The sequence below is a fragment of the Corvus kubaryi genome, unplaced genomic scaffold (genome assembly GCF_017639235.1).
Source record: "Corvus kubaryi isolate FWS band 111438036 unplaced genomic scaffold, C.kubaryi_AGA036_p1.0 37394, whole genome shotgun sequence".
NCBI classification, from domain to species: Eukaryota; Metazoa; Chordata; class Aves; order Passeriformes; family Corvidae; genus Corvus; species Corvus kubaryi.
This window is the reverse complement of record NW_024581133.1, coordinates 9,357,469-9,501,647: the sequence shown is the minus strand read 5'-3', so window position 1 is coordinate 9,501,647 and position 144,179 is coordinate 9,357,469. Positions and strand designations below refer to the sequence as shown.

The following is a 144,179-nucleotide window of genomic DNA, read 5'->3' as shown; positions in this document are numbered from 1 at the left end:
AAAAAACAAAATGCCCAAGAGTATTTAGAAATACTATTTCATGAAATTTAAAATCAAATCAACACTTACACAGTATGATGTCCACTGGTCTAAAGGATATGCACTAAACATTGTCTATAAAGCAAAACACTTGAAAACATGCATCAACATTGCATTACTTTTGTTTTCTTCACGAAAAATAATTTCTTCCAAGGTGCTGCTAAGAAGGTAATTAACAGCCAGTGAAGACCAGATGAACTAGCCTCTATACAACCAACAGCACACAGCAAATATCTTCCACAGAAGCAACAGCTGAGTTATAGATTTATCCCATTGTTGCTCAAAAAAAAAAAAATCTCAGCTCATGTGATGATCACACATTAAATTTAGTTCTGGAAAAATCTGGTCGCATCCCTTGAACATACCTAATCAAAGATCTCTAACCAGCTCTTAAAATTTGTTTTCTCCTTCATGCGTGGCTTCATTTTTTTAAACCTACCATGTACTATTGAAACTGTTCTCTGCATATGGAATTACCAGAGTCCTTCCTCTGCTTTTAAAAGCGCACCCCGCCCCCATCAACACTAGTACACAGAGGTGACCACCACACAAGACCAGAGATCCATCTGGGCCAGTATTTTATCTGTGGCTACTAGCAGATATCACTAGGATGGTCAAGGAAGAACCTAGGAATAGAATAATAAAAATGTAAACCACATATTAAGTGATTTTGGGATCAGGAACTTCTGGAGTCATTCTGCCTCCTGCAAGACATATTGAAAAGCAAGTCTATGCAGTGAATAAAATAAGGAACTCGAGGGAGAAGAGGGAGAGAGGAAGATAAATACAATGTGAGATTATGCAATATATATACTTAAGGATACAAAATAAGAGAGGCACAAATGTTTTGTATGAGCTAATGGAAGGCACAGTAGCAGGAAAACACTCTTATCTGCTCTATGTACCATCACACAAAGGGAAATGGGAAACAGTAATTTTCACCATCATTTTGTTACAGCTTTGGGGTGTTGTTTCAGGTCTTTTACAGTGTGTATGATCTATTAAGCATACATGCTTCAAGCTATTTCCCATTTATGACAATTCACTGTTTCCGCTCATCTCAGGTCTGACTTTCTTCAGCCTTAAACACTTGTATCACTTAGAAACTCCCAATTCCTATTTGCATGCGTGTCCAGCCCGGGTCCAGGCTGTCCTCCCTCTCCCACAGGTTGCTATGGAATCGCATTTGCCAAAGGTGGCCCTGCTCCGAGATGCGGCATCTCTGTCATTCTGAAGTCACACACAAGGTGATTTTCAAGGCTAAGAATTGAAACAGAAGTTTGGCTTGAGCTCAGGGCAGAAAGGACCCTTACACAGCTGCAAATCAGAGAAAACTGTTCAGTAAAAAGGGACTTCTCATGCATGCTCAGAACATCCCAATGGGAAGTTATTGCCAGTGACAAAGGCATGATACATTTCTCATGGGAAGAACGACTTTTCCTTTTACTCATCCTTGATCACATTACAGTTGTGGTTTTATTTTCTATCCTGACTAGCAACAAAGTTATGCAAGATAAGATATAAGACTGGGTCCACTACAGGGTTATATCAGAAATGTAACTAGCAAAGTTTTCATTTTGCTAAATCATAGTTGCACTGCAAACACACATCAGGCAAAACTCTTAATTCACAAAGCCATTTCATCTAGATTATCAACACACTTTTGCCCAAATAAAGGAAAACTTGCAGATATACATATGAAGATCAACCCACATTTATATCTGAGAGTAAATATGAAACTAACATGAAGTAACCTTGATGAAGGTAAAGTTCCACTTCCTTAAGTTACAGAATCCAATCACAGCCACCAAAGCTGCTTCGCACTAGTTGCATGGGCACACAGAAGCAAAAGCTAGTCTGTCTTAAAGAAGGATTTCAGGCATCTATTAAACAAAATAATTAGAGAAAGAAGAGAAAAAGAAGGAATAAATCCCACATGCTTCATGGTGAACTTCAAACAGAAAATAATGTCAGCTTGCAATAAAAGCAAGAAAAATTACATTTGCAGTTGTCCAAGTAATAGCCTCTCTTACTGTTTAAAAGTAAACAATTCCAAATTTTCTGGATTTATTCCCTTCCCCAAAACATGTGAAAACAGCACACTAATTACTGACAGACAACAGAACCACATGCAGAAACATACCCTCACAACTGCACATCTTCAGGAGCTCATCTGAGTTTGTTGTCAAGAATGCTTTCAGTTTCACAGATTGTTGGGAGAGATGTAACGTTAAAGCAAGGAAACTGTATTTGACCTATTTAAAAAGATTCTTTCAAGGGTTCAGTGGAAACACATTATATCTGTGCAAAACTGCACAAGGTCTGGAAGCCTCCTGGCAGAACAGGTTAGGAAAAACTGTGTCAGAATCATACTCCTTCCATTTAATTTCCTTTTCTTTCCCTCTGACTGTTTTCTTGAAACTTCCATTTCACCACCATGGTTACAGGTTACATCTGACAGTCCCCGTCTCCTCACGGCTCATTTACTGCAATGCACACAAAGGAATGAGCTTCCTGACGTCAGATAATTTGCATGAAAACACAGATCTGCAGAGATGCATCTTACACAAGCCTTGGCTATGGCTTACCAAATAGCAGAGAGTAATTTTTACTAAACCAAGATTAATAGGTCTTCTTCTAGTCTTGAAGGAGCCTGTGCAGATATTTTTGTAGATTTGGCCCCTAAGCATGAGCTGATGGGCACAGACTGATCACGGCTGAACTGCACAGTTGCTGGTTATTCTGCCACTTTGCACTCTCAGGAGCAGAATATAAAAATTCCCATTCACAGCAACATGGAGATGAGCCCCACCACATGTCAGCTGTTGTACACCAACAAGGCAGATACCACAGAGTATCTCACTTTTTCACAGCACTAATAATGGACATATGTCAGTGTCCTCTCTCCCTGCCCCACAACGCTAAGTAGAAGTAGCTACAAAAAAAAAAAAAAAAAAAAAAAGGAGTCAAAAAATGTCTTCACCAAAATAATTCATCTAAAGGTTAAAGGGCTGTGTGGAGCAAGGTCAAACATGATTCTCAGACTCCATTTTACTGCCCAAGAGAGAAAGATGATTTTCTTCTTCAGAACCTCAAAGAGATGCAAACCCATATAAAGTATACAACTGAAAACACCTTTTTTTCTAAGTCTCAAACTAATTATACAAAAAATACATTCACTCAGATATGATTGCACTGACACATGTTGAGATCCATGAGATGTCATCACTGTGCTCCAAGACATTCCACCAGCCCTGCTCCAGAACTCGTTGCTACCACTTGTAACCTAAATTAGAAAATTAAAATTTCCAGCAAAGGGATTTTACATATCTTTATGTCTGCACTTAACAGAAACCACACTCAGATCCTTGCTGGGGTTTTTGCAGAGGTGCACAAAACCAGTAACAAAGCAGTTTCCTCCGGCCACATTTCTATAGCCCTGTCACCATACATTGCTGTAAGTAATGTCAGATATAATTGTTAAACGATCACACGGCTCTCCTTCCAAAACAAGGGTACATGCTGTCATTTCTCTCTCCCTACTTGCTGCACCATAATCTTAGGAAATAAATCTTTTTTCCATCCTCAGTTTAGAAGCTATTCTTCTGTATCCAAGCAGAGCCTCACAGTAAATGAGAGTGCCCTCACAGCTTCAAGGTCCTCAGCCACCAACTGATACACAAGCATTGTTATAAAACAATAATACAACTCTTAGCCAAAATTTTTTTTTTTTTTTTTTAAAGTGGGACAACGTAAAAAACAGGAAGCCATAAACAATTCTTTATTGATATTCTGGTTTTATGCATCATAAAACACTTGTTTCTTTCAGCTGGGAAGAACAACGCACATCTTTGGTACAAGACAATTTGAATAAACTGTACTTTTAAGATTTGTGGAGTTTTGCAACCAAACATGGTCCTCAGTTTCCACACTAACATCAAACCTATTTTTGAGCTTCTAGTTTGTAAGTAACAGAGCTTTTCAAATTATGTTTTAAAGGCATATTAGAAAAGATCACAAAGTGTATTTGAAAAATATCCTTACTGAAGAACTACACCTTCCAAGTGCTACTTAAATCTACTGTTGCACAAAAAGGCCTTTTCTGCCATTCTCCTCCATGTACTCAGTCCTGCCTAAGATGAAGTGAAAGAACTCCATTTTCTTTCACACAGAACTACAGAAATCTTAGTTCGTTTTTCATACAGTTCAGATTCAAATGCCTGTTTTAAAACCAAGTTTTATTACTCCTAGACTGCACTTTTCTAAGTTACATTTTCCTGAGCTGACGAACCAGTTTTCCAGAACTATCAGCATCAACTATGACAGCGCATGCACTCCTACATAACGTGGCAAATGTGGCCTTGCTCAGGATCAGGGACAGCCAGGGATTCTGCTCTGGTTAGTTACTTTCAATTAAATGGGTTAAATTTTTAATAATACTCAATACTCTAACTATAAATTTTTCTTTCAGTCCAAAAAAATCTGTATCATCCTATTCTGAGCATTTATAATTTATACTCCCTAGAACTGAAACAGCCATTATCAAGCTGTTTAAGCATACACATTTACTACATATTTTCAAGTAACATAAAATTCTATTTTATTATTCCCATCCATAAATTTGATGCTTTCTAAAATAGTTTTCCTTGCATTCTCAAACCATGTAAGAACACAGAAAGCAACATCTGGAAACTGCTGAGCTAACAGTGGAGAAAGGCCACAGAAAGAGAACTTAACTTTCAATATTGGATTAAAATTCAATTTTAGATACAAGCAGAATATAAAACACTAAGTAATCACAAGAATCCTGCTGCCAGACTTCTACAAACAGATTAAGAAAATAACTGCATGACTGAATAGCTGTCTGGAAAACATGCTCCAGAGAGTTTCTCAAGAAACTTGTTCCTAATTTATCATGTAATTTGTTGAAAGAAGTGACTTCTCCATGGTATACAAAAATAGCCACAAACAAAGATGATTCGGGACACTGTTAACAAAATAAAACCCAGTATTTAAAAGCTGAGGCCAACAGGACTGATTTCCTAGTGAATGAACCAGAGCTTTTTAAAACAATGTCAGTTTGATCACAATTTTAAAACTTTTGATCAGATAAATTCTCCCTTTTTTTTTTCATTTACATCTATTGAAAATTAATGAATAAATGCAGAAATCTAAACTGAAGTTTGGATATGATTGCTCCATAACCAAATAAAAGAGCATTTGCAGGTATTTAATTAGTGTAAAACTGATGTTTCACAACTTTCACAATGACAAGCTCAAAGTGCAACTAAAAGCATTTAAACCCAGGTTTTAACACCATAGACATCTGTGCATTATAAGCTACAGAAAGAAGGTTTCTTTCCTGAAGCAAAATATACATATAAAACACATTAAATGTTTTTCAAGATTAAAAGCATTTGCCTCATTCTTATCACGAATTTGTAATGGCTGGGGAACTTAACTACCACACGGCCAAGAAACGGCACAGAGCCACGCTTGTTTTACTACACCTCCTCTCAGGCTCAAATGAAGGGAGCCACCAGACGAACCTTCCAAAATGCTGATAAGAACACGTCTGCCAGAGATGGCTTTAAATTATACACCATTGGACCTACAACAAAAAGCTGCCACAAAACAGCTCTCCTTTGTTACCGGAGACAAAACCCTGTGAAATGTATTTTTTATATTCACCTTGGGATGGGGATCACCAAAACCTTGCTGCTGTTCTCAGCAGGGAAAATAAATTCCTTTCTTTAAAGGCAGCCTAATAACAACTGGGTAAGAGTCAGCTGAACAGACATCTTCATATGCACTGGTGATAAACTAAACAACAAACAACTAATAGTGTGATCAATTAAAAGGTTCATTTTCATATTTTGCTTCATCTTACAATAAGAGAGCATAAAATACATATGCAGGACTGTTCAGTTTCCTATTAATATATTTACCAATCAGAATGGAACTTTCTGGTTTTGCAACATCTTAATACTTCATTCATCTTCTTCAGGCTCACTGATGCATCTTTAGATAACACTTAACATACCGTTAAAGTCATGGCTTTAAGAAAAAATATTATCATTGCAAAATCTTTTTCCAGAAGTCTTCGTATTTCATCAGTTACAACAGTGACACTCAAGCTTTAATTACTGCTACCTTGGCTCATTACTTCTCCCATCTCAACTTAACTTTATCAATAGATCAGAGAATACAGATAATCTTATTTTGCATAGCAACATGCAATTGGCAAAGGTGTAGCTCATTATCGCAGAGTTCTCACAATAGCTCTGCCTAACTTGTCACATCTCTGTTTATCTCTATGGAAATCAGTAGAGCACATGGAGCATTTGCCATCCCCAGACCACAGACAGAAGATATTTCACAGTTACCAGAACAGAATTCAGCTGGAAAGTCCTAAATTCACCTGGTGAGATTTCTGTGAAATTCTAGACAAGAAATTCTGATGCCAAGCAGCATCACTTTTTTTTTTGTATATGTGGTCACTCATAGTTTTCATCCCTTTATAGATAATTAAGTTTAAAGGCTTTCTCAGTTCCTTTTTTTTAACATGGTGATGCCAGGCTGAGTTCAGGGGGAGAAGCATTTTAAACACAAACAACAATATGTCAAAGTAAACTTAAATTCAGGTTCCTGGCATTTCTATATGGACATCCTTATCCATACAGAGCACTGTTCTTCTTTTTGTCTCTGAGAACATAATTTAAGTAGATTATCCTTTCTGAGGAGTACTGAAGCTTTTTGTGTGCATGTTTTGGAGAGGGAACACTATTTTACAATCACTTAGAATCTCAATCAGTAACCTACATGTAAAGAACAGAACATTCATAAACCAAAACTAGACAAAAATATCCATCTGTATAAGTTTTGACTTACCATAACTATATCTTACAGCTAGATTATTTTGCAGAAAATATAAACACCCAAAAGCAACATCAGAAAAGCACAAATACAACGTACTACTTTTACACACAGTTCAAAATTAAACAAGGTGCCAACTGAGCTAAATCAAGGAGCATCCTGACATTAGATTTAAAATGTATAGAAATGAAGAGACAGGTAGAAAAAAATACTCAGAACACAGCACATACTGTAGGGTGCTGTTCTGGGATCTATTAATCTTATCCTTCAAATAGCCTCTTTAGAACTATGTTCAAATTCTGCAGGCCGCACTTCGCTTTCCTTGCAGCAAATGCCAAAGCAGCAATTCTACAGTCAGGTAAAGCAGTGCCTGTGCTCAATATATTCAAACTGACTGGTGTATAACTGGTACAGTTTCCCAAGCTGAGAACAGAAAACCACAGCAGATTTCTCCCTAGGAGAGACGTAGATAAAAGGCATTTGCGTCTGTCTTTTACTTTCTCCTACGGAAAAAAAAACCGAGAACATAAATTATGAGGTAATCTTACTTAACACAGTTTACCTAACGTAGAAAATTGTACCACTATGGTACTTCAGCAAACTGATTTTTTGGATTTGCAGCAAGAGTTCTAAAACTCCATGAAGTTCTGCACACTTACTAGTGAGTAAACTTCTAGTAATTCTTTACTTTTTACAAAGAGGGACGCTGTCCCCTGTGCCTTTGAAGCGCAAACTGTTGAGGTAATACAACAAACAGCCGCAGGACAGCAACTTCAACGCATGTTCCTGAACAAACATTACAGCAATCAAAAACATTTACAGCTGACTTCAGGAATGTAATGGGATACAAAGGCAGCCACAGTGTTCTACGGTTTTGCTTATACCTTACCCTACAGAGAGCTTCCTCAAGTCAGGCTTCAAACCTAACAATGCCAGATTTTAATGAAGTTCTCAGCAAGGGACAAATGTGAGGGGATGAGAGAATGGAAAATAGAAGGACTATAAACAAGATTCTTCCTTGCACATTGTGCCCTTGCAAGATGGGTTCTGGCTTCCAAGTTTGGCTTCAGTCAACAGTCGCTTTGTGATGCAGAGCACTGTATGCTCCCGTTTTGTACTTGGGAAACATCTTCCCAAGGTTTGGCTCATCCTCAGTTATCTGCCTCTTCCTGATGTCATAGATCAGCTTTTCTTCATGCTCTGCACAAGCCACAGGCTCCAAGCTTCTTGCACAACTCACATATGTGTTGGGTTTTTGTTACGGTTTTTTTTACCTACTGTGACAGGCAGTCCCTACACCATTTCTCAACAACTACACACTTCCAGTCTTCCAGAGGATTCCATGTGACACCACCACCCCCCCCCCCACCTTAAAGGGAATAGGACAGGAAACCCAAGAACAAATACAAGAGAACACACATCAATGATCTATAAGAAGCTTTAAATCACTGAACAATTATCCAGAAAGCTTTCTTGATAATTTATTCGATGTCTGATTAAATGACAGCATGCAGTCATATTGTTGAAGTGCAACAATTATAAACCAGACAGACACGACAACATAATGCTTCAAGCAGCCTGCATGCCTCAGAAAGACACTCAGCAAACCATAAAGACGCCTACGTGTTTCTAACAAAGATTAGTGGCAAGTTTCTTACTCTGTGGCTGCCACAGCCTTTGTTCAAACTCAAATCTCTGCTTTTAAAATTCAGATACACCACCAGTTCAAACTCTTAAATAAAAATTTTTAAAGCTATACCAAGTATACACTATATACTTAGTATTTCTAAGCTATTAAAACCACATTTCAAAGGATTATTCCCATCTCTGCATTGTTTTAAGCAAAGTCCTATCATATTTAAATAAAATAAACCACAATTGCTGTTGGTGGGGGAGCTACAGCAGATCACAGAGCAGGTCCTCTCCAGACATGCATGGAGACAGTTTCTTTGTAATCTAAACATTTCAGAATCCAAGGCAGACAGGTAGCAAATAATAAAATAACATGTAAGTGAGATGAATCCACTCAGCTATGCCTCAGCTGTGACAATCTGCAGAAGGAGTACATGCAGGCAGAACTTAGGCAACATCAAAGAACTGAGGAAAATGGTGCTGGGCACCACAGTCAAGAAACTGTCTGACTCCCACGACCTCTCCAATGTCAGCAGCCACTTTTAAAAGCAACCTAGAATGAAATTCCTTACAGTCCAAAATATTTTATCGATCCAGGTACAAGTACTTCATCTTAACGGTGTTACTGCCCTCCATCTGGATGTCCATATTTTTAAAATCAATCACAAGCTAAGACTGTCCAAATCAAGTACAGGGCAAGCCATTAAAACTAGAAGTTTAGTACATTAGGATCCATACTCCAATACCTAAACTTACTGTGGTAAATTCTGTTTTTATCAAGAAAAGCAGCAAGAATATTATTCAAAATTATTCTGCTTCTGCATATAAATATTTTTCTTTTTCGGCAGGTGATGCCCGAGAGTCTGGGCACTCATATGTCATTAACATTAACCCAGCCACCCGGATTCTCTTGTAAAAATGTCACCTAAACTACACCGATAATAGAACATTGACTCTTCAGGTAAAACCGAGTCTCTAAATATAAGCTGTTCTCTGAATAGAAATGTAATTCTAAAACTAACTTTGAAACTATCATTGCCTCAGCAAGAAACTAGCACACACAGTTAATATGGTTTAGTTGATAAGTTGAAATTCAGGATGCTACAGTAACCCTATTACTTGTTATACCTGCAAGACAGGTGAAATAATTAAGTTTTACCATTTGCTCTTTCTTGCAGATTGCTGCAAATGGAAAAACTAAGTTGTTTGACCCTAAGTAACATTACTGCTTCACAGCAAAGCTATGTGATTCAAGTGGTAGATAGCAACATGTATTCAAATATCTGATTCAACAGCTCCTGGAGTGAAATATTCCACGACTAGAAACAGAAGAGAAAATTCTCATCCATTTCTTCCCATTATTCTATTAAAAATAGAAATCGTCAAAACTTAAAAAATATCTCAATTTCTCTCTGTCAACAAACCCTTGACAAACATCTTACATGAAGAGAGCCACTAAAAAGGTGAATTAGAAGATTCAGCAGACAAAAGTTTAAGTGAATGGCCAGAAAAACTTTAATCAAGGTCCCAAGCAAGAACCGGTTAAGTGATCCACACAAATACACAAAGTCCTTCTGATAAACTACTACACAAGTAATGTATTACATCACTGAGGAGCTCAACAAGAGCAAGGAATATTGATAAAACAAAGGTATCAAAGAAATTGGATCTTAATGTATTTGAAAGGCAGCTGGGCTATTTTCACAACTGCATTAAGTAGCCACAAATCTGAAGCAGAAGCTCAGGCAGTTTCAGATTATTGTAGACTCCCCTTACTGAAAACCTCTTACATTTAAACAATTATATTCATTTACCTTTGACATGAAACATCAGATGCAAACATGAGCTGTTTGAAACTGTAAGAGAGACATCTTCATCTTCACCACTTAGTTGGCCAGTGACCTGATGCAATGACTGCCTAGACCTGACAGTAACCAGGGTCCATCAGGAATCAGACTATAAATATAGCTGGCCATTCAGACCTGCAATTATGCATTAAAAATGAGAAACCAGAAACTGCCAGAAACACCAAGAAGCAGCCCTGAAACCATGTCAGAAGAGAAGACTGCATGATCTCTTGCACTATTAGACGGTCAGAGTGGACATCTCAGCATTTAATTAGTGCATCAATGATTTAAACCTGCTTGGAAAATACACAAAACAGTGCATATTTCACACACACTGCTGGATCCTTTCCATCCATGCTGTCTTCTTCATCTCCAACAAAATCCTAGCTAAGAGCCCTTAGGAGCCATATTTGAGTTGTAAAGCAAATACAAAGCAGTTAGTTGTGAATGACTTCTTGAAGGTGTATTGTGGTAAGAGCAGTTGTGTTCCACCATAAAACTTGGATACTGCCTGTAGCCCTGGTAGCTGAAAGTGTGCAATGTATAAGTTCAGACACCTCAGTCAACCAATGAGCTGGGAGAGGTGAGTTAAAGTTGGTGTTGAACTCCTTGTGTGAAGTGATAGACTTATTTAGACACAGAAACCATTTTTATTTACCTACCAGTATCACTAGAGTACACATGAAAGAATCTGCAATCTTTTCTTTTCCTTTCTCGTATGATAAGGAGTTTTGTCTTTCTGAAAATACACTTCTTTATCTAGGAAAAAAATCACTCAGGTATTAGACATTAAATGTATTTACTGAAGTGGATTCTGTATGCTAGAATCAGATGCTAACTTAATTATTTTACATTATCTCGTTTTACTCATTCTACATCAATAACCTGTGAACATGATTATATGGAGTTATATGAACAAAAAGTGAACCACAATAAATTGGCACACAGTTTATACACCGCTTTCAAGAACCTGCTGAGAAGCATTCTTGCACCTGCAAGAAATCTTAACTCCTCTTAAAAAAAACGTCATTGTTGAGTACTCTGTGCCTTCAGGACATTAAAGCATTTCTCTCTCACATGCTGACTGGAAGCCTTGCAGCAGCTGAAGCAATAAATATTGACAGCAAGCTGGCAAACAGCAGATAGCAGTGCTCTGCTCTCCAATTTCACCTGCCTCAGCGAAGACAGCCTAGAAGGGACAGCACACCCAGGGCCTCTTCAGCTCTATTATTGCTGCTCTGGCCTGTACTGAAAATATGTTGTCCCCTCCAATACTGGTGTACCTTTGAACATACCTGCTTTTCTATACCACCCTGACAACCTGAATTGCCTCATTGCAACACAGATACACAGCAACAAAGCTCTAATTCTGGCTACAAATCATGCTGCAAGAAACCTTCAGCATTCAGTTCCATCCTGTCATGCTCTTTCGTGATGCTTTGCAAATCTTGCACATGAGGCCACACATTGCTTAATAAGACCTAAACAGCCAACTCAGAGCAAACACTGGAACAGCTGTATGCCAAAATACAAGATACTCCTGACAGCCCATGAGAATTGGAATTAGTGAAGTGGGTTTTATTTAGGAAACTGTATTGATGACTGAGTTCTACTTTTCCCTCAATTCTCACCTCATATCCTCTACTTTGAGGTAGGATTACAGAAGTTGTAAGGAAATGCATTCAGACTTGCTTCAAGAAAATTGAAAACAAAACACTGTGACTACAAAAATTCTGTCTTCCCACTGGGAGAAAGGGATCTTTCCAGCAATTCACTCCCTGCATTCAGATGAACTACAGATTGCTAGTTGGTTTTTTAGCAGACTGCATCCTGCTGCCAAGTTAACAGATTTTTAAACTGAGATTTGAAACAAAGACTTCTTAGTATAACCCAGAATGTTGAGCACTGAGTCGGATCTAGTTCTTAAAACTTGATCTTATGATTTCATCTGGAGCTCATGCACTTTTACCCCTGCACAGACACACCTATGATTATGGGCTATGTTTAGATTTGTAAGAATTCACCAACATCCAGTATCATCATTTTCTCCAGCTAACAGCTTCACTGAGGATGGGGTGGAGACATCCTCCACACTACAAACATTTGCCTGCTTTCAAAGGAAGATAGGAATCAAAACAAGCTTACCCTGTACTTCTAGCAGACACCACTCTTAACATGTTACATCAACACACTTGTGGAGATTCTTCTAGCTTCTGGTAGGTTTCCTTCCTCTTTGTCTACCACTGAATGTACTTCATTTTGATGGTAATATCTGATTAACAACCTCAGCAAGCCTTTAGAGGTGGCAGGCACTCCCCTTTGTAAGCTTCACTTACCCAAAATAACACAAACCCTTTAGTATTCCACAACAGAAACAGCACCACATAAAATCTTAAGGCCACCATCACTGCACAGTTCCGGAAGAGATCTGCATGCATGAACCAGATCCCTTGCACAGGAATAACAACATTTAAAGCAGCACTGAGCTTTAGTTTAAACAGGGTAAACCAAGACTTCTGCTCTCACACCCTACTGCTGCCAAATCTTTCCATCTGTATTAGCTGCAAGATGTCAGCTTGGGCATGGAAAGGAAGACCTATTTAGCCTATTTAGTGAATCCTCTGATTCAAAAATCTCATTTCAGTCAAATGGGTGCCGTTGTCTAGGTGGAACAGAAGCCAAAATATCCTGAACGGGATAGTAACAGCCCCTTAAAATTCCCATATAGAGGTGTGATGCTCTCAAGTCTCAGTGCTTTGTTCTTTCTTGAATGGGTGCAGTTCCTTCAGAGAAAATGCTCACCATGCACAGCTGAAGAAAGAAGAGCAAGTCCTCAAAATCAGAAGTCTGGCAGAGTACAGCAGCAGAAGTAGTTAACAGTAAGTTTATCTGTAGGAAGTTTTATCTGTGACACTTTATCCAATTTGATGCCAGAACAAAGACACAGACCCGGCTTTTTAAATTTAGTAAATTCAAACAGGCATTAAAAAGAAACTGATTTTCATTCACTTTTGAGGATTTCACCTTAAGGGAAGGTCTTTCAAGGATGCAAATGATATTCTTTGGCCTTCTCAAAATTAAATCAATTAAGCACAAGACTCAGTTCTTGCAAAAAAATTATTCAGAACAGCCACGAAGAAAGAAAAGTAAATCATGAAACTGAAGTTAAGAAACATTTTTCAGTAGCACTGACTAACCCACTACAAACAGGCTGCAGCTTTTGCTAGAGGTCTGAGTTTCCACTGGTGGTTCTGCAGTGTCTCAGCTCCAGGCTGCTATGGAAAAACAAAATGGGAACTCTAAAGGGAACTTGTTGTTTTCAAAAGTCATTAACTCAGGAGCTTGTGCAAGAAGATTATTGATATTTTGAAACACTTAAAAAGACCAACCATAGCTTCCAACACAACTACACCCTGTAGGGCTAGAAACAGGACCAGTACATATGCTAAGGTACATAACTGATGCTTTATGGAATAAACTTCAGTTCTCACTTTTGTTTAAGACATTTTAATGCTACTTTACTATGTGCATCCTTAAAGTACACAAAATCTACTGTGCTTCCTCACAATTTTTCTGCAAACGCAGTATCTACCAAAACTACAGAAATCAACAGAAAGTATCTTCAATCTTTAAAAGAGTTCACTGGTCCATAATGACAATGCATCTAGAATACAAAAAAACCCCCAAATCCAACCACCCATTATTCAGAAGAAAGTGCCTACACAGACTTCTCAACAGGAATAGATGGAAAAAGTTGATAGCTGGAAGAGGTACATGTTAAAATCACAGCTGGGGAAAGGTGGAAGCCTTCATTCCTCTCCTTTCACTCAAGTCTCACTGGCAGGACATGGCGCCACCCGACCTGGAAGAGCAAGGAACTCCCAAAGCATTCAGAACCCACTTGAATCTTCCAGCTTAAGGAATGCAATCATGCAAGCTTGAGACTAAGGAAATGCTTTAGCAATGTCTCGTTAGAAACATCATGTCCCACATTCAGTATTAAAGCTGCACTTTGCTGTGTAGATACAGCCCAGGACATTTCTACTCACCTGGGCCCACAGCTGCCATGCAAGAACCACACTGCTACCACACGGAAAATGGGATTGTGCAACAAAAAAGGAGACAATGAGCAAATCACCTGCCTCTGCTCAGTACAAGACATCAACCCCCCCTAAATTGTAAACCAACATCAACATCACACTTTCTGCAACAAATCAGCAGGGAAAATACTAAATTTTATTAGGATTTTGCAAAAGCAAGATTATATTCCATTAAAGAGATTATCCACTTTTTAACATTGTCTTGATAGAGGACTTACGTGTGCCACTCTTCCCTGCTTATCATCTCCCAAATGGTGTCCTGTTAAATCTGCAGAAGGCACGTAAGTGACGCTTTAGCTTTTAAGCACAGATGATACCAAGACATTCTGACAATATCACAGAACTGCCAAAATTTACATTTGTGGCTTTTCTTAAAGATTAAGTACCTGAGGATCAGATTGCTATTTTCAGATTTCATTTAAAATTTAATCTTTAGTCATCGCAGCAGCAGGAAACTGAACCGTAACAGCTAAAAAAACCAAAATGGAACACTCCCAAAATTATGGCGGATTAAAAAATCCAACCACTTTTGAATTCTCTCTCTTAAACTGATATGCAGAGACATTGCTACAGCATTCCAAATTCTGAGTTGGTTACAACCCAATTACAAACTGAGTTTCTTTAAATAGTTTGGTAACATTTTATTAAACTAACAGAACTCTCAAAACATTCAGAGAAATGTTAACTTTTGAGAGCTTCCCTGTTTTATTCACTTGTGTAAGATCACATGGTTACTAGATACATGCATGCTAAATATACTACATGCTACCATGGCAGCAGGTCAGTTCTGCACAAGCTGCTTGTATTAAATTTCTCCTGTAAGTGACATTAGAGTTTAGCTCTGCTCCAGCACATATAGGAAGAGGCTTTACATTCCAAACTACCATCTGAAGGGGAAAACTATGCCAACACAGTACTAAGTATGCCTGTGCTACTTTAACCCATTTACTATTTTAACACACACATGCAAGCCTTGCGTTTATGTTATCTATATTATGAATTTTTCAGATTCAAAACTCCAAAGCTAATAGCTTTGTCATAGTCTTTTGCTATGAAAATTTAATGAAAAGGTCACACAACTATAATCTATAAAATGTGACATGTTATGATTGATGAAATTCCAAACAGTAAGTGTCATTAACTGGGTAGGGTATTCAACTACATTTGAAATCTTTTACTGATTTATTAAACTGCCTGGGTACACAGTAACTACTAGAACACATTTTAAATAAGCATCATTGCATATTGTTCTAACAATTTCAGAGCAGATGTTCTCCATAAAAGACAGTGACATATTAAAAAATCCCACACATTGTCTCTACATATACATTGACATATCTAGAAATACACACACTGGCATAAAAAAAGCACAAACAAATCCGGGTTGTCAAAATTAATGGAATACACACTAAAAATATTTCATCATCCTCTGTCACAATGCCTTCCTATGTCATACTACAAGAGGACACCCCTGCAGAGAATGCCAGCTTAACAGGGAAAGGAAGGCATGCTCTCCTAAAAGCTGCCTCTAGACCAGTACACGGGGACATTTCAGATCATGTGTTTCACGGCTTCAGATTGGTGCCTTGGAGAATGCTAAGATAAAAGGGGAATAGACTTGATCACCAGGGTCAAGAGGGGTTATCTGTGTTCTGCTGGAAGAATAGGCATTAATCCTTTTCTTTTCCTAAGCACAGAGGAAAGCCTAACTCAAACACCTACCAGTAAGGGTGTAATCACAATAAGCTTCACCACTGATGTTGCAGGCAGAGGAAATCATACAGACCTTTGGTAAATATTTAGGCAGCTAGCCCATATAAAAATCTCAGACTGTTGCTACTCTAGTGCAACCATATCCACAGGCAGTAGGTGAAAGTTCTCTTATACCTACTTTAGCTGGAATTGTATGTTTGCTGCAACCCAGAAGTACCTCCTGACACTGTTCCTCTTAAATAGAAATTTTGTGAGATGGTTTATATATCACTGGTCTTCCCTTTCACTGGCTGGGGACACCTGGAAACCAGACAGAACTACCAACAGGTAACCAGCTTATCCACAATAAGGATCTGCTATGGGCATACCAAGAAAATAAGCAGAGGCAAAGCTAGAGAAACGCCTGGATTTTGAGCAGATGATACTCTAAACTAGCTCATTATTCAGTCATCCCTTAATTACTCTGCAGAGCACACCAGCATTTATCAAATAATATCCTGACAGAAAGATACAGAATACCACATTTTTACACAAGAAAAGTATTGTAACACTTCTAATTTTAGTCACCCAAAGGTTAAGCACCAAACTATAAAATGTCTGCAGTATGGTCCTGATATATTGACCAGGTTTCATTTTGGCATTAAAACTTCTGCAGTAAGGGACCATGTTAGAGGCACACAATCATCTCTAATATAGGAGAGACTTTTTTTTAATAGGAGAAACACTTCTATTAGCTACACAAAGAATATGTATTCATTTAGTGTCACACATTAGCACATGACTGAGATCCCTTATGTGGTCAAACAGCATCACATGGACCAAGTGCTAACATACAGCAGAGCTCTGCCTGAAGCTCCAGCATCGAATCTGGGCCATCCTTACACTTGCAGGTTTCTGTGCAGCTGCTGGGAAGAGCTCCCCACCCCCCGACCCAGGGGAGCACAGCAGCTGTCACTGCGAAGAAGAAACAAAAAAATCCTCCTCAAGAACCATTTCTTCACCTCTGCAGAGCTGTCACAAACGTGAGCCTGGCTGAATTATCATGTTCCAAAATTGGCATTTGACTTGTTACTGCGATTATTTAAGCCATCGCTTTCTTATCAGAGCTGAACCCATTTTTTTCATTACATCTTATTTGATATTTTTTCCATATTGACGACTTAAGAGGTGGAAACCATTCTGACCTGTTATTAGCAAAGTCCCAGCATATCAGGATTATTCAATAACTCACACATACATCGGATTCCTTTTGCAAAAAGAACTCACACAGAGCTACAACCAAGAGCTGCACTGATAAAAAAATCCCACAGAAAAGTCATTAAATAACTGAACCAGTAAACTTCCATATGAAGACAAAACTAGGAAGTGGAATCTACAAATGCAACTTGTCTATAGAAAACATGTTTTTCATCTTTTTAAAGAACATGTTTCTGACTTCACAATTAAAAAGCAGCTTCCAAGTTTTATCAATACAGTAAAAACTAAATAAACAGTGCTTCTTCTGTAAGCAAACCATATTAAGGTGCCACAGAGAAGAGTTACAGTCTTATGTATCACATGAAACAAGTTTTGACTAACAAATGCTCAATATTATACAAAGCACAAAAAAATCCCACTGACCTTGAAGGACTTGGAATAAAATTATCTGCAGCTGTGATGTGCTACAGGTTACTCTTACTTCAGATGCAAACAAAAACCATCAACAACAGGCAGAAATCAAAACCTACCCAACATAATTATCAATTAAAGTAGAGCTTGCATAATGTAAAACTATGCAAATGCTCTGACTTTTAGATCAGATAATAATTGTTCTGTTTCTCCAAAAGTGCTGGTACCTAATCAGTCAGCTTTGGAGCATCTGCTTTTCAAGACCCCAGGTGAAAAGAAGAAACAAAAATCTGTTAATGCAACATACCCAGCTGACAGGAACTGTATTCATGAAAACACTAGAAGACAAACCAAAGATGGAAGGGAAGATATTAAGGTAAGTAAAAGAAGATATACTTGCCAAGAGTAGAATCCACAATACTTGCTTCCTCAGGAGAAAATGCACGAGCACTTTAATTGATAAATCTGACCAAAAACTCACCATCTACCTACCAGGAAGTGAAATGAAAGAAAGCTCAAAAAAAAAGCAGAGAAAGACAGAAGGGGGTTGGTGGAAATACTTCTTGTTTACTTGCAACTATCTAAAAAAATAGTTTTTTCAGACAGCTGAAATCTGATATATTCACTCATCCACATCATCACACCAAAAATCACAGGCAACACAACTTCAGCTGCTTACAGCACTTGCTTTTAGGCAAGTCACACATCACACCACACCTCCTCTACACAACACTGTGCTGCCCTGTCACACTGACAGAGGACAGCACACGAGATTGTTAAACTGCACCAGGCAGGGAGATTAAGATTAAGGCATTTGCACAGGGTCAGCAAGGAATCGACTATTTCAAAGGCAAAGCTCCAATCTTGAATTTCCAACAGCAAAAATACTCAAAATGAGGCAAGGTCTACCAATAAAATAATGTGCTGCTAATCTAACAGATAAGCAGCCAAGTTTGAGGCACAATTTGCACTTCTAATTTAACCTACAGGTATCAACTAGAGAACTGAAAACAAATGCAAAAACACAGCATCTGCACTAGAAAATTATTCCTAATTTTTTATCTTCCATATTTATAAATAACAAGAGCTGATGGAAATAATACTTGGCAGAATACACTCAGTTAAAGCTGAGGTTTCTCAGAGTCAGGCATCCATTTGGTCAGGTCAAATTACAACAGGTAGAAATTACCACCATCATCATCCAACCTTTATCACACCCCAATACCCATATGCTGGGCACTTCAGAAGCATCTGTCACACACACACAGACCAAAATTAAGTAAAATTATTACCTCCCCTAGTTTTCCCAATTTGTTAAAAGCCATTGGAGCCAAGTCTTTCTTAGAACAGAGACATCAATCTAGACCACAGACAAGTTTTGGAATTGCAAGTTTTACTGAAAGCCACAAACTTCATTGTAGTTTAATCACCTAAATTAAATACATAAACAAGATTTCGATTTTTTAAAGGATGACTGATTTAAATTTGCCACATTAGTCTACTTTTGAAGGCATTTCATGCAGCAACACTTGCTAAATCAAAAAACATTAGTATGTTCTCACAACACAGAAAAAATGACCAAAACACATCTAATAAAGAGACAAATGGAAAAAGAATAAAAGTTGGTGGGGGCTGTCATTTGCTTTACTGGAACACATCAAATAATTTCAGCACTGTTCCGCTAAAGACGCAAAGAGGAGCTGAGACAGGAATTCACAGCTACAAACCACACGAGACCATGTGAGAAGACGTATCCACCTCAAAATGCAGGTGCACATCTTGCTAGTGCATAATCACAACTGAACATATTAACCCAATTTCCCAAAGCCTTAATGATGACAAATACGACACTGAAAACATGTTCTTCATTAAGAAACAGGTTTGCCCCATTTAGGTGCTACAACTAAAGAGCATTTTGTGAAATGATGGATTTTCAGGCAGTAGGGATAATAAACTAAATGCTTTCTGTGTGCTATCCTAACATGCCACTGACTGGCACAGCTACATTAAATGAGTTTAAAGGTGCCTGTATACATCTACCTACATACATTTATCAAAACAGAGTTTTACTGTCAATCTAAGAGGGGATCTGAGGAATTCTAGTTAAACAGACAAACAGACTATTTTCCCAAATTTGCATTAATCCAGAAAACAGATCTAATGAACAATATTTTTCCTATTGTATTGCTCTTCAGTATAGTGCCCTAACAAATCTTTCAAATGACAGTGCTATTAAGATAAGCCTAGGAAGGTACCGTACAGGAAAAATAGGCAAGGCCTACCTATGGGATACACAGACCTAAGATCTGGGTGAAAGATCTTCTGGTTTAGGAGATTTCACACATAAATTGCTTGAGACTAGCAAAAGAGCACTAGAACTCAGAAATACCTTTTTAAAAAAATGATTAAAACAATACGGATATTATCATTCTTCATTATCCAAATGACTCTGAGCATCTCCAGATCCAGTGCATCTCCCCACAGGCAGAGTATGAACTCCCGGCAGCAGGAAGGCTGAAACCAGGAATTGCAGAACAGCATCTCAACCCACTGGAGCACTCTGGAAGTTGAGAGTGGCAATCAAAGCACAGATCTAAAGCTATGTTCATTAGATTGAACAGTGAGACTTCAATATTTATTGTAGCTCTAAAAGAGAAATGTACAGATTCTCAAAGAATGACTGCAGATATGTTATCTAAACAATGAAAATCCAATTAGGTATCACTCATTTAGACAGCTACATTGCTTTAATTATGCTCAAATTGTCTCCTATTGCTAAAATAAAAGTTAAATAATTTAATTTTGTATGGGAATACAGCAGAGGAGAAGGAGACAAAGACTTGGATTCAAAAGTTCATGTGATTGCCAAAAGGGGAAAAAGACTGTTCCCTACACACTCAGGAACCATTAAACCCTTCAGCATTTTTTGCCAAACATGGTTTCACGTATTTTTTTACAGTGCTTCAAAAGGTTTTGCTAAGGCAACTTGTGTATTGACAATAATACAGCCATCACGCTGTATTATAAAGAAGACAATAGCAAGATCTGAGTAATGTGTACTAAAGAAAACACATTCACTACCATGGGAACCCTGTCAGAATTCACCACTACTGCAAGTCATCCACAGGAAGCTTTTCTGTGCTAGACTTCCCCTCCTAATAATCTCTCTACTAATACCTCAAAGACATAAACATTAATAGAGCAGGGAACAAGCACACAGGCATTGCCTTTCGCCTACAGCATTTTCATCTAAATAGGTCTAACACAGACACAAGGAGACAGTAGAAAGAATTCCCGAATAAGATCTCCACCACTTACATCATCAGTACAGCCAAGGATTTCACTGGAACATTGACACTAATTCACTGAAAACTCATTGTAAGCATAGTTAATGAATGTGGGAGAAACCAGGAAAAAAAGAAAAGAAAAAAACCCCACAACTCCACACACACAACACAAAGAACCAAGCATTACAAGGAATGTCCTAAATCCCACTGAAAGCTGACTTTAGATAAAGTAGCCTAGGAAGTTTCACCAGAATAAATTTTTAGTAACAAACTGCACCATACTAAAATCAAGCCTTGATCAAGCTTTTGGGATCTACAGCTTTAGAAGGAAGACAGGCAAGTTCCCCCTCCGAGCCTCAGTTACAGTGCAACTCTATCTGCATGCACCATGTAACAGCACCAACAATACCAGCAGAATAAAACCAAAGTTAAACATTAAACTACACATAGGACTTGCCTGGCCACAGCCATTTCCCAGAAAAGCTCAAGGAATCTTGCAGCATATGCAAGACATTAATGTATAGTTAAAATTCCTTTTCTCGCTTTCTGCATGGAGGTAGGACATAAAATCCACCTGGAAGCAGAGCTCAAACATTACCAGGAGAATTTAGTTTTAACTACATCTTGCAGAGTACAAATTAGTTTTGCAATGAAGGTCTGCACACCCAAATGCTCTGAAACAAAAGCATCTAAGATTTTTTTGCAGGGTTTGAGAGATGAAAATACAGAACCTAAAGGAATAAATGTAGAAGTTTCACTGGACTCCAGAATGAAAAGTTATCAATTCAAAAAGAGAACAAACTTTCCCTAAAAAGCATTTTACACACTGAAATAACAGAACTACATTTTCTCCTCAAAGTCAAGAGCAGCCAGTATTGGAGTGCCCCAGCATGAGCCACTATTTCAGCAGTGAGTTGTAAACTAAATGCTGAAATCCATTTTTAATCAACAAAAAAAGCATGGTAACAGCATGTAACTTTAGGGTTTATGAATTTCAGAAAAAGTACTCTTCTACAAAAATCCAAACAACAGGACATCTTTCAGAAAATACAGAATAAATCACATCACAAGCAACATCCCAAATGTAATGTATATGAAGCTCCTTTCCCTGCATAGTAACAAGAAACAAAAAGTATTCTAATCCTTTGTTCAAGATTGTAGGAACTACAATAGCAACTGCAGCAGCAGCTTTTCCAAGAAAGGCATTTTAAATGCAGTTTACCTCTCAGAACTGGTGTACCTACAACAACCTTCATTAATACATGCAACTGTGCCCCTGTCCAAATTTGTATTTGTGTAAAGAGATGGAAATGGACAAAGAAGACAAGACAATTATAGAAATTATGAAATCCAGATATATAGTTTCAAGGAAGTATAAACAATAATGGTCAGACACTTCAAGGTTTAAAGGTCTCAGACCTGAAACACTGGTAAGTTTGAAACAAGGTGTTTGAGGTAAGATGAGGCTGACTCTCTCTCTGAAGCATAAGGGTTGATTAACAGAGCCAGACACACTAAAGCTACAAATATAAAAAACAACCCAAGGAAAGGAACACCCTTGGAACTGAATTTTTTGTGTCCATTCCACTTCTATCTTGGTTGAAACCAAGGAGAAGCTGCTTTCTAGTTACTTTATCTGGCTGTTGTCAAATTCCTGAAGGAAAACATCTGTAAATCCTAGTACAGGTGAGCTGAATCATTCATGTTCAAGGTCCGCTCATATCTTCAAAATATTTTCATGTACTCCTCCCTTCCTGCTCAGTGGCCCAAACACTGACACATCTCTGTGGTTCACTGCATGAAACCCAGGGACTGGGCTGGCTGTCCCATGACTGTCCCAATACTACCACCAGATCAGACTATTTTAAGATAAGCTAATTATGCCACTGAAAAATCTTATAAGCCACTAAGACTAAGCAGAAGAGACCATGAAGAATTAAAAGCAGAGAAGCATAGGTAAGACAGAAGCAAGAATTATGATCTCAACTCTTCCAGATAAGAAGCCTGGAGGATTCCTTGTCAGATAGCAACTCTGAATTTTAGTCTGTGCTTACGTTCTCCTGCTTCTAACAATTGTAACAAGCACAAAAGGAACTTCACATGAAAGGCTGTTGTCTCTTAAACCTTCAGAAAATTAGTCATTCAAGCCTTAGAAAAACAACACACCAAAATCTTTGTGGCTTGCTTGCAGGCATTATCTACATGCATGCAAGACAGCTACAGAAACCAACTTAGGTGCCTTAAAAAAAAGGGATCTGAAGGAAAATCCTCAACTATGAGTTTGTTGCACAGAAAGTTTTCAAGAAGTTTACCAGATTGTCTTCTCATTAACATTTCATTAAAGCACTGAATGATTGAAAAACAGGTAAAAACTTCTGAGAACTACTCAGCCAGTGCCCAGCATTATTGTCGTAGGTTTTATTACAGAACAATTCAGCCCTTAAAAAAACATGATTAAAAACACTGGATCCAGAATATACTGCATAACGCACCAATATGAGCGTCACATGGGGGAGGAGGTGAGGAGGGGGCCTTAAATAAATTTATTAATATATCTTAAAAACAACACAAGGAAGAAATTCCAACTATCTTCCCATACACTTACAAACAGGCCTCATCAAAATGAAGATATATTTATTTTGGTGAATGAATGAATTCCAGCCTAACATGACATTTAGATCAAATCAAATACATTAAAAGCAAAGCAAATTAGGAAACAATGCAGAGTTTTAAATCACCCTAACTTTAAGTTTTATTTTAATAAAATTAAATAAAAACACTTAAGAAAATAAGAATTTGCTGCTATTAGATTAGAGCATTATCAATGATGGCATTAAAATCCTGAAGACAGAACTGTCTATTCCCACAGGTTTCTAAACTTACTTTTTTAATAAAATGAGGTTTACTTGACCACAGTCTATTCTCCTTCATTAACACCTTCTGATTATATTGGCCAGTTTCAACCACGTGCCATAGCAAATATATCAATTTTTTTTGATATTTTCTAGACGTGCTGCAGAAATTTTGACCTGGCAGTTGCAGAGAACCCCTGGGCAGAGCAGTGCCCTGCAGTGACCAGAAGCAGCAGGTCCTGTGGGATGCTCAGACAGTCAGCAGGCACCTGTGCTCAGCCTGGCCATAGCTGGAAGAGCGTTTAAGATACTTGGAGAACTGAAGAGAAATACACTGTAAAGAGGAGATACTCTAAAAGATCAGGGAATAACAGAAGAGTCAAAAAATAAGGGAAATGGAAATTCTCCAGGTTTTATTACTTGCAAAACCACTTCTTTACTATTACTGTTCAGACTATTTTTAAATTTACTTCCACCATTTCTCCAACCCATACTTTAATATCATAAATAAAATGGGCTACAGAATAAAAATTTTCACATACACACTGTCTTTGTTCTTCCCTCTTGCCCATACCATGTTTCACTTGCTCCTCAGCAACCCAGGCATTGAACTGGAATCCTTTTATCTCATGCAATCACACTGGTTATGCTTGCCTAGAGCCAGTGTTAACAGGACAGTCTACAGATCCTTTAATGACTCCCATCTCCTCCAAGACAAAAATTAGATGGTGAAAAGAATAAAAGAAAAAGGCAGCAAACCCCAGTAGCACCCAAGAGTAACACCAGGCTGGCTGCAGCCTCGGCTTGTTCTGCAGTGTTTCTTCAGTCCTGCGGCCAGACCTGGAAATGGTTTCGCTCATTCGAGGCTCAGCCAAGCCCCCAGTGCTGCACGGGCACGCCGGGATCACCAGAGGGAGCTGCGGGGGCTCCGAACGGGGCTGCACGGGGGATCTGGGCTCGGATCACAACCTCCTCGCTCGGGGCAAGTCCCTTCCTCAGCTTTTAAAAAAAAAGCAGTTTTCACTTGAGTCTCTTCGTAGTCGGAACCTTTCGATCCCCTCTCCCATCGCAGCCTCTCAAGGGAATGACTCTGTCACTTCCTGGTAGAGTCTGGTGCAAGTTTTATATAAGCACCTTCTGCTAGCACACTAGTTGTAAATAGGTGTGTACAACAACAGGGTGCACGGACTAATTCCAGGGCACCGTCAGGAGAGAGCTATAAAAACAAGGATGTCACCACTAGGCTTAACTTGACAGGACAGGAGTCCAACTCCTCAGCAAAAACACAAGGGGACTCTACAAATAGAGGCACAAGAGACTGCAACCCAGGGAACAAGAGCCGCCTCCCAGCGAGGGCAGGCTGAGGGTATCTGCAGGAAGATTTACTGCAAAGCAGCTTGGTAACTGTGGGATATCAGGTTACATACATTTCATCCCACTGGGAATCCAAGTCTCCTCTGTAGATAAGCCTAGGAAAAAATTGAACCAGGAGTCACTAGGAGCATCAAAATGCCATGACAGTAACAGCAGCTGAAATTTTCAACTCTCCCATAACCCTGTTTCACCTCCTGAACAAACCATTAGACTTTTAACGTCCTTTCCTCCTATTTTGCATATGGCACCTAAATGACTCCAATATTCACGAAAATTACGTTTTCAAATCCAGAACTTCCAATCATTTGAACACCACATTTTACTAGTTTCTTTTATATACGGAATTAGCAGTAATAAATAGAAACACTGACCATTAGCTTTTTTCCTTTTTTTACGGAAAAAATAATTTAACCATTATCTTGTGATAACTCTTGCTGTTTCTGCCCTTCTCTCGAATTTCATCTCATATTAAACCCTGACAAAGCCTGGGGGGGTCTTCCTAAATTTCCCTGTCCTTCGCTGAGAACAAGTGCTTTCTGCACGATTCTGTAATACAGGTTTGCTAAAATAAAATACTTGTTAAATTTCAGTTGATTTGATTGATCGTTTCCCATTACTTTTTTGACAGCTATTCAGGTTAGCAGTTTTCATAACTGTGACAAAGAAAACAACAAGCACCTAGTTAAAACTCAGTATTGTTCTATGACATCCAAATCCCTACATACTCCTCAGGAATTTTCAGGGCATTTGTGTTAATAATTACAACTTCTGCAAATACACCCATATTATGTATCTAAAATAATCAGTAAATTCTTGCTTCCATCTGCTGACCAAATCTCTCTTCAGCCGTCCACTATTTTGTCTCCTTCCCCTGAAGGAAGAGTTCTAATTTAGTGCTTCCTAATGGAAACCATTAGTACTTTTACTGTTGGCACTTTTTTCATAGCCCAACATCTCTCAAAGCAAAGATCTTCACATGCGTTTCAGTGACAAAAAGTTAAGACACCACCATTTGGAATGTTATGACCAAAGATAAGAACAACAAGAAGACAAAACATAAAAAACCCCAACACTCAAAAGAAACACAGGAGGATATTAAGGAAGTCTCTCGGAGGAAATCCTTCTTCTGCACTCAAAAGCTTCAAATCCCTGAAGCCAACTATACAAGTAAATATGTGTATTATTAAACTAACAAACATCATTTGACAGCCTATAGGCTCAGAAATCTTAACAGAAAGTACTTTTCCTTTTTGTAGGCATCAAGTGAAACAAATTATCTTGTGCTGTACCTTTGACTTTCCCCTCTTTTATCCTGAAACCAAGGGAATTCTGAATATAAATTTAAAACACCTGACTTAATTAAAACCTCATACTATTACACAACAATTTTAACAGCTTCAAGGAAAAATAAAAATTCTGAAAAATTCAGTTTATTACCCTCAGTGCCTGACAAGATAGTAAAAGAACAATGATGATGGAACACCCCCTTTTCTCAAACACTCTCAGAAGACTCATTGCTTTGAAAGCTCACACTGAAGAAGCAACAGTTATTAATTGCTCTATACACCGAATTATTAGCAGTCATTCTTGTCAGCTTACAGCTTTTAAAACAGGATGCATGCAGTCATATCAGGAAGAGACAGTTGCTGTGAAAGAATGATACCAAAACCAAGATGTCCCCGATGCTGATAATGTCACACCATGCTTCTGAGCTATACCATACAAGTTTTCCACATGATGGTCAATTAAATACAAATCAAAACATCTGGAGAAAGATGCCCGCTTAAAAACACTGTCGCTTTTTTTGGTATCTGAGGGGAAAAAAACCATTTCAACTTTTTTCTCAGCTCTTGGATTCAATTATTGCAGATTTTGTGTAATACAGGGGGTAAAGTCACATTATCCTGACACCTTTCAAAGTTTCTTTAATGAACACTGCCAAGGCAAGTCTGTTGTGCCCTTTATGACCCCTCATCTTTAGGACGTGTATATCTGAGGCTCTGAAGGTTCAACCTCTTTCTTACTCTCTTCTCTTACAATGATTTGTAATTCTTCCATATCATAAGGGACAGTAAAATAATCTCCTCTGAATTCAATTTCTCAACCCTGTATGCCACAATCTTCAAGAAACAAACGTGTAACAGCACAGCCACAGCACAGCTCATTTACAGACATGCTTACACAACTATATAGCTGAAAGTTTAATAATTTAACCTCCTTGACCTTCCAAACACTAAGTGATCACAGACAATGAAAAGATCAGGTTTGTGTATATTGCTACAAAACTTAACACTGATCCTGACCACAGCCTGAAAGTGTTACTACAGGTAACAGATGACACATCTGCCTTATATTCTCACAGGTCTATGGTCAGCTTTCAAACAATAAAAATAACACCAGTCCAGTCCATGAAATCCTAAATTACAGGGTCAGAAGCAATCTGGTTTTTAAATGAAACTGAGTTACACAAACACTCAAAGGGATTTGAAATAAATGCCAAAGAAATCCTTCTTCTCCTCTGCTACCATCATAAAAGCATCAGGAACACAAGCCTATCCATTCTACACTCCCACTCTTAGGTGATCTCTGACCATGACACATTTTTCTCCGAGTCAATTAGCTCTTGATTAGAAAAAAAGCAAAAGATGCTTTGTCATCAGTGCCTGGTACACAGACACTTAGAGCAAGCACCTTTCCACAACTCTGCTTGGCTGGTAATTCCTAGCACCTACTTTTTATCTTACTATACTTAAAATAGGCATGCAACAATTCTCAGCAACTCCTAGTGAAATCACAAAGCAATACAAAATCTGTTTTCAAGTTTCCAGGTTGGCCCATAAGCACTTTGCCAGAATTCAAAAGCTCTCCAGGGACAGAGACAAATATAACTGGAAGACCTAGCTAATTAAGCATCACTAACATTTTGAATATAAAGTAGTTAATTCCCTGAAAAATAATTCAATTAATCACACTCTTATTAAGAGCAATGTATTTTCTTCTGATCATAGAGGCACACTTGTACTGCTACAACACACAGGGAACAAAAAGCAGAGTGCTCTCCATAGAAAAGGTTCTGTATTCCCCTGCACTGAAATTTTGAAAAAGACTGGTCACAAAATTTAGCCTGCCTTATTCTAATAAAATTACTTCCTAATTCTTCACTGTAGACTTGGATTAAGAATAAAAGAGAATGAGAAAGATATATATATATATCACACACATAATTTAAAATATACCAACTAGGTGACTGTCGTGGAGACACAGGGGTGAAATCAGGAACAGAGTGGTCTTGCAAGATACTAGTTCCTCTTTGGTGTCAAATGGAAATGAGAGTATACAGCACAGGAGTTTATGTTCCTAAAGAAAGTTATACATTAAATATAAAGAAATCTAGAAAAACTCTTGCAGAACCATTAAACAGAAACCAAACCAATACAGTTGATTAAAAAAAAAAAAATTAGTCCCTTAATATGGAGGAAAAATGTCTTCTTTTCTACTCCCTAAGCAGTAACTTGAAAGATCAAATGTTAAGGTAAGAATGCACCATATGAGGGGAGTGGTCAGAGGTAGCAATCTAGATCAGATGCTGACTTTCAAATAAATAAGGCAACAGATATTACTGCAGACTACAAGCTCATTATTTATTAGCTGGTGCTCTACCACAGAACACATGCTGGGGGGGAGGGTAGCTGTCATACTACACAGCTGAAGGGTGGTTTGAACTCTCAGTAATACTATTTTGTTCTGTTACACTGGATATTGCATCAATGACCTAAAATGTATTTTGATCAGCTGTTCAAAAAAATTCCTCTAATTTTTTTACTGGAAGGTCAACAAAGCTAATTTGGGGGAGGGGGGAAGTGAAAGAATGTCTTGTGTCATCTCACAAACTTCCTAAGACACCCAAATCACCTTGCAAACATCCAGGGGAAAAACCAGCTACCTTTACTTATTTCAGACCTGACAGCACCTTAAACCAAGGGGATTGATTCTAAGTGTACATTTCAGACACCTAAATTAAAACTACAAAGCATTACACACCTTCAAAGTCTTTATTTATTTCACTGACAGGAGCAAGAGTTAAACTAACTGCACGTTGGCACCACCTCAGTAACAGTGACAAGTCCATTCAGGTAATCCCTGCATGGGCCTTTCAGGGCACAGGAAGGCACACAAGAAAAAAGGGAGGGCTGTATTTATTTTCCCTGGTTACTTCACCAGAACTGAAGGAATCAAATCTGAACACAAAGCACCAAATTCACCCATATTATCACAGACAGAGATTTTGACTTTTGTTCCATTTGATCCATTGAAGAACACATTATTACACATGTGAAATAATGTCTTTCCAATATAATAAATGTGAAACCTTAAAGTGATTTGTGCATTAAGAAGCACATATGTTGCCACATGATGTTCCAATTAATTCAAAGGAAGATTTGTTGCAATGAGAAGGAAAAGCAGATCCCAGTGCTTTGCACACATTACCAGGCTGCTGTCAGGACTGAGGAGGTCCAAAGCACAAGTTTTACACAGAATATTCAATCCTTTAAAAATAAAAAATTAAGAGTTCGGTGAGGCAAGTAAAATGTGCTAATGGTAACTTTTAGAAAACATATACTTTTAAAAATTCAACTAAACCCCACAGACCTCTATCAAGCAAGGCACAACAAACCACAGTTATTACTAATTCAAGATATTCTTTATTTAGGAAAAAAAGCTGCCAAACTAATACAGGTTTGCTCATTACACAGCATTAGACTACACTACTTTCAGTACTGTTGGAGAATTCATCAGCTGTGTTTTGTTAGGAGGGCATGGCTGAGGCAGGCAAGGTAGCACGGCATTGTTCACAAAGCAGAGTGGTGCCTCCAGGCCCTCTGAAGCAGCACTTGGGCCCAGAATACACAGAATGACATCAACAAGTTATCTGAGAAACTTGGCCAACATTCTAAAATAAACCCATAAAATCTCTGCTGCCCACATTAACCAGTTTAAGGTGAACCACACACACTTCAGCTCAAAGGTTTCTAAATAAGATGAGTCTTCTACCATAATAAGCCATTTTACTCTCCAGAATTATTTCCAGTTTGAATTCAGCCATGTCCTCCTCATCGTGCTAGTCCAACATGACTCAACTTCTCTAACTTCATAAAATTCAATGTTCACTTTCTTCTCCGTCTGTGGTTTCACAGAGAAAGAAACTCATGTTGTATTATAGGGATCTAAATCCAGGGGTCTGCACATATGCAAAGCATTCCATGGGCCCACTCACTCAGAGGGGAGCAGTGACCACATCATTTTAAACACACACTGAAAAAATGGAGCCAGACAAGCAAACAGCAAGCTAAAGCTGATGTATTTCCACCATTTCCACCATCATCTGTAAATGTCTGCTCACAAATAAATCAGAAATGCTGCAATGTTAAAACTGATTTAGATGAACTCCAGGGGCAGAGAGAAAGAGTTTCATGTACACTAAAGCTGTCCCGAGGTAGAGCCTGTCCCTGACATTGAGGGATTCTTCCCACTTACCGAAGATCCTCCTCTGCTACTACTGGTGGACCACGTCAACTACAGATGTAGGAAAGAATTATGAAGGAGAAAAATAACTGACCAGGGCACTGGGTTATTTTCTTTATGAAATTCCAAACTGAATGCCCTCAGTCAAAAAAGGCTCATCTGCAGCTGCCCAGCACCATTATAATCCCTTAATATTATGACAGTTTGTTCCATTCTCTTATTTTTGATCTGCTGGCTTAACAAGTATAGAATTTTAAAATATCATTTAATAATGATACCCTTTAGTGAACAAAAGCACCGACATTATATTCTTTACTGGAATTTATTATAATCCTTCTAAATTATGTAATTGAATAATATGTCATTTTGCACATATTCTAGCACCTCAATGAAAAAAAAAAATAGTTTAAATGAGGAACTTCACACTTCTCCCCCAAATGCAAATCACTTGTGAGATAGGAGGAAAAAACCCTAAATATTACAGTCTTACATGCAAAAGGCATTTTAAATTATTTTAAATATGGACAGAATAGACGACAGGAATGTTGCCCTGACATCTTTTGCACGGGTTATTTAAATACTAGATAGCAATAAGAAGACACCAGAATTATCTAACAAAATATAGCTGGCTAGTTCCTAAAAGAAAAAAAAGAAAAAAAACAAACTTGCATAAGGAACAATTGTGTATAGACAGTTCACATAATTAAGCTTGAAAGCTCATAGCCTTCCTCACGCTATATAAAAATTTCCCAGACTGTGAAAAAGGTTTAAAATAAATACATCTACATTACCAATTCCATACCAAACCACTTTTTTTCCTTACTACTGTTTACAAATTATTCCTTTTCTTTCCTCCTTTGTACTTCCCAGAACCCCTTTCCCCCACTGCTCATAATAAATTTAGTCGTTGTATGTATGTATGTGTATGGGACACAATGTTTTTACACTAAACAATAAAAAAACCCCTCTTCCTAAATTATCCTTTTTTTCCTCCACGAAACTCCAGTTTCTCAACTCTGAAATTAATCACCTGTCAAACAAGGCACTATGGTCAGTTTTTCTGAACAATTCCACTCTCCTTGCCGCTTAGCATCTCAAAAGCAGGTAAAAGATTTATTGCAAAATACAGCTCCATAAACTTAAAAAAATTAAGTCTTTCCAGCCACAAACGAAGCAGTCTTTTTTCCTCATGACTTCTGCCGCTTAACACAAAATCCTGCTGGCAGCACAACCCCGCTGTACCTTCAGCCTTCTCCCTCTGGACAAAACACCCTCCAGTTCACCCATCAGGAGCAGTTCTCCCCTGCCATTCCCAGCACACCTTCCTGCGGCGCACAACTCCTTGAGCCATTCCCACCTCCCCCTGCCCGACCCCCGGCCGCTCCCGCCGGCGCATTCCACGGACAGGCTCCTGGGGAGGCTTTTCCTGTTGGTTCGTTGTTCGCTGCGATGTCGCCTTCCCCAACGACACCCAGCACAAAGGGTCCTTTCCCCGCACCCCGGGCGCTCCAGGGCCGCGTACCCCACCCTCCTTCGCCCCCTCCCGCCCGGTCCCCGGGGCAGATCTGCCGGCCTGGCCCATAAATGTCCATCCCCTCCCGCAGGAAGTTCTGGGGAGGCCCCGGGAACTCGCCCAGCCCGGGACCCCACCGGCTCCCCCCGCTCCGCTCTCTCAGAGCGGGATGGGGCCGGCGGGGGGGGACCCTCCTTCCTTCCCCCCTTCCTCCTCCCGCCACTCCTTCGGCCGCTGCCCCCGACCCTCGGGCTGAGGGAACAACCCCCTCACGGCCGCGCAGAGCCAGGACCCCTCGCTCACCGCCGCTCCCCCGCTCGCTCCGCTCCCGCCGCGGCTCCTCAGGAGACACTGACACCGGCGCACGGATACCGCGCCGCGCTATTTTTGGGAAACAAGGCCCGACCGCGGCCGGAACTACAGTCGTGTCACACTCTCCCCTCGGTATCCTTCCGCAGTTTTCTCCGCGCAGCTCCGGCGGGGCCGAAGGCGCTCAGCGGGGCCGGGCAGGGGCGGAACGGGGTGGGGATGGCGGGGAGGGGCGCGGTGCTCCCGCGGCGGGCGGTGGGGCGGGCACGGCTGCGCTCCGCACTCGAGGCATCGCCGGATTACTTTGTTGGGCCGGGGAGCGGCTGGGCCTACATTCCTGCCCGCCGACCCGCTCCAGAGTGACGGCATGCACAGCCAATTGCAGCTCCCGCACGGACAGCTCGCCAATCAGGGCGCAGTTGGTGGGCGGGGCGTAGAGAAACGTGGAGGCCTTGAGTGACAGCGGAGCACTCAATCAGAAAGCAGGGAATGGAAGCGACAGCCAATCAGAACCGAGAGAGGGCGGGGTCGTTGCGAAGGGAACGCCCCGCCGCCCCGAGCACGGCGGGCGCGCACGCGCAGAGCGCTGAGCCGGGTGCGCCGGCGGTGACGCAGCGGGCATGGCCCGCCCCGAGCGGCGCCTGCGCCAACGCGGGGCCTTTGGGGCCAAAGCAGGGCTTTGGGTTGATTAAAACAACTCCCGGTAAGTGGTCCCGCGTCCGCTTGTAAACCCCCCATCCTGAGCGTGCAGCAGGGGACTACAGCAGTTACCCCCACAAACAGCTCAGCTGCCCGTGTGTGTCACCCTCAGAAACCACCACCGCCTCCCCAACACACACACACACACATATATATGTGTAGTATGTGTAAATATATAAATATACACGCTATACTATGTAGATACCTTTTTATATATAGTGTATATACAAACACAGTGTATGTCTAGTATATACAATATATATACTATATAAAATGTACTATGTATATATACACTATATTGTATAATTGTGAGATATAGGCAATGATAAAATTGAATGAGGACAAAGTCATCGAAGCAAAACTATTTATTAATATAAACCAGTTACACTATTAAATATATGTACAAAATATATAATGTTTTCCATAGTATATATACTATATACTATATGCTATATAGTATAAACATTATAAATACATGTATATAGTACGCTATATCAATTATATTATTGAAATTATAGATACAGACATATATATATATATATATATAGTATATATATTTAATCGTATGTATAGGGAATATGTATATACTATATAGATATATAAAATGACTATTTTTCTGATTGGCTTTCTCTCCAGCTCTGAGGACATGAGCTCTGTCTCCACGTTCAGACAAAGGTGACAGTCCACCTCAGTTCCACCTCCATCCATCCATCCATCCATCCATCCATCCATGCCCACCTCAACATTATCTCTGCCAGAGCTCCCATTAATTTTGCTCTAAGTAGAAAAGACTACTCGGGAATACATAATAAAAGACATAAAATGGGCGTCTTTCTCCTTCACAGAAGGCGGCAGCTGAAGAGCGACCCAAAAATAAAATTTTGATGATAAAATGATACTTGCCAAAAATCATCTGCGCTCTACAGCTCTTCCAGATTTATCCTGTGAGATACCCGCAGCCTCAGAGCGGAGTGACAGGAGCCGTTTCACAGCACTACATCACTGAAAGGGCACATCTCTAATCAGGACACCAGAACCAAGGGTGCTGTCTCCGAAAAACAGAGATCAGAGGGTGTTCTTTGTATTTGAAAATGGTATGATTAACTGAGCACAAAAGAAGTAGCTCCACAAAAGATTAGGAAATAGGATGCAAGAAATGATGACAGAAACTCCCATCTGACAGTGTGATGACCATGCCATGGGATGAAAAAAGGTAGATGCTCCATGATCATTCCCAAAATGTTAATGTAAATTTCTGTTGTCTGTTTCCAGAAGTTTAGCTCAAATGGAAGCAGTAATTCACAGCTCTCAGAAGTGCTAAAGTTCAGGGTTTATAATGTACAGATTAGTTTAGATTAAAAAGTGCAGCCAGTAAAGAAGTTTCTGAAACATCCACATTTTGATCAGAACAAGTGCAAGAGTAGACACTTCTTGTGGATCTACGAAAAAGCTTGTAAGTGAGAAAGACAACAAAATATAAATATTTGCCATCTACAATCATATTTCCAAACTGATTGTTGCTGATCTATAATAATCAGGAAGATATTTAAATACATACAGTTTTCTTACAAGTCTCAACATGAACAGTCCAAATGTCATTGATTTTTATATGAATATGATTTATTCTCTTTGTCCTCACTGTACCTATCATCCATAATATCTGTAAGATCTATTACTAGAGTCTAATGATTAATACCATGAAATCCTCTCATGACAGCAATATGCTGAGAAGATGTTAAGATAAAATACTGAATATTTAAGTTATAAAAGTCTGTGGGAATCTGAGTAAGACACTGAAGCAAGGCCTGAGCAAGGACTTCTTGATATACTCATTAATTATTTTCAGTACATATTATTCCAAGCTGGCAAAAAATAGAGCAGGAAGCCAAAGAGATAAATAATTGGTTCTTATCTGTCCTTTTCAGTGGCACTACAAGAATAAGCAGAGCATGTGTTGCTCAAGGGATTTCTCTGTGAGCCTTGCAAACAATACTTCAGGGGTACAGAGCAGCCTCCTTCCCACTGAAATGCATTCCTCCCCTGATGGAAACACCGCCCTGTGCAACAATCGAGAAAAGGAAGTGCAAAATTCAGGTTCCAGTTGAAATTCCAGATGTTGTTTTCCACGTGTGACAATGTGCTGCCACATCTGCTCCTGCAGGCCCCTCATGGGAGTGGTGGGGAACAAGGCTGGGTGGTGGAGAGGTCACAGATGTTCTCATGTGTCACAATGGCATGAGTGAAAAATATCACCCCTCAGGCTAACACAAATAAAGTCACAGAAGACTTGGTGCATCAAAATCACTGAAATCACTACCTGACCTGATGGTTCTGCATTTGGTTTAATTTCCAGGACAACTGCAAAGGCTAAATTCACCTGGATAATACAAAGGGTGCAAAGCTGTAGGTGATAGAGAAAAATCTGCAGAGAAAAAATTGCAGTCTTTCTAAGATGCAGCAAGATAACAAAGCCCCAGAGAACATCATACTGGAGTGTCAATATGACAAGGGAAAAATTACCACAAGCATCTGCCAGGATCACTCCTGAGAGAAAAGGAAACAACCACTGAATGCATTTCTGCCCATCTTACGTACAACCCAGAGACTAAAAAGAGCCCCCTGAAATCTCTTCCCTTGGCCAAATAGCAGGCACTGCAATTTCCATGATATCCAAAGAAAAATAAACTCAGAGCAATAGCAAATATAAAGAAAGATATGGAAAAAATATACCAGTGTACCAGTGAAAAAAGATACTAAATAGCCTCAGAGTTGAATAGAGTCATCATCTAGCAGTTGTTATGGCAATAAAGCTTTCCCTTGCATCTCTATTCCAGTGCATTTCCACCCACCCATTCAAGGTATTTTGGAGGCACTACCACCAAAATCATATCTCTACTAACTTTCAACTTACATTTTAGGACCTTCTTACAAACCACTCCAGAGATGTACCATGGCTTTTCCTCTTTTCAAATGCTCCTGATATTCCAGAAATCAGTTTTTCATCTCGTGTCCTGGAGAAGAGAATCTGAGCCTCATGCTTCTAGAGGTGAATGTTGTATAAAACCAAAATGCAGGACTTTTAAAATCATAGCTAAGAAGAGTAGGGGATATTATGTAGCTTTTGCATGTTTGCCAAACAATTAAGTTACCCTTCAAAGGGAAGGGGGAGGGGGGCGTCTAAGAACAAGGTTTACAGAACAAGGTTCCTACAAATTGCAGGCCAGATTAATTCTTAACATTGTTCCACTTACAATGGGGGAAATACTCTGTGAATTAAGATTTTGTAAAAGACTACTGATTGCAACAAAACCGAATTGTACTCACAGCATTTCAGGATGGGAACTCACATTAGAAACAAAGGGTAGGGGCAGGGGGGACTCCCACCTAGGGAGCAGGAAATCAGAGAGGAGCAGATAATGGTTCCTGGCCATTAACGCTTTGGGTAACCCTGTTAACCCCGTGGTCACCTCAGCACAGACACTGCCTGTCCTCTCAGGGAGCTGGCTGGGAACAAACTCCCTGGGCTCCCTGTCTGTGCTCAGGAGTGCTGCTGTTACACTCTTTGGCTCTGGTGTTCCACTGCACACAGATAAAAACAAGATTTCCTTATTTTACTGAAGTCCAAGTTGCCTGACAATGCGTGAATTAAATTCACTCAATCCATTCCATAAACTGCCTTCTGTAAACCACTAGTATTTCCACATCATTATATGGTATATTCAGTAATCTGATTGCCCTGGGAATATTTGTTTTTCCAAAACTTGTGGCCAAGGTACATAAGATTAGATCAGACACAGCTTGTATAAGAATGCTGTTATGGGGGTGTACAGTATATATGCTAGTTTTGAGTTACAGGTAAAAGTTCTCCTTCAAACTCTTCCAGCCAGGGGTGCAAGCTCAGTTCCCTGAAGTTTTCTGCTGCAGCACTTGGAACCTTTTGTTTTGCTTTGCTCTTGGTGTTCTAATACTGGAGGATCAACAGGGAAAATGCTGGTATTGCCTCACTGAGGCTACGCCCAGCCCGTACCTCAGCAAAACTTGTGATATTTTATAGGTCCCCACAAGTCTCTCTGGGATTCACGCTCTTCTGCCGGGATTTTCTCACCATTCTGCGTGTTAACATGAACCAACAGCTGGGTTTAGGAGATCTGATATAAATAGCAACATCATGCTGCGAGCAAGCTTCTTGGAAAGTAAAGAAAATATGTTATTTAATGCACTCTGGCATTTGCCTTTCCTCCCCTCATTCCTAAGATGCACTTCTGTAAACACCCATAATGACAAATGCAAAGAAGTTGACTTGTTCACATCGACGTAACAAGTGCTGCCTTGAGCGCAGGAGATGATATCCAGAGCATTTTACCTCTCCCCTCAGCTGGCAAACCCTGCACAGCGGCGAAAAGAGGCAGAGTGTGGATGGAAATTCCTGCTTCCAACAGCATTCAAGATTACAACCTTTGGTGTTTTATTTTCATGGTCGCTCCATGTTGCTTCAGAAACTTCCTGCTTTTGCCATATCTTTCCATTCATTAAAGTTGCAGCTTGCAATTAAACATTCTGACATAACATAGCTGAGATTTTTTGGCAGCAGCCTTAACCAGAGGTTTTCAGAGTTTCCTGCAGACGGCTTTAAATTTTCATATCCTCATGAACGCTTGCCACCTTCTTTTAATAACTTGAAAAAATAAGCCTCTCTTAGGAACTTCATTGTTGCTGTATTTCCCCAGCACTCGGTTGCTGCTGTTAGCAATGTGTCGTGCACATGTATATTTATAGAGGGAGCAAAGTGTTCATATGCACTCTATAGTTTGACATCTCATAGGGAACACACAGATTGCTTAGCAGATCTAAAGAAAAATAGTTATGTTCAATATTTTCATTATTAAAATGTAATTTTCTCTTTTGACAGCATTGTGTTATTTCACCCCTCAAAAATAATCATATTTACTGCATTATTCAAAACTTACAGGCCCTCATCTGTTAATAATTTTGTAGCTTTATACATATTATGACTCTTACATATTGCAACACTAAACTATTTGTATTATTTTTATGCAACAAAATATTTCTTAGGATAAATCTTGACCTTTTTCCAAGGAGCTGGAAATCACTTAAAAGGACTTTAAAGCTATTTGCATTTTTAAGGTGTAGAATATCTTTTATAATTTGGAGAGCTGTTCAAATACTGCTTGCCATTATCTCCAATATAGATTTGGAATTTATTTTAAAGGGGGTCTTTTTAAGGTTCAGACTGACCTTAAAGTCTTTTTTCTTCTAACATTACCTGGCAAATAAATTCTTAAAGGGATATTATCAACTTAAGACCTATGCTTTAGTCTGGAAAAATTTCCAAGAGATTAAAGAGAAAATGGCTCCTTTTTTCTATACGTTTAATTTCTATATTGGAGAGCAGTATGTGTGGTCAGTATCTCATGCTGTTAGGAAACAAAAGGGACAGAAATAGATATAGGAGACCATAATACCTGAAACGTTTTTGAACTACTTTTTTAAAGCAGATTTGAAGTTGATGGGGCCTCTTCAAGTGACAAAAGACTTGTGGAACTCTTGAAAGCCAGATAAGTTGCGCCTGACTTGTGCAGAGCACCCTCAGCTCCCTCTGCAATCAGCTAAAGCTGCTCTTAAAATGCAAGTTTAAGTGTTATTTTTCCTGCATTTTGTCTGCTTCACTGTCAACTCACTGACCAAACTGCAATACAAAAAGGCACCATTTTTACCCTGATCTGGTAGCCTTCATATCCAGAGCCTACAGTGGTTCTGCAGGATCTGTTAGCGTGTACAAGGCACAACAAAGAAACTTTTAAAGGAGTTAACTTATGGAATAAAGTTTAATTCTTAAACTTGGGCAGTTTACAAGGTGAATTTTGGGTTTTTGTAATGGTGAACAGACTCCTCAGTACAAATATGTCCTTGGTGCATATCCCATTGATTTATTTGGGGGCACATGTAGGATGGTTGGTCCGTGTTCCACAAGATAAAGAGCACCCAGCAGCTTCCCTGCTCCCCCTGGCCCTTCCAGGTAAAGGCAAAAAAGCCATGGATCCTCTGCTGGAGTTTGGAAAACAAGCTCAAAAATTTCCCTGGAGCGTTAACGTGGATCAACTGGTGTGCATTTCCGAGTTCTGAATCCGAACAGGCATTTGTTACGGGGTTTGTGGTTTTCTTGGCTGTGATTTAGGATTATTGCATACTTTCTCAACCCTTTACTAAAAATATGCTCGGTTCTTACCATGAAATGCGGCAGCACATTTGTTGCAATCTCTGAGGATGGTTTCTTATCTGTCAAACAGTTTAGAAGACAAACTGGCACAGAGACAGCTCACCTGTTTTCTGTGGGTACTCGATGATAAACTGCATCTCAGACCCCATTGTGGCACCGAGGACAAGTGTTCTGAGACAAAGCTCATGTAAACAGGTCACCTCTCACTAAAATGCCATTTCATTCTCAAGCCAAGCCAGCTGGCTTTGGACATAAAGTTCTTTTCTCCTTGCGTGGGCAAACTTTATCGCCTTCCCATCCTTTTTCTCTTGCTGTCACATTACTGCAGAGGTGGCGGTGGCTGATAGCAGAGTGAGAAGCAGTGTTCAAAATGTGTCCAAGATAATAGTGCCTGGTCCTGCAGCCATGTGTTGAATCCATCCACATGATCTCATATAACCTAATCAAATGTCTCCCCTTTCATTATATGAAAGTAAAGATGAACTGAGATTGAGTTCAAGTTTTTGAGTTAAAAGGAAAAGTGCCCAAAGTTCTGGTGTTTGATCCTGCGTTTCATTGGTCTCAGTCACAGTTTCAAAGGGTCCAAGCACATCCTGTGTTTGCAGCTTTGGAAACTTTAATTTCAATTTTGCAAATCCTGTTGCGTTCCTTGCTGGAACGAAGCAAATTTCTTCGTAGAAAGCATGACCCTCTCCCACAGGGCAGAGTAAGAAAAATAGTGTTATTTGGGAGGAAAGATGAAACTTTGGGATTGTGGGGTTTCTCTTTGTTGTCTTGTGGTTTGTTTGTTTCTTAAGATGCAGGTCCATCTTTAGATTCTAAAATGAAAGGCCTTCAAACTTCTCCATAAAACACTGCTCTAGAAAGTCAATGGTAAGTCTCTTAATTGATTCAAAGATCTGACCTGCACAGCTGCACCATTTGAGCACAATAGGTACAGTTTAACTGGCATAGAAGCGGCTTAAATCTGTTTTACTACAGTTTAGCCAAGCTGAACTGTTCTAAACTAGGTTAAACCCATCACTGGCGAGGAAGCCAGGCTCTGAATTTGCCATGCCTTAGCTATATCTTCCCCTTGGGTAAAGAGGATGAGGCTACCTCAGATCACCCGGCGTTTCAGGCAGGTATGCATATGGGAACAGCTGACACATAAAGACTCCTTATCCCCGCACTAATTTGTCCGCTTGTCCACAGCCATAGTTACACTTGTTTATATAACAGCAGTTTAAAAGGATACTTTCAGGGGCTGAATCCATGAATGAGTGATCTCATTCAGGTCCTGACGTGCCTGACAACTCACCGCGCATCAGCTGAACCTCGCTAATTGACCGTGTGTGTTTGCTCTTAGCCCATGGCGATCGGCGATGGAAGAAACCCGTTTAGACTTCTCTTTTTCTTGGCCTGAGGTCACGCTGACACATCGAGGCTCACGTTTGCTGCAGGCTAAGGACAGGAATGCTGCCCTTCCCGGGCCACCACTGATATGCAGTGACTCCTTACGGTGCTGACACCAACAGCATCCCCGAGCTCTTGGTTAAATGGGATAACTGAGAGCATAAATCAGGTGTTAGCTCAGGTCAGTGGAAGTCAGCTAGGGATGGATTTAAAGCAAATTGACCCAAATCACTCCTAGTCCAGAATAAGAGTTGCTACCCAGCACTACTTTAACTAAATCAAGTACAGTTGAACCTAACATATACGGGAAGACTTTCAACTAACCATAAAAACCCAAAAATCTTATGTTCCTTGCCCTAGGGCATGTGCATTCACTTCAAACAAGAAATACAACTGGATGCATAAAGCAAGTGAATCAAATTCACAGCTATCCCTGCAGACAACGATCAGAGGGAGCTGTGGAAGCAGCAGAACCTTCTCTGGCTCTCCTGGCAGGTTTGGGACACTCATTTTGCGTTGTAACCTGAAGGTGAGGGTGAACATTCTGTCTTGTCTCAGAAGTGTGTGCTCTGCCATCACTCAATCACAAGTATGTAACGACCCTAACTCAGCGCTGGTAAAAGTCAATTGTGAACAAACATGAAACAGCTGAGTTTGTTTTCATTTCTTGAGCTTGCTGAAAAGTATTAAGGATCAGAAGATGATACAGAGGCTGAAAAGTAAATCTAGGTTTCATAAATTTTAATAACCAAAGTGTTATTAGTAATTCGATCTAGCAGAAAATTCTCTAATTAATAAAAAGCAAATAAAGCTTGGTTTCCTCAATGGCTTTACCCTTCATCTCCAGAAACTGTTGCTTTCCTAGAAACTAGGGAAGCATAGCTGTGATTAGTCATATAGGGACAATTTTTTAAATCCTTTACCAAAGGGAGATGGACTTGGATGAAGGAATTTGGCCCCCTAGTTCCCATTTCCTGGCTGAGTTATCTCTTCTAAGAAATTCTTTCATGGAGAGCGTCCGTGGGAAACTAGTCTGGATTCTTTTTGTTGTGTGAGATTTTAGAAGACTCTGTTATGGATCAGCATCCCACTAGGGAGGATACAAGATGCATGTGCACTATAAAATGATAGTCTTGCCCCTACAACACGCTACGTAGTCCTGGCAGCAGGCTGTGCTCCAGATTTATTCCTCTGTGGCTGTTGAGAACCAAGGAGTTGTCCTGCAGCCTGTGGGAAAGAAAGCAGTCCTTTCTCATGGTGGTTGCTCAGCCCGTTCAAGGTAAAAATACATTGTCCTCCACACTATGGTACTGTGTTGTCAGTGCCCTTTGCCGTGGCACCAGTTTTGTTCCCTGATTTTTCCCCCTCCATACAGCACTGTACTCACACTGCACAGTTGCAGCAGACCACACATTTTGAACACAGGGAAAAAATAAGCATATTATTATCAGGATAATTGAGTGTTGGAAAGAAAGTTGCCTCCAGCACTCTGTCCAGATTAAAATCTCAATCAGCACCATTATCTGGGAAGTATCTGCAGTGACACGTGCATGCTCTGCATCTCAGTCAGCAATCTGGCCCAAGCATTTGCAGAAGCTTTAGCAATTTCTTTAATGACCCTTACAAGTCCTCCATCTATTCAAAAGCTGAAATGCCAGTCTATGCAAGACAAAAACTCCTAAAACAGCAGATTGAAGTACTCCATGTAAATTGAGCAATTTCTGTTAACACATGTCGACTAAACCAGAGCTGCCAATCAGCCAAGCTGCTCCTCTGTGACAACAAACATCTGAGGTACTGGAGCTTGAAGTTAATCGAAGTTATTTATTTTATCATGCAGAACTAAGCCATCAGCCATTGCTCTCACAGACATGGTTTTCATCTTCCCCCTCAACCGAGGTACACATGCTTTCTTCAGAAGAAGATAAATGTTATATACTTAGCCTCAATTTTAACCTTAAAAATTCAGCTATTAGAGTTGATGTTTATTCTGCCTCTAGTACCGAACTATGCAGGCAGGCATAATTTGGGGATCACTGAAAGAAGCAAACCTAAACCACAGCTATTGTTAATTCAAGACCAAGCACTTTTGTGTGTATCAACATGAAGCAACCACGAATACAACGACTGTAGCTAATACTGGTTTTCTCTCACCATGTCAGTGATCTGAAAGGTTCCTTCAGAGGATTATTGTTTGAGAACTGGTCCAATGGAAGAATAAATACCTACAGCAAGCAAAGCCAAGCCATTTTCATAGCACCATTTCTATACCCTACCATCACTTTCTTTCTTTTCTTCTGGTGCACAGTTTTGTTCCTTCATCATCAAGAGTGAAATTATCATTCAGTAACATTTCTCTGACTTTGGACTGATTCCACTGACTGTTGATAGTGGTTGCCTCCAAAGGCCCTGGGGATGCATGTTATCCTGCATGCTCTGTGAGGCTCCTTCTGAACAATGCAGAGCTGATCCCTCTCTCCGTGCCAGCTCCCTCGTGAGCCATGCGCTGGGGTAACAGTTCCAACTTCCTTCTGTGTCCTGGAGGTTTTGGCTCCAGCCTTGCTTGTTTGCCATAAGAAGGTTCCAAAATAAGAAGCACATTCATTCCTGCTCCCTTCTCTTCATATGGTTACATTTAGCCTTTCTTTTAGTGCTTTCCTCCCATCACAAGGCTGGGAGTATGCGCTGTCTTACTGCTTATGGAAATCATAATTTATGTACTGTCCCAATGATTTACTCGTATTTGAGCTGCTCTCAACCAATCTGACTTTATAGCCTATAGCTTTAGGTGCATCTGATTATTTCCCTTTTTCCCCTCATTGTTTTGGTTCGTTAGTTTTAGCACTGCTGACACAAACAGTGCATTTCAAAAGGCATCTTTCCTGTGGGCTCTGTTTACTCGTTAATGTGGCTAAGTGTCATCTGAAGTCCCGGGTGACAGCTTGCTTTGCTTTACATTGTGGCATTCCCATATAAGATTTATTGTCTCTGAAGGAAAACAAAGCTACATCTGTAGGAAAGGGAAGAAGAGTCATGGGAAAAGGGGAGTTGCTAGAGTTCTGGCTGTGAGGGGGACTGGGGAACTTGACATTTAGGTTCCTGCACAAGATGTAATTTCCAGCTGAACAGCTCAGGCACTTACACAGCTTCACTTTGGCCCCAGCTGTGCACTAAGTGCAGCCGACATCTCTCTTAAGAGCCCACTCACTGCAACCTGACTTGATGTGACTATTTTGTTTTCAGTAAAAGGCAGGGGGAAAGTTGCTTTAGCAAAGTAGCTGATAGCCCACATGAACTGGATTGGAGCATTTTGTCTGGGCCACTCAGAAGGGAACCAAAGTCATTGGGAAAATAGCAGATGAATCTGACAGCTTGCAAATAAAGTTTTCCTGGAAACGTTGCACACTGAGTTGATGGCTGTGTAGCTTCTGGTACTGAATTATTGGTACAATCCCAGTTCTTTCCAACGAATCGCATTTTCCTCACTTCAGGATTAATCAACATGTCATTTAGATGTACGCTCAGACAATAAGCACTATGATATGGATGTCAAACTATTTTAGGTCAGGCAGTTTTCCATTTTTAGCTTATATATTCTGTTTGAGGACTAATGCCTCAAATTCAGAAAAGGCAAATGTCACAAGATCCAAGCAAAATCCTGATTCCATGAAGATGAAGGATCAGTCGGAGTTGTGCCATTGACCATGACAGGGCCAGGAGTTCACCTGATGGGTCTGTTTTAATTAAAGCTTCTTCCTGTTCAAATTACAGTTCTATCCTCAGTAACTGAGAGTTCCTCAAGTTCCTGCTTTTAAAATGCTTTACTGCATCATGACACTGCCTAGCACACAGTTCTTTGCTGTGGATCCTCAATACCTTTATGCATCATTCTAAGATAACCAAGACTGAATTTCAACTATGTACTTACAAAGAAACATCCCTGTTGTCTTGTACACTGCATCTGTACATATGCACATATATAGGTACACACACACACAGTGCTTCCTGCATTAACATTAAACAGTAATACATGGTGAAATTTCTCATGCAGAGCAGGCTCCAAAACTGAGACAGTAAAAAATTTTAGGAATAAAAAAAAAAAATCTGCTAATCCATCTAGATAATATATGCATTTAAAATGGAGAGAGCGTTTCATCTTAGTTCAAATTGGACACATGTAGGTGCCCGTCCACCTTCAGAGCTCAGAATTCAACAGGGACCATCAGGTGTCACACTGTACAGACATTTTCCTGCAGAAACTCACAGAGCCAGTGAGGACAGAATTCAAACCCTCCCTGTCCACAGCGAGTCCCTGCCATCCAAAACAGAAGAGAAACGCTGGGTATGCCTACAACAGGGAGAGCCAACTGGAGGCCCACAGAATTTGGATCCAGCTCCCAAAGCAGTTTTCCTTGGCCAGGAGGAGCTGGCTGGCTCCAAGACCAACCATGTGGTGCTGCTCTTTGTGCTTGGGGCAGGGTGCACAGGGAGTTGTGTCTGCCTGATCTTCCTGGGCTCAGCTAACCTGCCCTACCCGGTAATAAAAATGGATTTCTGAATCTTATACAAGTTGTCTATCCTTGTCCCCATGCTTTTCAGCACACAGAGGAAAACTTATTTCGCTCTTGGTCTGAGCTGCCCAAAGCCCTGAGCTCAAGCTAATATCCTGCCTCTCAGCAGGCCACAGTAATTTGGGCATGTAGCACATTAGCTGCAGCTCCACAGCTTCTGGTTCTCTTGGCCAGCAGCCAGAGTAAGCTCGTATTTGCCTTCAAAAGCCCATGTAGACATTGCTTATGAGCCTGGTAGTCAGAAGACCTGTGACAGGAGTGGAAAAATACTGCTCCTGCACAGTGGGAAGCAGGAGTGTAGCTTGTGCTTTACAATCTCTCAGTGTCTTTTCCAAGTCCTGGGGACCTTCACGTCTGAGCACGATAGCCCAGTCTGACCAGTCAGGCCTAAAACTCAGCGAGTTGTGCCTTTGCCAGTGTGTGTTGAACATGCAAATGCCCATGCAGCAGTTCATGAAGTACCTGCCTACTTGAGATTCGATCACTCTCAAAGCCCTGCCTAATTTCTCGCATAAAGTCTCCCTAATCTCTAGGCTATCACTCCATTTTAAACTGCCCCATTGATTTAGTAGCCTCTTTAAAAGGAGCATTAAAATTATTCCCCCTCTGCAGCACTGATCTGGTTCATTAATTACTTCACATTACCAGCATAAAACTTGTAAAGCAAGAGAAAATTGCAGCTGTGACTTGCAACTGCTCTCCCAGTTTCTGATCACAGGTCTGGGCACTGGCTGTACTGGGCAGTTCCAGCCCCTGCCCTCGCTGCTGGCTGCACAAACACACTCAGAGCCTTTCACTGCTCCAAAAATCCTGACAGCACCACTTTGTGGATCAGGGCTCTCTGCACTTCACTCAGGAAACAATGTGAGTGAGAATCAGCTTTTGGGGTCATTTTGGATTCTTCTAACACATCTTCTTTCCTCTTTTCTCAGAGAGGAAGAAACCATGTGGCCCTCTGTCCCCTCTCCTCAGCCATTCAGAATCACTCTCCTCTATACACAAGGAGTAAAAAGATGTATTTTCTTTTAGAAACCTGCAGATAATGGAGATTCAGTGATGGCTCTCCTCATCTGTCAAGCATAATGAGCTGGGCAGCAGATAAACATCAGAACTGCATCCCCCTGGATTGTACTTAACTGTCCACAGGGGAGTGGGGTGACAACTCTCCCAGGTGACATCTCTGCCAGGTGACACCTGTCCCAGCCGGCACACTCCAAGTCTGGCCCCAAGGAGCTTCTGTGCTTTGTTGGGAGCAGCAGTGCTGACAGCACCTGAGCCTTAGCCCTGCAGCAAAGAGAACACAGGTATTGAAAACTCCAGTGCCCAGCCTGGCTGCAGGAGCTGAGCCACAGTTCCACATCCAGCCCATGCATGGGGAATTCTCCCCTCCAGTTGCTGCAGGGAGTCTCAGCAGCAATACCAGCTGTAGGCTGTGCTCCAGGGCTCACCCCTGCCTCCCACTTCAGTGCTCCACGGTCTCCAGCTTCCTCCCTTCTACACCTCACTCTCCAACCCGGGAGTTTGCAGAATAAAGTTGTGTCGACTGACTATTCCTCAGCCTTAGCAGAAAGGGAACAGCAGAGTGATCATCTTCCCAGTGAGTCAGTACTTGCTGGAGGATGCATGACTCACTAGTCCCCACACGGGCTGCCTCCCTCCTCCCCCATCCCTGTGCCCCACCTCCAGCCTCTCCCGTTCCAATCCCACCTTTACAAAAAATCATCTTTATTCATTAGTCCTTCCTGCTGTTACCTTCTTTGCTATGAGAAGCCTGGGGATAGGGAAAATTTAGCAGTACTCCTTCGAAAAAGGTGCTACTCGTTTTCAGCACTGAGGTTGAGGTCTGCTGGCCCCTCTGGACACGCACACAAGCTGTGCAGCCACAAACCTGGCTGCAAAGGGACTTTCCAGGGAAGCCTATTAGAAACAGCAATTCCCTGCTCCAATGCATCGTTCTGGCATGCAGGCAAGACCCTAGTGTTCTTCAGCTTCCCCTCCTGTCTGCTGTTATGATTTCTCAGGAGTATTTCTCTTAAGAACCCGCTCCACTAAGAAGTTATGAACCCAGATTAAGGAGAAGCAGTAACTGCTGATTGAACCAAGAGGAGAATCAATGAGCCAGTGTTAGAAATCAAGGAACAGAGTGCTTTTCCCCCATCAGTTCCAGTGCAATGCTGTTCACTTCTTGCTTCCTGACTTTTACAGAGGCCTAGTTATTCTCATCCTACCCCACTGAGCTAATTTTCCGCCCAGAAACAAAGTTCTGGCTGCTCAGGATCACAGCAGGAAGGAGTCAGGATTTTATACCACAGAAAGGACATTGGTTGCAATACAGAAATGGGGATGGGAGAAGCTCATGACCTTTAAAAAGGAAAGAAAGCAGAGTTTTCTTTTACCTTTTGGGACCTGTAGAAAATAAAAGCATGGAACTTCTGTAAATACAAGCTCATGGAGTAGTGCTGGGTGCCAGATTTGCAGCACAAACATGCCAAGCATGGACTCCAACCCAAGAAGGGCTGCAGTAGCAGCAGTGAAATCTTTTGCAGCAAATGTCGTGTACATCTGCTGGGTGGAGTGGGCAGGAGAGCCTTTATCCCCTTTGTGGTGGGGTCCTTAATGGATGTGCTGAGCTGCAAAAAGGTCCAGCAAGAGTTCAAGCTCCTGCTCCTGCCTCCAGGTGTGACTGCCATGCAGACAGTGATGAAGGTGATAATTTGCTCAGCTATGAAGGTGATCTCTCCACAGGGAGGGACTTGCCCTGCCTCAGCCCACGCTGTGTTTTCGTAGTAAAAAAGGCAGCTCAGCATCCCGTACTCTTTGGAACATAATATCTTTTGCTGATAATAATCACACGTTGTCATCATGAAGGGCAAAACTTCATTAGCCAGCCAGGCCTGGTTTCTTTAGAAAATAATCAGAAAACAGCTAAAACCCAAAAGCCCCAGCACATTAATGTGACTTTACAGTGAGATGTTATGACAGCCTGAGCTGGATGGCTCATGCCAGTTCCAGCTCCTACCTTAACACCCGACAGGGCAGACCCTGCTTGTGGGGGACCCATAAAAGGAAAAAAGCCACAAAATCCGCTCATCCAACCCCAAAACTGGGCAGTGGTTGCAAAGGGAGGGCATGGAGTGGATAGAGTGATTCAGAGAAAATTCCTCAGCTTTTTAAAACCATCCCTGCCCAATGGAAATGCCAAATGAGTAGCAATTCTGCTTGCTTCTGTCTTGCAGTGAAATCTTTTGCCTGGAGCAGGTTGGGATTAGCTCGTTACAGGGCAGCATGTATGACACATCCTGGCCACAGCCTGAGTGAGCAGAGGCTGCTCTCCTCGGGGCAATCCCTCCCTCTCCCTCAATCTTGTACAACTCCACATAAACGGAATAAGGCTTGGTATAAATAACAGTTCTGTCTCCCCTCCTGCTCTCAAATGCAAGCAATTTAAATCAGAAGCCTTTCTTACAGGGAAGAGCAGAAAGCCAGTGTTTTGAAGCCACTTTCTTCTCACTTGTTAACATTAAGCCCAGCCTTCTGCTCTCATAAATAATGCATGTAGCTCTTTTTCCTCAATTACACAGTCGTGTCAGATTCCACACTCTGCCTTCCCAGAGTTACTTTCTGTCTCTTCTGGAGACAGCAAGGCCCACTTGGATGTCTGCAAGAGCCACAGACTCATTAGACTTGAAGAGGATCCTTTCCATCCACCAGTAAAAAGATACACAACACCTCTGTCTTGGAGTTTCGGTAATTATCCCTTGCTGGACTGAAGTGCTGAGGAGAATGTGTTTACAGTAAACAGGTTTTGCCTTCTCCCAGCATTCGTGGTGCAGAGTCTAAGTGCACTCCAGGATGCCAAGATGAGCTGAGCAAAAGGGTCACTGCACAGCTCATGGGCCAGAGTACACGAAGAGGAGAGAGAGGAATTAATGCTCCTGTGGGCCGAGCAGGGAGGCAGAAAAATCATGGGGAATTCAGTTTGTCAGGTGTGTCAAAAATGTGAAAACAAAAGAAAACAACCCCTCTTCTTCTCCTGCCCACCATCTTTTTTGATTAATTTAAACTTGCTGAGATGAGAAGCCAAGATTTCTGCTTTGCTATCAACAGCTTGCTCTCTATAGATACTGACTCATTACTGAGAGGCTGCCTGTCTTTATGCCTTAAACTAGGCAGCCAGAAAATGTTACACTGAAGTATTGCATGTTATAGATTGACAACATTTAAAACCTAGATGGCCAAGCTACTGATATAATTTCCATACTCATTAACCATGACATCTCCAGCTCTCCCCCACAGCATTCTGTCAGATTTAGCCAGACCCAAAACCTGTCTTAGCTGCCAGAAATCATTTCTTTACTCCTCCACGGATTGGCATCGCCTGAATGTGCTCTTCCCCCTCGGAGCAGAAGTTTACAGAAATCTCTTTCCCATTTTCCAGCTGTGCTTCCTGCCTGCCCTGTGCACACACACGCTCTGTGAGTTGTCCACAGCCATGCCCTCACTGGCAAGCTGCCTGCTCACAAGCTGCTCCAACAATTGCCCTTGAGCACGAGCCAGTGCCAAGTCCCCTCTCAGGAGTTCATGCTCCATGCAAGCTCTAACACAATGCTGCTGGATGGCTTCACCCGCACGCTGACATCGACCTCTTAGGGACCCCAGGTTTGCTGATGGCAACGAGCTGCTGAGTATTTTCCTGGCTAATATTTGCCAGGTTGTATTGTCAGAGCCGTCTCACAGACCAGCAATCTGTCAATAGCAGGGTCGGGCTTACAAATGCAGTGTGACACAGGAATGTAGAGCTCTCGGAGTTCTTGGTAGGAAAGACCGTTTCACACATGATGTGACACTAGAGAGCAAGCACAGCCACAGGGACACAAGGTGGGTGCTGGGCTGGGCCAGGAAACCTTATGTGGGCATTTTGAAAGGGAAGAAGTTTAACTGGTGGGTGTTAAAAGGGTGAGAGGCCGTGTTTCCAAATAACTTATCTTACAAGGAGAGTAACTTTAGCCAGTAACAAATCCTGCCTGTGAGCGGGAAGAGCTTCCCAGGCTCCTGCTGCACACAACCAGGGCAAATGCCAGAGTGTCCGAGGGCAGGTCACCCTCAGTGCTTCACAGCTGAAGCACCATTTGTGTAAAAATTCCATAAAGACTGAGAAAGAAAAGAGAGGAAGAAAAACACCTCTGTGCCACCAGGCTGGGGCATTCACCTGCAAAAGGGCACAACTAAACTCTGGCCCTGGCACCACAAGCATTTGATTAATGCCACCAAGTGCCACAGCATCAACAACAAAAAAATGTTCTCACCCACCTTGTATCTGTGGGGAGAACAAATCACGTCAGCGCAGAGCACAGAGCTCACACGTGCCAGGGGTGAAGCCCTGGCTGTGCTGCCTCACAAGGCATGTTCCCTGCCCCAGGGGAGCAGTGTGCTCCTGGCACCTCTCACGTACACTGATAACTGCTGGCTGTCCCCTCACGGGCTCATCCTAGGTCAAATTACTGTTGCCAGTGTCACTGTGCTCTGCTCATGTCCAGCAGGAAACAAGGGAAAGATGCCTTGCTCTAATTCTAAAGCTGGAAGAATGAAAATATGTGTTCATCTTAAAAATCTCGCTTAAAATATGGAATTGGTCCAAATGCTTCACATTGGAGCAGCTCAGAGGAACAAAGAGAAGTCTTTCCAACAGACTCGGAACCCAGTCAGGAACAATGGGGCTCAGATTTAAAACACAACCCAGAACTGAGTTCTTGCAGTTCCTGGAAAATATGAGTGCTGGACTGATGCATTTTTTCATTCATTATTATTATCTCCCATAGACATTCATCCTGATCTTAACATCTTTATTGTCCACATAGAGCAAGTTTCCTCTCAAACAGAAATGAATGTTCCAGTAAATTTCCTTAGACAAAAATATAGAAATTAAACAAAAAAAAAAGACCCCTTTATAACTTTTTAAAAACCATACACTTCATGTTGTGATTCAAAGTGCTCTTTGTTTCAGTAAGTATAAATACTGAATTTTACAAAGAAAAAAAAGCAAAAGTGAGAGGAACAAAACCCTTGTGTCATAGACAGGTTAGGTAACAATTGCAGTGTTAGTTCCAGACTGATTACACCAAGAGGCAAATACTAGGTAAAGTCAGGGTTGTTATTTTGCCTCAAGGACAACAGATCTTTGTCCTGAACCCTGCAGTCAATACCTATAAATATTCTAAGTGTTGTCATAAAATTTTGAAAAACCTCTCTATTGGGGACACAAATATAAGACCTTCTGCTTTAGAATTATAGCAGAGTTCAGTTAGAGGCTACAATTCACTCCTGAGCAGTGTAAGACAATCATTTTGCATGCAATTCAGCTGATGTAAAAGATCTTTTTGTCTGCATCAGTCTTAAATCCTTTTAGCTGAACTCATTAGCACTGGGGACAGAGAGGACCAGTATTATCTTAAAGCCCTCTGCAAGGGAAGTTAAACCTTCTCCCAGAGAGGGAGCCACGGCCACAGAAGTGTCAGGGCAAGGGCTCTGGACACCTTAGAGCCCTCCCTGCCTCATCTTCAAATGAGCCTCAATAAATTAGACCTCCTGCAAAAATGCTGTGTGACCTCTGGAGAGAGAAGCAGTATAAAGCCACATGAACATTTCCTTTTATTATCAGTAAATACTCTTGAATTGGTTGGAATTGTTCCTGCCACTGATATCGCTGATCTCTGAATAGATAAACAAGAGCTGATTGATGACTTGTCTGCAAGATCTATTTCAACCACCCCCAGGCAGGATACTTTCCATGCGGGTAATAATAAATCTTACTACTGAATGTCATCAAATGAAAGAAAATTACTGTAAAAATAGGCACAGTTATGTATTTCTTATTATATAATATTAAGGAAGATTTTTCAAAGATTCAAGGAGCTTTCATTTACATGTCTGATTTTTTTGGAATGTAATCCTTTTGCCTACATTTAATATATATTTTTTAGAAGCCTTGTAGAGTCAAGCAATGTAAAGAGACTCCTCAAAATAGCCTGTTGTGTAGTCAGGTCTGGAAGGTGAGATTCTCATCATGGCTGAGACTGAATAAGAACAATGATGTCCTTTCTCAACAGATACCAGGGCTGCCTTTTATTAGCACTTTTTATGTGGTATTTTCAGGTATCACTCGCACTATTTTGTTCATTTTATTTGCAAAGGAAGCAAATGGCATCCTTTCTGTCAGTTAACAGAAAAGGTTTGAGGGGAGAACTGTCACTCACTCTTATTGCTCCAAATTATTTTCTAAAAATGATTGTAGAGTTCCAGTGAAAAATTCTCCCTTCGTTATGAGGGCAGCATTGAAAATGCTCCTGCCACATTATTTGTGCCAAGAAATAAAGATCTAAGCAACTTTCTAGGACCTGTTACACACAATAAAGCCAATGCTTTGTACCAGGGTGGCTGTGCTGCAGAGGAAGGAAAATGTGCAAATCCAAACCTCACATTCAAGATGTAAGCATAAGAAAAAGAGCTGTGAAAACAAGATAACAGGTGGTTCACTTACCAAGTGTTGCATTCCACCATCATATTATCTGCACAGTATCAAAAAAACCTCTTTGTCCCCAAAGGCAATAATCCAGACAGAGAAAATGTGGAGATATGAGAAAGGGGCTGGAGAATAGAATTAAATCTGAGGCAACATTTTCCTGCTCTCTCTGTCCTCAGTCTATGGAGGCCAGGGAGAGTTTGGGCTACAGAGCCTGGGGAGATAAGTGACAGTGAAAGAAGCAACCTGAGGGAGAAGCAGCAGCTTGGTAAATTTGTCCTACGTGATCTCTCCTCTATGCAAAATCGACTGCTCCATTCTGGGAGCAATTTGTGCAGAGCAAAGACGGTGAGAAGGAAAAGAGAAGGAAAATGAAGAGAGATGGGAGAGCAATTTGAAGGGAATGTATCAGCTCCTTAGGGATCAGAGAAGTTGTTGGCCAGAAGGATAAGTGGATGGTTCTGTAAAGACTGGGGAAAGCCAGGCAGGAGTTCAAAGGCAGTGGAAGAAGAGTGGTACTGCCAAAATTCAACACAACCATGGATCTCATGAATGGAACAGCAACACATTGCACAGTCATTAATTTGGGGGTGTAGAGCCCAATTAATGAGACCGGAGAGCCTTGGTGGAGTGGTCAGAAGCATCCTGGTCTAGATATTCCTATTCTAGACAAGAAAAGCTATGGAAAACTTTGGACCTGCTCAGTTGAGAATCAAAACCTACCCTGGGTCTGAGCGTCCAGGCAAACCCAGCAATATTTCTCCTTCATCAGCCCTGACTAAAGCAAGCTGTGAGGGGATCTCTGCTTTGAGCTCAGGGCTGGGAAACAGAGGCACTTCTCAGAAGCCTTCAGCACGTAAGAAGGAAAGAAATAAGAAAGCCAATAAGAAGGAAAGAAATAAAAGACTTTGATTTATTAGTTTGTTATTCTCCAATCCCAACCATTACAGGACAGGTACTATGTTTATGATGGATTTATTTAGAGAACATTTTCTCCCTGCCCACATAACTGTGCTTCAGACTGAAGCCAACGCTGTATGGGGAGGGGGATAAAAGACGCAGACACTTTTCAGGACCGTATACAACCCAGTACTCCAAAAGTGCACACAAGGAGCCAGCAATGAGGAGCTGGCTTGACCTGTAGGAAACTACGTCCAATTTTTCATTGTACCACAAAGTTCCACTGCAGCTTTGACAGGCCCCCCATTGCAAGGTACAACTGTGAGAAGAGGACAGGAAATTCATAAAGATTCACACAATCTGCCATTTACTCTTCCAACAAGCAATTTCTATGCTCTTGGAAAGGTTTATTTTAAACTCAGCCTGAACAGAATTATTCCCTGACCATCTCCGAGCAGCTCTCCAGCACCTCTGACAAAAACCAGGTTTCCAGGTACCACTGTTACCATTTCACCTGCAGTTCATAGCACATTGACCTCATCTCTAATACACATGTACAGACAAAATCACTGTGCCCACAGGGACCAATTTATTTTTCTATCACCTGTAGCTCCCTTCGGTTTATGCAGGAAGAAGCTGGCAGCCTCTAACAAGGAGTGTTATGAATAGCGTGGTAACGCCTTTCTTCATCCCTGTTAAATTTCTCATTTCATCTTGTGAAGTCAAATCCTGGTTTCTGCAAGGTCCCTAAAACAACCTACATTGATTATAATTGGCTCTGCAGTTGGACTGCATGTACTTTATCTCAAATTTTGCAGATTCATTGCCTACTACTGCTGTCTCCCTACATTTAGATAGTTATCCCACTGCCCTAGAGGTTGTTCTGGCAGCTGGAGGTTGTGACAGTTCTGACACAATACACAGGAGAGGTCCTTTCAGTAGAAAAGTTTCCTCTCAGTCCTATCTGACCAGGAATTACGGCTTTTGCCTTGTCCCTATATATGTAACACCCCCTCTCCCCCATTAGAAGCTGAGCACTCAGGCAACTGCCAAACTGCATGGAAAAATCCTGGTGCACAGAAGAGGATCCGGTACCTTTGGGTTGTTTGTGATTTGCATTCTTTGTTACAGAAGCCAGTAAAAACAAGCCAAAATATCAACTTATTACTTCAGTCAGACCATTTGCATACAATTTGAAAGCACAGTAATTCTGAATCCACGTCTGAATCCTTATGTTGCTGATGCATAAGGAATAATACAACAGGATAAAATCCAATGAAAAATGAAGCTTTTCAACAGGCAAAGCTAATTCCACTGAGATGGATCAAGTCATGGCTGCTGAGGATTTCAGCATTCAGGCACCTTTGTGAACCCTATGATAAATTTGATCTGTTTTCTCCAAGTAAAATCAAAGCCAAGCAAGCTTCACTGGCACGCAGACTTCTCACATTTTGGCTGCTTCTGTTTGTAATGACCAATGTCCATGGCTCACTGGTCTCAGGACAGATGCTGCTCCCCAGACCTGCACCCTTGGCACTGTGCTGTTCATGAGTAACCGGGGTCACTTCACAGATGGAATAATCCCACTGTGGATCAGGACACTCTTTACGTGTTGCTTCACCGTGCTGTGTTGAAACTCCAACTCTCCAGAGTTCCACGGGCTTGCTCCCATGTATTTTATCCTCCTGGTCACAAATGTATCCCAACAGTGCTTCACACAGGTCTCCTGCTGCTAATGCATCCCCTCCCGGCATTATCTAAGTGCTCCTGGTACAAACCCTCTGATAAGCAGCACATCCAGCACTATCAGCAACGCGTTATGAAAGGAATGTCGTGGCAAAGCGCTGCCGAGTCACAAGACAAAAACCACCCCGGTGTTTACAGCAGGGTAGGAAATACCACGTTAAAATAAAAGCACGACAAGGGAAGATTGCACACACACTTTGGGGTGGAAAGAAATCCAAACCACCCCTAAGCCCCTGGTTCCTTTGTCATCGAGTCAGTGCAGTACAGAGAAGATTTGTTTGGAGTGAAAGGCTTTTTGTGAAGCTTTATCTTGGCCTCTAGCACACAGAACTGACAACCCTGAAGTGGCAAAAACCACTTGCCAAGTGCCACATTCAGCGAACAAAGGAACCCAACACCATGCATGGAACAGCAAACTATCAGCTCCCAGGGGGAAGTGTCATTTTCACATCCAGTTTGCTACACCAGAGTGGGAGAGAAGCTCCAACTGTTTTGAATTCATGTGTCAAGTCAATCACAGGAACAGATAATATTGGAGTTATATAAAATTTCGGAAGGAACCCCCACCCACCACCTGTAACACTCACTCGCCACTGTCAGAACAGTTCTGTAACTGAAGACAGCACCAAAGAGAAGTTGTCCTTATGGCTTTCTGCACAGCAGATGATGGGATCATTACAATTTATTCTACATATGAACTGAGAAAGAGAATAAGTGTTTATTTTTATTCCCACCAGAACAGTATCTAAAAGTTTCCACTGGACTCTGACTGTAAGTGCTACTTTCTTGATTTTAGTTTAAAAAGTTTTGCATCTTAACCCAAAAACTTGAATTTCAACAGGAAGGAAGGATGGAAGGATGGAAGGATGGAAGGATGGAAGGAAGGAAGGATGGAAGGAACTGCCCCACAGATGACTTCAGCCTGTTTTGATGCAAGGCCTCGCTGTCCCACCAAGGGAAACCAAACCAGATCTGGTTTTGTTTCCTCCTTGTACCTTAACCAAGACCTAAAAATGGAGGGATTTCTATTCACCTGCAGAGGTAGCGTTGGTGTCAAAGCTGGGAACTGAGAAGCAAAAAGCCATGTCCAGAGGAGGGTGGCCCCAGGACCTCCACACCAGAGCCAGCGATGGTCTCAGACGTTCTGCTGGGCACTGCAATGCAACGAGCTTACTCCTAGCCACACCTAATCCAGCCAAACTGCATTAACAAGAGCTTGGACATGCACTGAGGAGCTGAGTCTCTCCAGCTTTTCTCCCACACAGAATTAGGAGCTTGCATAGGGTAATTTCTGAGCCCAGGCAGAAGAACTTTGTGTGAATAGTACCTAAACGCATTCTCGATGCCATGTGCAGAACCTCAGGTTCCCTGATGCTGCAAGTCTCACCCCTCAACCTTCCCTAGAGCCCTCCTCCCCTCCTTTGTACACACTCAGTGCTAAACCCACAGACTCAAGTTTTACCTTCTGCTGTGTGACAGGACACCAAGGAGGGATCACACCTGCCCTGATTTCCCCATCCACCATTACCCAAATTAAAGCGACACCAGCCCTGTCCTCTTTCACGAGCACTGAGTGAGAGCAAAGGGAGAAAACCACAAGGGAACAGATGCTGTGGTTTGAAGAACAAGAGAGAGAGAGAAAAAGATATCATTGCTCTCTGAAAGCATCCAGAAATGTTCCCATTCAATTCATTCAGGCCTACACAAGATCAGGGAGAGCACAGGACTACTGTGAGGAAAATCTAGGTCACATATGATCACAGCAGCACAGCTGCCATCATCTCAATGGCCATGTGAAGTGAGGACTGCAGCAAGGACCTCTGCTGAAGAGGGGTTTTTTTTCAGTCCTGTTTTACAATTTCCCCTCATTAAGGTGTATTTGCCGGCAGGGCTGTGAGTACATTGGGTCTTCAATTGGGGTGAAGGATTTAGCTATAAATCCCAAAAATGATTCAGTCAGTGGAATTTCTGTAGGATCATTTAAATAGTTTATAGGCTGCCAGGCAGGATTTTAACCTCCTAACAGTGACAGGAACAGTGTTACTTTCCTGTTCTTTTGAATGCCAACACATTTCTTAGTTCTCTTTGTTTCATTTCTGTTGTGGATACACACTGCTCCCATTTTCATTAGGGAAACAGGAATCTTATGCTGTTTTAAAACACCTGTGAAAACTTCTTGAAATCCTCTCATTCAGTGCTCTCTTTTTGTTAAATACACAGGTCAAACCCTGTGGTCCCTTCTCCCCTTTCAAACAGAAAACTTAAAATAAATGCATGCACACAGAAAAAAAAAAAAAAGGGAAAAAAAAAAGAAAGAACTAGGACAGCACAGCCCCAAACCATTATCTTTTTTCTTTATATTTAAGCAGACCCTGCAGCACCTTCTCCTCTCCCCTTTTCTACACCTGAATAAAGCCAGGCAGGATCTAAAGCCCAAATACTGAACACTCCTGCAATTCAGGAGATTAGAGGGAAAGGACAAATGTTCCTGGGTGCCATGAAGTTAAGCCAAGCATCTTGGAGCAGCATTCATTAAGGAGCTGTGCCAAAAGTCCTGGCGCAGGCAGCTGGAGCAGGAGCAGCTGCGGCTGGGGAGCAGAGGAAGTGCTGCACAGCACAAGGCAGGAAAATAATGCACACAGGGAGCCTTTGGTGGAAGTGAGGATGTTACAGATAAAGCTTTAATAAGGATTTGTTCCCCAAAACAAGTAGCCCAGACAGCAGAGCAACAGGAAGTCAAATCACCTAAGTGCACAGGGACTGACTCACACCTATTGTGAGACCTGGCCATTTGTCTCCCATGGTTTTCCAAGCCCGGTGATGCTGCAGCCCTTTCCAAGCCCTGGGACCAGCACAACTGCTTCCAACCTCAGGGAAAAGCAGTGACACTGGGGGCTTAGGGCAAGGACTCCTTTGAGTCATGGCTGCTAATTATGTAACTCAGTATGTGTGGAAAAGAGATATTTTAATGCATGGCAGTTCAAGAGCAAAGGCTCATCTCAGTATCTTAAGTAGTATGTCCTTTACCAGGGACTAGAAGTAATATCTCTGCTATAATATTAAAAAAATCTGACATAAAATCAATCCTGGCTGGAGATCTTGGGTGGTAGCCGACCCTGGCAGCACAGCCCTTCTGCCCTCTGTCAGTCTCTCCCTGTGGAAGTTCAGGGGGGATTCCAGTGGTCCTTCAGATCCATCAGCCTCCCTGAGATTTGGGGGGACTGGGTGAAACCTTAACCTGTTTGTGGCTGCCAGGCTCAGATTTTGCAGCTAGCTGAGGAGCCTGTGTTAGCTGGTTTGAATTCAGAATTCTAATCAGATGAACCAAGTAACTTTCAATCAAATTAGGAGAACAGTAGGGTTTGTTCTTAATCCACAACCATTTAATCTTCCGACTCATTAGTTGTGCACAGGCTCTATGAATATGTATATCTGGAAGGGAAAAAAAATGTCTTTGACCTTGATGGGAATAATAACACACATCTCAAGTAGGTGTGAGCTCACCTTCCATCACATTCACTTTATTATGTAGATTCAACAATTCCTATTGCTCTGAATCAGGGTACTGAGAGTTACAGGCAATCCTGCAGCCAATTAGGGTCCTGATGAACCTGGAATGATTAGCACAGTATTTACAGCCAAGCTGCCTCCTACCAATTTGCATGCAAATAAAAATATATCTGTTTCACCAGGCCATTCTAGGCGATATAACCAGGCTCCAACAACTGGGGTGAGGAAGAGAGGAAACACATTCAAAGACAAAAGATTCAGAGCAGGATTTGGTTTAAGATCTTGAATATACTGTTTCAATACATCAGTGTCATTCGTGCAGTCCCTAATGAAAAACTATTCATACCATTAATTTTTTTAAAGAATTTAAATCCACATACAAAAATACTTAGCCACACTATTTCTGGAATGAAGATCTCAGCTATCAGGAACATTTCCTCAGTTTAAGAAATTATTCTATACTGCTAAGAAAAATAAACTCACGGGCAAATTCTCTGAGTTTCATCCAATTTCCCGGTTTATACTTTATTTCTCCTTTTACTGAAATTAATGGGGGAGTTTCCTTTGACTGCAATGGAAGTAGGATTGCAGAAACCCTGTCTTCCTTAGGTCGATTTTGTTCCTCTTGTGTTCCATTACAAACACTCCGAAAACTGACCTTGACACTTGTCCACACTTCCTGCAATGGGAGTGGCAGAACTCATACTGAAGGCGGTGGGAATTAGGCCCAAGTACCTGATGCAATTTGGGCACTACACCTGGAAAATATTTCAATATGAAACATTTGTGAAGCACAGACACTGGCTTGGGCTAAAGACAGCCCTGGGGATCAGGGGCTAGGAAAGAATCTGACTCAAGTATCTAAGTAGGACTCTTGTGCAGCTCTTGCTGGAAGTCTCCCTCTGGAAGCTGTAACAAGGCTGGGGAGGGATCCAAGAAAAGTCATCTCCTGTTCTCTTTCTCACTTGGGTTTTCATCATAGAGAAGACCAGGCTGTCCCATCAGAGCGGTCCAGAGGCAGGAAATGGGACAAACTAAAGAATAGAGCAAGGGAAGGGGCACTAAACCCCAGTCAGGCAAGAAAGAACCCAAGCGGGACCATGGCAGGGGACTGCATCCGGCAACAGCTGTAAGGACGAGAAGCAAAATGTGGATCTCTGCTATGTGAATACCCAGCAAAATCCTGCTAAAACAGGGAGTGCAAGGCAAAGAAGCCGCTGCAGACTGATGGGCAGACTTAAAAGAAGGGCTGTATTTACTTTGTGTTCTTCTCCTGTTCAACCATTCTGTTTCTATCTGTTTGCTGTCTCCATTGTTGTTTATTTTAAAAGCCCCCATGGACCAGAAATTCCACACTTGTGATGGAGCCCCTGCAGAAGCAAGTTCTTTCCTCAGCAACAAAGCAAATGCCAGCAGAGAAGGGGCTCCCGCTGCAGAGGCAGCGCTGCCCTTAAGTGAACCAGCATCTACACGTGCAAAGCCTTCCCTCCAAGTGGGGAAGACCTTTTAACTTGACTCTGCCCGTATCAAGGGGATTAAGGGTACCATTTAACTCAGCCCAGCTTCTCAGCTAACAGTATCCTTGCACGCACCTCCACTGCTCTTTGGCAGCTCTGTGCAAGTTCACTTGAGCCAGCTCTTAAGGCTTTTATCTTTAAAGCCAATGTAGATAAAAAGTTCAGGAGGCCATGGAGATGCAACCTAAAGCTGCCCCTCTAACGTTGCAGGCTTCAAATGAACGAGGGAGCAGCAACAGCCGGTGCCTCAGTGCTTTCACCGAGGGATCCCAGACAGAGCTGGCCCTGCCGAGCTCGCCCTGCCACGTCCGCAGTAGGATTTGCCCGCCCAGCAGCATCCCAAAACCCCAGCTTCTGAGGAGAATCTGCTCACAAACATCATCTGTTTCCAAAGGATGGCTTGTGCTGGGGTGAAACGAAACAAGTCCAGTTGTTGCGTTTCTTTTTCCCTGTGGAGCAGGTTCAGGCCAAAGAAATTTAACCGCTACTCAGCTGTTTTCTGCTGACATCGCTTGCATTCCTCCCTCTTCTCAAATAACATTTGAAACTCCCTGCCAGATAGTGCAACTTGATATATGCCCTGATGATAGAGGGTGGAGGGGAGGAAAGTACATTGGCTAATATTTTTCCATTACAAATCTAAACGACCCAATCTACAGTTTAATCTGCAATAAAAACAGCAATTTCTGAAAGCTGGGTCACTGACTCGAGGCCAACACTTGTACCCGAAACCTTTACACACAGATCACTTTTAAGGGGTTGTGATAAAATTACTATCAGTGCAATTTCGAAGGTACAGCTTTTGAAGCCACCCAATGGATTTTGAGCCCCAGACTCCTGGATCTGGAGACAAGATGTGACTCTGCTCGGAGCGGTTCAGCTGGCAGCAGTCATGGTGCCAACAGCCTCATTCAACCCCGATGAGATTTTTCCTTCCCAGGTACCTCAGAGATCCTTCAGTATTGAAAACGATGGTTTGCCTTTCATGAACTCAAGTCTCAGTGGCTGCCACCAACGGAGGAAAAAGCCGGCATTTACCACACAAGGGTTTTCCTATACTAATGGCAGGAAATACCACAAATACCAGGATGAAATAAAGATCCACAGCCCCTCCAAATGCCACATGAATTAGCAAGGTAAGGGCTTAGAATTTCTGGTATTTAGATGTCAATGCTCCTCTATGTGTTTGGAAATTCGGGGGTTTATTACCGCCTTTTATCCACAAATATAAATTTGGCTATTTTTGCCTCTTGATCACAACAGCAGTGCTCTCAGAATTAATATATTTCAAAAATATGCAATGGGAATGATATGTCAGGAAAAGAAGAAAACACAGTTTTGGCTGTGCCCCTGCTCTGCAAGAGAGGAAAGAAAAATCCTTTCCTTTCTGTGGGGACTGAACTATGCTGGGATATTTGGTCCATTTACTTTACCAACTCCCTGTGTTTCTCTCCCAGGGCTGGGAGAGCAAAAACATGATGAGAAATTTTACTCCAATGTCAGCTGGCCTGAAGACAAGGAGTACAGAACCCTCTGAGGGAAGGCAGTTCCCCAGAGGCTCACAACTAAGAAGTATTTCAGCTGTAAAAGCTTTGCTCTCCCCATCAGCACAGCCATGGCTACTGGACGTGCAGCTGGAGCTCAGCCCCTGTGAGCTGCACAGACAAGGATGGACAGACAGCCCCTTTCATTCCTCACACCCCAGGATTACTGACCATTTGTCTGGCTGTACATCCTAAAGATGGAGTCTGAACCCTGGTGCAGGCACCAAAAGCATAAATGTCCTCAGGCTAAACAAACCCTTTAGACCACAGCAAGTTTCCACTTTTTCTATTACTTCAAGACTTATCACCTAATCTAAATGATACCACCACCAATCTGATTTATTCTGCGATCACCTCTCACTTGGTCCAGGGGCCAAATACCACTGGAGTGTGACAGAATGTGCCAGCAGTGAGTCCTGGGTCCACCCTGTCCCCTTACAGGCCCCTGAGAGCCCCTACTCATGCTGCCAGAGCCTGTTGGCCTAACCTGATACAGACATTGCTTCATTCCAAGCAGTCACTAAAACATCTCTTTGTAAGGGATTTCCAAAGTATATTCATCACAAGGTGGTCTCCAGTCCTTCACCCCTATGGGGACATTCTTGGAACAGCCAAAATTCAGTTCTCTCTACGCCTCAGAGACAGGATGCAAGTTAGTTGGCTTGGAGCTTGTATGAATAAATCAGCTTTTAGAGGGAATAAAAGAAAAGCGTGACAGAATTTGGTCCTTCTCATTCAAAAGACCTTATCTAGCAGCAGAGGGAGCGAGGAGGGCAGATTCACCTTCAACATGATAATCTCCTGCTAGCTCTACTTACAGCATTCCCAGCTCCTGCCCTTCACTGGATGCTGAGCACGAATGTAGGAATGAATCACTGCTGATCTTGGCAAAATACCAGTCTCCCTCCCTTTGCTCCAGCTTGGAATAATCCCAATTTTCCAAATGGCTTCAGTGAATCCAGGATTTAAGTTCAGCTATTAAAAAGTAGCGGGAACCCATAAATCACAGCTTTATATCAGTGAGCTCTTTGATGCATTTAAAACAATTACTGGGGAATATATGATCTTCCTAAAAATAACTGTTTACGTGAACACCAAGAGAGAAGCTACTGTCAAAACAGAATACATGGACAATCCAATCTCCACCCTCAACCCTGAAGGCAGGCACGAAGACTCTCTTCACTCTATTTTGCTGCTCACAGCTGTATTAGAATGGATAATACGCCGAAATGACACATGCTTATGATGATGTTAGAGCAGCATAAAAATTATGCAGTAAATTAATGTATGCAGCAGATTAATGTATGCAGTAAATTAATATATGCCTGCTTTCAAGGCCAAGAGGATGGAGATCACCAGCCCATAGGAGGTCATTTTTTTCACCCATCATATTGCTCACAGTATGGCTTGTAATTATAGACTTTTACACACCAGGCTTGTATCAATGGTGACATTTCATTCCTGCCATGCGTATGGACACAGGAGTGCTGGATCAGGCAGAAAGAGCTAATCTAGAAGCAGCTCAAAGAAGAAAGGAGATTAATTCATTCGGCAGTCCACACCTTGCCAGAAATTTTTACCAGCAGAACTTTCCCAGCCTGCAACCCACAAAATTGCTCTGCCATATGCAGTTTTCAGCTTCTGCTGTTGTTGTTTTCAGGTTTCCACTAATACTACTGGTCTGTCACTAGAGCGTGACAGGGTCTGTGTATCACACAGATGTGGCTCCCACAACAGTAGAAATGGGAGTTGCCAGCTCTGCTGCACATGTGGTGACAAAATATGACTTGTATTAATTAGGTTTTGGAGCAGAGAACAGGCTTTTATAACAGCTGCCCCACTGAAGAGGTTAGAGCACACCAACAACCGACCAGAGTTAGGACAGGGCAGGAAACCACACACCAGAAGTACATCAGCTCCAGGTCACAGGAAGCACCTGTGGCACCAGATGCTGCTCCTGAATATCTGCAGTGGCAACAGGAACACAGAACCTCTCTGCTCCCATCAGCTCTTTTGCAACAAGACAGGGCCAACACACAACTTCCACCACCGAGGTGACCCCTGTCATTAAACCCACCCAACCTGCACCTCAGCTCTGAAGCCCACCCCATTAGTGGTGGTGTGTGATGCCACAGAGCTGCTCTGGTCAACCTGCAGAGAAAATCCACACTGTCCTGGGGATCCTCCAGGTTGCAAATCCATGCTGGAAGAAAAACCCTACCTCATGGACGCCAGGACCACGGAGACACTCCAGCCTGCAAGGAAGGCTTTTTCCACAATGGTTAGAGCAGGCTGGGACAGGAAGAGGGAGCTCTTCCACTGTCCCCTGCAGAAACCCAAACACAAGGACCTTCCTGAGTTTTGTCCTCTCCTTCCCAGTCTTTTGTCTTTGCTCTTACAGCCCCAGATCCCTTCATCTTCTTTTGCTGCTACTTCCACCACCCCTTCCCCAAGAAACGGCACATTTCTGTCGAGCTGGCAGTGCTGGAATCCAGCGATTTGCACTTCTGAGCCTCCCTGATCCACCTTCCCAAGGCTTGCTCTGTGGTTCTGCTGGCAAGAGGCTACCAGTGAAAACAGGCATAGAAATAACCTGGTGGGGGGCATCCAGCTCCAATTGAACACAAAGCTGGGAGTAGGATTTACTGCACAGAGCATTGAAAATCTTTGGGTTTGGCTTCCTCATGCATCAAACTCTTGACTCTGCTCTGTGTGCACGAGATGAATGTTATTGGTACAACCCACTTAGGAAATCTCTGAAAAAGATTCAGCCACTGCAGCATGATGAGGGAAGATGTCTTGATTTAAGAACACAGACATTACTAGAAAGGGAGAAAAAAAATAAAAGGGTCTCTTACTGTTCTGACATATCAAAAGGAGACTAATGAACCACCAGTTCATAGAACGACCCTGCTCTTCATTTCAGAGCCAGGCTGGCCTTTTGTGTTAAGGACACTGAATAACAAGAGCAAGAACAAACAGAAAGAACCCTTTCCCCCTGCCCAAAGTAAATCCTGAAATGAAATAATTTAAAAACTACACCCTTCTGCCCTACTTTAAGGTCCACATAAGAACAGATGAAAAGTTTTGTTCCATTGGCAAAACTGAATCAAGGCTTTTGATCCTCAAAGATCTCTTAATCGCTTTGCACATTGGTTCTTTTCATTATTTCAAACATACTTGAAGACAGACACTTTCCTCTCTCCCTTTTTTCCTTCTTTTTTTTTTTTTTTTTTAAAGACTTCTCTGTGTTTGGGCCATTTCCCAGCCAACTCTGTCAGGATGGCAGACAGCTGTTTGTTCTTTGCTCCCTGTGAGTTTCAACATATACACACGTTGATCTGCATTAGCAAAGTCCAAAAAAGCAGGATCCTTGCCAACAAAAGTGTTCTAGCTCACAACATCCACCTCTTCACCCTTCTGGTGCTTAAGAAAAGTTCCAAGGAAGATTATATGCTTCTGGTTAAAAAAAGAAGGTAGTTGTTGGTGGGATGATTGCTGGGTTTTTTTAAAGCTCAACTCAGAATTGGAGTCTCCGTCGCATCAAACTGAACTTAAATCAAGGTTTCTCAGCAATTTCACGTCTCTGCAATTCTAGGAAGTCAAATCTAGCAACAAACCAGCAATTCTTAAAAAACCACAGGGATAGAATTTACATTAACACAGGGCATCTTAACACCCCTGTGAGATAAGTCCAGACAACTGGAGTCAGGGTTTTCCAACAAATATACATACAGTTACCTTTGGGTTTTTATTAAAGTCTTAATCCTGCTCTTGCACTCACTGCCCAGCTGAATGGGCAGAGACATTTCCCGAAATGAAGACCATTCCCTGCTTGTGCAAGACTTTGCAACGAGTAGGTTCCCAAAAATTAGACAATGAATTATGGACAGGAGAGATGGGAGGTGGAGTGAGAATTGGCCAGCTCACGAGCCATCAAGGGGGATGGATAAGATCAAAAACAAACTCCACCTGGAAAGCTGCATGTAGGCAGCAGAGTAGAGCAAGTTTAATGCGTTCAGAGCCTGAGGCATTGTTTAGCAAGTGGGTGGATGCTTTTTGAGCCAACTTCATCTACCCAAATGGTGTCAGAGCCATTGTAAACTGCCTTGTTAAATTATGGTCACAAAGCAATCCAGAGCTGAGGAGGGCCGGCAACAAAAGGCTGCACAACACAAAACAGGCACATGCCTTGTTGTGCTACAGGAGGCAGGTAATGGCAGCACCTGCTCTGCAGGAAACCTTCATCACCCAGTGCAGGCAACACAACCAGCCTGAGCCCCCCAGGGCTCGGGAGGACACTGTCTCTGTGTGATCTGGACTACCTCAGCCAGACTCCTCCATGTTTTCTTGTCACTAACAAGAGGAAAGAGTCTTTCTGCTGGATGTCAAAAGATCTGACTTGGACTTCTTCATGCAGCTGTCAAACATAGCAGCCTCCCTCAGCCTCCTCTGTCTTGACTCCTCTCTTTTTTCTCATATATATCCCCTAAAGGCAAGGGAAGTCTGTAAATAAATACGGTACCTAGCCCCACACTGCTTGTACTGATAGCCAAGCTTTCAGATTCAGCCACAGTAAAGCAACATTTAGACCCTGCTCATTTATTCCACTGCACCAAATGAGTCAGATGAAACACAGCTGAGACCACACCAGCCACCACTGGCCCCACAAACCACTTCAGTGGCCTCAAAGAGAGATGAAAACCCCAGATCCCTGCCTGACAAGTGTCCTGCCTGCAGCACTAGGGGTGTCTGCAGGCAGAGAGCAGTGCCCAGCTCCAGCCCACACAGACCTCATGGGCACTGGACACGTCCACACAGCCGGAGGACAAAGTAACTCCAGGGAGATGAGCTTTCCCCTCATCAATTTTTAGGAGCAAACCACTGCCCATCATAACAAGCATGTTTTCCAGTGTTCACCAGAGTACAAAGCTTGACAAGAGAGGACTAAAAGGAAACCAGGGATTCGAGCCACCTCCTGACCATAATGGGAATGCCAGACATGGGTTGGCAGCTGGAGTGTGGCAAGAGAGAGCTGCTCCGTAGGGCCTCCCTGAGGACACAGCTCCCTCACCTTCACAGCCATGGGGTTTCTCACTGTAGGTGCCTGACATTTTGCAACACCTTCCTGCATCTCAGTCCCACAGCTGTCACAAGCCACAGCCAAGTTCTGCACTTCATATGGATTTCTAAATATCATACCTACAGTGTCCTGCTGCTGGCAGGGTAATTTCCAGTTCTGCCCTTCCCAGTGCACGTTGTAACATTAAACTTTATTTTACTTGGCAGCCAGAGCTCACTTTTAAAACAGCTGTGAGCAAAAGACCCCTCAACTGGTGCAAATAAACATGGTTTTATTTTTAATTTGTAAATTAAAACAAACAACTTGTGTTCCAGTCAGTGCAGTCCACATCTATGGATCCATAAAACCCCACACAGAGCAAAGGAGACCTTCTGGCCTCTCCAGTGCTCTGAGAGGCGCCTGGTTTTACCCTTAATATTGCACATTGATAAGGATAGAAAACTTCTGAGGCATCTCTGAGTCCTTTTTGCATAACCCCCTGAAATCTGAGGCCTGCTGTGCAGACTACAGTTTCCACTGAAAAAAATGTCCAACTGAGCAGGAGATAGGAATTAAACCTAGAGCATAGGTTTAGCCTACAGAGAACTGAAACTATGGAGTAGATTTGACTAGATTTTGTCCATGGTCTTATTTCTCATGGTAAGGGCAGGCTTGTAAAGACCACATTTGGGAACTAACTCCTAGCAGCAGCAATCTGCTGTTTCCCCAGGAACAGCAGGTCTGAATGCCCAGTAAATTTTTATCCTCATTGCTGATGGAAGTAGTTTTATTCCTGAAAAACTTAAACCACTGAAGCCCAGCACTTAAAAGCAAGTTGGTCATACCTCACCCAGCCTGGCTCCCTGGAAACACAGGAGTGACAGAGAGACTGAGGCAATGTCTGCAGGCCTGGCGTCACTGCGCTGCCACTCCACACACAGCTCCAGGAGCAGGAGCAGCAGATGGAGAAGGATTGTTCAAATGGCAGAGCTGGTCCTTCCTTCGGAGACATACGGCTCTAGCAACAGAGGAAAACAACCAGTGAGGAGGTTTGAGGAGAGCAGTTCTGGAACACATGTGAGAAACAAATGCAAGGCTGAGCAGAGGCTCTGGAGCTTTTGCTGTTCCTGGCATGGCACTGTGTTGGATACACAGGGTCTTTTTCAAGTAAGACCAAGTTTAAATGAAACACCTGATGAGTGAGTATTTCAAACTACATCCTCAAGATAGAGGAGATTGCCAAAAGCCTGGGTCCTGCAGTCTCTGGCACGGCACAAGTCTCTGCCACGAAGTAAAACCCAGAAGGTGAAGATGCATCGAGCATGCACAAGGCTTCCAACCTAGATGTGCCCACACATGCTGCTGTACTACAGAGAGATGCCAAGAGCAGAGCTTTTTGAGTTAGAAAGGCACACAGGCAGGCAATGAAAGAACTTCAGATTTGTGCTAAGTTCCCTTAGCATATAAACTATATCTACTATAAATATACACATGGTTTATTTATATGTAGTAAAGGCAAAAGGGCTCAGGAGCACTTGGCTCAGTTTGAGTTTATGTCCCTCCCACAAGCTTTCTGCAAAGGTTTAGGAAACCTTCTGCTCCTGTCTTCCTCTGGGTTGGGTTGTTACATTTGTAAAATAAAAAAGTCAATCCTTCACCTGTTTCTGGTTCAGATCCACTAGCATCAGCATCGGTATTGATGGAGCAATTCAGATCACTAATTTCTCTGTGAGCTAAACGTTAGTACTAGTCCCACTAGAGCATGGTGAGGGGCTGCTATTCTGCTACTGCTCCTTGAGATTGGTTTGGGTTACTGTTATTGGGGAAAGAAGAGGAAAATCATACTGCAAAATTCACCAGCTCAGGATGTCACGGTATTCTGAAGCTGATCAGTGCAACTGGGTGGGTCAAACAGCTTCACTGTGGAGTTCGGAGATATGAGGCCAGAGTTTTCATTAGTCCCTCCTGTGGATGCTGTAACTTGGAAGATTGTTTCCAGTACCTCTGCCCACCAGCTTTTCCCAATTCAGCCCGTTACTTGTGGGAGATTTGTGCAAGAAGCCAATCTGCTATTCTAATGCAACTCAAAGCCAACTCCTTTAGTGGACAAAATACAGTCAGAGCAAATTTTGTATCTGCTTTCCCAAGGTCCCTTCTCTCAAACAAATAAACAAACAAAAAAAAGTTTATTTTTATAGAGCTTGGCTTAAAAAGCCAGACTTGGAAATGTACTGAGTGGAGCAATTCTCCAGCACCACCCAAAACTAGCCAGCAAAGGAAATCTCGCCAAGGCTGTTAATTTGACGTCTGGGGGGAAACGAAACCTATTGCTGCCATCTGCACAAAGGAAACAGAGGCAAAGCAAACCCCCGCTGTGTGAGCAGAAAGAAAGGTTCAGCATAGCAGAGACAACACAAACCATATGAGACACTTGTTAAACCTCCTTCCTGCTTCTTTTTCCAACACTAAATGCTTCAGGACAATGATCAATCTATTCAATAGAAGCTTCAGACAAGACCCCAGGACCATCAGTGGTGCAGGTCTGTTTTCCTACAGATTCTGGCACATTGAGACCCTGCTCCCTGGTAAATCTTTAAGACAACATGAATAGTTTGCATACTCTGAGCCCCACAGATGGTTTGGATCTAAAGACCTTGTGCAGACTGCAGTGGTCATGAAACTCATCCTCACAGGGAGAATTTGGGATGCACCACATTTTTACTGTTGCTTGTACTGCTCAATTTGTGAAGCAGAATAAGTAAGTGAGCTTTTAAAAAATAAAGGTAGTTTGAAAAGAGCTTCATCTACTGTGACGTTTTGGTTCAGCTCATTTCACTCCAAAGATAAGCATGACTCTAGTGTGGGCTATTGCCCAGGTGAAGAAAACCTCTCCCTCAGTAATCCTGCTCTGGTGGGGGTTAATCTGCAATCACCTCTGTCTGTGGACAGGGCCCCTACAGCTGCACCAACATCTTGGGCTGGAAAACTGGCAGGAATACCTTGGTAGTGCACCAGGAGGCTCTGGGAATTTCATTACATTTTCCACTCACCCAGCGTGTCTCCGGAAGGCCATCTACGGAAGAGAACAGAACCAGCGTGTTGCCGCCCAACCCTCTGGAATTTCTCCTTTCACACCCACTGCCTAAGCACAAACACCCTCACCCCAGGCCAGATTCTGATCTTCTTTTATATAGCAAAACCCACAATCTACTAATATCAGCTACAGGCTCTTGCTGCAACATCTACTGACCAGCAATCCCAAGGGGGACAAGTCCTCCCCTCCTGCCTCCAGCAGTGCTTAGCACTGATTCTCCACTGCTTCCAACTGAAGTTACAAGAAAAAAACCACATCCCAGCACTGTGCCTGGAGTAGAGGGACTGGCACCCCCCTTTCCAGGCTGAACAGTGGCTCTGGTACATGTTCAGGCTTGTTGCAGCCTGTCCCTCAAGTGACCCTTGCAGTGGTGCTGTGGCACTCCAGCACTTTTCACTTCAGCTTTGGAAGAAGCTGCAATTCACAGAGCCAGCAGGGGCAAGGGGTGAAGAATTTATCAGCTCTGCAGTTCATTTTGGAGAGGGCACAAAATGCAGCTCAGCTGGATGCATTCATCTCCTCATTTGAGCAGATGTGAGGATATCCAGTGACCTTGTTGAAAACAGACTCACCTGGAGAGATTCAGACATTTGTACTGAAACCAGAGTTCTTCCAGAGAAAAGTTTGCACTTGGTGATTGCAAAATTCTCCTTGCAAGCAAAAAATCCTCCTGCAAATAACAGATCACCAGCAGGGTCTCACACACAGAGACATCTCTGTGCTCACAGGATACACAGAATTTCCATAGGAGCCAGAAAAGAGGAAGAAAAGGTGTAAGACCCGGGAGTCCTGACTCCATGCCTGGTAAAGACCGTTCCCTCCTTACAGGAGAACGTATGTCACTTTTTCAGTATGTTCACAAGACCTAGGGGACAATCAAGCAGACATGCTGCCCCAGGCATCAAAATGTCACTTGGCAAACTAATGAGGGGTTTGGAGTGTCCCCTCCAGATCTGTCCAGGAGAGACGTGGCACCCCCAGGGCTGCGGTGCACGAGCAGCCTCAGTGCTGTGCCCCGAGGTGATGGACAGCTGTGGTGTGAGCAAACCTCTCTCAGCAGGACTAACTCCAACTTAAAAATTGAGCTTCTGTTTCAAGTCAGATTTTCCCCTGATGTGCCTCATCCTGCCCAGAGACAAAAATAGAGGAAGTGAGAAAACAGACCTTTATTACCAACTGCAATCCCCACTGCCCAGCAACCAGTTCTACGCTCCCCGTCAGCCTTGCATAAAGACAAAATAATAAAACCAACAGCCCGCACTACCCACAAAATAAAACATAGACAGCATGAGTCTTTATGCAGCTCAGTCACCACGTGTCTGCAAGCAGAGCAGAGGAGAGCTGCAATCCTTGTCCTACACACTGTCTAACCTCTGCTCCAGCTCTGAACGTGCTTCAGGAGGGGACCACAAGCATGTCATTAGGTAAACTGGGTCTCCTGTCTGTCCTGCTGGATAGGATGATCCCTTTCCAGGATTCCTCATTATTTATCTATACATAGTAGACCATTTGTAATTTATTTTTTTCCCTGCTGGAAAGGAAAACAAAAGCCAGTGGATTCAGTGGTGAGGATAATGCAATGGTTCCATCAGGGTTAGGCTGCCAGGCTGTGTGCAGTTGTGGTGGGGAACATGAGGAGGGCTGCAGGCTGCTCCTGGCACTGCCAACCATAATTACCCCTGACCAGATCATGGTTACACCCTGTTCCCTGCAACACTTGGGACTTCCAGACTGAAACACATCTCAGGCAGATACAGGGGCTGTTTCTATCCCTCCTAATGTCCACAGTGAGGCTCCAGGGGTCTCAAGTCCCCACAGGACTGCTTATGCAAACCTGGTATTTAACAAATGATTTGGATGAGCCAAGGTAAATAGGCAATGGGGACACCATGGAAAACAAAGGAGCAGTTTTAGCTGAAGGAGCACGTTATGCCTTCACAGTATTTTATGAGGAACACATTAGCCCTGAGAGAAAAGTGTGAGGAGACAAATCTCAAGTCACTATATAAAAGATACATGAACAGCTCCCCAGGCCATCAGAGACACCCACCTTCTCCACATCCATGGATTTTAACGAGAAAGGGCAAAATGTCTTTAACTGTCTCCCATCCCTTCCCATCTCCTACTTCTCCCTACCCTGCAACAGCCTAGGGCAGCACTGCAGTCTCCAGCACTGCAGTTCCCTGGAGGCAGCCAGGAAGCACTTGGACGAACAGCCACACTGCTGGATCTCAGAACATCCCCGGGGACAGAGCAGCACCTCCCTGCTGGGCACTTCGTGTGACACTGGAGCCCCAGAGTCTGGGCTCCGGGGAGCACGTTCAACCTCTGGCATATAACCCTGCAATCCGATCTCCCCTGTTCCCATGTGGGCCATCCCTTCCCGCCCCCCAAGGCTCCCTACCCGGGGCACCAGCTTAACCCACCTGCTCTGAGTGGTTAGCTGGCCAAGTGTGCTCCTCTAACATGGAATTTATCTGCAGTTTCTGGGATGCTGGCACAACCTGCCTGCCTAGAATAGGCAAGGTCAGTAGGATGAGAGCCTTCTGGAGCTGCAGCAATAACAGGCCACAGTCCAGTCAAGCATTAACCCCCAGAACCGCTCCCAAACCCAGCAGCAACAGTCCAGCCAGGAATTTGAAAGGCAGTGAGATGTTCCCACAAACAGGCCAGCCCTTTGGCAGATGGGGGCAGGAGGGCTAGGGCAGCACACAAACACAAGCTCTCATAAGGCCATAAAGAGCTTCTGTTTCCCGACATACTGCAACAGCGGGAAGGCGGAGGCAGGGAAAGCAGCAGTCCCGGGCCACGTGGCAGGTCAAACCACCGCCCAGTTTGCTGGCATCCTCCAAAGTTTAAATATGCTTTGAGCCAGCAGTGAATCATCCCTGGCAGGTAAGAATGATATTAATTTATGACATGCCAAGTGCATGCAGATCTTTTGGTGTCAGTCCAATGGTTTTAGCCTTATTAACACACGGCGACGGCTCAGGTTGCAGCTGTGCACATTAAACTCTGGCAAGTGGCATTTTAAACAATGACAAACTTCAGAACAATCACTCCACACATGGAGCCAGGCCAGGCAAAACTGAAGGGTGGCAGAATAAAGGTCAAGGGGGGAACCTGTTTGTCTGGGAGAGAACAGGTGGCCTGCTTGGGTTGCTGCAGGGTCTTTAAACTGTCTGAAGGACACAGTCAGGGATCATTTTAACCCATTAAGCTGCTTAAGCCTTCCCTTACACTGGTTTGAACTTCGAGAAAGCATTAAATCTTAAACAGCTTAGTAATACATCTTTAGGAAAGCTCTCCCCTGTGCTTATGCATCCAGAGTGCACATGCTGCACTGTGGACAGGCACATCCTTCCCATAACAGCAGGACCCCTCTCGCAGCTGAGCCACATCCGAGCAGCTAAAACACAGAAAGCTCTAAAGTAAAGCCCTGCACCAGAGCAGAATGTCACACTGGGACACAGACAACAAGGGGAACATGTCCCCATCACCACTGTGCCACTCAGCAGGTCCAAGGACACTGTCAGAGAGAAAAACATCTCCTCACCAGCTCCTCCCTCACCAGCCTCGCATGGGACATGAGCGAACTGCGGCTGCCAAGACCTTGCGTTGTGCCCATGGAACTCGAACCACATCCAGCAAGGAGGGCTGTGACAGACAGTGACTTCTGAGGATAGCTTCTTACCTTGACACCCAGGCAGAGCAAAGTCAGTCCAAACCATTCCAGCCAGCTGTGCTTGCACCAGAAAATAGGATGATGGAGACATAAAAGATGTTTTCATGGCAGGAAATGTAAATATTCCAAGCCATGTTTCAAAGCTGTACTTCTCAATTTGAAAAACATCAAAATAGATTTTTTTAAAGTGTCAAAAGCCAGATGCTTCAGAATAAAGCAGCAGAATAAGACCTGACATGTAACAATGTTTTCCAATGCAGTGCTTCCAAACCAGTTGTTTTCAGATTTTTTCATTTGCCCCCTCTCCACCCAATCTTATCCTTGCAAGCAGAATTTTTATTTTCCAAACAGGTACTTCCCAAAAGAAAGAATTTTGAGCAATAAATCAGATCTTGTTAAATAAATACTAGAATTTAGCGACAGATGAGATCTCATCCAAAACAGAACAGGATGTAAATTTATAAAGAAACAGTTCCCTCAGATTTAAATACCAGGTGTGTGGATATATTTATTCCCAAACGAAATTAATGGAATTAAATTCTTTCGTAACAAGGCACTTTTATTCTGGAATAGGAGCATCCACAAATGAAATTAATCAAGAATAGCTAAAGCCACAGTAAGGTCTCAGGCTACTGACTCTTAAGTGAAAACAGTAAATTCATTCAGCCTCTTACAGTTTCTTCCTACATAACACACCAGATCCCCCTGGATAAATGTTCTGTAAGTAAACGACCAGTCCCAGCATGGCTGCAAACACCTCATGATAATACTTCAATGAGATGGACTGGAATCAATATTTTTCATCTTGGCAGCTCGGGGCCAGTGAGCAGGAGCTGGGCAGGGCTGGCAGCCAGCGTGACACCGGTGCAGCAGGGAGGGCAGCTGGCACAGCACTGACCTGGAAAGACATTTCTAGCTAGGAGGTATCAGTTCCGGCACCATCTGAGCCTCCTGGAAGGAGGTGGGAAAAAGGAGATAATTAAATAGAGGTTTTCAATTTGAACCTTCTCCCAAGTATCTTTATAGGGATCAGACAGAAGTTTGGCTACAGTTTAGACTGAGCTACTGGAGAAATGTGAGTCCCCATGTTTCATAATGGAGGCTTAAGAGACAGGATTAGATACTGCTAGATCTAAAAACCTGATACGACGTACTGATTTAATATACATTAATTAATTCAAGTTTGATATCCCTAAGTTCATCTGCAGCCAGAACAGAACACGTATTTGTGATCCAGATAATTGTGCAGAAATGTGGTTAGGTGGTTTTGTCTGATGGAGCACAAACCTGTGTCACTGTGCAGGTAACAAACTGCTTTAATATTGGTCATTACAGGACCACAGCAAGGGTCTGTTTTCCAACCAGAGAATAGAACAACATTTTCTGGTCAGGAGTGAGGACCGAGGGAGGAAACAAGGGCTGTTATTTACAACTATACAGGCAGAGAAACACAAGAGGCATTACACTGTGAAGAGTAATGAGTGTGTCAGAAGTATAAAATCAATCTTAATTCTACAAAGATGTAAGACAACTTAACTCCCTATCGGGCAGTTACTCAGTTTTTATAGAAACAAAGATATAGAACAGCAAGGTGTGAATATAATTAATCTTGGTACTTTTAGACATGGGGTTCTCTGCTGCCTGGACAACTGTTTTTCATCCTACTTTAAAAGGAGCACTTACCTGGAATTCATATAGGAGACCTTGCCATCCCTATTCTAAGCCAGGCTTTCTGAAGAAAGTTATAGCTGTTTTTCTTGGTAATTCTTCTCTTCATTATCATCTACATTGATTCAGCTTTTTGCAAAATGAAATTGGAGAGTCAACAGAGACACGGCAAAAGCAAAGGCAGCCAAATTCAAGTCCATGCTCAGACTGCTTTGGAACTTCAGTGCCAGCAAAGCAATCACAGTTATCACAAACTGACCTACAATATTCAGCCTGATTCTTCTAATTGGTTTAACAATAAAAATCAATGGTTAGAACTCTGTAGTATAAAGGAAACGTAGTAAGATTGAAATAATAGCTACACGTGCAGAATTTTAGGAGTTCAAAGCAGAAAAAAAAACCAGCACAGGGCATATTTGATACAATTAGTTAATATTCATCCCAGAAGAAACACTGGTTATCTTCTTAAATTTATTCTTTCATGAAATCTAGGCAATGTCGTCAGCATCTTCAGACCATACCTGCATTTTATGATGAATTATGAGTTCTCTTTCTCATTCCTAAACAGAATGTTAGTGTTCCCAGTGGACCCTACCTGCACCAAAATGGGATTTAACAATGCATTTTCTTGCTTTCTTAATAAAATAGCTTGATTTGCTGCTACAATAGTGCACTTACAGAACATTCATAGTGCTGATCAATAAACACAGTATTGCATTTTTTATCACAAGAAAGCTTCCTCAACACATCTTGAGAAAAAAAAAAATTAACCCTCCCAATAACTTTGTGAGGTTCACAGCAAATGACAGCAGAACACCTTGGGGTGTCCTGTGCCAGGGCCAGGATTTGAATAATCCTGACAAGTCCCTCCCAGATCAGCATATTCTGTGATTTCATGGCCAGTCCTCATCACATGACTATAGTCATATTTAGCACCAGGACAGGGCTCCATGAGCAGCAGCTTTCTCTGGCAGAAAGAGCCAGTCAATATTTACATTCCCCATGAACATACAAAAGAGCATCAGGGTACTTGAGAAATTAGCCCTTGATTGCCACTTGGAAGGCATCATCAGAAAGTCAAATCACTTCAGCACTTCCAACAACAGAACGGCTTTCATTCTTGAGACTCCCGATCTCTCACAGATGTGTCAAGGTCTTTTCCTGGGAGCAGGAGATGTCTGAAGGGCATAATGGGTGCTGAAAGAGCCTGATGTGAGGGGTTTATTATTTAAAATGTGAAAAGATAAAAAAACGCATATGGTCAGCTCTTGCTTTCTTTCTTGCTGAAGCAGCAGACAGAAATCTGATAGTCCTGAGCCAGCTACAGGGAATACTGGTAGGATTCTTCAGTGCAGGACAAAGAGAGTTCTACTGTAATATTAAATGATTGCTGAAGTTGGGGGACACAGATTCAGTGGGTTCAACTCGGCTCTCGAGTTCCCAAAATGTCACCACATCAACAGTCCTACATCTTGGCTTAAAAGTCACAAAACATCCAGTGCCTTTCCAAGTGAGCTCTCAGCTCCTCTCATTTCCTGCATACAATAGCATTATTCAGTCACTGAAGTTTCCACTTAGCCTGCATTTATGCCAAGTACTTTTAATTGCAAAGGAAAAGGATGTTAAGATCTCCCATTTCTTCTTTCTAATTCATAAGGGACACATCAGTGGTTGGTAAAAGTTATAGGTTAAGGGTTGTTCTCCCATTTATTAAAGGACTCACATCCTCCTCCTGCTGCCAGGCAAGCAGAGGTAAGCTACCTCTATTGCAAGGGTAGGAAAAGTTACTTGTAAAATACAAAAAAGGTGAATCACGGTAAACTAACTGCCAAACACGCTTCAGGCAAGTCTGGACAGCACCTAAACCTGCAAGGTTTACAACTGATCTGAGTCACCTCGACCACCACAGGTCTTAGTGCAAAACGGTTAGTGAGTATTCACTCAGAACACTTACAGAAATCCAGACAGAATCCAGCTCAAAGAACTCATCACAACATGTAGAGCAGCAGCTTTGACTGAAGCAAAATGCTGCATAGCAAGGACTGGAACAACTGGAAAAACAGATGCTTAATTTCTACTTATTTTTGGCAGCCTTGTTCCTATGATATCTGTTAGATGAGGAAAAAAAGCTGCTGAATGGTGCTTAGTAAGAAAGCTATGAACCACAGCCTCATCTATGGATTATCAGGGTGGCAATACAGCTCTACTGAAACTTATTTTCCTTTTGATCAATCCGTAGAAGGGTCTCAAGCAACGTTCCCATATGGATTTTGTTCCTATTATGCAAGATCTGATGAACTACATTGTCTGAGACAAAGGGATTAAGTGAATTGAAGTGGTGTTTTGGGCTTGGGAGTGTTTTAAGTGTTTTCACCCCACCTCTTCAGCCTTGGGACAAGAGACTTATTAGCTAGTTATCATGCAAATGAACTGAAATGTAAATTAAGTGCTACATTCTAACATAGCTTAATAGTCCCAGGAGCAAGAATTTAGTTAATTTTAATGAACGGTAATTCTATCCAAAAATATAGTTTATTAACAAGCACATACAATAAATCGCACCACTAACTTTAAATAAACGATCTAGCAAGCTCACCTTCACACTAAGTGACATTTGGTTAATACAGAGCAAGAAAGCAATGCACATGTGCTTTCCACAGACACAGAATGGACTCAGTTGCAAACCAAATTCAAGTTCTAATCCAAAAAAGGGCACATAAAAGCAAAAGCAATGAAGACTTAACATGAACATTGCTATTTCTTTCCACCAGACCTTCGTTCTCTTACAAAATAGGTCTGTAATACAAAAAAGTAATAAAAACTCTGGATTCAATTTATTCAGCCTCTTCCATCACAAGTTAACTGTAACATTTTGCAACAAGATGAGCAGTATTAAGAGGGAGGTGAAGAGGCAAAGATGGTTACATTTTGGAATTATGGAAGCGCAGCTGCAGACAGAGCAGCAGCTGTGGATTCTGGTGTCGTCTCAGTTTTTGCAAGAAATACAAAGATGGTAACACACATTCTTCCCTCTCATCAATTAAAACTTGACCCAACGCCCACTGACATCAGAGCAGAAGTTCTTCTCTTATCAGTGGTACTCTGGTGGGGGCAAAGGAGCCTTTGAAAACCAGTTGTCCTCTCTAGTGACAGGTTTGTCACTCTCCAGTCTTCAGCTGGGCTGTGATGTCAGTAGAACCTGACACACTGCTACCACACGGGTGTTAGAACAGTCCTGTGCTCCCTTCATGCCAGAAGAAGGGATTCAGCAGAATTCAATCTGCAGGAATTGAAGCCAACTTGGCAATAAACAGCACCGCTCTGCTCAGAGCAACATCTCAACCTCACATCACAACCAAGTAAATAGAAGGTTTGTAACGAACCTTGGTAAGAGCCCAGGAGAAGCATCAAAACAGAAGAATACACATTTCTTTATATTTGACATTGCTTTCTGCATAGGAAAGTGCATTTCTAATCCTCTGAGGGATGATCAGGAAGGTTCCCAAGAACAGTGCTCCAAGTGTAACAGCATCCATGGCAAAACCACTCAAACAGGATTTTTAAACAAAGCCAGAGACTCCTCCATTTCCTTCATGGCAGAACAAAAAGCGACCGCTATATAGGGTTCGAATTTTATTAGCATGGTGCCTGTTATCACAACTTAGACAAAAATTATGCCTGTGATCCCTAATTATTACAGGAGTTAATCTTGGGAAAACTTTATAGCCGTATCAATGGGCTCAAGACTTACTTTATCTCATTCCCCTCCTGCACCTTGCTCTTTATAATAACTAGAAGAAAAACCCCAAAGCTTTTCCTGCTCCCACTGTTAAGATCTGCGACAAAAAATTTTTTTAAATGGCCATTTTTTTCAACTGCTGGAAACTGATTTTTTGTAGTACACAGAAAAAATTACCTCAGTGGGAACTAACCTGACAAACCAGAGCAAGCAATCAAAAATTACCCAGAAATAAACCCACTAAAGAGAAGTCCAAGCGTTGTGGCACCTTGAAAAACCAGTGATGCACAGTTCAATCAGCAACAAGCTCCCTCTCCCCTCTGCAATTTGCATAGCTGGCTCTCATGCTTGCTCGTTATGAAATACTCTTACAGCAGAACAACTTCAGAAAAATTTGGACAAGTGAGAATGGAGTTATTTTAATCTAGAAGAATATCACCCAGAGATATAGATGAATACAAACACTGTTCATATAAAAAACCCCAAAACATCAAATATGAGTTTAAGCTGCATTCTCAGTGTATATATTGGCTTTCCCCTTCTTTGTTTTATAAAAATAGGGTATGACATTTCAGCTTCAATTGCATGTTTAAGTCATTTATTTATTGAACATTCCATTCTTGAAATATCATCTATTAAAGTGTTAGATAAGATTCATCCTGCTTATAGAACAGGCTAAATTTCTTCTGAACTGCACTTGGAGATAATAATAAAGAGACTGATACAGACTCAATAAGAAATAATTAGATTATGGGAAGAAGAAAGAAAATAATAAATAAATAATTATAATAATAAAATCAAGCGTCACTCTTCCTATCTGACTCCTAATAAAACAAATGCTAATGTCTTTTAGGTGATCACAACAAGGTTTAACTCCAAAATAGTATTTACAGACTGAATTCAGATATAAACTGTGATTTCAAGTCTACAACTTGCTATAAAAAGAGGACAAAAACTTCCAAGAAAACATCTCCTTCAAAGACAGAGGAAGCCACAGTAAAAATAATACTGAAAATTCCTTATCAGAGTATCGTATAAAAATTAGTATTTGTAACACTACCATAGCTTTTAGCATCTATTTTTTAAAAAAGTGGATTCTGTCCTACACTTGCACATTTCTGATACAGATATAACTGTACATGGGCAATTTACATCTCAGCTCTGAGGTACAGAAGGAAAAGGAAAAAGCTGAAGGTGGATTTTGCTGCCTCAGCAGTGAACCCTGTGGGGTTGCTGGGCCTGCTGGGATTCCAGCATGGAAACAAACCTGGGAGACGACACAGACAGAAATCCAGCAGCACCAAGGCTGCTTGGACATGGCTTTCCCCTACTCCAACGCAGATTTAATAAATAGGATTTATTTTAGAAAGTTTCACAATTCTTAAACAGTAGATGATACTTGCATTCCTAAAGGATTAAGTTCTACATTTCTTAATGCTAATTCAACTCTCCAAAACCAACCCAATAAAACCAGGAAAGATTTTTACAAGTAACATGCACAACCTAAAAATTCCACCCTCAAAACTGCCTTTTTGGTACTCTTTTAAGCTCTTAAGATACTCTATTTATTGAAGAGATGCCAGGAAGCCTGCAGAGGGAACAAATGCTTCTTTGGCAACAGGAAAACATTTTAATGCCTCCTGCCTTCAAAGTACGCACACCTCACCACAACATATGCTAATATACTACCAAGTAAGTCTCTTTATCTTGCCATTTTTATAACAAACTGTTTCATTCATATCTATTTCAGCTTGTAACTACCTACTGCACAGAGCAGCACACTGTGCTAAATCAACAAGTGGTTTATACCTAAGAAATAGAAAGTAAAAAAACAACAAAAAAATTGTATTAAAAAATATATTAAAAAAAAAGTCAAGAGGGGCTAATCACCTATAAACTGTTTCAGTATAAAATCAAACTGTTAAGTCACGTAGGCATTTTGGGCCTTTTTTCCATCCTTTGTTCTTTATTTAAAATGAACAAGATGTAACAAAAAGAGATTCCCACGAATATGATAGTGAGTGGAAATTTGCACCAAACCTGCCATTAATGTATGAAAACAAATGCCCCAGCCCTTCTGTGCAGATATCCATGTGTGCAAATATACCTGTGCATGGAGATACACACCTGCTCCTGGATTTCCAGCCTTCTCCAAGGCACACAATCCACTGACACACTTGGACAAATCAGCCAAATGCTGTATCTAGAAAAAGATCAAGACCAGCTCTTTGCAGATCTATAGTCTGCAACCATAAAAATATAATAACTATAAAGATTTTCTATCATATTACTAGTTGGGTTTTTTCCAAGGGAAGTTGAAACTTAGAGTTGTCTTCTTCCTGAAGAACTCAAAGGAACAAAAGGAGACCTATTTCTGAAAATAAAAATCTCAAGCAATAAAAATAAAGAAAACACACCCTCAAACATGCTGGAGCAAGACCCCTTAGTGTAGGCATCACTACCAGCCTTCACTGAAACAGGATCTTCAGTCTCCAGACATATCGTAGTTACTCCAATTAAATCACTGTGGTATTTAATGATACTAGAAAGAAAAACCTGCTTTTAGTATGTGGATTTAAATACCACAGAGAACTGTCAAAGACTTGGTATACAACTGGGATAACTCTGCTGGGGTAAACATTGAGATGAGAGGGAAAAAATAAGGCTGAATTCTATGGAAAAGTCACTGGGATCCATCAAAGGTTTCTGCAGGCTTACAGCAATATGCTTGATTCCAGCTGTAGAGGGGAAGAGGATGGGGATGAATAAGTGAAAACTTGTTTGTCATAACTGAACTTCTTTCTCCTGTTAGAGGAATGCAACTGCCTCAGATGATGCAACGGGTCAACCTGAAATCAGGCACATTTGAAAAATACTGGAAATCCTGAAGTCAGAGCTCGTGAATGTGTTTGGTTTGTGTGCTGCCTCGGAGGAGAGAGAAGTTAATACTTTTAAAAGCTCGGTATTTACACTTCTGAGAAGTTCCTGCAGTTCATCCAGATTTGATAGGGCAGGGTTTAAGTGCCTAAAGAGTGTTCCTTACTGGGCACTTCTGCTGCTTTGGCACACGCACACACGGTATTCCAGTACCAATGGGACACAGCATCGAATGCAGCTTTACACTGGCAGCACTCCTGAGGAGGTGGAAATGTTTATCAACTCAGTAGGTCAAAAGTCTGCAGACACTGGGTGGAGCAGCAGTATGCCACAAAACTAACAGTTGTCCTCCTAGGAGAAAAAAAAAACGGGGGGGGGGGGGAAACAGTTGTCAGTAAAGATTAAAGCTCTTGGCTCCATCCCACACAATGTGCTGGTCTGTAAAATACAGGATTAGCCCATCTCCACAGTCCAGAAAAAGCACAGGTTCATTTGCTCTCTGTGAGGGCCTGACACCAAAGCAGGAAAATACTGCGGGTGTTCTCTCAAAACCTTCCTGGTTTCTATGCACTGGGTTTAGAGCAGCAGCGTGTGGTTTTTCTCTCTGAGCAGGGTGTGGCTGAGTGTCACAGCCAGCAGGTTTAGCAGCTGACAGGAAAATAGCTGGGCAGCCTCAGCCCTGCTCATGTGTTTCTTAAATTACTGCTTGTAGGCATGAAATGACTGAAGGCCAGTGTCCTCCCTGGTCAGCAGAATGAACAAGCAGATCTTCAGAAAGGATGAGTGACAGGCAGTGATGTCACACCGTGCCACGCGGTACAGCAGGGATGGCACTGTGCAAGTGGGATCCAAGCCTCACAGTGACCCTGCTCCTGGCCCCAGCCTGGCAAGGGCCGACATATCTGCCTTAAAAGTGTTCAGATCTATTCTTCACTAACCCAGAAATCACACTTTACCCAGTGCTCATGGCATTTGTGCTTTTTCAGATACAGAAATCCAGTCCAACACTTAACTCCCCTTTCCTCTAAGAGGATACAGAATGCGATACGGAAATCCAGGCAGGAGTTACTGGCATGGATGTGGCATGTGCTAATCAGTGCTGTTCAAACGCCCAGGACTCCTACCCTGTGTGTTTTCATGGTCACTTTAAGCTCTTTAGAACAGAAACCCTGTACGTCACATCTTTCTAAAGCAGCTATCATACCTCCACAATTCCACATAATCTTACCATGTCAAGTGCACGAGCTATAGAGATAAGGATGACAGGCTGCCCTGTTTAGATCTCATTTACTGTGGATTTGCATCAAATGTCAGCTACTTAAGACTGGATTCATTAAAGGCATTTTGCACAACATAGTACATTCTTGCCTAAGGGAAGGAATGATAACTATTTTTGAAACAAGTGAACACCACGCAGAAATAAGTATTTTTAATTATTATATTTTAGAATGTTAATATAGTGTTCTTCCAAAACAGTTCTAAAGTATGTTTTTGTGGAGTCTTAACTTCAATAATTCCTAAAGGTGTCTACTGATATCATCTATCATCCTGTAACTGTAACTTCTACAAAGAGCAGTGCTTAACAATTAATTGTAAAGTAGTCCAAACTGTCACACTGTTGAATTATTTTGGGTAATATATTGATTTAGTGACCAGCAAGTAGTTTTCCATCTTTTTTTAGAAAATGATACTGTTGAATGTTTGAAAGAAGTTCTTTATAGCATGATTATAACATTTTATGCCACTAAGAATATTATGACTGTAATATGGAAGCAAATTATTTCACTCAACATGAAATCCACTGAATTTCAACATATGACTGAAGTGTAACAGAGTGGCAAATTGAAGTGTGCAATCTCTGCAATCAGATCTTTCTAAGAAAGATGGCTTTTCCGAAATAGCATTCATGCAGCCCTCTGGCTGTTGCCCAGATTTGGCATACCTAAGTTTTTCATTTCATAAAGCTGAATTGCTTACAAATCAGATGCTTCTTACGTCACAAACTCACAGCAAAACAGGCTGTGATACAGCTGTGTAAAACAGGTACCATCAACCTGAATCATCCATTAAAGATCTTCCTACTGAAAAGCAGTTTCTTGTTTTTATGGAAGATAGCTATCAAATCAATGGATTTCAGCAGAACAGGAACCAAGTGGTGTTTCAGCATTATATAGACACCAATAAGTAATCTCAAAAACATAACTTTTTAGAGCATTTGTCTTTTCTGCTCCCCACCTTCAGGTATATGCTTTGTAATTAATAGCTTGACTTTAATTCTCTAACAAGAACCTAACATCACCTTTCTTGCTTAACTCCAAGTAACTTAGCTTTAAACCTCCTTTATTATTTTTCGAACAGTACAAACTGAAATTTCTCAGATGATGCTTTTCCATTGCAGAAAGTGGATTCGTTGATATTATGGCTCATGGAAGGCTACTCAAGACTAGTAGGTATTAGGGAAAGAATCATTGCACGGCAATCACGGCTCACCTTAAAGGCATTATATATCTTTATCTACATGAGAGCAACATTCCCTAAACCATATCCCCGTTCTGAGTCCCTTCTATGACTGTACTGTCCAGCAGGTCAGGAAGTCTGTGTGGGCTTGTTTGCTTGACTTGTGAATCCTGCAGACACTTTCACAACTGCTACAACCATAAAATGGAAGTATTGTTAAAAACATGTATTGCTACAAAATGTATGGGCCTATGCAGAATGCTTCCACAGCATATCTCAAGTTAATTAGTGTGGAAATTAAAACAAGAGTATTTTACTGCAGAACATTTTAATTAAGCTCCAGATTTACAACTTTTCTCCATCTTTGATCCTGAAGCACTTTTTGTTTGGTGGTGGCAATCTGAAGTCAGGGTTGAGACCATCAGGGCAACTACTCATGTTAGGTACCACTTCCTTTCCAGGGCACAGAAGTGCTGCACTACCACAAACAGGTCAATCCAATCCTAACCAAACCCTTTCCTGTCTTACACCAGGCTGAAACAAGCACATCTGAAGACCCTTTTAACAGTCTAACAGCAGTACTTTGGTTGACTCATGAATAAAGTATTTGTCAACTTATACATGCAATCACAGGCCAGGAATTTTGGATATGAAATGCTAAGTTAAAAAAAAAGAAAATCTAAGAATACGCTTTGTTCCATAAGGTGTTTTTCTTCCTAAATGAAACCCCAGTGCAATTTCCTGTATAATTACCCTTGATGCAATCCTGCCATTGGAGTTTCCCTCAAGGGAAAGAGCTTTGGGTAGACAATGGTAAACATAGGCTGGCTGCAGCGGTGGCAATGTCCCAAGGGACAGTGCAGCAATTCCAAGAGGCTTTTGGGTAGTGAGATTGGAGTCAGAAAGTTTACATCTAGAGAAGAAAAGAAACAAAAAAAATATTTATAATAAAATGATTGCACGATAAAGTCAAACAGAACAAGCATGATCCATGAACAATTCAGAAAACAGCTGCCTCACATTCTTAAGGCTTTGTCAAAACAACGAGGTAATACAAATTACCACAATTAGAGCGAGGCACATGGTGCTTTCCATTTCTAAGTTCAAAAAGTTGAAGTTAAATATACAAGTTTACCATCTGTGGGCATAAGTTTAACGGGGCTAAAATACCCAGGTGAAAATATTATAGCTTGAGCAAATATTAAAAAGGATTAAAAGATCATGAAGGATTTTTAGACACAGATAATCTAGACAGATGTTTAGTAACTAATAACAATACAACATTTTGAAAAGGACATTGGTAGTATTTTACTAAAATATTTCAGCAACCAATGCAGCAGGATAGTTAACCTCACTACAAAGCCCAAACTCCACCATCAGCAAAAAGGGATCTTGCGATATTTGGAATTACTTGAAATTCAATCCAGCCCAGCATAATTCTCACAGGTCCAACCAAAGAGACCACTCTAAAAAGATCAATACATTCCTCATCTGTTAAGTGTTCCCTCACCGCCTACAAGATGCCATCATTTTCACCAAAAGAGACTAGGGTCATTTCCCGGGAAAGAGCCATCATTTTCCCAGGCCTGGCCCAAGCCACACAGTGTTTTATAAATTAAACCCCACACGCTAATCTCCATCTAGAAACTGAGAGACAGCCAAGACAGGTGAGTGAGTTTAGGTGCTGAGTAATCAAGACAAGATGCAGTACCTGATAAATGAGTTTTACGGTATCACACTGGTTTCAGCTTTCAAACACTGCAAGGTTGAACCCCAGACACAATGTACCACAACAGCCCCAAGGAGGGGACAAGCAGGACATTTGCGTCAGAAAGAAAAGGTCACACTCTGCAGCCAAGCAAGGATTGAGAAAAAGTAGTCCAGTCACTTCTGCCACTTCCCCAGCAGCCGCCAAGTATTTAACATCACTCTTGAAACTGCAAATTTAGGCAGTGACAGATGAAATCTGCTACTTTAACCATATGTGCCACCTGCTTCCCCAGCACAGCATTATCGTACACCTGTCTGACACAGGCACTGCTCCTGCCTCACTGAAATGGGGGTGTTGCTGGTGGTAATGACCACCGTCTTTAATAAGGTCACTCAGAATAGGACATATCCCCATATGTGTGTATATGGATATATAAATCCATCCTTTTCAGGTTCTGCATCTTGGCTGAAAATAGGTATAATCCTCACAGCCTTGTATAAAACCATTTACAAACCAGTCCTGAAACTGATTTTGCAATACCACCTTTCCATTCCCAACCAAACTTCACTGGCATCTTCAGGAACCACATTCACACAGTTGGGATTTCAGAAATTACGGTACAAGTCACAAGTGGGTGAGGAAAGACAGACCTCCTTGTACACATTTCCTGGCAAAGCAGTGAGGATTTACTCTAGTGACCAAGGTACAATAGACCCTTTCCATAACCCCTTCTAATCTTCCCACTGGAGCTCTCTACTCTTCCACTTTCTCCTTTGACCTTTAAAGCTGAGAACTCCCAAGATAGCATCAACAGTGGGGAATCACAACACATCCATATCTGAGAGGATCTGCAGGTTATCATCAGATATTGCTAACTCATGTGATTGCACGATGCAGAACCAGATGAGCCAAGGGCCACTTTAGAGCAGAGAGCCTGAATTGGGGCAGAACTAAAGCAGCTCAGCTGTCACACTGTGCTGAAATGGCTGAGGGCTGCTCGCATTTCTTTTGCCTTATGTATAACAAGTCTGTGAGTTTAGGAGTGTGCTGCCTGGCAAGGAGTTGCATTGTTGGCTGATGCATCTGATCTTGCCTCAGGAACTGTATTTCTCATCTCCTATTTCCATTAAAGAGTTTCTCCTGAAAAAAAAAAGGGTCCCTCTTCATACAGGCTTCAAGTAAGAAACCATTTATAAGCACCACTTGACCTTAGAAATAGTCTTTGGAACTCTCATTTTTGATATTGGACATTTTTGTTCTAATGCAGCATTTCAAACATAATTTGATTAAATAAATCTTTTAAAATATGAATCCTTGTCCAAGCCTTTGAAGAACTGTTAGAAATGTTCCTATCACTGCCAGAAAACACTTTTACTCTTTTCTGTAATCTGAAGAATGCAGAAATTTCATACCTTTCAAAAACCTGTAGTAGGTGTTATAGAGGGTCCTCATGGCCAGTTCTTGCAAAGGCAGCACATGATCTGTTTCTGTCCCTATAGATTTCACCTCTGCTGGCAGGAACACAGTTAACTGGCCTGATGAAAAAGAGAGCAGTTTCACCTCTGAAACTTGAATTGGAGAACCACAACTAGAAGGACACAAGACATTTAGAAAGTGGTTAGAAAAAAAAATAAAAGTAACTTTATGGGGAAACCCAGATGACCAACCCACAGTAAGCCTGATACTGTTCTGCAGTGCAGCACCCCTCAGGGATTCCTAGCAGAGAGCAGTGCATGGTGGGGTTGACCTTTAAAGGTCCCTTTCCATACTATTCTATGATTCTGTTTCTACAGATTCCCACCTTCTGTGATGTGCTAGACATGGGACATTTGGCGGAATTACTCATCAAATAACATAAAGAAATGAGAACACAATCCCAAGGGGGTGAACCAAGTATGCTATGTGCCCATTACTTTGCCCAGTGACAATCTCCTTTAGCCTCTGAATGCCATTGTTAGTAAATACTTTACTGAGGGGAGCCATTTCATACCCAACAGTTTCCTTCTCGTGTCTTGGATCAACGAGCTGAAAACAATAATGGATTACTCAACTATAACACATGAGGCAAATTCCAGCCACAAAAAAAATGTATTTTAAGTGCCACTGGGTGATTCTGTACTACACCTTTTCCCATCCACAGAGCTCCCTTGGAGGGTATGGGGGGGGGAGGTGAAGGAAAAATAAAAACAACAGCCATGCTGTAGTGGGAGGATATCCTAGTAAGTCTGCTAGTCTTGCCCTTCCCAAATCATATATGGAAAGGGAAGGTTATTTGGATCCAAGGAGAGAAACTTAGCTTGTAGTAAAAATAATAACTCTATGTGATCCCTGTTGCAAGTGATCATACCAGAGAGACACGCATAGGAAAATTCTACTAAGAGGTTGGGGAAGTCAACAGGGGAATTGGAATTGTTTATGACAACTGAAATTTGAAGCCAAGAGCAACTTGTTGGGGCCAGTTCTAACAAATGGAACAGAAACATGAATTTGTCAGCCTTCCCAGACATTAGACCTAAAACAGAGGTAACCGCTCTCAACCTTATCAAATGTGAAAGAAATCTCATAGTACTCCTCTGACAACAGAGAATCTCATCTCTTCTGATTAAAGGAGAAATAGCCCAGAGAAACAACCAAGAAAGAGCAGCATTAAACAGCAAGTCAATAAGCCTCTTGCTACATATTTAATACTTTCCCACAACCCATTAGTGAGGTTAAAATATAACTGGGAATTCAGAGATCCAATATTCCAATTCCATATCCAATGAGTTAGTTATCACAAGAAATAAATCCATAATGTTGTATTTTCAAGCTGAATAACCCCTTACCAACCCCACTAAGGAAAAAAAACCATAAACTCACTACAGTCTCTACAGTTCAGAGCTGGGACATTTGGTCTATTTTATGTAAAGGGTGAGGCTATTAATGCCACACACAAAATCCACGGAGGTTAAAATCTGGAATAGAGGATGGTCTAAACAGCTGGGGAAGAAAATGAGCTGCAGAAGAAGCCTGGTGAATAAATAAGTGAGGAAAAAAAAGCTGGGACCACCTATTGGCTGACTTCAACAAGACTGACAGATCCCTAACTGGGGACTATGAAATCCAATCTGCAAAAAATAAGATCAAAATTTATTTTGAGTACTGAGATCATCACCTCTCATATAAAAGACTTTTTTCAGTCAGTCTGACTGCAGGATGCCCAGACAGAGATTCAATACTTACACAAGGCAATTTATATTCTATTTTCAGAAATCAAGCTTTATGTTAGTAACAGCAGCTTGTCAGATTTTATTCTCCAGTGGAGGACCAGACAGAGCACTAAAGCCTGATCTTCAACTCTTGCCTGACCCATGAAAACCTTAGCCTGGTTACTAATGCTTTCTTGGAAAGAACACAGAAATTCTTCACATGACCATTATTACACAATTTTAAAGTCTCTTAGCACATTATCAGATAAAACCTTTAGTTTCTTAATAATATGTATGTGCTCTTCCCACACTTAAATTTTTTCTTAAAAATAATCTGTGATGTTTCAAGACAGTTTGACAACAAAGACAAGGATCTGTTTGGTGCAAAAATATTATTTTTCTTACTAAAAATTATATTCTTTTACTATTCATTACTAAGGAAGAAAATAACTTTTCATTCCACAGATGCATTACAAGAATCGATTTCGTCGCAACACTTGCAACTCCTTTAGTCTCTTCTATACTAGATTTTTAAGACTAGATTCTATAATTCTGTACTAGATGTATAATATCAGAGATACTAGCAGGTGGTCTCACCAGCACTGTACATGTAAGAACAGCAAAAAGAACTGGTAGGATCTTCACAAAGGTCAGTGCAAAGATAAAATTATTTTAACTGAGTATAAAATGAAAACTTAAAAAAAAAAAAAAAAGAGACATGGTTGTTGTATAAAACCACCTGAAATAGGCAGGACAGTTGGACCTAACTTGATGGACCATATCCTGCATTATCATTAATGTTTTTGGTAACAATCAATACAATTCTGTTAAATTTAAGGTCAATTTAATGTCTGTCTAACAATTTACAATCAGTTCTGAAAGAAAAAACAGCTAGAATTTATCTCTCCTGAAAACCAAAATTAGTAAAAGCTTGCAAGTCACACAGTTCAGCAGAACTGTAATCCAACTGCAAGTATTTAAATATCACCAACCAGCTGACACGGGAATATTAGAAAAACCTTAAAATGCCAAGACTCAGCATCTCCCATATTGCAGCAGAGTGCAGGCTGTAGAGAGAGAATTTATATTTAATGCAAGATCTGCTGAGAGTGAGCATACCAGAAATTTATAATTAGATGGTAATGGGGACAGTCCTCTTCTGATCAGTTTTACACCAGTAAGGCTCCACTCATCAGGGGCGCTGATCCTAATTTATGCCAGTGTCAGGGCAGAAAGAATTAAGCCAGTGTCCTACACAGACCACTTTTTTCTTGCATTCTAACCACAAACATGAGACAGCCGAGGATATTTTTAAAATCCACATGTAAAAATAAACCTGTCAATCCGTAACTCCTAAAAAAATCACTTTAGTTAGTAGGTACCAAGACCTACAAGAAGCTAGTACTGGGATTAAAATGAGTGAAGGAGGTGCACATGACTTCTCAAGATATAGCCACAAGTTACAGCAATGTGATCACTTAGAAACAAAGAGATGCTTCAATATATTAAAAATTATTTTGTTCTTTAGTTCTGGAAACTCCGTGAAGCCTACACTTTTGGCCAACTTTTATATTCAGCTCTAGGCCTTACATTATTATTACAAATTCTTTCAGAGTAACTTCACTGTTATGCCTTAATACTAAAGTAGTCAAAAGTTAGCAATTAACACAGAAGATTTATTACAAAAATAGAAATGTGAGCTGCAGTAATCCCCTCCAAGTAATACCAGCTCTGAATCAATCACAGACACAAAAAAAATAACCAGTTGTATCATACAGGAGAATTTTTACAAGGACAGGTACACAAGACATCTCAATTAATTCATACCTACCCACTGCAACCAATGACTTTATTATACAGATAAGATGGGAGGCCTTTCAGGTGAATATTGTTATCCACATAAACATACTGGAGCTCTCGAGAACGACCTAAATCTGGGTTTAGAAAACAAGAAAAGTCAAGGAGAGAAGGGATGACATAGTGACAATTACAAGCAAAGCAATTCTCTTTAATTATAAATAAGCTAATCAGACTCAATGTAAGCAAACATAAATTAGTACTTCTCAGCTGTAAAATTTTAGCCAATGGTTTTCTTATAGATGAGCTGAAAAGCTGTTTAGAAGCAAGCATTTCAAATTACTGAAACAAAACAAAGCCCCCTTTCAGAAGCCCTGAAAATCCCATTATAAATAATTAAATTTTAACATTGACAAACTCTGAAGTCAGTTTGAAGAAGCAAAGGGACAATTGATTTCAAATCCTCAGTGCATACTTCAAGTTCATAAGGTCAAACCTGCTTTCATTAACTGGTCTCACATCACTGAAATCACAGCTTCTCTATCTTTGGGAAAGTGGGCAAGACAGACACAAGAACGTGCTCTGTCCCCCTCTTTCTCTTCTCCAAGGAGGGATCCTTGCTGGGATTCATTAGCCTTAACCAAATACAAGTGCAGTCATTCAGAAACGAGTCCGTGTGATGCAGTGAATTACAGAGCCCAAGAAAACAGAAAGCATTGAACTGCAGAATGTTAGACATCAAAAGTTGTGGCTGCAATAAATGATCAATACTTCTGGAGGTGTGCTGCTTGCATTATTGCTCTTAAAATATTCATGGCTGGTAGTCAAAAGAAGCAAGCACAGCATGATTAAGTAATGCCTTCATGGACTAGAAATCTATTACGATACCTCTAGATAGAAGCACATCGGTATGGAACTATTTTATTTTGCTTAGAAAATTAAAAGGGAAAATTCAGATTTCTTGGAAGAATTCTCAGAAATAAGGATTTTGCTTATTTACAAGATCTAGTCAGTGGTAAAACTGTCTGCTATTAAAAAGAAGTGAAAAACATACTAATGAGAGACATTTAAAAAGACACCAAACTGAACTAAATAGAATGGTCTGAAAGAGTTTTGGACTAGCAAGAAATCTGATGTGTAGGATCAGCTGGGCAGCCCACCTCATCTATCACTCCCATGCCCTTTGAGCCACTGGGACAGGAAAAGATTTCTGAGTTTAGTGAAAAGGACAAACCAGTAGAACAGTCTGAAAGCCTCTGCCTAGGAGGGGAGAGCTGCAACCCGGACAAACTGCATCATGAAAAAATACAAATAATCTGTGTGCCCCCCACTTGTTAAACTTTCATGAGTACTTCAGAGAGACTAAGATAAACAAACATTTGGCTGCATCAGCCACAGCAAGACCATACTAATATTGACTAATTCTGACTTCCCATCTTTATCAGTTACCTTGGCTGGCAGAAAGATAAGGGTAACTGGAGAAACAGGCACAGCTTCTGTCCCCTTTGTAATCATGGCAAAGAACAGAATAAAAATTAAAACAACTTCCATGATATTTCTATTCAGGAATTCTATTTGGAATACTGATCTCTTCTCATTCCCTACTACAACAATACGTAATACAAACCCTTCTTTATTACTGACTAGCTTTATTATGCACAAGAGCTCTAAACACCACTTAGTCCAGATATTTTGAGTGATCCCTCCCCAAATGTGTGTCCATCTTAAAATATACTGAATGTCTTCAGCTGTCACCCACTTGAATGGCAGCTGTGAGTACCAGAAACCTTAAAAGTTCATGCTGAGGAGTGACACATTATCAAATCTTTGATATAAAGAACAAGTGATGATATCAACAGAAAACGAATAGATTCCTTTTCTAAAATAAGAGTGTTAACAGAGAAAAAATGAGTTTTGGGGTTTTTTTCCTTTTAACACAGGCCCTTGCTTTGCAACAGTCTGTGGAGGTTTCAGGGACCATAATCTGGGCTTTGTTCAAATCAGAGTCACTGGACATCAAGGGACATGTTCAACCATCACATGCTGCTTTGACCCTGTCCCAGAGACATTCCAGTTCAGAGAACTATCTGCTGCATCCATCAAGTGTCCTGCCTCAGGATGGGAGCATAAATGCCTCTGCTGACTGATGGGCACTGCTGGAGATGCTGCTGAGCATCACCTCAATGAGATGATTTATTTGGGCTCAGTATTGCAGGGCTGAAAATAGTTTAGTAAAGTTCTGGGATATTTTTAGATGAAACAAAACCCCATTGTTAGCCTACAATGAATAAAAATACTGCAACACTGTAACACCATAAAATGTTGTAAGGCTGCTGAGGAATCAGCCAATACAAATAAAGCAGGTAGCAGGTGGATGGGACATCTAATGTTCAGAAAATGTTCCCTTGTGTTGCAGAAGCCAGTTAGACTAAAAGCAGCAAAAAACTATGGGTTGCTGGGGTAGCTTGAATGTGCTACCGTTTAACTTATTAATTTAGAGAATGGCAGAAAATTTTTAAAAGAGGCTCATCTTGCTGGTTTCTACACAGATGTATGCAAATGGGCTGAAAATCAGGCAAGTCAAAAAAAGCCCTAAAGCTGTTCTTTTCATATGCACTGAGAGGGGGGAGTGAGGCTGCATCTCATCTCTTCCCTCTGTCTTTATCTTATGCTATGTTTAGATTCTAAGTTCTGAGTTGACTGCATTTCCTAGGTAATTAAAGCAAATTTTTGGATGTTAGACAAAATATCTCAGTAGGAAAAATTGAATTCCCAAAGCCAAATAGCCTGTAACTATAAATGTTCCTTTGATATAGTTTCTTTGCATTAAATAACCAAGCATCTTCTAGACTCCAAAAGACTTCTTCCCAGTTTCAAACGTTATCCATAAAGTTTAAATTTAAATAAATCATCACTTTGAAAGGCTCTTTGTATCCCATCCACATTAATTTTTATGTCTTATATCAGTCAACAAATATTGTTAAAAGTTCTCTGAAAACCATGCTTCTGAAGAACTTTGTGCAGTAAGGAAGCTGCCCATCTCTGAAAAGGCTAAAGCTACAAAGAAGGTTTTCATGTGGCTTTTGCAAGCACTGTACTGTGTCTAAAACATTTCCACTTTCCTCCTTCCAGGCTCCCAGATCAAAGACCTTTCTCCCAGAAATGACCAAATGCCATGAGTCCTGAACAAACCCCAATTCTATTTTTTTTTTCCTCCCTTTTTTCTTTTTTTTTTTTTTTTAACCTCAGGGCCCTGGCATATGCATTCCACATGGCTGAAGATGGAACAAAAGCTCTTGTGTGGCTGCACTGATGCTCTTTTAACCATACTGTGAGGGCAAGGACACAAAAGCAGCATATACTGAGGTAGAATAAGACCTTTGTTTACTGTGCACTGATAATTACTAGACACATTTTCTAAAGAAAAAGTGCACATAAACCCTCAAATAAAGTGATATAATACTGAGTATTTGCTGTCATAACATCCCCAGTACTGCCAGTACGCTTGAGAATTTATGGCCTATTTTAATTATATTTGGACTTTATTACATAAATGATTTTTATTTTTGCAGTGTCATCAGATTCACATTTCTGCTTGCAGTGAAATTTGTTTTCAGGCACTGGAGCATTCGCTAATGCTAAAAATTTAAAGTTAATTTTCTGTCAAAAGATAATTTATGTTGTATGTGGATTGATATACAATGATCAGCAGATTTCCCAAGACCATCTACTAAGGGAGCATGAAGTTACCATGACAATAATACAACTGTTCAGGATGCAGCTTCCAGTTCAACTTATAGGTATAATTTCTGGAGTTACTCTTAAAAATTATTTTATGAGGAAGGCCTAAAGGTTGAGATCCATGGTGTCTCATTTCTTTCAGTATAAACTGTAATACAGCTGAAAAATAATTTTTATAAAACACTGGCATATCCAATAATTACGTGTATTCTGCAGAACAAATTACTATTTCTACAGAATAATTCACTATTGTTTACCCATCTGCTTGTTTATCTACCAGTTCTGAAAGTCAGGGAGTGGGATCAGGTATTTTTACTGTATTTTGTACAATTGATTAATAGTGTTACATTGTTTTTCTCGAGACACAAGAGCCTGCAAACTTCAAAGAATGTACAGGGCAAAGAACTACCCAATCCCTGTTCAGCAGTGCTGTGCTGCTGCTGGAATAAACCTTGCACAATCCCTGTTCAAGGATCCTTTCCTTGTTCAATCCAGGAACAGTAAAATACAGATTTCCATTACACTTAACAAGAGGCTCTGCTGGCAGCTACAAGGGACAAACTTGGACAGGCAGAATGGATTCCTTGTTGACATAGTAGATGTCACCCATCATGTGAAATAAATGAAGTAAATAACACTTTAAAAAACATTATGCAATTTGCTTCAAACGTATTTCTTTTAACATGGACACATCTAAGAAAAAAAGAAAAAACCTCAACCATTCTGCCAGGAGATGAATAAATTCTCTGCTTTTCAACATAGCTCCCTAATTGCAAAAACTTGTTTTGACAATATTTGCTTGACTATCACTTGCAAGTATTTCTGCAGTGTTTTTCACCATTATTTAGCATCCTTACTCAGTCATTAACTGGTAAAGTGAAGTTGATGTAAGAATACACACAAAAGGCCCCACCAGCCAACATGTGCAGCAAGCAGAAATAATGCTACAATTATGCCTTAACTTCAGCAATATTCCAAGAAAAATATTTTCCCAAGCAACAGAAGATAGATTTAATCTTTTTGCTTTTCAATACACTCTGTCTTCTACTTTATTTCATCACATCTTGACCACTCTGAAGCCTTCTGATTCTTCAGAGGAAGGATTAAACATTTACATTTATACTGTGCTGCTTTTCCTCTGAACTCTAGGATTTATGATTCAGTTTCATATCCACAGATAGCAAATTATCTCCAAATGTTCACCAGTGAGTCACTATTAAGAACTACTGAACAAGGTCAATTGACAGTCTTTGATGTTTCCCGTTATTTTAAAAGTTCCTTTTGAATGTTTTGAATTTGAGTCTAAAAATAAAGAAAAAAGAAGGTGTGTCATTATATTAAGAGATTTATTTCCTCCTTTTGAACTTAAAACACTTTGGCAGATCTATGGCTCATCCAGGTCATGGCTTGCTCACAGATAAGCTACTAGTGCAAAAGTAGCAAAAACTTTTTATCCTTTAAAATTTCCCATCTCATCTTACTGAGTTTTTGCAACATTAAAAGTATTTAACTTCCTCTCTCATAGGAGTTAAAAATATTTGCCAAAATAAGGGAAGGCAATTTGCTTGGTTTAGTACTGTGGAATCTGGATGATGCATCCTGGAACTCGTTTTCTCATTTATATAATGACATATGCTGGGACATAAGTGTAACACTTTGTCTGGAGACATTATTTGCACTTACTTTCCAGTAATATAAACTAAGGTGATAAAAAATTCAGAAAGATCAGTAAGTTCTTTAAAAACTGAACTGCTAGTACTGAAAAGAATAAGCTAAACCTATACAATGTAATTAATTTAGAAATTTTGATCTCATTTTTAGCCATCTCAATTTCCAGCTTCTTTCCAATGTGATTATCATAACTTAATCTGCACCTAATTAACACCAAACTCTCTATTCTAGAAAAACTATTAATGGTTATTCAGATGGCAGCAGAGATTACCCCGTGGCAGGGCTGAAAAGTGACAAGTTCAGAGAAGAGGATTTGCTTTTCCCTAAGAGAACACAGTGACTGCCCACAACAAACCCCCACACACTGACTGCACCTCCTACTCCTGACCCACCTTCCGCACTTCCAAACTTTCACAGGGTTGAGAAAAAGGCACATCAATTCCTCCATGGGCTACCACTGTGGAAATTTTGATGGATGCCTATACACAGCACAAACTAAACCTGCACTGGATTATGTGGTACTGACACTCGTAATGCTGAAAAGTAATTTATATGGAGTTACGGGGACTCCACAGCAAGTTTTAAACCCTAGCTGAAGAATCTTAGTTAAATCATCAGATCCAGCAAACAGAAACAGATCATTACCCAAAGTGGTGGAACTCAGATTACACAGTACTATATTTAAGCACATCATTTAAACTTTTTCCCCTCAGTTAGCTAAAAATAAAGCAAATTTGATAGCTTTAAAAAAACCATGAAACCTTAACCTGCATTTTTTTAATTAACATATTTTCCAACAATATGATCCCTGTGACAACTCCATAAAGAGAGTCTGTGGAGACCACCAAAGAAACTCACTTGTTGCATTTTTTTTTTTTTTAATTTCTGGGGGCAGCCAGTTTGTTTTGCTGTGTCTGACCCCCCCAGGTGGGGACTCACCGAGGGGCAGGAATGCCAGGCGGTTGCCAGCCATGGAGAGCTCGTTGAGGCAGGGCAGCTGGCACAGGTGGCGGGGCACAGACCACAGGTGGTTCCTGTCTGCAGTCAGGTACTGCAGCGAAAGGCACATGTGCAGCCTCTCGGGTAACGTCATCAGGCGGTTCGTGGAGATGTCCAGAGTCTGCAGCTCCCGCAGGTCTCCAACCTCTGCACAACAGGAGTTAAGAATGATAACTATTTTCACAAATAACATCTCAGAAAAAACCCTCACATAAATTAAAACCAAAATTCATCAGCAGTGCTGCTTTTCTCTTATGATACTGTTCTGTCAATCCATGTTGAGAACTGATACTGATATAATCTCCATCATCTTCATACATCAAAAAGATTTGGAATATGAAGATGATGGAAATTCTTAGTATCAGTTAGGAACCTTTATCAGTATGGTCAAGTATGAGATCTTTCAGAGAGCATTCCTGAATTGTGACAATTACTACTGTCAAAATATCAAGCATTTTCCTAGTCCTAAATCAGAACGAGGGAAAAAAAAAACCAACCCAAACTAAAATGCAAACAAAAACACATTACAAAGCTTGCTGATATTGAGGGTGTTTTACACAACCCCAAACTCTGGAAAATCAAATGGAATTAATTTTTTTAAACATTGAGGATGAAATGAGTGACTACTTAAGATTCTCTTGCAACAAGAGTTACAAACACGTGCATAGCACCTCTTGCTTAGTGACAGTCTTTCACCCAGCATGCTTGGGAAAAACAGCTCTGTCTTCATCATACAGTTCAGAAGGTCTAGTTTAAATTTGAAAAGAAGTTTCTTAATAACCTGTGATATTGTTCTACTGTAGGAAGATATTTCACTAAGTTCTAACCTATAGTTGTAATAATTACAACTATATATATATATAGCATCTAGAGATTTTATTTTTTATTATTTCAAGAATTTTAAAGTAAATTTTGTGTTTCAAATAGTAGTGGACAATTTTTTAACATAGGTAACAAATTAGATTCTTAAAAGCCTGTAAGACATGATCACACAAGCAGTCTCACTTGTGCAACAGTGTTTTTCCTTGTGTCTGGCCTGTGAAACAGGATGCAGGACTGACTGACAAATACATTCAAAATATATTAAGCAGCTCTGCAGGTGACCTCAGTGTTTATTTAGTTATTCTTTTACAGTTACTCTCAAAACTGGATAACTCTATATATTATTTTCCTCAAACAGGGGAAACCATAACATTTTCCCCAAGTTTTGTTTTGTTTTTAAATACTTCACAGCAATGCAACCAACCCATGAAGTGCTCAGTGCCCCTAAAACTTGCTGCAGTTCTCAGCGTTTTGCAGACCCAAATGTACTTTGGTCTCAGCTGAATGAAACCAGCTCTTACATCTTAGAGCTGCTAAAACAAGATTCACTAGAATGTTCTACACTGAAAACACCAGACAATCCACACAATCCACAATCTGTACAATTTACAGCTCTATCACCCAGATTTTTTACAAAGATATAAATAGGGCAACACTGTTAAAGTTAAACAGAACCTGTTGTGCCCTTAAACACTCTGCAGCAAGAACTAGAAAATTCTGTTCCTTGAGCTCTAAGGTTGCACCTTGTATACTACACACAAAGAAGGAAACAAAACACTAGGTTAACCCAAGCTGTTTTCTACACAATGGGAAAAAGAAGTTCACCTTGGGAAAAACTGCTATAAATGTTACTTTCAAGACCGGAAACATGAAAAGGAAAGAAAAAGAAGTTGTAATTCAGTATTAGAGATTTTCACGTAAGTAATAGTTAAGCAAAATACATGTGCACATTTAGAAGGAGTTTCTGCCCACTGCAAAGAATCCCAGCATTAACTACAATAAAGACTCAACAACACAGTTTATGCATCCTTTCAGAAATATTACTGACAGAAGCAGCTGCTATACACAGATGATCACTCTTAGCTTTGATGTCAACAAGAATAATAAGCTTTACTTGAAAAGGGTTTTTTTTACTACAAGATTGAAAATAAATGACAAAAGCAAAATAATTACTACTAAATAGCACAAGACTACTGTGCAAAAAGAACTGCAGCAGATCTCATGTCGAAAGAGTTTTATATTCATCACAAAGCCATATGCTTGAAAACAGTGACAGGAAAAGAGCCACCTACATTCAGCCAAACCACTGACCACATGCAGTCAACAATAGGCCCAGCTATTTTAATGCACTAACCTTCTTCTCCGCCACTAAAAACAGTTCTCTAGTTCAGTTTAGGTCCAAAATCCCATAAATGTTACAGTTGGCAAAGCTGGCAGAGTTTCAAAGGCATTGCTAGAATGATATGTTTCAAATCTAAGAGGAAATAAAAGTATTCTCACTTTATCCTTCATCCAAAAAACACATACCCAAAACTTCATCCTCTCTACCTTAATCTCCCAATGCATACCAGATGTAAACATCCACTTTCAACATCTAGTGCCACATGTTACACAAACACCCACTGACCCACAATGAAGTTTCAGACTAAGCCAAACAACATAAAGTGCCATCATATTAAAGATATAACCCCCAGACTCCCCACCATAGTGCTCAAAGCTCAGTTTGAAGAACATGCTCAGACATTTACTAATGACACTAAATTGGTTTTCATCTCATTAAAGCAAAGGGAAACAATAAAGAGGAATAACAAAAATATATAAACAGTCCATTAGTAAGTTTTTCAAGTTTTTAGTTACTAAATACTATTATCCTTGTTTTTAAAGTCTTGCAGCATAAATACTGCAGGAAACCTTGGCTAACAAACACAATGAAAGACTTGCAAATCTCTCTCTTGCTGTCACCTCATCAAGCACTAGGATACACCAGAGGTGAACTTTGGAAATTTACAGCAGATCCAGAAAAGAAAATGGCTATTCGCAAACAAAAAGAGCTGACAAAGGGACTTTCAGATTCTCCCAACACCCCCAAGGGTAAGAAAGAGACAAGCATTACACATCACCATTAGACCATATTGAGGAGTTCCAATTACATTTAAATGAAATTCATAAAAGCGTAATTTACAATTTATATTAGCTCTAGGATTAACACTATCAAAATCAACGTGGCAGAGCACTGAGCTCCATTCCGATATCAGAAGCCAGAAAAAAACCAAACTCCTCGGTAGCTTTGCTACCCCCCAGCTCAGAAGGACACAGATTTATGGAAGCAGAGAGAACCCAAACGTGATGTTCTCGTGCTGGTTCGTGGACTCAAGTGTTTCATCCGTGTCCATCTGCAGGGACCGCTGCTGGCACATGGAGCTGGGCAATTCCAGGGCCATATGGTCCCAATGTGTTTGCAGTGCACACACGAGGGGCTGACAGACTGGGAATCCAACACTCCCTGACCCCACAGAAACTTCCCTCCTCCAGCCTCTGAGGGGCTGTGCAGTGCCACAGACCCACACAGGCTGTGCTCTAAAGCTGCCAGCCTCGTGGAATTGATTTTACCCCTTTTCTTCCCTGATAACATGCAGATTCAGAAGGGATCACTGCAGCTCCAAAAAGCAGCCTTTGCATCCATTGTAAGAGCTCTCCCTAACTACTTGAAAAAGAGACAAGTGCACTGTCCTCTTGTGTGTTGGAGTTTTCAACAAAAATCTGCCAAACAGATCTGACCCCAACACAGTGAAAAAGAAACATCAGCATACCTTTAATATTTTTCTTTAAAAAAAAGTGAAACCTGCAAAGAATTTCAGGGAATGTCCAAAATTATTGACCTTCTAACAAAACTGTTTGTATAAACATAAGTAGCATCAAGAAAAAAGAAAAAAAAAAATCTCTGATTCAGATGGTTTAAATGCCAGTTTTTAAAATTAATTCCCATAGTTTTACGTGAAGGAAACAAAAAAATCCCATCTGGAAATAAGCAGCCTATACAACATACAGTAATTGCCAAAAGCAATTCAAACTTCCTTAATCTTTCTAGGGTACAGGCCTCACCAGCTGCATGACCCAAAAATAACTAACAGTTTTTCTTTACATTTCAAGAGTAATCCCACCTTTCCCTGATGGGCCATAAACCAAAATTTCATCCAAAGATATATGAAACACATATACAGTTGGATTTGAGTGTATGGGAGGCATGGGTTTACTTTAAATCTGAGTCCTTATATGCCAGTAAAGTTAAAAAGGGGGACAGGAAAGGGCTACAGACCTACCTGCATGAGAATGCACCTCAAAGCAGGATATTAAGGGAAAGTAGAGAACCTACAAGGAATGGAAAAAGGGACTGATCAGCAAAGAGAGCTGGCACTTAGAGGTCAGGCTGCAGAAGTTAAATGCAAACTGCCAGGAGGCCAGGAAAATGGGAACTCACAGACAAACAAAAGGTTTCTCAACAAGAAATTAAGAGCAAGAAATGAAGAACTGATGTCAACAAGGAGTAGAAATTAGGAGGACAAACCAAATATTAAATTAGCTTTTTGCATCGTTTTTTCCTGTAAGAATAATGCTGTGTATGAGGACAGAGACAGAATACCTCATGGGAACAAGGACAAAGCACTGCAAATTACCACATCCATTACTAAAATGAAACGAGGCTGCTTGAAACAATTTGCATCCCAGAATACTGAAGAAAAAAAAAGAAGGGTTAAAGGGTTATATATCAAAATTGCAGATCTGGGCACAAGGATTCTCAATGAATAGGACATTTTCTGGGATAGCAGCCTAGGGCTGGAGAAGAAATGTAGAACCTGTGTTCAAAAAAGCCCTGTTAATGTGAGCTCAGTGCTCCTCAGCATCTCAAAACAACTGTTCTAAGGGGAAAGAGCACGCAAGAGTAACCAGTGACTGGAACATAAACAGAAAGCAGAATGAAAATGCAGCCCAGATCTTCTCAAATGTAAATCAAGTCATACTGGTTTATCTTTCTTTGATGAAATTTCTTGGCTAATGGTAACACATGAGTATCACATCTCATGGTAAATTACTGGGATGGAGAAAATATTACTAGTGGTGGTATTCCTCAAAGGGTCTACTTTGTTTAGATGTTCCATTTTCCACCTGGGTAAAAAATAATATTAGGTTTTGGGTTGCTGTTAACCCAAGTATTTAAAGTAGTAGTAACATGGTAGAGAACCAAATTGTCATACAGGAGGAAAAGCAAGAACTTTTAGACTTAAGGGATAGAAATAGAAAGAAAAAGAACAGAAAATCAGCATGATAAGGTGCTGCAAGTCAAGGCTCTGCTTGAAGCAGCTGAAGGAAGAGAGGGACTTGCTATGCTTGTTCACTCCCTAAGGGCAATAAGGCAATTTCTATGTACAGCCACCATTTTGTTAGGAGAAGGGAAGTTTGTTAATATTCCTTTGAACTGCAGGCAATAATGATGGTCTTGCTTTTATCATACAAACCTTTAACAGTCTGCTACCCAAGAGCTCTAACAGGAGGTGATGGATCCTCTCTGTTCCAAGGCTGCAGCTGAGGACTAACAAATCTCTGCTGCTTACCATGGAGTGATGTTTTCCAGCTTGTGGCACCAGAGTGACAATTTCTTATGAACAGTTACAAAATTGAGCACTGTGAGGACTGGCTGTGATTGTGAGCCCAGCCATCCCTCCCATCCCAGGAACTAAAATGAAGGGTGGTTGCTCCAGGAAAGGAATAGAAGGTGCTAAAAGTGCCTACCCTACTTCACCCTTGACATAATGTTTTAATCAACTTCTATGAACCTGAGCAAAAGATGCATTTCCCTATTAGACCTGTAAAACCACGCACTGGTGAGGAAGAAGTGTTTGAAGTCTTCCACATTTAACAAAACTACCTGTCCCACTAGAAAAGAAATCCAAGTCTATACATGCCATGAATTTGAAGTGGATACTATTATCAATTTAAAATTGTAACAGACAGGAAGTGTAAGTTTAAATTGCTGAGAGCTTGATGGAAAAGATCTCCTTTAGATCTGCTCCAGGATGTCTCAGGAGGACTTAAATAGACTTTAAGATGGTTAAAACAAATTAAATAGCCTATTATATATCACATTACATTTACTGTCCTACCACGCAGCTCACATTTCACAGACTATAAAAATTAAATTTCCTAGCACAAATCGACACTTAAGATAGACCTGTGCCATCTTCAAACAAGGAAGTTTGACCATAACTGAAATTGGTATCATTAGATTAAAGGACAATGAAAGAGGCAGGCAAACTGAATCCCATTTACATTTTGACACTGCTGCATGCAGCTCTTTTTCTGTATTGTTGGTGAGAGAGCTTGAAAAACGTTCTGTTTCACAAGTCCAACAGACCCGAAGATGATTTTCCTTATATTTTTCCCATATAGGCTAACATTTGTTTAGTTTTTTAAAGGGGGGGAAAAAAAAATAAAAGAGATACTGGAAGAGATCTTCTGATACTGCAACAACTATTTTATGAAAAACTCACTTTTAAATAAGGTACTGAGTGAGTTCAAACCCATAAAAATTCTATGGAAGAAGAAAGCCTCTATCTCAGCTGATCAAACTTCAATCTCTTAATTTCAAAGCAATACTTATGGCTGCATTTCACACAAATATTCTGTCTGCAAAGAACAGGGGAAAAGATTTTTCTGGGGCAGGATAGTCTTTGTGAATGAGCATAGTCATGTAACACCCCTCAAAGCTGTTCCCAATTCTTGGTTTCACCTACTTGAGCCATAAACTACATCGACTCTTCTCCAAAACACTTAAGACGCAGACAAAGCCCAAAACCAAGTGAAAAATACATACTTCTACTGAACATACCGAAATAGAATCTTTTTTTCCTCAACCTTGCTAAATGTCACATGCAAACTTAGTACCAATCCTTATTTATTTTGTGCCATCATTCACAAGCAAAGGTGAGAAAAGTGGCTCCATAAAGTCCAACCTTGCTAAACAGTAATTTTAGGTCAGCTAAAAATGGCTGAAAATAGACATCAGGCATGAGAGTCTCATTAAGTCAAACTCTTCTAAAGGTCAGTGGTTCCCCATCTTATACCACAATTAAACTTCAGTTAACACAAATGGCAGCTGTCTGAATGCCATGGGCCCAGCACTCTGTGCTTCCCTCAGCGTACACACACACACAGAGCACAGATCCACAGTGGTTATTAGCCTGTATTTCCTCTCAGTGCAGGTCTGGAATTACATTTTTGTCCACAATTTGATGGTTTCAATGAGAACTGTTAGAATAAATCAGATGATAAAAATACCAGAAATTATCATACACGAGAAAAGTGGACAAGGTGGGAGGAAGGGCAAGAGTGACAGGGAGAGAAAAAAATTGTTTATGCACAAAGGTAACTCAAGGCCATGAAACGATCAGGTTTGCTGTTTTCTTGGTTTGGTTTGGGGTTTTTTGTTTGTTTGGTTGGTCTGTTTTTTCAGAAGACAACCTATCCTTTCATTTTGTTCTAGTGTGCTCTGCCTACTTCACTGCCCCACAGCAAGGTACTATTGCTACACAAACAAGCTAGAGATGTGAAATTAATGCATTAATATTACTCTATGGTTTTATTAAATGATAACTCAAATTTTGAATAGAGCAGCCAAAATGAAGTATAGAGAGTCAGAATGGTACTTTATCAAATATATTGCATGAAAAGATCTGTTAGCATTCTACAGGAAAAAGTCACTTATTTAAGGAGTTTTCTTGCTGTTGTCTCTCCTTTGAGGAGCAGCTGTTTTCCTTTTTCTGGGTGATATGAACATAAACAAAAGTGACATGAATAAAGCATGAGACCTGTTATATTTCTCTTGTTTTGTTTATGTCTGACTATCTTTACTGCTGCACATCATCTACCATTCACTGTGCACTAATATCAATACATGGAAATGGGGGGGAAAAAAGCCTTCCAGAAAAACTTTGTGCATAAAATACAGAGTTGATGATTTGAACTCACGATGCTGGACAGCTGAAGATGGCTACTTGAGTACAACAAACCGGTACTGAAATCAAGGCAAACAAAAGGAGCATCCTAAGGAGAGATTAAGGACAGCTCAGGAAGCCACACATACAGGGCTAGACCTGGCTGTAAATTCTAGGACAGCTTTTTCCTTTCTTCTTCCAAGGAATAACTTGGAAAGAGAGATCAACACAACAGAGTGGCCTCTGACAAGCACAGATTAGTGGCTTCTAACCGGTTACAGCACTGGTGTCTAAATAATCCACACAAAGACCAATCTGTTGTGACTGTTGCTATCAACTGTTTCCAACCAACTCAACAGACACATCTTTCTTCTTCTTGAGGTTAGCTGGGGTTTTCTTCTTCCACTAAATGCATAACAAAAGCAATAGGTCCAGGTTCAATTTTCGTCTTTCAGTGGAAAGTACTGTTATATCAAGGCGAGTTATGGCTCACTCATTATACTATTGGGAGACACCACAGAACACCCTTCCCTGAGGGTCAAATTCGGCCTTTATAACAAAAAGATGCAACTACAAATTTGTGTGGGATAAGGAAAAGAATCAAAGGGAGATCTTTAGCTTGGAGCCACGTTTACAGCAGTAGAGTCTCTGTATTTGTTTTTTAAATGAACGCTACTGGATGGGACTGTCTTATCTCAAGTCCTATGAAAATAAGACTTCTTCCAGGCCACTGGAAGTTACTACAAATTGCAACAGTAATTACTGGGGACGGACTGGCTAAATGTTACAGGAAATATTCCCACTATAATAGACATGAAAACGATAGATCCAGATAGATCCAGCAGCACCAGGAGATTCTCTTGCTCCTCCTCACTGTCCCAGCAGTCTCTGTTGAACTCAGCAGCCCAGAGAATTCACCAGCTGAGGAGACAGGAGCTGCTATAATGACATGGTTACTACTTGAAAAATGGTATGGACCAACTACTAACAGTTTTAAACCGAGATTATCAGTAAAAAAAAGAGAAGACATCTGACTTCAAGCAACACTAGCTTTGTCCCGATTTTACAAATGCTGAGAGCAACTGCAAGCCTTGTCTTAATCAGTGATAGTTTCTGATGTTTAGTGTTTCAAATCAGCACAAAGTAGACAAGTAAGGCTTGCAATTACATTCCAACCCCCTCACTCAAGTAATTCTGAATTGCATTCCTTTACCTAGACAAATAAGTAGTCTTAGTTCATAAAGCTCTCAAATGTTAAATAATTACCAACTAGAGTACACTTGTACTTGCTTGGCATCAAAGCCTTCCATCTAGAATGACAATTTAATGCAGATTTGGACAATGCTAAGGAAAACACAGGACTTTATTTTAAATAAATACCACTGCAACAACATTAAGTTAACTGAAATACAGGTATCAAACTCTGTGTGTGTGACATGGACCACAGGAAGGTTAATCTCACATCATACCTCGAGTTCTACACATTCTCTTTACAGGCTTTTTCCATTTAGATTTAGTGTCAGTAAATGATGCGTTTTATTTTGCCCCAATTCATTTAATTCATTTAATAGAACAGCTGAGTAAAAACAAGGATGTCAATAACAAGTAGTAATTTAACTCTCTACAATGGTATGCAGAAAACTAAATTATACTTGGTCAATAAGGTCAAAATGGAAATCCATACACTATAAAATTTTTCTATTGCACAGCATTAACAGTTTGTGTTTGTTCCCTCTCAAAGACTGAATAACTCTGTTCTCCAAGCTTCCCTGAGCACTCAATCCTTACTAGTAAATTGCATTTGCTTAATGCACAAGTAAAATCAACTACCTGTTAATATTGCTAATCACTGTACATAGATTAGGGAGAGCTTAGGGAAAGAAAGGAAAAAAACCAAGGAAACCGAAGAGACAAAAGTACATTCATAGATAACTTTATTTATAAAGACTTTAGAGTTAACAGGAAAACATGTTAACTTTTAACACCTAATCCTAAAAATACAAAAAAATAAGCTTCAAGAGCTAATTTTTTCCTGTCAATAAATGTTAATTTAGTGCAATCAAAAAAAAACCTCACAAATTTCAAATCAGTAGGAGCTTTTACATTAAAAATTACTAGCAAATTAGTTTAGTTTAGTTATAGTTAACAGATAAACTTATTTTAAAACAATGCCAGTAAAGGCAGTAAACACGGACGTAATCCCCGTGAAAAGCTGGTTTTGCCTGTATGGATTACTTGAGCTTGTCTTAGGACCCTCCCAAAATTAGTCAGTGCAACAAAACAAAGTTAGAGCTCCTTGGCAGTCCAGCACACTGAAATCACTAAGTCCTTCCTGAGGTAAACCTGGAAATGGCAAAGCAGTTACCACCATTTTTTTTTTTCACACATTTACAAACTGATGAAAAATTTCTGAGAAAAAACACCTGCAGTTTAGTATCTGTTCAAAGCTGAGGTTCTCTGAAAGCCTTAACTAAACACCACTGAACAGATTGTTGGTATTAAAGAAGTTCTCATACTACAGAAAGCCCAACACCATCTGTATGGGAAACATCTTTCTCAAAATATCTCTCCACCTCTGAGGTTTGGTCTCCGCCTTATCAATACGTATCTGTCTTCACCCGTGTGAACAGCTATTGGCAAACGTTTACAAGAGACACCCTTAAAACTCCCTTGAAGTTCAGTTTTACTTTTGGGTAACAGCTCTAAACCAAAGACTTTTACAAGTATTTTGAGGAGCATCTGTTTTGAAGTTGCAGAAATGAGGTTCCTATATCTCACATGTGTTTGTGCCAGGCAGTCAGTAAATGCTTTACTATCAGATCCTCAGCAGAAGAATTCAGTGCTGACAGATGAGTTACAAACCAACTTTTCCTGCAATTCCTTTACTTAGGAAGCCGGTCTGATATTAGGCACTATATGACTACTTGAGTTGAGGTTAATTTCTCAGAGTATGCCCTCAGTAACAAGTGATTTCTGTAAGAACAGTCAGAGGGAGAAGACTTACTTAGAAGTCCTGTCCTGCCCCTCTCATGATAGAGACAAGCTGATACACGCATTGCGCAAGGAGGAGAATCCTGACAGCCCCGGGGGTGCTGTTCAGAACCTGACTGCTGCCAGCCCTAACACGGAAAAACCCTGGTATCAAATTCCAACGAAGAGGTTTTGCTGTGCTCTCAGTAGAGGATTCAGCATGTTGAGGGAAGAAGTTTCAAAAGGAGGGGAATGACACCTTAAAAAAAGTTACAGTAACTTACATGAATTTTCTTTTGATGTAGATTTTTTTCCTAAGGTAAGAACAAAGTTAAAAGATCCTAAAGGTTCCTTTTTGGGTTATGTTGGGTTTTCTCTAAAGCACAAAAGCAAACTGAACCCCTCACATTATCTTTAACATAGATCCAAGTACTTTATCATAATAAACACAACAGTGATTACATGAATTTTCACCAATCCTGATGACAGTTGCACAGTAAAGCAGCCAGTAAAGCAATAAGCCATCACACCTTCTCATCTACCAAGATTATCAGAGATGCCACCATGAATTTTTGGGGTGGGAGGGGATTTGCCAGAGCTATGAACAGAGTAATGACCTTTTAAGCTTCAGAGCCTACTCTGATAACCCATAAAACTAAAGCAACTAGAAATGTTATGTTTTATAGTCTTTATGGATTGCCAGATACATTTATGTAACACTTTCAAACACTCCAAGCAAGAAAACAGAATTACATCCCTGCAAAATGAAATTCCTGGTAGTCTCTTTTTCTACATAGATTAGATTCAACTCCACAGGAATAAGACTAACCAAAAGCAACTGAAGACCCTCCACTTCTTCCTCTCATTTGCTATGCAGACAATAAACTCACATAAAACAAACACCACAAAAGGAATAATGACCGAATTCAAACACATCTGTAGCCACTTCCAGATTGATTTTTTTTCTGTGGTATATAACTGTCACAGTGAGTCCTCCCCATAAATTTCAAACCCAAGTTTTCAAACAATTGAAAAGCAAAAAAACAAATAATTCTATTTGACCTTCATTATTTAGGTCTGTGTGCCAGGTCTAATCAGTTCTCATGAGCACATTCCACTTCTTAAAAACCGACTGTAGAAATGCATTTTTCAAACTAAAAGGAACACAATGCATTGTTTTGATGCTACAGCCTGAAGCCCTTTATCTGAGTTTTATCAAACTATACTCTATCACTGATCGAAGCAGCAATGACAACCTAATGTTCTCTAAAGTTATATATATTGCTGTATAAACTTCCCACTTTTGTCTTGTGGCCCCCGGCTCAGCATGACATTGGGGGGACATTCAAAGGTCAGCGAGACTTTCTTTTCGAAGCCTTCAGCTCCCAAATTGCAGCTCTATCCATAGCAGGAGTGGGGAAAGGAATTCCATCAGGGCTCTGTTCCCATATACCCTAAAAACTTCATGTTGTCATTTCTTCTGTTACATGTTTGAATGACTATTTGGTATGTTAGTGTATAAACTATCTGTCTGTCTAGCAGCATTTCCACATCACCCTATTACTCATTTTATTGTCAACTCAAGACTGTTTCTCACTAGTATTAAAATCAGTATTTAATCTTAAATTTCTTTCAATTTATTACTTTGCATAATAAATTTCTTTCAATTTATTACTTTGCATAAGTAGCTTTTTAAAGCAAGGCTTGGAAGTTACTTGGACATGCAAGTCTTTAAAAAAAAAAAATCTGTATTTCAACAATTCACTGAGAAATCTCAAATTGAGTTTACTAGAGAAATGTTACACAATTTTATGTTTAATGAACTGTGTTGAAATGAATTGTACTTAAGACTCCTTATTTAATAAAAAGGCCTAAGAACATGCAACATTAACTACCACGTTTCTACAGTCATATGAAGACCTCCAACATCTTCAGAGTTTTAAGCTTCACACAAATGGCTGTCAGGATTACTTGAAGCACTCTCAACGTCTTCAAAATTCTTGTCTACCCCCACAAACAAGAGGAAAACCCCAGGAGAAACGAGCCTTACAGTCACTTGAGGAATCAAGCACTGCTGAGCAGAAGAACGAGCCAGGATTTGAGAGGCAGCACCAAGTCTCTGAACAATAGAGAATCCAGTTAAATCTGCTCCCATCCTCTCAGGAATTCGAGAATCATCCAAGTACCCACCATTAGAAGCACCTCCAACTCCTTTATCTCCTATCTGAGAGCCCTCGAGGGGAACAGCTAAAGGGGAAAGCCCATGGCCCAGAGCTCAGCAACAGGCATGTCCCTGCAAGGATTCTGATTTTCAGGAGCACTGCTAAACCAGAAGCTCAACAGGCTTGGGAGCACTACCAGGAATAATTAGTTTGGCTCTTCCTGCTCCATCCTGGTTTCACCTACACCTCACCAGGTTTCTTAGTAGCTCCTCTTCAAAGGATGGACAGAATGGGCAGCGGCTGGAGGGAGTAATTCTGTGAGTTTGGTGCATGGAAATCTTTCACTATGATCTCACATAGAACAGAAGGGAACAAATGGCAGCACTGGCCCACCCTCAGAATCCAGTTTCAAAATAAAAAACATGGCGATCTAGGATTTGGAATTGAAAATAAAAATATCAGGCAATGGCAAGTCACAGGCAGCTTCACACAGACACAGTGCTATCCTCTACAACCAGGTTTGTTCAACAAACTATTAATAACGTATTTAGTGATCAGAACTCAGGTGGTGTCATTCTGAGATGTCTCTGTCCAGACAGATGATGCCACCATAACTGTAACAAAAATCTGGTGGCCAGAAAGAACTGCCACATAAAAAGAGAACATTTACAGGACAGCCTCTGCCCAGATCATACAAAGAATTCCAAGAAAACAAGGACGTCTGAGACACTGATGCACAGCACCCTGCTCCCACACACCCCTGGATCTATTAATGAACTGAGTAATTAAATCAGCATACTGCTCATGTTTAAATACAGTTAAAAATCAGGCACAGATTTTTTTTCAAGTTAAAGCATTACCAAAACTAGAGGCCAAAAAAAAAGTGTGATTGATCCAAAATCATTATAATCTTGCTAAAATGCACAAGAAAGAAGAAAAAAATCAAAATCAATAGAGTTATGTTACAATTTTGAGTGGCCTTTAAATATTGTAAAACTAGTATTAGAAAACTCAGAACACTTGGTCATTACCTTGTGCTACAATAGGATTTTAGGCTTCCATTTACTGACATGAACCCTCAGTGCCAGGTTGTTTGCGCCTAGTATTTTTTTCTGATATGGAATGACCACAGAAGTTAAAATCTGTTTTATAAAATTGCACGTACTTGAAAATGTAATGCACTGAACCATAACACAATTGATTTTTTTTAACTAAACCCAAGCTCATTAAAGAAGTGTAATTTCCAAATACTTTTTCCAGTGATTGCTCTAAATTAGAATAGCAAATTTTAAGATGGAATTTTCTAGTCCAATAAGCCTGGTACACAAAGCAATATTTGAATCCGTAATTTAAATGTTACAGTGAGAAACACTGATGGCTTCCTCCAACTGGTTCCCATTAGTTTTCAGATTACTGAATTACAACACATACATACTCAGCACATGCATTTCTGAGGACCTGCTGTGCAGCACCAGAATGAGGAATACCAGGAATACCGCAGGCCATTATTGAAAGAGATAGTTTTGTTGGATTTTTTGTTTCTTAACGTCATTTCTGCTACAGTTACGGGAAATATTTCAGTTCCAGTGCACCCAATAGACGCCCATCTGGAAGAAGTGTTGGAACAAAAGCCTATATTGAAACAACATTTTTAAGCATAAAATATAGGTCTGGAACTTTTCTGACTATGTTTATACTATTTTTGTTACCAGCATCCAGTGACATTACGAACCTTCTGTGGTACACTGAAAAATCTTGTATGATAGTAACAAAGAGGCTTTTAAAAGCTCCTCAACAGAGGGGGAAGTGGGAAAGAAAATAACACTAAGAAGGGGCAAGTAGACAAAGACAGAACAGTGAGCAGCTCTATGCACAGATGACTCATTCTAACATTCTATACAGGTGAGGGTATACAGGAAAAACTTCAGTTAACGAAAATTTCCAGGAATTTAGTGGAATTCTTTTATCCTCTGTCTTCACTTCCCTCCCCATAAATTTCGAGCACTCAGAAGTACTAGTAGTCCTCCTGAGATTTTAACCCAAACCAAATGTTTGAGCAAGGCAGACTGTTATAAAATCTCAAGCAAGCAACATCCTTTAATTAAATAGGTACCAGTGTGTTTGGATATGCACGGAAGTTAATCCATAAGGAATACCAGCTGTACAATACACTGCCCTGTGCTTTGGTCACCTCTAGGCAGTTCACAAAGTCCAATCCCAGTCATTAACCATCCACGGTGCCATTTTTTTTCCTGACTCCTCCCTGCTGTAATTTCATAGGAGAAATTTTTCTTATAAAAATTTCAGTCTTTACAGGCTGCCTGGATAGGGCTGTATTAGAGTTTATACAAAACCAAAACATTTAAAATCTTTTCCTCCTAGAAATCTAATTAATGACTTAGAGATCAGGTATTTTTATTGTGCTTCTGGATTAATACACCATAATTACCAAAGCTTACTAATTCTGATGTGAAAAACACAATACAGTTACAGGCCAATATGGTTAAGTTTTGCATTGATTTAGGAAAAAATGTAATAATTAATTGTTGTTGAACCCAAGAGGTAATATAAAGCTTAGTATGCTGACTCTTGGTTTTATAAAACAAGCTGAAGCTAGAATTGAATTATTAAGCACACCATATATTTTACAAATCTGTGCAAAGAAAACCTTATTTTTAATAATTAGGCATCAATTCCTCTGAAGAAAACAACATATTATTATAATAATTAACATATTTTTTTTAGAAGGCCATGCTTCTTTAAATAGTCACATACTTCCAGAGTCCAAAGCTCATGTAACCTAATCTGTGTTTTCCTCAAATCCCCACAAGTCCATTTACTTAAAAACACCACGCTCCTGGATGGGTGCCTGGCGTACCAAACCTGTCCTGTCGTGCATATTTTTATACATGTTACTAAATTAGGAAAGCAGAGTGGACTAAGGTTATGCCAACTTGAAAAAAAGAACAGAGTCTGCATTAGTTTGTGCCTTTGCTTTTAAACTCACAACCATTATAAAAAAAAAAATTTGAACTTTATTAAGTATCAAAGTGATCTGCCCTAATCAGAGACAGTAATAAAAGCAGAAGGGAAATCTGGGGGGAGCAGGTAAGAAGCCAAATTTATTCCCCCTCATTTTGAAGCCTCTAAATCAAAATGTGGAATATAATTTTAAGAAAATGAGTTAGGACCACATATTTTCATGCCAGGGTCTAGAGTAAGAACAGAATTATTGGCATGCTGTACCCATCAGTGGAAATCTACTGTGAAAAGAAGGGAGGGAAGAAATCGTGTTTATGTGCCTTTAATTAAGATTTACCAAAATCCCTCATATTGAGCCCTATTCAGAATTCTAAGTTGGGTATTCAGGAAGTCTTTACCAGTTAAATACTGGTATGAATAGTAAATACAGATATTGTACTTTACAGCAACATTTAAAAAAATGAGAGAAATGAATATGCAGTTTTCATATCTGGAAGTTTCTCCTGCCCCCAATTAGTAAAGCAAATTCCCAAGCAAAGCAGACTGCAATAATCACTCAACATTCCAAGGGTTACTGTATAAATAGACAAAGCAGCAATCAACAATTACAGTTTGATTTATAATTTTAGCAATGACTGAACCCTCCTTGTCATTACACCGAAGTTACATAGGTAAGAGAAAATTATCTAGTATTTATCTATAAAAGTTATATATTTCAAAATTCATCTTCCTGAACTCTTCCAGCCTTCTGGAAGCACAAGTTGTTTCAGTTACAAAAAACTCACTGATCTTACCGCTATTAATTTCCTATTAACTCAGAGGGTTATTCATTATGGAGAGATAATTATTAATTTCCTAATAATGGGTGGGAAGACTCAATCCTCCCTAACATTAAATATGATCAGACTCAAAAAGGTGTGGTCTTAACAAATGGAATGGGAACACCCAAGTTCTATTTCTGGCTAACACTGACTCCTGCTGTGGCCTGGAGCAAATCACTTCTGTTAAAAACACTTTTTTTCCACTCTGTAAAATGAGGATAACACTCCCTTATCAGCTTCACAGCATCTTTCTCAAATGCTTTGAAGATAAAGTTTTATAAGCCTACAAATGTATTTTAATGAGTCTTAAACTGACTATATTTCTAAGCCAATTTGCCTTAAAAAGGAAAAGGATTTGAACAGAACTGAAAAGAAGGGTCTCCATGCTGTTAATCTCCCTTAATATTGCTGCAGTTTGCACTTTAAATACACCAAAGGCACATGAATTCAGTTTCCTTCAGTCTGCCTAAAGGAAGCAAAATGGCAACAAGTGGATGCAAGATGCAGGAGTCCCCAGAGACTACACGTAAATGTGGATGTGCAAAGAAAGCCATACATTCCCTGTCCTGGGGCAGGAACCTGCCCAGGACTGTGGCAGAGACCTGCACCCCTCCAGCAATGGCTGCTCCCTCAGCAGCACTTTCCTCTAACATTCAAACAAACAGCCTCCCACTTTTGGCAACAAATTTGCTATTATTTGTTCACTTCTTTTTTTTTTTTCCCTTTGCTTGATCAATGCACTCAACTCTTAAAGATCCTGAACAACAAACACAAAGGGAACATCGGTCTAGTCCATGTAAAGACAACTGCTGATTTTTTTTTTCCCCCCTTCTTAAAGGGAATTTTGCCAAAAGATGGGCTGGGATCATAAACCATACCCTCTTCTTTAATTACTTGCTTTTGCTCTTGACTTGGCAAAACATTAAGCTTTTCATTTCAGTAAATCTATAATTAACTCCAGCATGTGCTGAGTAAACATGACCTCACTTTTAATTAAATCTTAGAACAAGATGCTACAAAACTTGCTGTTTCTAAAGAGAAGTAGCTCTCAAGTAAGGGGCAAAAAACCCATCTAATCCTTGTCACGTAAGAAACTTAAATCCGAATTTGAGTATAACCCACCCTCTTTTAAGTCATCTGTTCCCCAAACATACATTCCAGCTACAAGATCAAAATGTAAACCTGAAGAGCCACCACTGCACATCAAAAGATTCTGAGGCTAAAGTCAAACCAAATCTAAATGGTAACAGCAGAACAGAGAACCTTGGTTTTGGGACGCCTCAAGAATAATTTTTATAATGCATCTCACTGGATTTTTTTTTTAAACTATGGAGTAGTTCTTACACAAAGAGAAATAAGATTTCTCAAGAATGAAAGGAGCTGAAATATCATATGCATTATAACCATCAGAAACAAAGGGGAACTTTCTAGTTAGTCATTTATGAGCGAGAAGATTCAGAAAATTTCCTTCTGACAGTACGTCCATACAGAACTAACTCTACAATTCGAAATTAAAATATCAATTCACTGATTAAAAGGAGAAATCTCTGAAAAAATAAAGTTCAGCTACTGTGAAAACAATGTCATGACTAAGTCAAGTTCATATATGAACTAATGGAATAATATGAAATAACCGTCTTTTGTTTATGCTGATTTTTTCCAGTAACATCTTTGGTGTCACACATTTCCAAATGGCCCTCAAGAATTTAGATTATTTAAGTGCTACATTTAAATAGTAGAAAATTTCACAAAACTTACTTCATGTTCAAGAACTGCATTTACCAGAGCCAAATAAATGAACCAAGAAACTGTTAAAGACAGCAACTACAAGATTTACAATCTGCAGAACAAAACAATGTGCATTTAAATGAAAACATGTACTCAAGAGAACTTTAGAGCATTAAATCTCCTTTTACTTATCTGCAACTGTTTTAATCAGCTCTTCTCTGAAAGGCAAAACCTCTCAGGGATTCTGATTACCCCCGAATGCAGATACTGATGACTCTGTATTAGGCAGAAGCTGGTCTGCTTATAAATCTTATCTAAAGTATATCCAAAATATGACATTAAGAGAATTTCACTAAGTATTTTCTTCCAGCCATTTGCTATTGTATTTCAGTTTCAACATGCTTATTCTGGACAAATTCTTCCCTTTAATTCTCAAAGTTCAGCTGAGTCACCTTTGAGCAGTTCTCACAACAGCTGAAAGGAGGCTGATGGAAGCCCCCTCAGCAGTGGCAGATCAAACACAGAGCCTTGAGGCTAAAGCTCAGGATCTGATCCAAGGGCAGCACCCATTTGGGGAGTGTTTGCTGAGCGCAAAGGAAGGACTATCACACTACCAGAGTGCCACTGCACATAAAGTCCTTCCCCACCTCCAAGGGACACCATTTCCATGCTTCACCTCATGCCCATTTCCCCCCTCATCAGTCCTGTATTGCCTGATTTCCTCAGGAAGCTAAAGCTTACGCCTCTACACTGGCTGCATGTATTTTATCATTCTCCCCCATCTCCTCTCTTAAAATAATTTTTAAAAAATTCATTGGACAATCATGACCAAACCTGAGAAAAGCAAATTGCTTGTTATTATTAAACTGTCACAGGTTTTATTAAAACAGGTACTTAACAGATTAAAACCCTGCCCATCCCAGTGAAGATAAACCACACTACAGGCTCACCCTCTATCAGAGTCTGAAGAATCTCTACAATCAGACTAGAGGCTTAAATCTAGATCTTAAATGCACACTACTTCAATTGGTTTAAAATTTGATTTCTATAAGGCAAATCTTAAATACTAAAAATTAAGAGCACAACTGTGGAACAAAATCATTAAAAATGCATAATGAATCAACATATGCTATTAATTGCATTGTTTCTTCTAGCTCTTAATCACAATTAAGGAAGACACAACAAAGAATCATTCTTATGAATTAAAATGCAATAGAACAGTGGGGGTGTTCACACATAATAGCAAACATTTACCATCCAACTGTTCTGCAGCTGCAATGAAGATATTTTCTAGCAATTCATTTAGGATATTACTGAGTATCCTCCTAGATATCCATGGAATTTTGAAAAAAACCTGAGGATACTTTTAACACCAGACACTGGGAATGGAGATCCAAGAGGAATGACAAGGCAACGACTCTGAAGTAATTTCCATAAATGACTGCGATCTTAACCCAAAAGCTCTTTTTTAATGCAGATCTTTAATTTCAGCACAAGCTGCACAGGTAGAAGCTAACTTTTATCTTAAATGGTTCCTTATGATAAATTAAGAGCCATTAAGAGCTGTCTTTCCCCAGAAATGCAGGGCAATGTCTGCTGTACAGAAAGCAGTGAACACACAGTAAAATGATGCACTGCAGTGAAATCACATCCCATCCTAGTTCAGCTGAACTTTGCCAGTGTTCCCAACAGAATGCTAGCTGACACTATAATGAAGATTCATGCTACCAGTATAATTAAGGATGAAACAATTCATCAGAATTTATTATTTTTCTCTCCTTTTTCAATTGTTGAACGTAAGTGTTATTTTGAAACTCCTAAGGTTTTTTTTTTTTTTAAATGAAGTCTTTGAAGTCTTCACAATTTTACAGAGAACATCTCAGAAAATATGCTTGGAAGCCCTCTTTGGGAATTGTTTTGTTTAGGAAACACTGAGCGCAGTAGATTAACTCTCCAGTGGGCAAATTATACAGTGTGAGTGAAAGGCTAATCCTGCTTGGGCTGGTAACACTTGTGTGACATCCTGTCACATTGACAGTGACACGATTAGCACCAGCAGCAGTAATGGCACAAAGGACACCACCACAAACACACAAAGACCACACACTACTGGATTCTCCAATGCACAAGAAGGCAACACAAGTATTATTTCTAAGCATGCAAACTTTTCATGCACACAAACCTAAACACACGCAGGGACAATGCTCTCAGGACCAAATTTTGTATAAACTTCAGGAGAAATTTAATGCAGAAAGTCTCAGCTGATACCAGTTCCTAATCAAATGTGGTAGACTCCAAATCAACTCTTCAGTAATGTAAATTATCCTTTTGAAAGTCTTTTTTGGAACCTTTTTAAGTTAATGTGTGAAGTTTTGCAGAAAATGTGTCACTTTCTCTTTGAACAAGTCTTTCTTTCATGGTACAGCACCATAAGGTAAATTATCTTTGAGGAACATAAAGCACACTCAAATCACTCCTTTCTTTTGAATGTAGGACATCTGAAAATTGATGGAAATTTTATTGGCCCTGGGTCATAATGTTTAACAGGTTTATCTAATTTCATTCCAGAGCATTTACATAGTCATATATTTTTTTTTCTTTCTAATCATAACCATCCTTTGACTTTTTTAAGCAGCCTAGAAAAGTGCAAGGAAAGGACAGTGAGATTTCTGCACCCAAAACTTCAAGGAGCATTTGCAATACATTCCTTGAGACTAAACAATATGAACTTACAAACACATGAAGGTCACACTGAGAAATTAGTTAAAATAGAGCCAAAACCTAATCCTGTTAGATTAAGTTAGACCAGTTTTTTGAAATCATAGCCTTAAATTTTTATCATCTCTGCAGATGAGAAAATGCAAATACACCAGAGAAAAATTAAAAACTGAAATAAAAAAGAAGTATTTGAAAATCACCATCATCTTCTCTGAACAGATGTAAGGGGGATGGAAGAATAATAATGTTACATCTGCTTATCAAAGTATTTAGAAGACAAAAAAAATCATTCAAAATCTGCCTATGGCCAACTTTTTCTGACTTTGTGTCGCATTTACTTTGAATAAATTTTTCTATTTTATTATAAACTAGCAAGACAAACATTTGTTATCTACTGTCACAATGAGATAGAACTGCCATAGGCAAAGCTACTAGACACGTGTCTTTTTAGAAAATATGAGATTGGGGCTGTTGGGTGAAAAGAAAGGAAGGAAGGACCAGAATCCTTTATATTATGGAAAATTGGAAGAAACATCATTTTATCATAATGACAGTTGTCATTGGCATTTTGTGTCTTCTCAAAGAAGTTCAGTATTTTCTTGATATGATGGCAAAAGCTGTTAAATAAATACATTTTTCCCACTTCAGCAGCATTTTTCAGTACTCTGCAAGCACACAGCACAGCTTTTTTCTAACTAAAGAGCACACTGGGAGGAATACAAACAGCAATCCCTGCAAGTTGCACCACTCAGTAAACCAAGAGCAGATCAGTTGGCAAGTGAAGTTGCAAGGCTGTGTCAGTGCTGTGACCCCTCACACACTGCACTCACCTGCAGGTAAATATTTCAGCTGGTTGTTCGCCAGGCGAAGGTGCCGCAAAGACCTCAGGCGGCCGATCTCTGGACACACAATCTCCAGGGCATTGTCACTTAGGTCCAGAAACTGCAGCTTAACCAAGGAGCCAATGGCTTGTGAAAGAACAGATTAAAACATGAATGTGACCCAAGAGCAACATTAAAATCTTCACAGGACTGTGAGAGGAGAACAAGCCACAGTACCCGCCAGCTGTGTCTGAGCGCATCTCGAGGTGTTAAAGCCGGTCTCACAACTCAATGACATCAACTGTGGAAATGGTGCTCTAGCTAACAAATAGCTCTGCTGGCAGTGAGACAAGGGATAACAAGTACAGTGGTGTACAGAATACTCCCATCTGTAGATTCTCCTCAAGACAATTCTGCTCTGAAACCACTTTCTCCATTCTTGTCCTTTGAGTCTATCCAATTTACATTCAGAAGTAGCATAAATTGAACACAAATTCCTCAAGTTGAGCACATAACTCTGCAATTAAGACAAGGAAAAGAAACTAGTACAAGTTCTTGCTCCTTTGGGTTTCAAATCTGTCATGATCTAAACCAGCAGAGTATTCAGTGTGGTAACTGCCTGAAAGCAGCAGACACTCTGGATTTTTGTTTCTGTAGATGAGTGCCATTTAGCCTTTTCACTTTCTGCAATTAGAACTGCAGCAAACAGCATCTAGGTGCATTTGAGAATTCATTAAAAGAATTTAACATAGCATAAACAAGGATATTATCAACTAAAAGCTACACTGGTATATTTTGTATTAAAATCTTAAATGTTTTATGGGAAAATAAAGGAAAAATAGGCCTCTTCAAAAAAGAAAAATGAATATTTTATGATTTCTGCCACTTATCATGAGCTGGTAGATTACTTACCTTCAGGTACAACAACTATGTTATTTGAATGAAGGTACCTGGGGGGAGGAGAAAAAAGCAGAGGACACCACCTGTTACCCTCAAGGACTTCTGCTACATATTCAGTTTGCAAAATATCCAGTTTCAGACTGAACGAGCACCCTCAAAGCCATTCCTCCTTATGACCACAAAAGCTGTGTAAACTATAAACTGGCAACGGACAGGTACTTAAGTTGCACTTGGATTATTAAATGATTAGCATAAAAATAAAAGAAAATTACATACCACTATGTAAAACAAACTATTCACAGTTACAATAATAATGGGCTTTAGTTTTGAGAGTCATACGGAGGAAAACAAAAAGGGAAAAGAATAAGCAGAGAGAATAACCAAAAATGAATCATTTTGATCACCAGGATATTGGACACTAAATGCTGGCCAAGGAAAGAAAAAAAACCCACACCCACACAAGTTATACAATTACAAACATTTTCCCCTGCACATAAACTCTCACACCTTTACTGAGAAATAAGCACATGATCTATTCACTGCAAGTGGGTTTTTCAAACTTAAAGTACCTTTTTCAAAAGAAAAAACCAATCTTGCACACGGTTATTTATGCTGCTACAGAGGGTGGCCAGATCTCTCACTAAGAATATTCAGCACCCTCCAATGGAGCACTTCCAGTACTTCTGGTAACATAAACACTGATCATAGATTTTACACATTTCAGATTTCAATCATCATTGCTGGAAAAGAACAATTCGATCTTGTAGTAAATAACAGTAACAAAATTTTCCAATATTAACATCCAACTGTAAAGGAATATTGAGTACTCAATGTTCAATTGCTTAGGCACACATGGAATTATTTTCATGGCATGTTTTCTTCCACTGTATTCCAAGAGCGTTTCCTAAAGTAGGAGCCCCTCTTTGCAGGGAGACAGAACAAAGGAAAAGACACATGAACATTTCAACTGCATGGGGCATCTGAACCTTCTCTTTCTTTAAAAACTGTAGTTTGCTAAAAACTTAACAAACATAAGAATAGTATACATGTCTGTAGAAACATAGGATGAGAATTCTCCTACCCATTTCAGCTGCAGCTCCTGAAAATATTCGTGAACTATTTCACTTAAGCTAAAAAAACTGTATTATGAGGAGCTACACCTCATAGCCCAGCATCAGGGGCATGATATATACAAAGAAAAACACATGAGTCAAATAACTAAGGATGTAACTTTTAGGAAAATAAAAATAATTTAAGCTTGTCTCTCAAAATTGAAAGCTACTGTAACAAATTATTCTTTAAATAAATCCTTGTTTTGTGGTCTCTTCTCTGACAACAAAACACCTCTTACTCTCTCATCAAAAATTGACTTGTCCTATGAGAGCTACACAAACACAGCCCATTGTAGCTCTCTCCAGACCACCAGAATGTGTGGGGTAATGGTGAGACACCTGAACTTGCTGAACACCAAATAATTAGGTTTGACTCCTATAAATCAGTGTTTGTAAGAAATTATTTTAAGCTGTAATTTAAACAGGTTTTCCTAAAAGCACCATCAAATAGCAGGGATTTCCTGATGCCCAGTTGCAAATAATGATATCAAATATAAAAATATTTATTTTATTGCTTCAGAGCATGAAGACTCTCAAGACAGGGGCATGATGAGATAGGATTTGCTCTTGAGCGAGTCAGAGACTGCAGTGACCTACAAACCAGTTGAGTTATACTGTGGCCACAGGCACCAGAAAGGTGAGGTTACAGGGCCAAGATGACAAGATCAGACAGCTGAGGGCATTGGCTCCTCAGATGAACACCTCCTGTGTGGAGCTAGCCATTACATAAACACAATCAATGCTCCATCAGTTACTCATCTGAAACTCAGACAAAGAACTTAAAACGGGAAAAGAGGATGTCCCTTTTAACCCCCCACTGCCAATCCTACCACACAAGAAAATCACAACTTTATAAGAAAAGGGGAAGGAAGAAAACATTGTCTCAGGGGCTTAAGTCTTAAATTAATTGTCAAAATAATCCAGTTCATGGGACATCCATTTTTTGGACAAGACTGGATAAACTGCTCTGCCTACAGCAATCACCATTCCATAGTCACCACCTGTACATGCTCACCCCTGCTTCTATTTGACAATCTCTGACTTGGTTCCAAAAACTTATTACTACAATCAGCAGGACTGAGATCATAAAACCCCTGGGAGCTGGGGTGGGAATGAGTAGCCAAGGATGGGCTGGAGGCTGTAACCTGTTACTATGGCTCTGCCACAACCCTCTGACCACTGCACTGGGAGGTTCCAGGGCTTTATCAATGTGACAAGTCCACACAGAATTTAGGGGGTAAGTATTTTTTCCCGTAGCGGTATAGACACTTGTATAAAGGTTCATACAATAAACAAGAAATTAAAAAAAAAAATTAAAATGGGACTGAATACACCTACTTTAAAAAAAAGTCCAACAACAAACAAACAAAAAAAATCACACAAAAAAAAATTACCCTTTCTTGCCCTCCAAGAAAGCCCTTCACACTTAAGGGAAGTTATATGCAAGCAATACATTCTAGATGATTTTAAGATGAGATGGATAAGCATCATAAAAATATATTAGAACTCCTACACAAACTCACAATTCCACGAGGTTTGGAAGCTTCTGTGCAAGGTTTTCTGGCTGAAAGAGAGTTAGAGATTTTTTAGGTTTCAAAACAAAAACCAGACACACATTTATTGTGTGCCCAAGTCATTTTAATCGCTATACTATGACACATCAGCAGGAAAAATGGCAACAAGCGTCTATACAATACTGTTTCCATACCCCCAAAAATCCATCAGGGCAATCTTGGGTGTATCCCAGGTGAGCAATACACTACTGAACAGAACTACAGCCCAGAAGTGACATTATCATACCCTCAGCAAAATAGGAGTCAGATTTCTGAGACTGAAAAGATGGATTACCTAATCTACTTTTGAAAATACATTCAAACAAATTAGTTAGTTGAAGGCAAGAGATTGCTAAGAAGTTGCAGCCTTTACAGACTTAAAGCAGAACAAGAACTACACAAGATGTCTAACCAGAATGTATTGTATAATGCTGCTAAACTGGGAAATGACCTACCATCTTTGTGTAGCTTATCAATTACAACCAAGCCAGAACTGCTGAATCCATCAAACTAAGATTTTCATATTTACATATTAACATGCATATCATTTCCTAAGTGCCAACTGATCCCTAGCTGTAATTCTCTTCCCTGGTGGCATTTATAACCATGAACGCATATCACAAAACTGGCTTCACAAGTTTCAGATGTCATGTTGGAAACTGTACTCAAAATTATTCAAAGTTAAGACAGTTTTATTGCTTAAGAAACCTGCTTAACGTAGATTTGTTTTACTGAAAAAAAGGGATTACAATACTGATATATGCAGAAACTACTGCTTTTTAAAAGCAGCTTGATCACATAATTAAATTCCTGTTAAAGCTAAAAATTTTCATGTAAATAAACATGATGTGTGATAGCTTAAATAGATATATTATCTAAAATATATAACTTTGTGTTCGTAACCTGATGATGGAGGAATATGCTAACCTATGTCATAATAGTCTCACATAGAAAACATGCCCCACGCACGATCTGAGTAAAAAGCCCCGTTTGCTTAACTCGGGAGCAGCAATTTATGGGTCAGGTCAAGAAATGTCGGGTGAGGTCAAGACAGCGCTGCGGTGACGTCAAACCCAAAAGGCGCTCTCGCTGATCTGGGGCTGCCACCTCGCGGCAGCTCCGCCACGGCGCAGTCATGGCCCCGGAGCGGACTTTATCTGGGCAAACATCAAAGCTTCAACTGGGAAAATGTGCTCAAGCACAAAAACAATTCAAGCCTTAACTGAAAAAAAAAAAAAAAAAGTGTGGAAAAAACCAAATTCACTGCCATCCTGCAGGCTTTATTACAATAAGGATGTTAACCTGAACCACAAACCATTGTCACTATTCCACCTGCTGCTCTATCAGAACAGCATCACATTCTGAGGTAGTAAATTAAGAACAATTATCCTCAATCCTGCTTCTGACAGAGCCAACAAGACAAACACCTATTTCCTTTCAATAGAAGGAGAAACTGAGTACTGGAAAGCTCATGTTATCAAAGATTAACTGAGAAGTGGAAGATTTGATGCTGGGATACAGGTGTGCTGCATGGCTCCTTGATCCATTCATTATGTCACAGCACTCCATCACTTCCACCTTGCCAATGAAGACAAAAATGAAATTATTCTTAGCCAAGGTAAATTCTGTCAGCGTAACTATCCCAGACATCTCATAGGAGCCATCTATCAAGGACAGGAGTCACTTGAGAAGAGTAAAGAACAAAAACTGATTTAGTCATTTATTTTCAGAATTCTGAAGGAATGAACCAGTGGGACAAAAGTACCACCTAATTTTAGAGAAATATGGTGCAGGCTTAGTTTTGATGGATGTTAATGATGTTTATGCAATTTGAAGTGTTTATCGATGAGCTATTGCTCATCACCTTGCATCAGAGAAATATAAGGAAGACGCATCTTCGTTCAATAATTGTTTTCAACTATTCTCAGATGGGATTTCCACTCCCTGCACTGCCCCCGTGTACCCAACTCACAACAACTTTACTAAAATTAAGAACACTACTTGTCCTACCTGTAGTGGACATCAAAAAACCTCATTATGAAACTCTGCTTTGTAAAAATATCGATGATTTCTGTTTTCCCCAGTTCCTCCTGTTTTTTCCTCTCCAATCTCACAACCTTTTCTCTCATGTTCTCTAAAAGTCCCTCGTTGCTGCTCTCTAAGTTCTCTCCAATTCACCCAGGCTGTCCATGAGTATGAAACCCTCTGCTCCAGCTTGTGCTTTAACAGTATCCAATAATTACTTCCTTCTGCTTTTAATGGAGATTGTGAAACTTTCCATGTTCCAAAAAGACATCTGCCTTTTTTTGTAACATGCTGCTGACTTGATCTAGTTTGGTCCACTACAACTTCCAACATCTCTTCTGTGGAACAGATGCTCAGTGAATGACACCCAAATTTGTTTGCCTAGTTCCAACAATAGCGCTGAGCACTTGAATGAGATCCCAACAAGGCACATTATGAGCAAGTTATCCTGATTGCTGTGAATCTAATCATGCTCTGCTTCATGCTGTTTGAAAGCAATTTTGTCTAAGTATGACCTACATTTTAACTTTTGTTTCAGTTTCTTTATCCAGGTCTTAACATTTAAATGCAAAACTCTCCTTATTGTTTAATCTTTTGAGCAGCTCAAAGTTTGTGAACCTTACTGCATTAAATAATCACTGAATTTCACAAAGTGTCAAGACAGAGCTGTTTACAGTCTTTGGCTGATTTTATAGCAGGTTTGATTTGGAACCGTGAATCCTATCCTCCTGTTAAATTATTAACACATTATTAAATTATTGCCCAAAACCAGAGTGTTAAAATAATTCTCTGCAGTACATGTCAACTTAAGTGACTCATCCAAGATGCAGAAAAGGCATAAAATCTTCAGAATCCTTTCTGCTTTTGGCCCTTAAAGTGGAATACTAGACTTGTTCTAGGAAACCCTGAAAACGGTACAATTTTGGTGAATTTTAAGTAGTCATGCCCTACAGCTCCTCTACCCTTGCTATTATTTTACCTCTCATACCATGGAAGAGCCCACCAAAAAAAAAACCCAACCAACAAATCCAAACCAATCAAGCAACCAAAAATGAAGACTTGGAGACTTGAACCTATTGACAGTGGCAAGTTTTGACTCTATAGAATAGAGTCTCAGCAGCTCAGAACATCTCTCACAGTTATTTAACTACCTCACACTGAATTCTGAGGTCACAACATCCACTCAGGGAGAGAATTTCTTCAGTCCAGGGAAAAATAAGAAGAAATCCCAGAAGAAAATCCCACATTAACTGTGACATTAGCTGACATTAACTGTGTTCTCCATCCTCAGCAGCCCATAGATAGAAGTTTTTACTGGCACCTTAACAGCATGTTTGGAATTAGACCCCGGGATTGACATTGCCTTTGAAATTGGGCACACACCAAGGGAAAAGTCATTCAGCCTAATGAAGAAATGTAGAATAGACTGCATAGCATCTACTAACACTTATGAGAGTACAATGTATAGGTTGAAAAAAAACCAACCAACAGAACAACAAGCCTGACAAGAAAACCCCCAGAAGATCTTCAGAGCTTCAAAAGGGTAACCATAAAATGTCATGAACTTCCATTTATTATTCTCTACATTACCCACGCAAATTCAAATACTCATATCTTATAGCTGATGACATCATTCAGGGTCAGATTATCTATCATATTATCATTTTTTTCCTCTTTCAAAAATCAGAATTCCTAAACACGCAGACAGTAAACATTGCAATGAAGAGGTTGTCATACCAATGTGGTCAGGGAATTTCTTTTCATGTAAAGTCTCTCCAAGTACTGCAGCCCCTCATCTTTCAGTAACTCCAGAGGGAAGTGATGGAGATTTCGGTAATTTAAGAACAAGTTCTTGTGCCTTTCCAGCTTTGCCTCAGAGATTGTTTTACACAGTTCTGATGCCATGACTAAGCACCACATCTACTGCATCGCATCTTCTGAGAACAGACCCATTTCTAGGAGACAAAAAGAGGAAAAAACCCCAGTATTATCAAAGTGCAGTTATGCCTTCTTTTGCAGGAAGAGTCATTACAGATTATCTGATCATTTACCTAAACACTCTTGTTCCAGTTAATACACAAAGTCCCCAGAACATCCACACCATAAGCTATGTTAGAAGCAAGTCTTTGACTATTTTCTGGATCAAACTTTAGTGCATTACAGGACCTGAAATAACAAAATCTTTAGGTATATTTAATGTTTTTAGTTTCATCCATATTCAGTGGGCCTTTCAGATTATTTTGTCAAAACTGCCACCACAAGAAGAAAAAAAAAAGCAGCCTCTATTAACCATTATTGATGTCCCACATCTGTCCTGTGACATGTGCTAAAAAAAGAATCCACAAATAAGAAAAACACACAATTAATAGAGGATTTTAGTCTCAGATGACTAAAACACACCAATATCTTTTAAATCAGTAAGACAAAAGGTAATGAAAGCTTGAAGTGCTTTCCCATATAAAACATATAATTTACCAGTTGGGAGAGAGAATTGGGATGGATAACCAGTAAAGCCATTTAAAAATAATACACTAATATATGAGAAATCTGAAACTTACAGTGAGGAAATTTATAAAGGGTTAAATAAAACAGCAGATTTTCAGCTCGCTCTACTAAAAATAAAACCAGAAAGAACAAAGTGTCAAGCTTTAACTGACAATTTCAAAACCAGAAAACAAAAGCAGGAAGACAAATTAAAAATTAACTCGTATCTGAAACCTGACTTTATTCAACTGGTTTTTCACATATAACCAAAATTCAAGTCAATATTATGCTGTCTAGATTTACACAGCAGCAGCAGCGCTGCATCTTTTTAACTATCTCAGAAAAACGTAATAAACCCAGACTTTACTAATTTAAAGTTACCATTTTGCTACAGACTCGTGTATATAAATTAATTCCCATTAACAAAAGGCAAGGACTCAGAACTGCTTCCCACCAATAACTATTTTATTTTAGTTCAATCCCTCATTGAAGGAGAGGTTTTTAATCGTAACAGATATTGGAAGTGAAGGTCCTGAATCAAGAATCCCATCTGAAGACAGGCACAAAACTCCAGCTGAAGATTGACAAACCAACCATACATGTAAATCAAACTACTTCATTAGTTTGAGTAATTCCCTTGATTTGCAGATAACAGCTCTTTGCAGTGATCTGTGTCCTTCTGGAGCAATACACATTTGTGGAGTTTTTAACAGTTGCCTTCATTAGCTGTTTTAGGGAACAGGGCACACACACTGCCCCTTGGCACTGCTAACATTAAAGCTCTCTTAGTCCAGAAGATCAAGGAAATTGAAGCCATTACAATTACCAACTCCACTTCTGTGATCAGCATAAAAATAATTAATGGAAAAGCATTAACATTTTTCATGTGCATAGTCTGAGTATTTATTATTAACTTCTACAATATATGACATCGTAAAGGAAAACTCATCTTTCTCTGAATCTTTTTAAATCAGAAGCTGAGAAATGACGAAACATATGCATAAACATCCAATAGCCTTCCAATTTGTCCAGAAATGGTTTTTAGGTATCCTGCACTTGTGGGCTTCTCTTCAGAGTTTTGACTCCATGTAACAAGTGCACATTTAGCCATGGCACACACGGATACACAGACATCCAACCCCACAGATACAAAGTCCAGTCACAACCTACTTTGGCTCTTACTTCAAAGGAACCTCCTCCTACTCCCTTCCACCACCAGCCAAACTTTTCCTCTCTCAATTATCTTTTTCCAAGGATGAGGCGCAGCCTTACCAAAGAGGAACAGCCACAACCACGGTCTTTAAGGGAGGTAAAAAAGGAGGATGAGGGCTGATAGCACCCAGTGACGATGGCCCTGTGAGGAGCCAGGTCCTTCGGGGAAGAAAAGGGCGAGGAGGAAGGGGCAGGGGGCACGGGGGAGATGGAGGGAACGATGGGAAAGAGAGGTGGGAACGGGGGGAAAGGGAGGGAAACAGGGGCACCGGGCAAGGGGGACACGGGGAAGAGAAGGAGGAACGGGGAGACACGGGGGGAACGGGAGAGACAGGGAAAAACGGGCCCGGCCATAGCGCGCACCCCCTCACGGAGAGGCGCCGTGCCCGCGCGGTCCGACGAGCAGAGAGCAGGGGCAAAACACCGAAGACAACCCCCCCACCGTCAGGACCCGATCGCCCTGTCCCTGTCCCCCCCCGACGCCTGGCCGGGTCACTGCCACTCACCGGGGCCGCCGCAGCGGGAGCGGCGCCGCCGCCGGCCCAGAGACCCGGGGGCGGGGCGGGACGGGACGGACCGCGCGAGACCGCGGCCGCCGCGCGGCTCTCGCGAGACACCACCCCACCCCACCGCGGGCAGCAGCCAATCACAAGGCTCCGTCTCTCCCGCCTCCCTCCGCCAGCCAATGGGAGCGCGCCGCCCCTCAGCGCCTCGCCCGTTCCTCGGTGTGGGCTGCGGGCGTTCCCGGTGTTCAGGTGTTCCCGCTGTCCTGGGCCCTGCTGGTGCGGCTCCTTGAGCGTGTGGGCTCCAGTTGCCTCCCCGCGTGTTCACACGGCCCCCGGTGCTAACAAGTGATCCCTGCTTGATCGCTGATAAAGGAGGACATAATTTGCTGATAAAAGCTGTGGTCAAGGACCACCCTCTCAGCTTTGGTGCAGCTGCCGCTGCCTTTTTTTCTGTGTTACGAGCAGAATGGAGACCCTCAGGCGATCTTGCCTGCACCCACAACCTGCCCATCGCGGCCATTTTTTTACCCCGATAGTTGGCCTTTGGAAACGTTTTGATTTTATGTGTATTCACACACATTAAGGTGACATATAAAGGCTTGTTTGTGTCGTGTCAGTTCTCTGCTGACAGCAAATTCCCTTATACTCAGGGTATTTTACATGACCGGGTATTAAAAAGTTGCTTTTTGCTGAAGATAGCTCTACAGCTGGCTAAAAAAGAATCTCAGCTGCAGAAATCCTCTTTCTGGTTTCCACAGACTAATTAACATAAACTGGTCCTAACAAAATTTATACCGCAATTGTGCAGGGTAACCAAGATGAACACCTTGCAGACAACATTTCTTCTTTATATTCACATAACTTTCACTTGAAATAAATCAACATGCAAAAAACTTAAGATCTTTTCCCTTGCAGATCCATTTGTCTCTTTTTCAGTTCTAAATAAAGAATAGCAGCCCTTAATGGCTCATTTGTCATTTTCCTGCACTTGAAAGGCAATAATTGATTGTGACAACTACACTTGCTCCATCTTAATTTCCAGTTGCACTGCTTTTGGAGTTGTTTTTTTCAGAAAAAAGTAGATTGCATTTTGTTCAAATAATTTACCCTTCAAAATTCAACATCCTCCATATTTATCATATACTGCATACATTTTTTCTTACTGTGGTTGATAGCACTTGTCTTTTTTTCAACTGATGTTAAATTCTAGGAAGTGGTCTGCTTATAGACCAACATGGTTTTAAAAGGAGTAAATACATCACACTTCTTAATGTCACTTTGGTCTAGCACTATAAATATATGAGAAATTAAAAGTTAAGCATATTTCAGACCAAAGTGGAAGCCAAATATGAGGACTGTTAGCAACGCATTCCTCAGAGAGAATTCAATGTGTCAAACCAAATGTACTTCTCCAGGATATTGAGTCATTGACAGGACAGAAACTGTGTTTCTGTCTTCTTGGACTGAAATAGAAAAGGAAAGATGAAGCTTTTCTTCCCGGGAGACCTGCTCTTAACAGAGCCAGGATACTTACTGTGTTTATTTACACGTGTTGTAACAGTTTGGGGTTTTTTGGTTGGAGATTTTTTTGAGAGAGTAACAGGTAGGAGATTAACACTGATATTTTTGAGAGCAATTTTTGTCTCTTCTTTTCTGCTCACACCAACACACATCACTTTTCCTTGTGTCTTTCCCCCTGAAAGGTCACTCGGGATTCTCTCTTTGTTGTTTTGTGTAGCCTGAATCACACACTCATTCATCCTCTGTTTTTTTCCCCCTTAACCAATGCCATGGTGATCTCTGAAAATTGCTGCTCTCAGATCCGAAAGCTGATCCCCGAAGCTCTGATCCTGCACAGCACAGGTGTTCAGTCTTGCTGGTGTAGTCACAAGGCTAAAAATGATGAGCAGAGCACGGATATTGGAATCTGATCTTCTGTTGAGGAGAGCATTTGCCTCATGGTTGCCAAGTCATTCTCATCTAACAAGTCAGACTAGTGCAATCTCCCTGCTAAGTAAATTTTACTGTTTCTTTACCCTAATTTAATTCTTATTTTTATACTTCTGAGAGCACAGGGGGCTTGACTTTCCCATTTTGCTAAGAAGGATGGCCAGTCTTACCTGGGCCTACATAAAAAACCTAATAAAACTTGCTTTGAAATGCCAGTTTAAAGTAGATCTATTCAAGTAGTTTTCAGTTGTCAGTGACTTGAAGATCCACCATCATCCAGTGGTTTACTGGAACAAATCCAGTAACTGGAGCAAACAGGCACAGCTTCACTGGTGATGCCTTGTGGGTGCCAAAATCACACAAATCTGATGAAGATAGTGTGAATAAAAAGAGATGATGCTATACCAGATTTATTACACAAGGTAACTAATTGAGACTGACAACTTTGGGAAGACACAATTGGAAATACCTTTGCATAGTAAAGGTTTATGCAAACATTTTCTTCTGTGTTGCCAAGTGAAACGTGAAGAAATTATTTTTATTGAGGTTTTTATGATGAGTTTCCTAGCTCTCAGTGTCACAGACTTACAAGATCCAAAGTGAACTTTGGAATCTGAGTTTGAACACTGTGAGGTTCCGCCTCCCTAATAATCCTTCCTGCATGAGTCTTTTCCGCCCAGTGCTGTGGATACCGCTTACGTTGAATCATGTGCATTAAATTAGACTTTGTAAGTTTGGAATATGATAAAAATACCCACTTAGCAATTAAAGGTCAGTTTTTAGCAGCAGGAAAATTCAGTGTGATTGATGCACGACAGCGAGAGAGTGTTTCTCCTTTAAGGTCGGGTAATTACTAAGTATTTTTATTCTCTGCTTTTCAGTGTGTTAAGTAGCAGCAGAAAATGGGCTTTCTTGGACGTCACTGTGTTCTGAGAATTACAGTGAGGCAAAAATCCATCAGTAAACACTGAGCTCATGCAGTTATGCTTGGTACAGAGAGGTCCTGTGGGCTGGAGGAATCTTCTAGGCACAAGGAATCAACAGATCAGTCCAGTGATCAATAGATGCAGTTTCAGCTTTCTTTAGTTTCTGGTGTGTACGAGTGTTAGTACAAGTGTGTAAAGCAGTAGTAACCCAGTGGACTGCCTGGTGTATCTCCCAGGTCTCACAGACAGTGAACATATTTTCCGTGCTGAGACTGGAGAAGAATCTGCTTAACACATGCTTGGGACATTTGGAGGGGTCTAGGAGAATGGCAGAGCTCTCCTTTACATGGCAAGATTCCAGCACAGGGGCTGAAGGGTTTGTGCTGTCCTATTGTCTTCTGCTTATCCCTAGAAAATGAACATTGCCTGGAATTTTGAAAGCTCTTATGCAGTTGAATATGCAATTTCATTTTTCTGCTCTTACAGACAGCAAGGGGTGGCTTTCTCCCTCATCAGAGGACTAATAACTTCCATTTCTCTTTGAACAAGAGCCAAGGGCCTTGTGTCATGATCCGGTTCTGCAAACTGAGATTTGAAGAAGCAAACAGAACATTTCCAGTTTGCATCCTTTCTTGTAGAATTTCTAATCTTAATTCTTGTTACCCTTGTTTTCACTTTACAGTCTTACATAAGATCTTTTTCAGTCAATCCAGATTTCATATACATAATGATACAAGATTCAGTTGGTAGAAATGTCAAAAATTTTGGATCTATTCCTTCCACAGGAGGTTTATTTTGCATCATGCATCATTTGTTGGTTTGTCTCTTGTACCAGAAAGAAATAAACTGTCTAAAATGTTCAGTCTTTACTAATGTAGAAAGAATTCATTCTCCAGAAAGTCCTCATTCTTCTTAGGAAGTCTTTTGTAACTTCCAGTTAGTAATTTTGGTTTAGGGACAAAGCTCTCTTATTCGAGTGGAATAAAGTTACAGTGACTCATCACGGTACCGCTAACTTTGATTCCATAAATGTTTTATCTCTGGCTTCTGCAGCAGTACAAAAGTGGGAAGGCAGATGGAGCTCCTGCACACCAAGTGCCAGCATGCCAGTATTTAAGGTTTAGACATCATCCACCTTTAGCTCAAGTCTTTTTATTTTCAGTTTATTCGTTATTGTATTTGTTAAACTCGAACTGACTCCTTTTTTCAACAGCACAATAATGCTAATGAAAAACCTAATTTCAAAGGAAGTTATTTGCACTGCCTGGTATGGTTCAAATCAGGATCGCTCAAAATGGAAGCTTTTAAAACAGTTTATTGCTAATTTGGGCTGAACTAATTTTTGAGGGAAATTTCCTGGTAATCACATTGATGATGTTGTGTAGTAGATTCGCTAAGAAGTAATGGAAAGCACTGGTCATTTGGACAAGCTGCATTTTGAATGGAACAACCCTAATACAGAATAAGCAAGCAGTGGATTTTGTCCCTGATCATGCAGTTTCTGCTCATTCTAAATTCCCACGGATCTAATTAATCTCAATTGGAAAAAGAACAATGCCTCACTGACTGCCCCAGAAACCAAATTCCTCTGTTAATGTGTTAAGCAAATATAACAATAGGCAGAATCAACATTTCTGCCTCTGCTCCATCAGGAAATCTCAATATGGGATCACTTCAAAGATAAACAAACCAGCCAGCTCTCCATGGCTTTTCAGTTGTTAGTCCTTTAAAGACTGAAAGGGGCATGTAGCATGTGGAGGCATTTTGTGTTACCTCTTGTTGACAAGATAATCATGGCTTTCAAATTAATTTCAATTACCAAATATTATTTTCCAACTTGCCAACATTGCTGTATGTCACAAATGCATTAACAAATAAATTTTTTTTGTTGTTTGGAATTCACTTTATGAAACTCTTTAAACTGACTGATTTGGCTAAAGTCACTTAAAATATTATCTCCAGTTTTGCTTCATTCAAACCAGTAAGGTAGTAAAACTTAAATAGGAAATTTAGACAGCACATGGACACTTATTAATTTCAGGCAGCAAATAGCAGGAAATGCTCTTTGGTCTATTTTTACGTGTCCTCAATAATATTATTTTTTACTACCGCCCTCGGTTGCCACTGAAGCTCTGTGGTGGTTATTTCTCCATCCTTCTGCCTGCCCCAGAGTTTTCTGTCTTTTCATCTTCACTGCATTTCCCTTCAGTCCAATTGACAGACCTGCTGTGTTCACAATAATTGTCAAAAGATTCCTGAGTATTTCTACTGATTTGTTGGATCTAATTTGACCGAAAGTTGTTATTAATTTAACTGAAATCAGTAGTTTTAACATTAATCATTAATTATTCTGAAGTTCCTACTTCCAGATACCAAACCTACTCCAATTCTTTCATCTATGTTTATTGCTGCCTAATGTCATTTTTTTTCTCCTCTTAAGCCATTTATCTTTCTGAGAAGTCCCATGATCTAGTGTTGAAACAAAGTCACATCTTGTAGAAAGACTCCATAGCATCAGCAAAGCTCCACTGTTCCCATAAATTTACTTTACAACTTCAATAAAATATTAAATCCCTATACTCTCACCCACACAGTTTCGTAATTTTAGCACATATAGGCTTGAAATGAAAGTATTTTAGTGACAATACACATAGTTGGAATAACATTTTTATATATTTATGAGATGTTTGTATTTCTCATGGAAAAGTTTCAAGTGAGGTGCCAAGTGTCTTGGTTGTGTAAGGTGACCGGTTTTGTAATTTTATTCCGCCATTCATTTCAGAAGGGTGTTAACTCTGTGACCTGTTACATTATGATAGAAATGAGGCAGGTGGTGAGCTATTTTTCATTCCAAGGGAATATAAATAGTGAAGGGGGGCAGGATGGTGTATACACAGCTCTTTGATTTATGCAAGCATATTGTGGAACCTGTTTGAGGGGAGTCAGATATAGAAATCTTCTGTTCCTGAGACCAGTGGGAGATTTGCTTTTAGAGAGCTTGCAGGGTTTCTCCTTTTCATGTCAACCATCCATCTGGTTACAGCTGGGATCTGGCCTTTCCTTTTATTGAACACTGTAGGAATAGCTTAAATATATGCCAGGATGTTCCACGTGCTGGGGAGACACTCAATAGGCTGCTTCCTCTCAAATGCCGAATTTTTAGTTTTCGAGAGCAAACCAGAAAAGCCAAAGATCTTTCTTTTCTTGTTAACACCCTGTGTTTCCTCTCAGAAATCTTTCATGGGAATTCTTGAGCTCTTTGTACTGAGAGGTCTAAGTCAGGTAACTAAAGATACACTTGGCTGGGGAGCCCTTAGGTAGTCGTCAGGGTTTTGCAGCAGTGACTGCTGAGTGTGGGTACTTTTTTCGGAGTCCACGCCTCCTTCCTGCCTTTGTCACATTTGCACCACAACACTGATAAAGATCTTTCCACTTTATATCGTCATGGCACAATATTTGTTACCAGCTCCCCTTTTCCTTGGTGTAAGGAGTGTTTGGACAAATGCCTTTGTGTCTGGCAGCAGCTCTGCTCCCAGGGAGCTGTTCCAGGCCATGTCTGTAGTAGGGTAACATCTTCTGTCTGACAAAAGGAGATTATTTAGCCTTCCTTCAGAAGCAAAAATGGAGACTCAGAGTCATTTCTACTGAAACTATTTCACTGAAACTATTTTTCATTTTTCACCAAAGGCATAGGAAAAAGCCATGTGCCTTGTAGACTCTTCTAGAGATTAATACCCCGTAATTCTGGGCCAGTGAAATAATTAGGTCTGTTAAACCCTTTTAATGCTTTTAGCACTGAAGTCGTGGTCAATGAGTTCAAGCTTTTTAAATACACATTATATACTTAGAACAGCTCTCCTCTATGAGTGATGACACCTTCATAGCAGGAACCCAGAGATAACGCATTGCTACAAATTAGAGATAGCCTCACCCATACTACTATAACTTCATTACGATCCTTAAATTAATGTGTGTTTCTTTCATAAAATAGAAGCCAGCCAGCCAACCAACCACATACAAAACACAAAATTTCCCTGCTGCAGAATACATCCCTGTCAGCATTCCAGTGCTGCACTCTGGTCCCATGTTGGGTAGGACTATGGATAGACATCCTTAGCACACTGCTATCAGGAAATTGTTTAATTTTATTAGATGTTTGAAAAACATCTAAAACCAAAGGAGAAATTTATACCAGAGCTGTTTCATGTGGTTTATATTTTTGAAAAATGGGCATTCTCTGTGTATATCCTGTCCATGGGGGTGGCTAATCTGTAATGTCGCTCCTGACAAACGGATCATTCTGGATTTGGAAAATCACGTAGATAAATGCACCATGCTTTGGCCTGTATGTTTTAAAAAAATCCATCTAAATAGTCTTAATATACCCTTAAATAAGTGGAGAAAGAGAGGAAACTGATATTAGGAAACGGAGAAGTCCACTTCCCTGGAAGATTTATGTGGTACAGTATGCCAGCCTTTAACAGCATGTGTCAAGTTTGCAGAGGTTGATGACAGGGTATGTTCTATTCTGCTGATGAGAGGGCTCAGCTCTCTGTGACTTTGGCCATCTCTGATGCAGAGAAAACCATGGCAGTGAAGCAAATAAATTTTTCTTACTTCCATTTGCAGGTGTTTCCTCCCTCACCTCTTCACCACACATACATGACTTCCAAAGCAATTCCGGGTGAATGGCAAATCCTTTGTGTTTGAAAAACTGTCCTTTTCCTTCAGTTCCTTAGGGGAAGGACTGTACTGAAACCACATGAAACAACTACTAAAGATACTGTTCCTGGCTGAAAGACAAAGCCAAGGATGAATGCACAACAACAGCATGGAATAACAGCAAAGTTAAGTAGATAAAAGCACCACAACATAAGGGCTTAGAAGACTCCCAGTGTTCTGACCTCTGCTGTCATAAAGTCTGAGTTTGTTCAATACCTGATAGGAGAAGAGTCCAAAACCCACAGATGATGAACCATGCAATTCCTTGTTCAGTAGGGACAGAAGTTACGCCATGATATTCAGACACAGTGAGTATTTGTTGTAGGGTGCTCTGTTAATTTAGCTAAAGCATGTTGTCCTGTATGATTTACTCGGATTTTCCAGTTTTATCTTTCCTCCTCAAATTCTACCTGTGGCACAGAACTCAGCAATATGCAAATATTGCAAAAACATTGCAACACATCTGAAAAGCTCATAGTATTTCTCTGTGCTTTTATTTATATAAAGCTAGAATTGGGGAGGATCTTTTTTGCAAAATCAGATACTACTTAGTAAAGCCGAAATTCAGCTCAATATGAACCTGCAGTTTGTTCCTAATATTGGATTCCACATTATAGTTTTAAGTGCAATAATATGAAATGTCCAAGGGGTCATACAGACTCTCATCTCAGGAAGCTCAATGAGAGCAAACCCCAGTGAATGTTAGAGCAAGGAAGAAACTAAGCTTGTTTTTAGGAATTGTTATAAAGGAAGAACCAAGGTAGAACAGTAAATGAACTAAGTAAATGATTTAAAACTATTTCTAATATATTTGCTGCAGACAGAGGGTCACTCAAAGATGAAGGTAGGCCCATATTCTTTAACCTCCCTACCTGCACCAGGTAGCCAGGGCAAGCAGATCAGTTAAAGGCAATGTGTGTGGAGAAAATAACATTTCCACTCAATGATTTATGCTCGGTATTTCATTGGTCTATAAAAACACTGCTAGCAAAGTAGTTTCATGCATATTTTAAAAAGCTATTTCAAGTGACCAGAGACAGGAAGGCCATGAAAGACTTGTGGATAGCAAGTTTATAAGAGGAAAACAAATGGAAGGGAAATAAAATCCCTTTCCAGCAGTACTGTACTTTCCCAACGCATGTGACAGACATAACGAAACTTCTCACTTCGTTCCTGACACTTAGCAATGTTCCCCACTGTTTTCAGATCCCTTGGACTTTTCTTCTTTCCCATCACTCAGTGAAGAGATAAGTTATCTTCAAAAGGCTTAAAGTCTAGTGAAATTACAGAAATAGAAATAGAAAAGCAAACCTACTCTCATATCTAAGTTTACACAAATACTATTAGTATTTAAGCCAATAAACCATTTAATTTCCCTTGTGCTTCTCTGTATGTGCCTCCTTATTTTGACTTAGCAGTTAGATTATTAGCTTTGCTCTCCCGATTCCCAAAATTCAGAAGAAACACAGGAACAATTTCCAAACAAAAAAATTCTCAGTTTTTGCTGAGCACTGTGGCAGGGAAAAAGCTTTGATTTTGTCAGGATACTACAGGCTTGATTCAGCCCCAAGTTCATGGTGAATTAAACATCTTTGTCCTCTTTTCTCACACCTAATCTTCCATCACAAACTAGAGCTTTCCTGCAAGGCTTTTTTTTTAAATTGTGGCTGTCCCTTTATCAGGTAGCACCATAATCCTTCAACTTCTGTTGCATTCCAGCAAGTTTGCAGCTCTGGATTCAAACTGGATCACTGCTGGGTCTATATAGCTGCACTGAATCTCCAGTGGGATGACACTGATGAACACTGGACAATGACAAACAATCCAAAGCCAAACTCACCAGTGCAGCTGATGAGGTGAACAACAGTTGATGACTGCGAAACTATATAAATTCCAGCTACAAATTACTAGGCAGCTCTTTTCCCAGCAAACTGCAACTGTACATGTAAATTGTCCACTTAAAAATCTCAAGTGCTTTAATTTCCTGGAGCTATTTACACATCTTGGAGACCACAGGGAGAACTTCCTTAAAAGGGTAAGAAAAGCCACTGCTCTTCTGCAGCCAGAACAGTCCTTACAAACCGATCATCCTTCTGTTCTTGGGCTGACTGAAGAAAGAGCATGAAAAAATTAAGAATATTTTGGAATATCATTCCCAGAGGTGAGAACTTTTGCAAAGATTTTTATCATCACTTCCAAAAGACAGTCAGTTGTAGATGACATTAAAGAAATGTCCTGATTTTTGTAACATTGCTGATGAGAGGGGATCACACAGGTAAACCAGCTCTCAGACCATTCAGGGCTTTAGAAATTGAAATTGAATTGCCCTGAAGACAAATTGATACAGCACATTAAGGTAGAAGATGTTGGCAACTTAACCAATCCTCAATTTCAGTTCATTTAAAGAAGGGCACAGATGTCCATTGATCAAGGTCACTGATCAAGGTTCTCATTTTATGATTATTTCTATTAGACTTTCTAACACTCCAAAAACACCCAGACCACAAACAATCATTTCCCCAAAGTCTTTAGAATAAGGACATTTTCTCCTAGTTCCAAATTTTACAGGCTGTACTGGGTAACTGCTTGTACTGGTTTAGACAGCTGGTATAGCTGCAGAAACAGCTATATCAGAAAAATTCTGTTTCGTTTTTTTTTTTCATTTCAGCTCTGCACAATCAGTTTGGAGAGGGGAAATCGAAGGATTATAGTCTCATTATTTTCTACTGTGTTGGGTGGCAAAATGATAACCTGAGGCAGACTGGCCTTACCAGGGTGGCAGCTGGTGTCAGAGTTTTATAATAACACTTCTCCCCAGCACTGAAAAGCATTCAAGACATTTTCCTTTTGTTTATAACTCTTCCCATAAATGATATTAATCTGAAGTAGCTTGTGAGGCAAAGAGCACTTCAGTGTAAACCTTCCAAGGGTGATACCAGCAGCAGAGCTGCACACAGGCAGCCTTGTTAGGAATTGTTTCCCTCTTTGCTTTTCAGTGCTTGAGCCACTTCCAGACTGTGTTCTTTAAAGAGCATTTGCACAGAGTCTGCACAAGGCAGGGAGAGTTCTTTAGACTCTGCTGTTCTTCCCCAGGTTGCCATTGTCCCAGGTCAGTACAAGGCTGAATTTCCACAGCAGATTTGGCCCATGGGCATAGTCATTTTGGATTCAGTTCTATTTGCTGCAAACTTTCCCAATTTATATCATCCCTTATGCTATGCTAAACACATTAGGACTTTCCTTAAAAACTATTATATAAATTAGGGTATTACAGTTTTTGAGATGATGATCTAAAAAGATTCTTTTTCATGAGAGAAACAGCTGCAATGAATTACTTGTCACTCAATAAAATACACATATTTAAGTCAACAAGAATATAGTGTTTTCACAGGAAGTGCTTATATCATCTCCAAATTAAAACAGCTGAGTGGTTTTAACTCTATGGCAGCTTCACTTTCAGTGCATGTACATCTTGCATGTTTACTTAGAAAAATATTATCCCAAGGTTCAATTCTTGTATTTGCACTCATAATTCAATTATTTGGCCATTTTGTTGAAAAAAAATGAGATCAAGATGTACATTTTTATATTACTGAAGAGATAATAATGTTGTTTTAGCACAGTCCCACTGCCTATCAGCAGGATTTCAGTTCAGTAATGTTCAATGTCCAAATCAGTCAAACTGGATTTAATTCAGACATCTAACTCCCTCAGGCCTGGTTGGAAAATGTCAGCCTAAAATAGCTTGTGCCTGAGTAGAACAAACGAGAAAGGCACTTCTGATGTATGTATTTATATGTCCAAATGTCACAGAGTGCTGGAATAGTGACTGACCCCTTCCTACGGAGCTGAACTGCCAAGCACAGCACTAAGAGAGCTCTCAGGAGCTGCAGGAGTTCCTTCCACTTGCACAGCACCTCCCTAAAATGAGAGAAAGAGCTCCAAGACTTCACCAGGTAGTAAGCAGTGATTATAAGAAAGGTTAAAATAGCTCCCCCTGAGGTACCAGTTACAGGCTGGCCCAAATGCCAAGGCTTTTCAAGGTGAGCTAATGCTCTAAACAAGACTCTGGATCTTGGGTGACTTATGAGTCAAGAACAGAATTTAATGCTCCTCAGTAACATGAACACAGAAAGCAGTAACCATTCCATGACTTGCTTTTGAACAGGACAAAGTTAAATATTTCTCACCTTCATTTTCAGTTAGAAAAATAGGATATCAGAGGTAGATGGACAAGTAAGTTGTGTTTCAGAAAATGAAGCACAGAATTTACAAACACCTTTTTCAAAGAGCAGCTGTTAACTACCTGCTGCCCTTAAACTCTCCTGGAAGGAAGGAAGAAAGAAGGTGATCTGAAAAGTGCTGAAAGATAAATAAAGCATTTAACATTCCAGAGAAAACATAAAATATCAACAATTTTGAGGGCACAGGGACAGCACAGAGCAGAAAGGAAAAATCCTGAAACCTGTTCTTTCATGGGCAATTACTGAGTAAAACTCCAAAAGAATTTATATGAGAAATTTCTTTGATTCTTTCACTTAACAGAGGGAAATCAGTTACTCTGTGTTTTTTCATCCTGAGGTCATTTTAAAGCAGCATGACAAAAACATTCTAGTAGAAATAAAGAATTCAGCATTATCACCTTGATCTAATGAAATCATTAAATATTCTGAAGTCCTTAAATAAATATTTTTTAACTTGCTCATCCTGTTTATTTATAGATTTATTATTAAAAGCTAAACCCCTGGACTTGCTTTTTTTTCCTTTGCAAGAGGTAGTTTATACTATTTATACTGAAGAACAGCAAATTGCTTTATTTTTCACTGTTATGAAGAGCTACACTGTGTTTCACTCAGATTCCTGGCAGAGCTGCTTGTAAACATTTGAATTAGCAACTCAGGTATAAATTTACAATTCAAATAAATTCATATAAAATTCAATTCAAAGTAAAGTTAGGAAATGGATTATTGGAATTAGATTTTTTTTACTATAGGTTTGTTAAAAAAATGCATTTGAGAAAACAGCATCTTTTAGCATTAGAAGATTACTACCTGATATTTAGTTAATTCCCAAAGGATGCTTTTTCATATAAATCAAGAATTGAACTGACTATCTATGTACTCTTTTTTGCCATAGTTTTTCCATACACACTATGTTTCTACCCAGCTTACCATGAACAGCAAGAAAAAAAATACAAAGAAAAGGAGAAACTTTGGCAATAATTTGCTTTTTCTTCACACTGAATTAGAGCCATTCCACAGCAGAAAGTTTCAAAATGAGACATTTGCTTTGTCAGCCCCAGTTTGCTTCTCTTGTTCCTAACAGAGACTTTAGCTGCATTTTTCCACATTCTGTATTTTGCAAATACTAGCACAGAAAATTTAAAGACAAAAACTCTGGCGAATACATTTGGATTACGTTTAAGGATAGTAATGACAGTCCCAAACTGGAATTCAGAAGACAATGGCAAACTCTTCACTCTATTCAACCAGCTTTGGATGAGGCAGTTTTCAAAAGCAAGTTGGCAGAAACACAGGAAACTATTACCTATCCAAGTTAAATCCCAGAAAGCAAACTTTTGGGGGGTTTTGTGGGTTTTTTGTTTGGTTTTGTTTTGATTGTTTGGGTTTTTTTAATGGCTACTCTGTGTTAAAATGAAGAAATTGAGATGACAACACCTGATGTTGTCCTGCACATCTGGTTTAGGTACTCATGTCCTGCCTTAACTTAGATCATTTAGGATTAGGTCACATGCAGGGATGATTTAGACTTTATAATGAGTAGGGTTTATTTTCAGTTTCTTTCATAACAAAAATTGAAGCTAAATAGCTCAAGTAAGAGTTGGCATTCTTTCCTCTCTTCTCTGACCACCAGTGAAGTGTTTCAGCCACTGTTTCTCTCAGTCCTGCTGAAAGAAGGGAATTAGCCCAGCTCCATACAGGGATCTCAGCCCAGAAGCACCCAAGACAGAGGGACGCTGGGGAGTGAGGGAGTGGCTGGAAGGGCACACAAATAGATTACACATGAAACCCAAGCAGGTACAACCATTAGCTGGAGAGCTGGCAGTGCTATAAAGATGCTTTTCAGATAGGCATTTTATACCCTGGCACATCTTACTCTGGCTGCCTCTGTAATGAGCCGGGTCCTTCATCTCAGTAACAGGAACTTGGCTCATCCGAGTCATCCACAGAACCAGGGAAGTGCAAAAGCAGGCGGTGAAGATAAATCCCATATTTGTAGCTGCTGCTGACTCTGCTGAAGGATCCAATGCTGGCATCTGCAGGCCATAACTCTTGGAAAAAGTTATGCTTTTCAGCTCTGCCATCTGATATTAACCTGTGTGTAACTTATTTCCTATTCCATCACCACTTGGGAAGGCTCTGCCGTGGTGAGAGGCAGCTGCTCCTCTCCCAGAGGGACACTGCTGTGACTCATGGCATGGTAGCCACCAGCAGACACCAGTCAGAACATTGGTGCACAGGACTGGGCCAGCAGATTCCTGCCAGGGCAGCAGGGAAGGTGTCCATCCACTGGGATGCACGACTCCCAGCCAGCTCTCTGGCTTGAACAGAAATTTAACCATTCCCTGTGTCACTCTGAGCTCATACTGACCTCGTGACTGACCTGCAGAAGCTCAAGGAGCTGCGTTTGTCCCCTTCTGGTGTCCTTGATGCAGGAGAGCTGTTGGCAGATCACTGAGGGCAATCTCCTTAGCTGACAGGGCCCATCTGCCAGAGTCTCCTGCGCTCCTGGGAATTTCCCTTCCAACTCAGCA

At 40.5% G+C, this 144,179-nt stretch overlaps 2 protein-coding genes and 1 long non-coding RNA gene across 19 annotated transcripts in view; 1 reads left to right on the top strand and 2 right to left on the bottom strand.

Annotated features, from left to right (window-relative positions):
- The window catches only part of MEF2A (myocyte enhancer factor 2A), an 82,672-nt gene extending 49,700 nt beyond the window's left edge, over positions 1-32,972 (bottom strand). The window contains exons 1-2 of one of the 9 annotated variants that reach the window (XM_042039420.1): positions 32,668-32,968; positions 25,382-25,423 (exon numbers count right to left, since the gene is read on the bottom strand). The gene's annotated coding sequence lies outside the window, so the exon portion shown is untranslated. Of the gene's footprint in view, positions 1-1,783; positions 1,808-25,381; positions 25,424-32,667 lie in introns of those variants that run through there. The other 8 variants (XM_042039427.1, XM_042039419.1, XM_042039424.1 and 5 more) reach the window with 8 other exon arrangements.
- Positions 32,973-33,265: 293 nt separating this feature from the next.
- On the top strand, positions 33,266-39,238 carry LOC121669849. 3 transcript variants are annotated; one of them, XR_006017912.1, is made up of 3 exons: positions 33,266-33,376; positions 34,009-34,047; positions 34,218-39,238. It is a non-coding gene; the product is annotated as an uncharacterized LOC121669849 (long non-coding RNA). The 3 variants fall into 3 exon arrangements; XR_006017911.1 differs by lacking the exon at positions 34,009-34,047; XR_006017910.1 differs by having other exon boundaries at positions 34,009-39,238.
- A 39,096-nt stretch (positions 39,239-78,334) lies between these two features.
- On the bottom strand, positions 78,335-129,896 carry LRRC28 (leucine rich repeat containing 28). Of its 7 annotated transcripts, none has more exons than XM_042039054.1 (10): positions 129,807-129,896; positions 127,342-127,559; positions 123,550-123,590; positions 120,927-120,964; positions 120,024-120,161; positions 97,942-98,148; positions 91,625-91,727; positions 88,018-88,193; positions 85,648-85,807; positions 78,335-82,788 (listed from the first exon to the last, which is right to left on the bottom strand). In XM_042039054.1, exons 2-10 carry the CDS (start codon positions 127,522-127,524, stop codon positions 82,716-82,718), a joined length of 1,119 nt encoding a protein of 372 aa, XP_041894988.1. In that variant the 5' UTR covers positions 127,525-127,559; positions 129,807-129,896; the 3' UTR covers positions 78,335-82,715. The 7 variants fall into 7 exon arrangements, with proteins under 7 accessions (XP_041894988.1, XP_041894989.1, XP_041894990.1 ...); XM_042039055.1 differs by lacking the exon at positions 129,807-129,896 and adding an exon at positions 127,656-127,761; XM_042039056.1 differs by lacking the exons at positions 120,927-120,964; positions 129,807-129,896 and having other exon boundaries at positions 127,342-127,372.
- Between the last annotated feature and the right edge of the window lie 14,283 nt (positions 129,897-144,179).

Bases quoted from the DNA above. Each gene is read 5' to 3' on its own strand.
- LRRC28 (XM_042039054.1), bottom strand. From the start codon at position 127,524: ATGTGGTGCTTAGTCATGGCATCAGAACTGTGTAAAACAATCTCTGAG. The intron at 123,591-127,341 runs GTATGACAACCT...ACTCTCTTTCAG, and splicing joins GAAATTCCCTGACCACATTG to CCAGAAAACCTTGCACAGAA. The intron at 85,808-88,017 runs GTATGAAATTTC...TTTCTTCTCTAG, and splicing joins CTACTACAGGTTTTTGAAAG to ATGTAAACTTTCTGACTCCA.